A 122,004-nucleotide genomic window follows, 5' to 3' on the forward strand; every position below is an offset into this window, starting at 1 on the left:
TCCCACAGACAATGAAATTCCGAATCCACCAACAATATTCTGCTTCAGTGGAGATTGATTCTGAAGCGCGTGCTATCAATAGACAATCAAACTCGAATCGCGATGTGTTCCAAAATGCTTCAGTTCTCATGAATTACGACACATCAAAACGATCTTGCGTGGTGCTAAGCCATTCAGAAGTCTTTAATTTTTCCGGCCAAAAGTACAAAAACAAAAAAGAAACCTATGTAGTATTAAAGATTTGTACCGATTAGATTTAGGTACCAATTAAGACCATACTCAGAAAAATAATAAATACGGATAGAAAAAGATTGATCTAAACATATTTGTATTAACGCACTCATTTAATTGATGATTAAGCACATGGAATCTAATCATTTTTCTTGTGTTTTTGCGTTATAAAAGCTAAATGACGTGACCACAGACAACCAATAAAAGCGCCACATAGTACATAATACACAGAATGATGTGTTTTACCACCTATCGGGTAAGAGCATAAATTAGGTGGAAAATTAGAATATATTTCACAGTGTGCGACATTTCGTTTCGCAGATTATAAATGAATCGTGAGAAAACACTCCTCAGGTATCACATATTATACGCTACTGAAAAAAAACCTAAACAGTATCATTCGATTGAGCATAATGTTTTTAAAACTAATTATATTCTTGCTTTGAAAGGTGGATTTTTAGATCTGTTTCGCTTTAGGGTGTGACACTACACACAGTCACTTCAAAAACAGATCAGAAAACATATATGCGCTGTCTCCTACTGTCGATTGACTTCGTAAAAGCTCGGCGGAATATTTGAACGATCCCCCTTCTCTGAACCCGAGGTTGAAAGTAAGTTTTTTATTATACTTGAGGGAAACAATAGGTTCAGATGCTTATTTCTTGGAGGAATTGTCAAGAGAGAGTTAAACTCAATTACTGTAACCATACTGAATAAAAAATACTGCCAAGACCGAAAATACGCCCGGGTGTACCAGCCATTGAAAAAAAAAATCGACATAAAGCGTATCAAATATTTATTTATCTGGGCAACAAAGGACTATGATACATTGACAGGCATGGGAACTATTGCCAGTACAGCTCTATACAATACAACTAAAACCGCCTCCAATCCGGACACTGGACATACAAAATATTGGGTGGTTCCAAACGTTTTGAACTTCTTTAAACAAAAAAAAAATGTGTTTTTTTTTCTTTTTCAAAAGACAATATCAATTTATTGCTCTTACGGTTGCTTCAAGGGAAGAACAGGAGGTGAAACTTTTTTTTTTTCTTGGCACAACACATAAAGGTTTGTATTTAAAAAAAAAACACAAAACAGTTCAAATTTGCCAGGGCTCCGCGAGTGCCCCGGTCAACATAAACTGAATGTAATAAGAATGATATATGATATATATAGTGAGAGAAAACGGAAGTTTATTTCTGCTTAATTTGTTCAGTTGCTTAAGCGTCGCCTCAACATGCTACAAGAGGGTAAAATTCATATACCCCAGAGAAAGAGCCCCCCCCCCCGCCCCAACCTTGTTTTCTAAGTACCATAAAATCACATGATGAACTAACTGAATATTAAAACCCACTAAACAGGAGGCAAACGAGATCACCAGATAAATTAAAAAAAGGGTTTCAACAGACGCACCATATTTACAATTCCCATTAAATTACACATAAATAAATATATACATACATGAACACTGATTCCCTTCTATAAACGCGAATCGTGTTGAATTCAAAAGTTCAAGTCGGTCGCTTTACCTTTGGGAGAGTGAAAAGTCTAGAACTGAAGTCATGACATGGAACTCTGTGATTTGTTTTTTTCTTTCAAGTTTATTATTCACAATACTGATAAAAATTCATCCTCTTTCCCTCCTTTCTCACGTGGCTACAATCGAAAATGCGTGTTATATAAGGGTTGCTGTGCTCCAGTCCGATGCAGCTCTTTCTTTTTTTTAAAAAAAGGAGATACAGAGCGGGGTGAGGTGAGGTGGGGAGGGGAGGGCTGGAGTACATTTTAAGATGTCCACAAAGTTGCCGGGACCGTTTTTTTTTTGTTTGTTTGTTTGTTTTTAATCGAACGGCTCCTTTTCTCGTTTCGGTTTATTCTGTCATTCTTAAAAAGCAGGGAAGCAGAAAAAAAAAGGCGTCGCTCCCCCCCATCAATTCCCAACGTGGGTGCGTGTCGGTAGAAACAAACTTGTAAAATCGCGAGAGCAGGAAGTGACGAGTCGCATTTTTTTTTTCCTGGGTCAGTAATATTTATAATATATTTATAATATTTATATTTCTGGGGAGAAAAAAAAGGGATCACTTTCGGTGTTTTTCGTCTTTATCTCCACTTTTGGTGCCGTTGTCTGTGTGGCTGTTGGGGTTATTGTTGAGGTACATTTTGTCCATAGCTTTTACAGCCTCTGTGAGATAGTTCTGTAGCGCCGTGAGCGCGGCGCACATCGCAGGGGTTCCGAATCCGTGGGAAATTAGGCTGAAATGGGTCAAACAGCTTTGAATCCCTGGCTCAAGGATCGGCTGTGGTCGAGAGTTCCCCAAGGGCGATCGGTCCTGGGAAAGCAGGTCTGTGAACTCTTTGCAGATTTGTCTAAAAGAAAGACAGCACAGTCGTCAGGTGTCTAAATTATCCTCTGACACGAACCGCGGGCAAAGGTGGATGCAGACATTTCAGGTGCCGGATCGGCTCCTGAATGGATTCGTTTCAGAAAAGGGAGCTGCTCATCTTAAAATGAACATGAACGGTGTTTTTGTTTTCTTTTTTTTTTTTGTCTTTTCATTGAGTTGCTCGCAGTACTTAAAATGCGGCTCATGGGTTTTTGACACAGATTGAATGGGAGACAAAGAGTTTAATCTCTGTTTCATACAGGCCGCACAGTAGTGTTTCGATCGTGTAGTGCCTGTGTGTAATTATGATCTATATCAAGGCCTGTTGATAAGTGACGGACAATATAGCGTATTAAAATTCCACACGGGTGAAAAAACATTTTCTTCATGAGATTCACTTTCCAATATCTATGGTTTCCAAAGTTCCTCAGTATGGGTTTAACTCAAAAGGCCTCATCACTCAGTAAACCCCAAAAGCCACAGACCCTTTTGCTGAACAATATTCACAGTAGAAAAGCTGTTACACTCATTAATACAGCTTTTTACATATTTACGTACAAGTGTAATAAACGTTTGTATTTGCTATAACACGAATGCAACTACATGCAAGCAAAAAGTATGACACGAGTCAGCGAAGCTCAAGCAGAATAAAACGTATTTTTATCATATAAACTGTCAACTGCAATTGGTATCACACACAGGATAAAACCAAATTCCATAAACAGAGAAAGCGAGCGATTAATGAAATGCCCATAAATACATTTATAAGAAGTGTTTTGTGGTCAGATTATTTTTTTTGGGGGGGGAAATGGTTAAAATGAACTTACTTTGTTGCCAATAACATGTTTTTGCGCTGGACTTGTTCGTTTGGATCGGAATGCTGACGGTTCATGTATTCAGCTATAGCTTTGGCTGGGAACTCTGTCTCGCACACATAACCGAAGTCCCTGGCCAGATGCACGGCTTCTCCTAAGAAGAGAAAAAGGGGGTTGAGTATTTAATGTATTAGTCTAAATTGCTGACATCAAATACCGAGCAATTAACACTTCCACTTAACACATTATCCATCTAATTAACGCACACCGATTAGGCCTCGATGAGAAGTCCTGAACTTTCGGAGGCATCTCCGAGGCAAGGACGCTACCTGTGCATTCCTTCGCCCTCCCCCCCGAAAAAACAAAAACGAAACGAAATGCGAGTTTTTAAATGACAAAACAAGTGTTTTAAGCGAAACACTGTGCTTAAAAAAAAAACATAAGGGCGCGATATTAGAAAACCGTTAATACAACGTGTAATCAGACGCGCTAGGTATTGATTATCACTACTGGGGGAAAAAAAAGTAATCGTAGTTTAACGGGGAAGTTTTATAAACTCAAGTACACGGCACAGGCATTTAAAGAGGCTGCGTTCAAACCTTTTTTTTCCCCCTTACATACTTCAACCATGAGAATTCTGGGGTCACTCAATTGAGGTCCGCCTGTTCTGTTGATTTTTTTTTTCAAGTCCTTTGGTTTTAATTTCCTGAACCAGTTGGTTTTCCACTGCAGGGCATCCTGACATTCGCTTCAAGTCCGGAAGAACGCATGCGCCAATTAGGGCATCAAAGCTCGAGCCCCGTAAACTCGTTTCCATAAAATGGAGCGGATCATAAACAATAAACAGCACTCCACTAAGTCACTGTCCCTTCATTAAACAACCGCCTGTCTTCGCCCGCCCCCCCCTCGCAGGAGACGCCGTACATTTAGTTTGCGCTCATTAACATACGCAACCACATTTCAATAAAGCCAAATGAATATTACATTCAGGTCTTAAGCTGTAATGATTAACAGAAGCCACTGAACCGTTTCGGGATTTCACCTTTAAAAACCCACAGCTCACCAAATGCCACCGCGCGGGATAGCGATGTTCAATTTGCAAGCATAATGGATTTATTCTACAAAACACGCACCCCCCCCCCATATTCATCGTGTTTATATGCATAGTTACCACAAGTATAAAGTTTAATTTATTTTAATTATTTACGCACTGGAGCACAACTAGACTGTCTTAATGGAGAATGCCTTATCCTTAGTTTGTGTCTTTTTTACAAATCAAGACAAAAGCCACGAACCTTTACCTTCTGAGCACAAGTGAAATGAATCCATACTCATTTAAAAGCACATCTCCGGAGCCCATTGCTTACCGTCGGAAAAGGTGCCCAGCTAACGCCAGTAACAACAATTAGGCGATAAATAATTCACCTGGCATGCTCCACCTCACACGTTCTCTGCGATACAAATTCTTATTTGTACGCACCATAAAATGCAGCGAACAATGTACACAGCGACAGTGGTAAAACAAAGTCACAAAAGCACACTGTAATCGCCATCATTCCAGTTTGATCTCGCTATCATTACCATCTTTGAGACGGTTACACGCCGTACCAGTGCGCAAATGGCACACTTGATGAACCTTACACACCATTTAGAAAGGAGAGGCGATATCAGTGTTTTAATGAATGCCAGGCACAGCTGACGTCACAGAAATAAATACCTAACAGCGTTACTTACCCTCCACTAGTGACGTCAGCAATGTAACATTCGCGGCTTTGCGTCTACCTGCCGGCAGGTTTAATCCGATTTTGTCCAGCTTTTCTCTTAAGGACCTCCCCCCATTTTTAGATTTTGCTCTGGGAGGAAAGAGAGAGAAATTACGACGGGAAAATGCAAGTTTTTTTTCTGAAATAGCTCCTTATGGGTGACTTTCCCTCTAGACAACCTCGAAAAAAGTCGCTGCTGCTCTTCTTACAGAAACACAAGTGCTCCAGGACTTATATAAACCTAGCCCCAGTGCAGCTCACAACGATAACTTGTTATTGGGGGACATGAGCAAACAATTTTCTAAGTCTAAGCATTGGTTTATGGATCACTTCAGTTCTCAGGCAAAGACTGTAAAAATTCTAACATCTTATAAACCTGTTTTAATTCACTAAGACGTCTTTTTGTAGAATGGATAAGAATAGAATAGACTAACAATAGACGACAGGCAATCAACAGTATCAAAACCGTGACCGTATCATCAGAGGGTTATATTGCTGTTGCTGTTACTACTGTTAAGAGTAATACTACAGCTTTAAGCATCGCTACTCTCTTTCAAAGACGTCCGATTAACGCTTGCGATCATGCTAAGAACACATTCCTTATCCTTTACTTAAACGTTTATTTTGGGTTTTTAACATTATTTTACGAAATTGCATACTGGAGTTTATTTCAGGATCTGTTTTTTGTTATTTTGGACTTAAAGCCATTAAAATGGGCCGCATTTCCGAATGTGGAGTCATCCTTTCACAACGGCAGCGTTTATTTTATAGTTTTCCTCTCAATATGGGGCGCCACAATAGCGCTGGGTTTCTGTGCTGCTGTACATTGGGCCGTGATATTCACAGGAGCCGCGATCATCAACTAATTGGCTACATGATGATGATGTCAGACACATTCTGTCTTGGAAACGACATCAAGTGGTCTGTTAATTACACCGTGTGTATGTAGGACAGTTTGATTCTTGATCACCTACACGTACTATCGGTGCAAAAGGAACTGCAGTTTTTTTGTTTTGTTTTTTTTTTCCCTGGCAGGTTCCCATGCACACGTGAACTCGGTTCCCCTTCAGTGCTACAACAGGCACCAGCGTGTAACTCACCTCCTCAATACTCCTCCCAGCAAAGACGCATTGAGGCACTCAGGCGGTGAGAGACGTCTCTGCACTTCCGCCACTGTGACCTTGTACTTTGATGTGGAGCTGAGGAGAGACAGGCGACCCGGAACAGAACAGAACACTTCGTTGGGGTTCACCACACCGCCGAAAAGACCGTCCTTATTGATGGGTACTGCGGAGACGGCGCTGCTGTTATTCTTGGATAAGGAAACGGGACCTACAATAAGATAATGATTCGTTTTAGAAGGGTTTATGGCCCCGAGAAAAGAGAGCAAAAGCATTCATTCTGTTTTTATAGACTGGATTAAAACAGGGCAGGGGGAAAAAAAACTTCACAGGTTCCTTAAAACAGCAGGTATCTACGGCACAGGTTTTCCTTCTTATGTATTTTAGGACACCAGCCCATCAAGGGAAACGACCCTCAGGGATCTTAAACTGAAACAAAAGTCGCTCGGCGCCCGGTCAGACTTGACTACCATGTAATTAAAACGACTTATTAAACATTTCATATTCCAAGGATGACCACATGGCAACATTCGTTTAAAAGTTTAACATAGTAATATTTTTCTTTTTTTTTTGGAGCGCATGGTGCTTTCTGCATGCGAAACCTTCCTAAATCTAAACTGGCTCTTGATAAAGAGTGCCAGAATAAATTACAGTGCGGCTAACGCAGACATGCACTGTGGTAGAACCCTCCTGTCTGGGTTGGGCTTTTTTTTTAAATAAATGCAGAAATCTAACAATATACTACTAAAAGACACATGCAGCCTGTCGAGGATTTAAAAAAAATCAAAATATTGGAACGTGTTTTTATCCACAGGCAGCACTCACATAAACACAATAACCACTGAAATGTAGTTAAGCGTGAAACAGCACACAAAATAGACGTGCATGACACATTAGTGTTAGCAAAGAGCCCAAAATACTGCAAGATAAAAAGTGTTTCATGCGTTAATTTATTTTTAAAAATCTTAAAGGCCTATATGACCAATTTAATCGGTCAAAATAGACTAAACTATTTCTCAGGACACAGGATTATGTTTATTAGAGTTTACACAGTTATTTGTGCAGTACAAGAAGTCTTTAAAAAGCCAAAGGCCTATCGCAGTTGTAGTACATGTTAAACATATGCACCCTTCGTTTTAGGAGACAACCTTTTTTATTATTTTAATTTGTAGGGACTGTGATTTTCAGTGGGTAACCGAAGACAAAGGGACTAGCAGTTTTGGATAGATCACATGTGACATTAATAGCTCAGGGGAGGCTAATAGATACAATAGGAGTTAAACGAACTCTTGAGATTACTAATATAAGAGCCAATTATCATGTTGACGTGGAAAGAGCATCTCTTAAGATTTATCCCCTGCACATCTAATTTGACTTGACAAAGGCTCCACATGCAGAAAGATGTAACATTAAACCTGATCATACCACGCTGACAGAGGGGTTAAGAACAATGACTGAATTCACACATACAAACACAGAAATGAACACACCGAAAAACTCTTGTAGTATCTGCGCATGATGCACTTTCAGTCTTCAAGATGTGGAATATACGTAATTCTACATTAATAGCGTGTGTGCTAAGAAAAAGTAACCTACTGTACATTAAGCAAGAATCCTGTTTCTTTACAAAATAAACAAGTGGGCACCCCATTAACAATAAGGACCTATGACAAAAGACTATCGAAACGGTAGCAAAATCCAAACAAGCTGAGAACAAAACTAAATTACATTGAACGTGTCGTTACGTCATTAAGTGTATCACACAACATGGTATCTGATGGACATCATTCCACAGTGAACGAAATGCACTTTTGCCACAGCTGAAGCGTCTCTCCCAACATTGGCCAATGAGTTCAGCACTGAAAATGCAAATTTCTTTCTTCAGAAAAAAAGCAAAACGCTGAAAGTGCATTAAACCCCAAGCGCGCCTTCGGCTTCTTCTGTCATTCTGCGTGTAGCCCGTATTTTATAACACTAAGCCTCAAATAAACCACAGCCGCTCAGCGTACAACAGCTTGTAGAAACATGTAAGGTATTTTGAAGGAAATTACTTACCTTTCTTAATTACAGTTTGGTCTGGGATGTTAATGCCTTGATCTTCAACATGCTGCAACATAATTACAGAAGAAAAACAACGTTAGAAGAAACAAGGAGGCAAAAATGAAATTCAACAGCAGTTGCTGGTATGAACTGTCTTATTCAACGAAATGTCGTTTCCTCTAGCTTGGTTTCAGTGCAGCCGGAAAGTAAAATGATATAAAAGCACCAAACAAACAAACAAAAAAAAGATAATAAAAATGAGATTATCTGAAATCCCCTAAAATTCCTGTTGTTTTCAAGTAGTTTTTCCTTACCTACATCAAGACATTTCCAAGTACATATTTTATACATTTTCATCAGAATGGGCTGCGCCTTTTTTAATTTAAAATTAAAATGGCCAAAGGATATTCTGAATAGCCGTGTTTACAAACTGGTAAGCATATTTACCAATATCTGATGATTTTTTTTTTAGTCTTGTGATGTAGCGCTTAGCCTACATTCCACAGGAACGGGATGTGCCTGTAATTTCGTGATGTGTGACAGACAACTGTTTCTACGCTTCACTCTTCTCGGAATTTCTGCTCTGGTCCTTGTGACTACTCTCACACAGTCCTGGCGGATCAAAGTTGTTTTATTACTGATATCATTGTGCCCTCTGCTCTCATCTGCAGATCGCGTGCTCCTGAACGAGCAAGATTCAACTGAGAATAAAGCAGTGTGCAGGATCGCCGGTAAAAGGCAGAAGCGCGAAATTGTCACATGCAAAACACCATCAGGTTTCAATTCGTTCAAACCCCAAAAAAAAAATCCTTGATGCCCGTTTGTTTGTTTTTTTTTCCTCCAAAGAGGACACGATGATAATTCTGCCAGACTCCGGCAATGAAGTGGAAGGCGAAATACTGAATAAGAGCAGCGATATGTTAACCGGTATTTGTTCAGGATATAGATTACAGCGAACCGACCCCAGAAATAAACGCATTTTTGCACTATGAATACAATGTTTCCTAACAGATTTTTTTTATAGAAAAAGAAGAATACCCTAAAAGAAGACTGAACAATTATTATAATGCGGCTATCTCTATTATGAACCTTTTTTGTAGAAATGAAAAGTCGATGCGAGGATCTATTTTCCCACTTCAACAATGGAACTACATTTCGTGCAAATAAAATATTTCATAGTTTCACGCCGGCATGGACTGCATCCCCCCAAAAAAAACCCAACAAAACAGGCTTTTTTGTTTTGTCGTAAAATAAGGTTTCCCCCTTTTCTCGTTTCCTGCACACCTTTTATTTGTACAGTGAGATAACACGAGAGAGGATGATGCAGGAGATGCGTCTCAAAAGACTTTCGAGAAGCAGAGCAGATCTATCCTAGACCGCTGCTGGCCCACCTGCGACTGGATAGGAGCTCAAAAAAAAAAATGATAACGATTCGGGTGCGATTGATATCTGCAGATATTCTGGCTCTGCTCTCGGGGAGTTCTGTCAAACTCCCGCGGCGTGGGGCCGTCTTACCTGCACGTCTTCTAAAGAATGAGGTATTCCGTGGATGGGGATAGAGTCCGTCAGTCCAGAATCTAGTCCGTGACCCCCCGGTAGGAGGACTTCTCTCCGGTACTCTCTACACAGCTGATGGGGCAGCCCGCGGTGCTGATGCAGCAGGCTGCTCTCCTGGCTCTGTCTCTGCCCCGGCCAGCCCGGGTGCTGTGGCTGAGGCTGGGCGTGCAGTGGGTTCAGGGAGTAGTGGTCGTTGACGTGCGAGTAAGGGTCCTGAGACTGGGGGTAGATCGGCTGGTACGGTGGGGGGAAATACGGAGGCTGGAAGTCGGAGTTGGGGGTGTGGGAGAGCGGCGGGGCGCTGGTGTAAGGCGACTGACCCACGCTCCCCAGCTGGGGTAGCCGCGCCGTCCCATTGCCGGTCCCGTCGTGACGATCCTGGAAGGAGACAGCGGTTAGAAACACGTTTTTGCGGGTTTTTGTCTTTCCTCCCTGTTCTTTCTTGCGCGATAAAGTACACCTCGACGGTCGTTTCTGGAACGAATGTCAATTGATAAAATTGCAGGAAAAAAAGAGAGAGAGAGAGGGGCTGAAAATAGAGAAAGACAGATTTCAGGTGCCTAACGTCCTGATTTGTTTTGACATTTTTGAAAAGCTGGATATTTTGGGCTGGTTATAGTGTATGAAAGACCTTTAAATTTCTCTTTTCCCCATATTAGAATATATACCCTATATAACACTAAAATATTTATATATCACGATTGGCAGATCACTCCTGAATATGAGATAGGCTTTGCATAGATTTTATGGTCCCAGCGTTTTTCTGCTATTTTATTACTATTATTACCAGGCGTAGTAGTTACAGTCATAACAACACTACACTAAATAATCATCATAATCATAATAATAATAATACAAATAAAAAGATTGCAACAAATATCAGCAGAAGTGCGTGCGAAATTGCACTTTACAAATAAGCAAATAATATTTCTATATTTTTCTAAAAAAATCTTAAGTATTTTCTTTACAAAGGGGACGAGGCACTTCGAAACTGCCAAATACTGTATGAGAAAAGTAACAATTTCGATAGATCGGTTTTCTAAACAATTCTACAACCATTCGTAAATGCTAAAATGCGGTGAAGACGTTCGGAGAAAAAAAATCAGTTTCATTACAAAACACAATAATACAAAAGTTTTTTTTTAAAAAGCGAGGCTAAATTCTAAAAAAAAAGAGCCAACAAAAGGAGTCTAAATGCCAAACGAAGTCTTGGGATATATTCTTTAATGCAACTCACCATCGCTGAAAAACTGTGCACTAACATCTGCGAAGCGGTTCGAACAATTCAAGGTGTAAGAATTTCAGAAAAATACGAGATAAAGCAGTAAAAATAAATAGAACAAACAAAATAAGCCCAGATCAACACTACTGCAAGATCACAGCGCCAATGTTCATATATGCACCTCCGAAGCACAATAATCCATCAGAATTTGGTTAAATTCCTGCCGCCCTTCATTTGGGTTAGAAATGCAGTATTTTGTTTCCCTGCAGATTATTATTTAAAGTTTTCTTATATCCTTCTTCTGTCTTCCCGCTCTATCACTGAGCTGCTGCCTCACTTGAGCTCATATTAGCAGAGATCTGGTTCCTCTCTTGGATCCCTAATAGCAGATATTCATGACTATTAATATTACACGAATACTTAATAAGGGAAGAATGGTCGGAAATCGAGCGTGAAGCGAGGAAGCAACTCAAGGCAGAGTCTGTACTAAATGACGTCCATTGAATGAAGAATCAGTGTATCTAATCAGAGATGGAGAGAGAGAGAGAGGGGGAGAGAGAGGGAGAGAGACAAAAAGAGGGGACATTCTCTCGCGTCTGACGAATCACAGAGAAGGGGGAACATTTTAAAAGGTTCGAGGGCAAGCAAAAGTGAAAGAAATACAGAATGAGGGGAGAAAACAGGGAGAGAGGAAGAGGCAGGGAACAATGAGCACCTCTGAGTCTTGCGAAAATCCGGTAAATGCTAAGGGCACCTCGACTGGCACATTTTTAGTGCTTGGAGAGCGGCCGCCTGCGCTCTCTGTCCCCTTGGTTTTGAGATCAGCTTCAGACGGTCCGCGCCCTGTTGTTCTCCGGGCTTCACTGATGGATTCATCCATGGCTAGCCGCGTTGAAAACCAAACACGCCGGCACTGCTACAGATTTAGGCTCGGAGTTTAAAAACGCTCCGCAGATCTCGTTCGTCTCGGCTCACTTTTGCAACAACAACAACAGCCAAAAAAAAAAAAAGTCCACTCCCTTCCGAGCCTACTTGCGCGCTAGAAACGCTTGAACCGACTTGAAAAACACAGTCCGACAAACAGGTCTGCCTTTGAAAACACCGTTTACACAGCTTTTCGTCGAAAAAAGATCGAACTATTTCCCCGACAAAAAGAGAAAAAAACAGAATCCAAGCTGGGTAAAAGTGAAACCATCCAACATTTGTTTCTTCCAGCTCCTGGCGTATCGCGTCTTCTAGGCTCTAGCGTAAACCCGTTTGACTGGCTGTACAACTCCTAAACAACTCCCAAATATTACATACTAAACTTTCCGTATCTGCTGACTGAATAGGGTTGTAATAACAGTCACTTAGACCTTACTGCTCACACAAAAACGCCACTCGTTAAAACTACAGCGATAATCCTGCGCTGGAAACGAAACAAAATAGGATTTAATTCAGCCGAGATGGACTTTGGAAATGGGAATAGCTTTTGTGTTTAAATAAACATTTTCAGTTTCAGTTGAGATGGCTATTCTTCATAATTTTTATTATATAAAGAAACCAAAATGCCCGACAGAAAATCGCATGAGTGTTTAAAAATAAGGCAAAACGTGCAACATTTTATTCGACCGAGAAAATGCCATATAAATGACTGAAATACGTTTTTCAAATGTTTGGGGAATTCGGAAATTTACGATGAAATTAAATTATTTTTGAACTGTTTTTCGAATCAGTGAATCTTCGTGTTTAACTTCGGGATCGTTCAAATCACACATTCAGACATAAACTCAAGCCGGAGTGGAAGTCAAGAATTAATTTCTTGTTGTTATTAAACACCACTTCTTAATAGCTCTTGAAAATGATAATAATAATTGTAGACTCGTTTTGTTTAAAAGTTGTAAATAAAACATAAAATTCAACTAATTTGCTTCAACACAGTGTACACGAGAACGTTATGATCAATGTAATGACAACACATTCTTGATCAAGACGGATTTTTAATAGTTTTATAACGCTTCACATTTAACCAAAATATAAATGCTTCTTTATATATAGTCTGTTTCTGTTGTGTGCATATACAGTATATACCCGCAAACATACACAATCTTTTTTTCCATTTACAGAAGCCGGGATACGTGCGAAGTAAGATTATGATATCTAATTTTGTTTTGAACACAATTTCCCCAAAATGTGTTTTATACAAGAAACCTTGAAGTTTCTAACTAAACGCCAAACACAGTTAAACAAACACACACACGCCAAGAAACACGAACTCTTCTTATCTGCCAATAATACAAGCGTAATGTACTCAGTTTTTTGGAAGGATGAAGAAATATATATATATATATCACAATAAACGACCTCTTACCTCACAGTCTTCGTATTTAATATTATCCGTTAATTTCCAAAGCATTTTCATGGGTTGTATTAAGAGTTAAGATGGGGTTTTCCTTGTTTCACAAAGTAAATGCTGCTGCACAGCTGAAATTATTTGATACTCGAGCTCCTTGTCAGCGCTCAGAGATCTCCCTCTAATGGCCAATGTTAAGAGTCCAAGCTTCAGTCCTATAATAACCCGCGTTCCGTCATTACCATATCAACAACAGCTCGATTCTCACCCAGACGTCTCCAGTGGACACAGGTAGAACTCGGGCAAGATTCTCAAATCGAATTCAATCAAGTTAAAAAAAGTCCCCCTGCATCTTGATTCGTTTGTTCCGTCACCAATTATACAATTGCTTTTTTTTTTTAAAAAAAGGCTCTGGACTACATATTTAGCTATTTGTATCTGTATGCTATCCGCGTTAATAAAGATGAAGGCATTTTAAAGACAAAATAGCGGAATCTCTCATTGGGGGGTATTTTCTATGCTTATACATTGGTAAACAGGCTTATATTTAACATAAATGATAGGTTTACTTCGAGTTTTTCGTAGTTCTAAGTATGGAATATAGTGTTCATATTTCTCCTTTTTCCTTTTTTGTTATCTATGGGAGTTCGTTCAGAAACAACAGCCGAAAGCAAATTAAAGTACGGAAAGATAAATATAGTAAGGGGTCTTTGCCCTTTCTAAGACGCATACATTGATCAGTATGAGAGTTAAAACACTCGAACCATCGCCCATGAGATCAGGGAAGCCAAAGTCAATGATCGTGCGCGTATGTAAGGTTTTTAAGACGTTTTTCACGTTATTTTCTTCAGAGAGTGTGCCAACAGCAGCCTGAGCGAAACAAAAACACGAGATGTTGTCCCCTTTCAGACTACATGCCTGAATATTCTTCTCTTCTTTAAATGACAAGAGAGTTGTTTTAGTCCTATTGAGGGTCAGGAATTAAGAAGCAACTTTCTCAGTGTCATGCAAAACAAGGAGACTATGTTAAAGTCGACACATAGGGTTGGAGTTTTAACTTCGAGACATTTGAAGTTTTTTTTTGTTTTTAGATCATTTACACAACAAAATGGATTGTTCTAAATTTGAAAGCAGAACTGCGAATCACGGGTTCAGCTAAACGCATCTGTAGCAACACCCTGTGTTGTATACGCAGAAACAGGTAGTTAAGACTAAGGCGTTGACCCTAATAATCTTTATTACCATTTTTGGCGGAGCAGTATCTAAACTTCAAAACCTGTTGTCATTAATGAAGGGATGACAATACTACAGTGGTAAGGCCGCAATTAAGTAACCATGTGTTGGAAGAGGGGCGGGGGTGGGAGAAGGCTTGTTTTAATCTTTAAGTTAAAATTAAACTGTCACGAACAAGTGTTTTAAATAAACCACGACTGACTGTGATCAACTGTGTATGTGGCGGAGAATGGGACAAAGCCGCCAAAAGCCGCAGAAACATATATAGATCCGTACATAACATTACATGCCACACCGTGATGCCAACTCCTAAAATGCAAGGTATGGTGCAAACAGATATTGAATTAAAAAGCACATTCATTTTATCCGACATGCCCGATTGTCTTCACAAATTAAAACTAGCAGTATCGTTCGACACTATTCCCAAATCCATTTTCATATTTCAAAGTACGAGTTTTCGGCGTTTTAGTTAGTATTCTTTTGCATTTTGAAGACTAGAATGTAAAGTTTTTCTTGTATGTTCCACAGTTCACGACTTTCAACTTGAAGTGTCGATTTTCTTCCATTTCTGACCCCGTTTCATAATACTGCTAGAACTGCGAAACCTCGTTCAAGATGTATTTGACATATGTATTTGAATTTAGATCTGAATTAAAAAAAAAAAACAGAAATATAACTCCAGAACTCATTGTTCACCCTTTTGTAAGCACGTTATTGGCTATTTTGTTTCCCAAAATTAAAACGGAAAACGTTTGCTTTTCATCACAAAGATTACCAGCCCACCAAAGAGACTATAGTTGTACCTTATTAATATGATTTTGCGTGACTGCACATGAAACGGGCCTACATTACAATTACTGGGCAACAATTTAGATATATACTATTAAATTCATGCACGTTTAAAACTAAATATTTGTTTTACTGTACTTGTCATGGTTTCATAATCTTTTTGACCAATTCACTTCAGCCGGAAGGCTAACTTCTTTGTGTGCAAATGAAGGGGTTTAGAAGGAAATTTAGACAGAAAACGGTTAAAACGTTTCGGTTTATTTTTGAAAGTGCGCTTTAACTGGTCCCGACCACACGTGAATTTACATCCCAGTGTTTTTGTTAGTGAAATCATAATACTGTGTCTGAAGACAGAGCATTTCACCTTCTCGAGCATCCAACAGAGCACATTCAAGAGAAGTTCATACGAATTCGAGTACATACGCAATCCGCAATCCTTTTGAATTAAAAAAAAAATCATTAACTTTGTATCTGCTGCACTGAGTCACGACTTGCCGCCTCCCCAACAGGAAAAAGCGAAAAATGGAAAGTTACTGAAAGATTGCTATAAGATATCAAGAAGAAAAGACAGTTGTTTTAGAGTATAGTCATCGTATATATATATAATATTTTGCTGACGCGCTGATGTATTCAGACAGTATTACACCTGTGCGCAACTATTCTCCAAGTGATCCGAAAGGCAATAACACCTACCTGCCAGTCTCCCATTTTTGCCATTACTGACATTATTTAGCCTTCTTATTCTATGTGGCGATCACGCAGCGTGGGATCTCCATGAACCTCTGATCTCAAAGACAATTTGTGCTTTCACCTGAACGGAAACATCTCACCTGGTCATAAAAAAAAAAGTTGGGTGCTACCTGGGTGGCGCATGCGCAGTCCGCCGGCCATGTAACACTTTTCCCCTCCCGAAGTATTAGAGAAAATATAACCAACTTTCTAGCTCGTCGGCCTCAAGGTCTCTGAACCACAACCGGTCACCTTAACGCAACTGCACTTTCGGGACCAGGGCAAAGGCAGATGTTGCCCACTTAGAAGACTCCGCAGTTCTGTCGGAGAGTGTAGTACGAGAAAAAGGGCCAAACCGCGTTCTCCCCAAATAATGAGGATTTCGGCCAATTAATTCACATGCGTGGTGTTTGTTTGTCAAGGGCACGCACGACAGAAGTGCAAAGCTTTTTTTGTTCTTCAGCGTTATACCTGCTGCTCGCGGTTTTATTTAGTTACGACTTGGTTTGGCAAATGGCTGCTTTCTCCCTTTTCCGTTTATTCCTTCAACAGCTGGATCTTTTTTTTAATAACCCGAAAAAAATGCGGCTTAAAGCTGAGTGTATTTGTTTAAAAAATACTCTTCCCAGAGAGTTTGGTGATATATTCGATTGGATTCTCCATCGATTTCAGTACTTTTGGATGCAATAATTACGACCACAATTCATTACATACATATAGCGCTTTTTATCCCTAAGAATCTCAAACCGATTATCTTGTTTTGTGGTGTGGTGGCGTGTTTTCACATATACTGAATTATTTAGTATTAACTAAATCTTTATTAACGAGAGAACAAAACTGTTTTTTTTTTACATAAAGGTTCATTTATATAAAGTATGATAGGCTCTAGACCTACACTCTGCACTTTCGGGCTTTGAAATCTTTGAACTCGACGTTGTTCGATGAAACTTAGATGTTACAACTATTGCTTTGAAAACCTGTACGAAATCGAAACTGTACAGTATCGGTGGCTTTATAAATGTCTTAATTTCTCAGACGTCCCGCGAAGCCATTATAATTTGAAACACTTTTAGGCAAAAAAAAAACTATTTCATTTAATGGAGTAGATGGCTTGTTGTTCTTTCTCCTGTTGCTTAGGAAGTTGAGAAAAATGTAAAAAATCGGGTTGTTGATAACAATTTGATAAGAAGATTTATCGACAAAAATGTACATCAGCTCATCGTGTGGGCGGGATGATGAAGTTTTTCAGCAGGCAATACGGGGACTTTCAAGGGGTCCGAATAAGATGGTGGGGTTGTTTGGGGAGATTTTCGTTTCTTAAAATGAATCTCCACAGGACACGATTTACTGGGACGTGCTAATTGCTGGGATGGATCGCAGTTCGCATCATAATCATTTGAAAAGAAGATTATTCGCTGCGTTCACATAGAGCGTTCTTACCCAAATAAAGCTCTGCACTTGCGCTGGATCAATAGCCGCTGTAGACACGTCTAGTGCACCGCGAGTTTACAAGACATTCCCGTACTCTGGAGCCCAGAGGGAGGCGCTTACTTAGCGTAATGAAGCATGAAACGGGCGATTCACACTTCACCGAAGTACACTCGAGTAACTTTATACATCTAGATTCGAATTACACATTCTAAAACAGCTGTAAAAAAACAACCTATGTTTCCATCAATCACGTCCGATCAATCCATGCGCAGACTGCGGGTGGGTCGCATCGCTTAAAATCTAAACCTAATGAATTGCTGCTAATGAAATGGGAGCAGTCGGCACTTCACAAAAGTCCGTCACTGTTATCGAACACATACATACATGTGCAGATCAAATGTTCATCATTTAAACATGACAGAAGAGAGACACACTATTGCATATGTTCAAAACCTGAAGTGAAAGTAAATATTAGCACTCTTATTGCTAATTTTTGGAAGTTTTCCATGTTTTGGTGAACATGGCGGTGTTGTTAGGTTTTGATCAAATATATTACTAAATAACCAATTTTATTTATGCCAGGAGTGGGTGAGTTTACTTGTTTTACAAACCGCCCCTTTGGAGTAGGTAGCGTTATAAATTCAAGCTAGAGCAACATAGTGAAACGGACCGCTTAATACCCAAGCTCTTGAAAACGACCATATACTGATACGCTATAATTTACACACCAAAGATCATTATTTTCTAACCGTGGTGCCGGCTTTTGTGCAAGTGTGGGCGCGCCTAAGCTGTTACAACTGACTTCACTTTTCTGTACAACTGATGCGAAAGGAAAGCAGCAGGCTGGGCTCGGAAGACGGCATTAAAAGTTATGTGGTATGTGAGAACAGACGTTATGAGGAACAGTGTGCTTGAAAGCGATCTGGTAGGCAGTGGAATTTTAATCCGCCCCGAAGTGAAACAATGAAACCCATACTGAAAAATGCTACAAATCTTATAGCGATCTTTGAATGGAGTATCTTGATACCTCAATGACAAACCATCTTGTCAAAGCCTTGCTTTCAAAGCAACCCTCAAGGCTCAGTTGCTGTGAAACCAGGAAGGCTGTTTGAAAAATACCAGCAGAGGACGGATAATGACCCTTTAAAAAAAACTAGTTGCGGTCGAATCTAGATGCGCATTAGGCATTAGTCAGAGGAAATTGATGACATACAAATATTACCCCCTCCCAAAGAATATCGAGAACACAGGCACAAGCACAAGCACCCCAGCACTTCCTAGGAGATACGATTTCTTTCAACGCGCACACTTTTCAGTTGTCTGTCTTTCCTTACAGTCAGAAGTCCAGAAGTGGGGCACATCTGTACCAGATAAGCAGCTGACGTCTGCGTTATGAATTCAAAATCTTTCTTATACCTCAAAATAAAATGTAGACAGCATACTGTTTTCACGTGTGCCTATGTCCAAAAAGTGTCATTTCTCTTCTTAGTATACAGCATATCAGCGCGCATTGTATATTCTCGTATATGGTGATTAATTGCAGTTAATAGGTACCAAGGAAGTTAAAAAAATGATCACAGACGCTGTAACACGTAACTGCAACCTGATGGTTGTAAGGAAAGATTTTCAGATATTTCTTTCCTCAAAACGTAGTTATAAACCTCTGCTTTCGTGAAACTATAGCTCTCGGGAAAAGGCGGTATCAACTAAATCTTGAAAAGCGAAGGGTAAGTTAGGTTCAAATGAGGCACTGGAGGTTTCCCCCCGTAAATTAAAAATGCTGCGCTTAAACTTATAACAAAATATAAGTTAAAACCTCGTTAAATTATTTTTTGTTTAAAATTCTTACAGAACGATTTTTTAAAACAAAAGTTAAGCGATTTACCTGTTCAGTAGCAAAAAGGACAACGATAAAAAGTTGCTGCGGTGCGATGTGCACTTGTTCTTTAATCCACAACAAACCCATTGACAAAGCAATGCACACACATTATATGTAATTATTATTTACGCAAATGAAGGCCTGGGGTTATTCTTTGCTTCGGATTATAATTATGACAGGTGGCGTTCATTAGGTTTTTACTAAATCCAGTATTCTTATGTGTGGTACCTGATTCGAATGAGCATTTTTGCATCGTTAACAGTATTTTTAGTCCTTTTAATACCAAAAACCCCACACCACGTAACGTCCTGAAAGTTGTAGACAAGCTAACTACTGAACGTTTGTTTCCCCTTCAGACCTTCTTCTGAACTTTTTTATTATTTGATTTCATGAGTTTTACCTCTCTTGGTGCCCAAATTTGGATTTCACCTCTGAAGAAATTCCTTATTAGCTTTCGTATGGGTTCAGTAAACGTATGTATGGGAAGTGTTCGACTGAGTAACTTCACAAATGACGTTACGTGGTGCACGGAATCACAATATACTGTGTGATGATGCAATTATAATGAAAAGTTATGAGAAGTATGAAGTTTCGCACAATTTATATACAGTATACATATAAGCTCTGTGCACACTAGTGTCTACACGGCTCAGAAGTAACTGAAAGTACATCTTTGCCTGAGGTGTGGCTCCACTAGAAGATTATGGTGTGATTAGAATCACAGTCTGCTTCGTCCTCTAAGGAACCGTTTTCCGGCTCGTCTCTAAAACAGTACTGGGCAGCAATAAGCAACATGAATCAGTATTTCAGCCAGTTACAGCGTATTACTTGTCGTCTTGCGCCATCATCTGGTGGACCAACGCTACTGAACGTCGGTGTGAGATCGCAGGGAACTATTTACATTTATATTGATTTTTTTTAAAGGTAAATTAGTAAAGGTATATAAAATACGTGAGTTCTTCTACTGTTTCTATAGGCATTTTTTAATTTTATATTAACACATCGAATCATCAGGTCAACATGATACTGAAGCAACACTGAAAATGTCTTGGACCTGCAGCTTTATTTCATCCTGAAAGCCCATACAGGGTCACAGAGATTTGCCAGTTGACGCATCCTCCTCTCTGTTCCTCCTGAGTGGAGTCTGCATGTCTTCTAGTGCTCACATGGGTTTTCCACCATTTCCCCACACCTGGCCATGAGACCCTGGCTGGGTTAGGTCCGCTGGCGTCTCCAAATCGTCCCCGTGTGTTCGTGTGTGTGTGTGTGCTTGTGCACGTGTTTGTGTGCCTGCGTGTGTCCTGCAACGGACTGGTATCTATACAAAGTGTAGTTTCACCTTGTGCGCTATGCTTCTGGGACATGGAGAGAGGTTCCCGCTAAGCCACGACCCTTAGCAAGAATCAGAAACTTTACTACAGTGGGTGAATAAAAGCCTGTGCTGAAGATTCTTATGTGAAAATATGTTGCCTGTCTCCTGTTTCTTGCTGACCCCCGGTGTCCTCTTCCACGGCTGAAATCACTTTATCGTCTGCATTCCTTATCTGTCAGACGGGTTTCTTGATAGTAACTGGGGCTGAGACTGCCTATTATAGCAGATGGGATATGGAGTTCAAAAGTTTCTTTTGTTGCCTTTGTAATTTTTTTTTTCAGAGCAGCACAAGTTGAAATAATCCACCTTGGTATGTCGTAGTAAATTACACCTTTAAAGTACATACATATAATCGGAGAGGAGGATGTTGTTAAGATTAACTATGTAAAGAAAGAATGAACAGTAGTTTTGGATTCACCTCCTTCAATACTGAAGCAACGTAAAAAGAATCCGGAATTACCGCCTAGTCGTGACAAGTCGTTTTTCGCTGGTCCTCTAGCGCCATCATGCGGACTGACCGGATATTTCAGTAATTCACCTTTAAGGAGCTCTGAAGTCTTGAGAGTGTGAAGGAGGCAGTGAGTGGGCCTACAATGGTCTACAATGCACTACACCCCACATTCGTAAAGACGACACATTTTGTCTGGATTTGTTCAGACTGTCGATCCCCATCCCCAGACCTGTAAGATAATCACAGACTCAGAACTTGATGCCAGGTTTCCATTTTGTGGGAGAAAAAAGACTCCATGAAATAAAAACCTTCTTTACAGCGCTGGAGCCCTGGGTTCAATTCTGGACCCGGGATGCTGTCTGGGTGGAGTTCACATGTTCTCCCTGTGTTTGTGTGGGTGTTCGTCCTCTGGGTGCTCTGGTTTCCTCCCACAGTCCAAAGACATGCTGGTGGGTTAATTGGCTTTTGGGAAAATTGGCCCTGGTGTGTGTGTGTGTGTGTGTGTGTGTGTGTGTGTGTGTGTGTGTGTGTGTGTGTCTGGCCCGTAATGGACTGGTGTCCCTTCCAGGTTGTAGCCTGCCTTGTGCCCATAGCTTGACAGGACAGGTTCCGGTTCCCCTGTGACCCTGGATTGGTTAAAGCAGTGAGAAAATGAATGGATGGATAGTGTTTATTTCTGTCATTTTTGAAGCATTTTGAAGAGGTGTTTGGAAGGTGACTCGAAGCTTTAGAACCGAAAAGGCAAGCAAACGAGATCTCGTCTGGTCTGAGGATCTCGTCCAGGCGTCTTGGAAAGAATGTGAGTCGTTTTTTTACAGCACGCCCGGGCAGATTGTTCCAGACCTACACAACACTGTCATGGACGTCCAAAGGGACTAACCGTGGGGAGCAGGAGAGTGGAAAAGACCCATATGCGGAGAGACGGGAAAAAGGCCCGGGCTCATTAGTGCAGAGAGTTCAGGAATGCCGTATAGAAACCTATGTCCTCAGGGAGCGGACGTGGGGCGCCCTGGTGCTAGGCGGGTCTCAGGACATCCGAACGTCAATGCTGAGCGAGGACAGAGTGCAAGACCCGGAAATATAGCCCAAAGGAAAGAGAGGGACCAGAAGGACAGCAGACCGGAAACTAGGGACAGGACAAAGAAGGAGCGCCCTCTGGCTGCAGAGGGGGTGACAAACACTTTGTGTCCAGACAAGCCTCTTGCTTCCAATCTTAAATGCATTTACCTGCAGTTTCCTCTCGTGTTCTCGGGCTTATGTCTCCCTGCTGGACATCCTCAAGATGTCCAAATATGCTTTTGAATATACTTCTAATATTTTGGAATCTCTTTTCAACTTGAACAGTAGGACATTCTCTTCAGCCTGGTAATGTGTTTTGCTTACTGTTTTCTGCTCTCAATCCGGCCAGTTGTATCTTTTTTTAACATGGAAAATCATATGCAACCAGCAAGGCAAGATTTAACTAGGTTTTAAATTCTTACACTCCTAAACATATATCCTGACATACTGTTTGTCTTTTTACTGCTTCCCCACATTGTCTAGGAAAGGAAAATCACTCAGCATGAACACCCTTTTCTTTTTCATAGATAGTTTCTTCAAATTCAGTTTCCCATCCTCTACTCATAGTTTTAGGTTTGTAATCTGGACCTGCAATGGGGTTGATTGGGTACCGTCTTTGGCTGAGAAACATTACTAATTTACAAAAGCTCCAGCAAAATACAATTTGCATTAGATCTCACTCTTGTTGACTTCAATCAGCTCATTACTGGCTTTATGAAACCGGTTTAAATGTTTTACCCAGCTCTTCGCTTGGTTCTGCTCTGAAGACACCAAGCAAACCCATAGACCAGGAATCTCTAGAAAAGTCGGAAATTGCTAGTCCAGCAGCTTGTGTAGGTCATTGCTTTCTAAAGAATCTGCAACTCACAACCGGCAGCCCCCTGAAGCTCAGCAGGTGTGAGCCTGGTCAGTACCTGGATGGGAGACCTCCTGGGAAAAACTAAGGTTGCTGCTGGAAGAGGTGTTAGTGGGGCCAGCAGGGGGCGCTCACCCTGCGGTCTGTGTAGGTCCTAATGCCCCAGTATAGTGTGATGGGACACAATACTGTAAAAAGGCGCCATCCTCTGGATGAGATGTAAAACCGAGGTCCTGACTCTCTGTGGTCATTAAAAATCCCAGGGCATTTCTTGAAAAGAGTAGGGGTGTTACCCCAACATCCTGGCCAAATTTCCCACTGGCCTTTACCAATCATGGCCTCCTAATAATCCCCATCTCTGAACTGGTTTCATCACTCTGTTCTCCTCCCCACTGAGAGCTGGTGTGTGGGGAGCGTACTGGCACATCATCCAGGTGGGGCTGCACACTGGTGCTGGTGGAGGGGATCCCCATTACCTGTAAAGCGCTTTGAGTGGAGTGTCCAGAAAAGCGCTATATAAGTGTAAGGAATTATTTGTAATAGTAGTAGTAGTAGTATTTAAGATATGGAACAATTCCACTGTGACCAATTTAACAGGTGGTTTGTTATATTAAGTCATTTAAAGATCATCAAAGTCTGAAATCTGTTCTTCTGTGCTTATTAAAAAGTTCGCTTCCTTGATTCCTCAATAGCTCCCAGGTGTTGCCAGTCTTTTAAAAACAGGCCAGCTGGATTGGAGCTAACCAGGACCAGGGTCTCTTCTGGGTCCAGCCCTGGCTCCAGTGTTCACAGAAAGCATGCTCTAAACATGGAATAGTTAATAGGAAACGTGAAGAACCGGACTTCCCCAGTTCCTGGCCATGAGGCAGAAATACTGTGAATAATTGTTAATAATTAGTCAATCACACTTGGGGATTTTACAATACATTCAAAAAATAATTTAAGAGACTGCCAGAAACACGGCCAGTGTGTCATAAGTGTGGCTGATGGATTCATCGCCTTTTTGTTTTCCTTATTTGCCTCCATCCATCAAAATTCCCACTGCAGGCAGGGTGCTTGAGCAGAGAGCTGTTTTCTGATGACTGTGGTTCCTCTCTGGGCTGTGGACCGATCCGCACTGGACTCACACCTGCTGCACAGACACACACCTTTAGGGTGCTTAGATAAAATACACACAGACACACACACATTGTAGCACTCTCGGGTTCACGTGGGTATGAGCCCCTCCCCACCTGCTGGGGACTTGAACCCGGGCCTCCGGCGTCACTCAACACGGACCCAGCCAGTTGAGCTAAAAAAAAAAAAACCTTTCGTCAGCCCGACGGCTGCGGTCCCTGCTATTCACAGGGAAGGGCGGAGACGTCACCGCGCTCCCACAACCTGCAATGTCGGCCGTATGCGTTACAATATGATAACGGTTCATCAGCCAGGCTCTTCACAGCTGGGCACTGCATAAAGTGAAACAGGTAAAGTGCATTTTTTTCATCATTTGTTAATGGGGTTTTGCTAGTGGCAAATGTAGGAATTTAAACGTATCCACTGCATGGAAGATCCCGGTTTGTGGCAGCAGGTGCCCCCCCCAGCACACATTAATAACCCCAAACGATCCAAGGGGATTCCTGCCTTTATTGATACGGTTTGTTCAAAATAATAGATCATTCTGGCGATTAAAGAGGGCAGCTGCTATCATCTCTCTTCTACTTTCATAACTACGAACTTGTATTGATCACACTCCCGTTACTTACTAACCCGCGGGCGCGCACACACACAAAGTACTGCCAAGGGAAGAGACGCACGCTGTCGGCCGCGGGACGTGGTGAGCTGCTTCACCCCTGACGAAGGCTGCACAGCCGAGGCGTCGTGTCGCTTTTTCACGGCAACGTCCCGGTGCCCCGAGGAAACCAGGACTTTCCCCCAAAATCTCTTACGGAGTTTTTTTCCCCTCCAAATTAAGACTTATTCTGCTTTTCTTGTGTGTTTTGTACGTCTGTGGGAGAAGCCAAAGACAAAGTTCCACAGCAGTGGACAATAAAGTATCCCTCTTTATCTCCACGTCGCTGCTGCACTGCCGTATTACTATTTCCTTTCAGCAAGACATCAACCTTTATCTAATCCTTTGCAGCCTACGTATGCTGATGCAGCTGCCTACTTCCAAAATACACACATAGACTTTCTTTTTTCAAAGCATTTTTACTAAAGCGAAGAGTATTTTTGCAAAGAAAAACATAAGTAAACAGTATGCCCAGCACTGGGTTTCAAGACAGACTCTACAACCAGCATGTGTGCAGATGCAGAACAGGTTCATGTGTAAATGTCCCAGCAAAATCATTATTAATAATGTCATTAATAATGATGATTAATTATTATATCACTATGAGTTTGTTGGCTGAACTCACAGACATACATACAAGTGGAAGGCAAATCTCCTCCGAAACCTCCAGGACATTTAGTACTCTTACTTCTTCAGGTCCCTTTGTGCCATTTTCTTTTTTGAGTAACGGTAGTTTACTCAAAAAACGTTTTGTTTTATAGGAGGTATTGTTTCCTTCTGCTCTCGCGTGTGAAAGCGCACCTGTTCTCTCCAGTGACGTGTGCCTTTAAGGGTGTACGCAACAACAGTAGGTTTCTAACCACTGAGAATACATTTCTCAACTGTTCGTGAGTATACACTGCCTTCTCAACTTCCTCTGAGAGGATTTTTACCACTGATTTTAGCTCAAACATGATTAACGGTTACAGAGGTTTCTTCTTACTGTTTTCAGTAAACAAGGGCCTCAGTACGGTCTCCAGGAAGCCATGTGCCACCGCCCAGTGGTGTGTGTGTACTGCATACAAGCATGTACAGTATATAATACAAATTTCATCTTTCCAGCCACCCCTTGAATACTATTCAAATAAGGCCACACCCGTTTGGAAAGCACTAAAATGAAACTTACAGGAGAAAATGAAAGTTATGTTTAAATGTTCTGTTTATTTCATTTGTTTACTGTGGTTTACATTTTAAAGTGTAAAATTAGTATTTTCTTTCATAACGGTGTTAATCACTAATAACAGATAATAATCTATTAGATAAACAAAGGCTTCTGAAAATCTTCTAGGTCTACCTCTAAGCCAATATTTTAGAATAAACAAATTAAAAAGTTAATTTATCAAAAGAAAAGAATGCAGACCAGTAATATACGTAGCTCTGAAATGGGAAGCAACAAAAAAGGACACAAACGATGAAGAAACTGAAGGGAGTTGTCTCTTTGTAGGTAATATTTTAAATGTATCCTGTCCTTTAAACAATCAATATTAAATAGTTCCTGAGTATATCAGCCAGTAAAAGTGTAATCCTTTCAAGCATAGATTAAGACTCACCGTATATATCAGATACCACTGGACTTTGCCTGGGCTTGCTCAGCCCAAGTCTACCCTGTCATGTACACAATATGAGGATCACTGGGATAAATAAACCGCATTGACAAGTTTCTCATGCAGGTGCCAGTCGAGGCAGTCTTTTTATTTCTCAAGAAATTCTGAAAATAGTTTTTATTTATAAAGAAGGTAATAAGAAAATGAAAAGTCCTTATTGCCAATGTATCAAGTTATTAAGATGTCCAAAATAGTGCTTTGCAAAACATTATTCATACTTGTTCAGCTGGGTAGCTGCGTCAGCATGCGTAGGCTGCAAAGGAACAAGTAATAGGTTTATTCCATGCTGAAAAACAGAAGAAGAAAGAGAACACAACGTTTCAGCCGTGGAGCCTTCTTCAGGTGTGTGTTACTTGTTCCTTTGCATTATTCATACTTACCTTCAGTTACTGGCACCTTAAAACACTCTCACTTCGACTGGCTTACAGAAAGAAGATCTTAAGGAGTGAGCGATTTTAATGTAAATCATATATTGAATTTAACAACCATTATCCCTTTCTGAAATGCTTCTTTACAGAAACACAACATTACATTTCTAGGTTCAAGCCCTTAAGCACAAACACAGCATTTTTCTATAAATGTGCCAAAACCATGTCAAGAAGCCTGAAACATATTTATGGTATATCAGCATGTTATCATAAGCAAATAGTTTCTTTTTCGAATGCCAATGGTAAGCACAGTTTTGTTCTTGCACAGCAAACTCATTTCATCTGATGGGTGGTGCTAAAGTTCTAGTGTTCCATTTATCATTTCAGTTTGTAAAAAGAAACCTAACCTGGGACATTATTCAGGAGAGAATCACAAAACCGCATGACTGCCTTCGAGAAACAGCACTACAAGCACTAGCTCAGAAGGTTACTTTTTAGCATAGAAAATGCTCAGACAGCTCCTGAACATTCGATTACTTTTCATTTTCACTCTTTGTGGTCTCGTCACTGTGCTCTGTTACTGGGGACAAACTGCCAATGACACCCAGAAGCCGAAGAAAGGCGAGTGGTCACAGGAGTCGGAGAGTTTGGAGAAAGCTTGCAATGCCATTGTGCGAGGATCAAAGCAAGAGACAGAATGCAATTTCCTGCGACCCCTTCACTTGAATATCTCGTGCAATAAATACATCGCCGACAATCACTTCATAACCAAAACATTGTCTTCGGAGGAAGCAGCATTTCCCTTGGCTTATATCTTCACCTTACATAAAGAGTACGAAACTTTCGAAAGGACATTCAGGGCTATTTATGCCCCTCAGAACGTGTACTGCATTCACATTGATGAGAAATCTCCTGTGGAATATAAGATGGCTGTTGAAGCTTTGGTAAATTGTTTTCCCAATGCTTTTCTTTCCTCTAAAATGGAGCCCGTTGTTTATGCTGGAATATCCAGGCTCCAGGCTGATGTCCACTGCTTGAAGGACCTGGTCTCGATGAATGGTCCATGGAAATATGTCCTTAACCTCTGTGGACAGGATTTCCCCTTGAAGACAAACCTTGAGATTATCCGACATTTAAAGACATATAAGAACAAAAACCTTACCCCGGGAATTCTCGACCCAGCCCACACCAATTACAGGACACAGTCCGTCTTCCGAGAACGCCTTGATGCTCACGGTTCTGGTGTTATCAGGACATCCAAAATGAAATCCCCTCCTCCTCACAACCTCACCATTTATTTTGGCACTGCCTACTACGCATTAACACAGGAGTTTGCCCGCTTCGTTGTGGAAGATAAAAGAGCGACAGATTTGTTGGAATGGTCGAAAGACACCTACAGTCCTGATGAACATTACTGGGTGACCTTAAACAGACTTCCAGGTAAGCACGTTCTGAAAAGCAGTTGATAACAGATAACGCAATCTGTATAAACTTCTTATTTCTTGAATGTAGAAATAAGAGATTACTGACAGAATGAAGCATGTGGCACTAGGCATGGAATGTTAACTGCAAAGTGCTATCCCCACCGCGATTGTGTTTCTTGTTTTCCAGAATAGTCTTTCCACCATTGCAATGGGGATACTACGGGTTCTGCTGAAGATGTGGTTTCTTCAATAGGCATTAAGAGTTTGTGAAGCAGATGAAAACACCGATTGGAATTTCCTGATACAAAGTGCTGTGTTACTTTTTAAATCTTTTATGTGTTTTTTTAATCAAAGCGTTTCTGTGCTAGCAAGCGCTCATGAAGATTGAAAAACATTTTAAAAAATTATCTACAAAAGCGTGAAACCACATTTCTACTTATATTAATATCATATTATATACTAATATTTAATACCTTAATAAACTGCTCAACCAAATCAAACAATTTTGTAACTATCGTAGAAAAAAGAAAGTAGAAGTAGAGGTGTTCATACTTTTCTTTCTGAGCAAGGAATGGGCGATCGGTGGAGATGAACGCGAAAGAATCCATTTTGAAAAATCGTTATTATGAAAATATCTTTTAAGTTAACGTTTTAAACCAACACAATAACTTTCATTTAGTAAACAAATCACCTTTTAACCTCATGTCCAGACCCAGTTTAGCATCCCAGTCATACTGTACTTTAGTGAAGCGTAACTCGTCTTTCATTCTCTCTGGAGAACACGCTGTGGCGGGATTGACTGCCCAGTTCACTGGCGAGCGGCAATGGGCAAGCTGGCACTGAAATGACGATAGATGCGGTTAATGATTCCTCAGAGAATATTTCTCAGGTTGAGAGAACACCTGACACAAAGGTTGACTGGCTCACAATAACGATAACTGCGAGCGCTGTAGCTGAACACGCCACCAAGCAATGTTGCAGGTACGGGTTCCCCATCCTAACCCTGGAACAACGGAGCGCCGCCAGTAGCTGAAAAAAAATTAGTATTTTAAAATGAAAACGCGTCTCTTCTATTTTTATACTTTCCTGTTCTGTTTAATTATGAAAAAAAAACAGTAATTCCCTGTCACAGTTACAGAGGTTTGTCAAGAGAAAATGGTTGCAGTAGTATTCTAACTACCGAAATATTATGAATGTTTCCGTATTGTCCTGTGTCATTATTCTGAGAAGAAGGAATCGCTTCCCAACATATCCTCCCCTTGACATTCGTTTGTTCTATGTTAGAGTTCCGAGGGCTTTGCCCTGGTGTTTAAAGTCAGTGCCTCTAAGCCATTTCACTTTTCCTAGGCAAGTTATTGTGTGAAAATACCTGGAGGTTTTTGTTTTATAAAGGAAGGCTGGCTGTTTAAGAATATTTTTTTTCTATTGAAAATCTGCTGCTCTTTCTTAGATCTTAGATCTTCAGAGAGAGAAATCAGCCGTTAATGATGTCCTGGACATGATGCTTGTTTTGAGCTTTTCACAACTTGAATCATATTTTCTTTCTACCGGTGTTGAGAAGTCATTTTTGGTGTAGACTGCAATCTGAATGGAATTTGTAATTCATTCAACGATAGTCTTCGTGTTTCACTTTGGACAAACGCCTCATAGCTCTGACAAGCCTATTAAAATGCCAGAAAAAAAACCATAGAAAACAGTTAATCATCTTGTTTTTAAATCTGTTGTTTACAATCTATGATCTAACTTATAATGTTGATATTAGGGTAGCACTGAACAGCACAAAAGTCGCTATTCAAATTACATTCTGGTACCACTATGTCGATGCAATACAATTTACTGAGAATTACTCTCATGGGAACATTTTAAATGTTTCCTTTATAAAGGGGTTTAAATCAAATGAACTGAATATATCAGTCAGTTGTAGAAAAATAAATAAAACTTATATTTATTTTTTGTAGCTGCACCAACCTCTACATCACCATGCCTCCCCTTTTATGTAAATAGAAAAGATGACTCTTGTGAGAAACTAAAAAACATAAACAGAATTTCTCGCACTTCAAAGATGTGTAAAAGGTGTGCAATTGTGGTGTTGAAGAACTGTGGTATTTCCACATTATTGTTTTAATACAGGGGGAGTCAACATGCTTTCTAGGTCTGATTAACCTTTTAATGTTTCCAGTAAACCTGGGAGGATGTGACTCTCCTGCACCAAGGCTCCAGACCCCCGGATTAGGTCAATACATCCTCTCGTGGGTACTTTGATCAATTAGGATAAAAAGCAGAACTTAAAATGATCTAGGATCCCAACTTAAGTGCCATTCTCCTGTTTTGGCCTTCCTAGTCTATTTGAGGGAAACACGAAACAGCAGTTAGGGTCAGGAATTGTAAGGGTAATGCTGTGGGTTCAAATTGCAGGTTGCGTACTGCTGTTGCACTCTTGAGCAGGGTACGGTCCCTCACCAAGGCTGCTCTAGTAAAATGGTCTGCTGAAAAAATGAATAGGAACCGGAGTTGCTTTGGCTAATAGTATCAGCAAAGCACATGCAGCATTTGGAGTTGATGACGGGTGGCATGGTGGTACAATAGTCAGCACTGCTGCTTTGCACTGCTGGGGCCCTGAGTTCAATTCCTGGGGAGCTGTCTGTGTGGAGTTTGTATGTTCTCCCTGAGGTCAAGTAGATTTCCTCTGGGTGCTCTGGTTTCCTCTCACAGTCCAAAGACAGACTGGTATATTAATTGGCCCTGGTGTGGGTGTGTGTGCCCTGAGAGGGACTGCCATCCAGGATGTCCTGTGGCTTGACAGGATGGGTTCCGGCTAACGGGTGACCATGCATTGGATAAAGTGGTTCGAAAGCCAGCGTATGGGAGTTGATGATATTTGCAGGAATGTCCTCTTGATTATTTATATCTGTCCTCACAATGTCTCTTTTCTTGATTGCAGATGCTCCCAATTCTATGCCAAACGCTAAGTGGGAAGGATGTACAAAAGCCATTATGTGGTCAGATCAACAAGGAAGTGTTTGTCATGGTGAGGACTAAACCTCTGGCTGTGTTAGAATGTGCTGGGTGTAGAAATGAGCACGTAAAGGCTATTTGCACAATGAATTACGTGGGAAGTAGGAAGAAGGAACACAGAGCTTTGACTGTTGAGTTTTTACAGGTGTGTCACATTTGTTTACACCTGACACAGCTCCCCACTCAATCCCCTCTGATGTAGTATAGGACGTATTATTTAACCAGCAACAAAATAAACATCAGGTGAAATGGTCTGACCTTGATTTTCATATCAGTACAAAGAAAGTACTGTTTTCATCTTACTGTTTTAGTACTTATGAAGTATTACTTATCATTATTAGTTTGTTGGCTGAACTCACAGACATACATACAAGTGAAAGGCACTCAGCTGCACACCATTGTAGAGGGGAATACTAAATTGCTCTAAGTAATTAAAACTTGTGACATTTTATTTGCACTTCACTTTTTACACTGAAATGTCAAAGGAAAACCATAGTAGCACAAACATGTTAAAGAAACTTTAAATGAGATACAATATGAAATCACTAATAGACAATATTCCTTGCCAAAAGTTCCTGCAAGTCTTCACACATTTTAGTTGACTAAAATGCATGCAGACACCTTCACCCATGTTTTTCTTTCTGTATAGTATTTAACCCTGTCTTCACTGCTTAAAACATGCTGACAACAAAATGTACAACACTCCATATACAGTACATCACTGATGGAATGAAAAATGTGGTGTTGTATCAGCAAACCCTGGAACAGAATGTCAGACTATCATTTTGTCAGCTGTGGCTGAGCCGTAAGTGGGTCATGCTGCAAGACAACAATCCTAAAAATACAGTACAGTGCAAACAGATCTACAAATCAGACCCCACTGAAACGTATGGCAGGACATGCAGCAATCACCGACTGTAAGGAAGAATGAGACACAAATCCTAAAAGCTGATACAGTGTCAAATAATTACAGAAAATGTCTAGTTGGCATCGCTGCTGCTCAAGGAGGTGTCACCAATTATCTACGTGTTCACAGTCCTGTTCACACAAGGGGATTTACTGTTGGATCATTTTAAAGAAATAATCCAAATATATCTCATGTATTTGTTTTATACATGTATTGAAATTATCTTGACCCTTTATAAAGACTTTTGTGGAGGTCTACGTACATATTAGGTCTTAAATACTATATATGAGAGTAAGGAGCAGCCTTAGGAGCTCCTAAATGTTTTCTCTGCACTGTAAATCTCATGACTTTTCGACAGCGAGTGCAGAGGAACGCAGGCTGGCGCAGGCTGGTTGCTGAGGAAGGGTTCATCAGTGAGTGCCAGAACCCCGGTTGTTTTCTTTTTTCATGTGTCAGCCAGCAGGCACAGGGGTCCACCAGATCCAATGTTGAGAACCCCCGTTCTACAGAATACGAAAAAGCATGCAGTACAGTATGTTCATAGCCTAGAGCCTTTGATTTACAGTATCAGAGCCACATTGCCTTACTCTAAAACCTTGTTATGTGTTGTTATTTCTTCTAGAATGAGTGTAAGCTGATGTGCTGAAGCAAAAGAAATGTTTGTCACAGTAGATTCATCGTGACTCTTCCCCTTCTTATGTTAAAGCTGTGTTGCACGATGAAAGACAGGTTTCAGAGATCGCTGAACTTCCCTTCTTTCATAACATCTGTTTCCTGAATTGTTGTCCTTGTCCTTAGCAGGATTTATGCCAAAGGGGGCTTCCTGGAAAGACTGTTTTTTTTTATTATTATGTTCCAGGGCGCTATCAGCGACAGATCTGCATCTATGGCACTGGAGATCTGAAGTGGCTGAGTGAACATGAGTGCATGTTTGCAAACAAATTTGAATTGAACGCTTACCCACCCACCCTGGAATGTCTGGAGCTGTGGTTGAGAAAGCGTGCCCTTAACCAGAGTGAAATTGCTGCTCACCCAAACTGGTATTTCTAAAATGTTATGTTACATGTAATCATCTGTGGTGGGTTTTTGTCACATTACATGCCTTTAACCTTGATGATGGCCAGTTCCGTTTGTCACTTGAAGCTTGCTTGTGCTTCACTAATGAAGACAGTGAGCAGCATCTCAGTTCTGCTGTTTAAAGATGTAGTGTATGTGCAGGAGGCATCACATTCATTTTCCAATTGATCATTGAGACGGTCAGTTCCTTAGGTAAAATGGTATTGTTTGCAAGAGAATAGGGATGTGTGATCACAACAATCGCATGATGCTGTAATTAAATACATCAAAGAAAAAAGAAATATTGAAATCATTAATAAGAGTCTGTGCAACTCTTCCCTCCTATATACTGACACTTGTGTTGCATCGTTGTAAACCATTACTTAGGTGCTAGCCTGCACATGTGAAGCTCAGGGGAACTGCTGTTGTTAATTTCTGACTACTAAGAAATTTATATTTTCATATATCCATGACTTTTATACTTAGAGGATAAATTCAGTGCTGGATCTAAAACATATTAAATATAACCAAAGGGTTTACCAAAATATGTTGGTGATGTGTTGCATGAGAATATCTGTTTCCAGGTTAAGTGACCAAAAGCTCAAATTGGTGATTGTTGGTGTAGGTTGGAAAAGAAATCTGCACTTTCTGTGTACAGTTTTCTGTTTTTCTACATGTCCATATAGTGTAGGTGATTTTAAGGTTACCTCATCAGACAGAAGGGAGTGTACCAATCACTGCAATGTACACTTTCTGATTGCTGACATTAAATAAATAAAGATTTTCTCTCCATTGTGTCTGCAAGATTTGACTATTTGTCATCACAGCTTAAATATTCTGCTACAGGTTGGTCAGGAGCAGCAGGTTCCAAACTCCTCATATATGTTTTGTTTGGTTATGCAACCAAAGCACACAGTAGTGGGAAGGTAGTTCATTCCCTAACTGTGTTCCCACTGGTTTGAATTACAGAAACCAATATAAAAAAGTAGCTAATACATTTGCAGAAAAGGAGGCAGCTCACACTTACATTTCTTTAATTATGCACTCTGGCAATAGCAACTATGAAGCCACCAGAAAGTCACACTGAAATCTCTCTCCATCCATCAATTTTCTAACTTTATTCAAGATGGAATCACAGGGGAGCTGGAGCCTATCCAGACAAGGCTAATCAGAGACTACAATAAGTTAAAGAGTAACAGGTATCTAGAAAATAAGGAGGTATAAAAGTCAATATGCAAATACATATAACTACAGCTACGGGTGAAAACAGATCAATTACTGATGTTGTATTTTGTACAAGAAAGATAAAACAGAAGGGACTGAGTTCAGTGTGGCTCTAATGAAGATCTTTGCCATGCATATCATTATTTGAGAATAAGTGACAAAGCAGTGATACTAGTGTCATGGGTATACTGTATATAGAGTAATCCCAATATGCAGAAAATGCAGGAAATATAGGTGACTTTGCCACCAATCAATTTTAAGGTGCTAGGACCCTTCTTCCCGCAACAGATTCATTATATCTTTCAGTGCACCCACAGGCCAGCACTAGACAATTATGCTGTATATGTTTGTTTTTTATTCCTCACAATTAAAATGGCTCTCATGGTCTACACAATACACAAAACACAGTAAGAAAAGTCTCCACAAGAGACATGCACAGAGAAAAACAAATGCACTCCATAGTCTCTAGCAACCAAAACCTGCAGTCTAAGACAAACCGAGGGCACACTCTCGTGAATAAAGCCCTGTGCAGTTTCCTGGGGCAGCTCCTCTTGCTGAAGAAAGAGACGAGACTCTGCGCAGTCCCTCGATTGCCCATTGAATTCTGTCTGAGGCTCACCTGTCTATCTCCCCTTCCTGCCTGGAGCTGGCGGACTGGACTGGGGGCGAAGGAGTGCTCGCGGGGGGGGGGGGGGTGGGGGGGGCTAATTAAGGAACCGCTGATTGGGTGAAAAATCTATGAATGTGTCGTTCAAACTTTGTTGCCCTACTGTCAGCACCGGTACGCTCCTGGCACCAGCGGTGGGTTTATGATACACAGTACCTGTGACCAGGTAAGAACAAAGTTGGAGCAGACCACTTGCTTGACTTGACACCCGCCAGTTACCCTAAAGTGGTAAGATCGCTGACCTTGGTTACTGGGAGAAATCCCGAGAGAAAATAAAACACACCCGACCTGATGAAAGCACAGGACAGGACAGAAAGGCCATACAGAGAGTTGTGAGGTCCGCACAGAAAATCACTGGGACTGAGCTACCCTCCATCGACCGGATATATCTCAACCGCTGCCACGACCGGGCTCGAGCTATACTTCGGGACCCAATTCACCCTGGCCACGATCTGCTTTCATCCCAGGGTTCTGGTAGGAGGAGAATAGATTCAAAATCAGTTTCTTCCCCCAAGCAGTCCGCATCAGAAACAGCTCAAATTAGCACCTGCACTTTAAGGTACTGCACTGTTTGCACTATGTCCTGTCTTGGCTGTATTATAATGTCTATTGTCTAAATTTATTGTCCATCTCTGTCATTTGAGCCTATTTTTTTTTCTCTAATGTTACTGGGTATAGCTGAACGAGTAAGCTTGTTGTATATGGCACATAAAGAAATCTTGAATCTTGAAACAGAAAGTGGAGGAAGCTGAAGGAATATGAGAATGTAAGTAGTGAGGAGTAAGGGCAGCTTCTGCACTGAGACAGAAGTTCATTAAAAATTAATACAAAGTTGGGAAGGACTTTGATTGTGAACTACTGATGTGAGGAGTCCTGGAATTCCATAGCGGCAATGGGAAACAGCAGCGTGCTGTACAGTCTCTGCGAAGAAATTATAAATCACAACGAAAAGACGGATGTGTTTGATCACTGTTGTAAACAGTATTACAGTTAATTAATGATGTATGTAATAAGTGCTGTGCAGAAAGATCAAATATTGACTTGGAGTGTAAGAACAGAAGATAAGCGTTTTGGTACAAAAAAATGTTTTCTTTGAGGAACAGAGAACAGTTCTGTTCACACTTTCTACAAATGATTGTACAAGCAGTAGTCAAAGCAACTTCATTTTCAAATTCTCAGATGATACAGCTGTGCTTGGCTTAATGCATAGAGGTAGCAGCTCATCTGTGCACATGTCAGAAATCCAAAGGTTTGTGCAATGGTGTGACAACAATAGCCTAATTTTGAATGCTAAAAAAACAAAAGAGTTTTCAGTCCCAGAGCAGTTGGTGATCACTCACAGGTAGTAATCCACAACGAACTTATCACTCAGGTTGATTCATATAAGTACTTAGGTGGACACATAGACCATAACCTGTGCTGGTCTACTCATGTTGAGATTGTTTGCTCCAAAGTTCAGCGGTGCTTATATTTCCTGCGAAGACTAAGAGTGTTTGGGGTTCGACTGGAAGTAATGCTACTCTTTTACCGTGCTGTAAGTGAGAGCATGATCAGACATGGTATTTCAGTGTGGTTTGGTAATCTATCAGTTCATTGCAAATTAACCGCCTCATCCAGACAGCTTTGAGAGTCATGGGAGTGAAACAGCACCCCTTCCTGCAGACAATCTTTGAAAAATCCATAATCAAACAGGCAGTAAAGATTATATCAGATCCTTCCCACAACCTCAACTCTGAATATCAACTTCTTCCTTCAGGCAAACGCTTTAGGGTTCCCAAATGTAAGTCAAACGGATACAGACATTCCTTTGTTCCACTATCCATTAAAGCTGTCAATGCAAATGTCAAGGATAAACTCAGTTTTGACTCTTACACCCACCTGAGTGCGACATGTTTTGTGATGTGTTATAAATGTTACATGTTGCTATGTGTTATACTGTACATGTGCAATAGAGTGATGTGCAATGTTTTTCTTATGTGTTGTAGTAGTATAATGTGCAATGTTTTTCTTTTCTTCTCTTTTTTTGTATTCTATTTAAATGTACAGGAGTGCTCGGTGTCCATAAGAAAATTCCCCTTTAGAGCACAGCAAAAATCTTATCTTATCTAACATCACAAAGGTTACAATTAAACCGACGTAAAAATGAAAAAAAATAGATCTTTGTGTTAACTTGAGCATGGAGGTGAAACGGATGAACCCAGACTTCAAACAGAACCAGAAGGAACAGGACTGTGTTTCTGGGATGTTAAACTGGCATTAGAGTTGTTGAAGAATATGGCTCTGAAGATGTGAACTAGTAGCATATGTTCTGAAAAACAGAAGCAGGCAGCTAAATAAGCTCGAGACATTAGGGAAAATAAGAGGCAGGGAAACAGGATGAGTGGAAGTGAGAGATAAGCTATGTCACACACACTGTACTCACACCGCCAGCTGTGAAGAGAGCAGGAAGGAAAGATCTTAACGACGGCCCAGGAGCGATACAGGCAGTAAGGAAAAAATTAGTAATCACAGTGCACACATTTTTAGCAAATGTACTAGAAATAACAAAATGGTTGAGATACAAACAGTACAGTATGTGCACAGACGGAATATAAGATTAAAGCCCAGGTTGACGTGACATTTCAGGAACGAAGACACGGGGTCCATTTTGCCCTAACCCATTTGTTAATGTTACTGTAAATCTGTAAATGTACCACACCTGATTTGAAGTTGCTGTACTTCACCACATTGCAACATCTGCCATTATGTCCAGGTTTAAACTGACAGAGCACAGTCTCATTTCTTCCTCACGGATAGCTTAATACACAACTGTCAATAAAACAGTTTTTGTCAATCGGCATTGCGCCATCACCAGCACGTCTGAACCCCATTTATTCAAATAAGATGAATAAAATAATCTCTAGATTTATTAACCAATGCAGGATGTATTCCATAGGAATACAACTTCAATGTGCATTAGACTCTTAATGGGGAATTAAGCCCCCCGCCCCCTCCTAAAACTTGCACATTAATAACACAACCCAGATCACAATAACAGATAGAACATCTTTACCGCTGTGTAACTGTTCACATTTTTCACAAATCATGTTATAACAAGAGTTTCCGGACCCAACCAGTTTATTCATTAACGCCTCTATGCTCTTACAGTGCATTTATAATGAAAATGGAGACTTTAAGCAAATAAACTAAAATTAAAGTTAACAAAGTAATACTAACGTAGGTACACACATCCTATGATGCTTACACTGCCATCGGACCTGTAGATTTGCAGGAATGGACAGAATTCAAGCGGCAGTCCTTGACTCCGGGTTTGAGCTGATGCTTGCGCCACCTGCTGGCCGATAGACAAAACACAGCGGGTCACCATGTGAACAGTTCTGTTCCATTGTCATATGCACAAGTGCAAATGAAATGCTTATTTGCATGTACAATACAAAGACATTAAAGAAACACCAAAAGCGTAAACAGAACAGCAGCAGCAACAACAAGTTAAATAACATAGAAACTTAAATAAAACAACACCAGTGTGAGCCAGTGGTAGGGGTACAGTTCAGTTACCTGACAGCTTGTCTCTGCATCTGGAAGTGTGTGCCTTTATGCTCCTATAGTGCTTACCAGAGGGAAGGTGGGGGAGGAAAATGAGAAACCAGGATGACTCATATCCTTAGAGATACCTCCAGGATTCCTGAGACAGCAAGTTGTAAAAATGTGCACAATAGAGGGAACTTGAATGATAGACTGGGCTGACCTGACCACCCCCTATAACGCCTTCCAGTCAGACAACACTGTAATCCCACAGTAGAGCACACTTTCAATGGCCCACCTGTAAAATGTGGTAAGAACAGACCAAATCTTTTCAACTGTCTGCAGAAGTAAAGGCACTGTTGTGCCTTCTCTATAGCTCGAGTTACATCCTGGGCCCACATGAAATCATTAGCGCTGAAGGTACCCAGGAACTTGAAGGTGGAGACTGATTGCTACAAGTGGGGAAATACCATGTGTTTTAGCATGTTACAGCCAGCAGCCATATCACCCTGCAACTCACAACTGGCAGCCCCACTGAGGTGTGAGCCTGGTCAGTACCTGGAAGGGAAAAGTTTCCCAGTTTCCCTTCTGGGAAAAACTAAGGTTGCTGGGGCCAGCAGGGGGCTCTCACCCTGTGGTCCATGAGGGTCCTAATGCCTCAGTATAGTGACGGGGACACTATACTGTAAACAGGTGCCGTCCTTCAGATGAGATGTAAAACTGAGGTCCTGACTCTCTGTGGTCATTTAAAATCCCAGGGAGTTTCTCGAAAAGAGTAAAGGTGTAACCCCGGCATCCTGGCCCCACCTGGATGATGCACCAGTACGCTCCTCACACACCAGGTCTCAGTGGGGAGGAGAGCAGAGTAATGTAGCCAATTCATAGATAGGGATTATTAGGAGGCCATGATTGGTAAAGGCCAACAGGGAAATTTGGCCAGGACACCGGGGTTACACCCCTACTCTTTTCGAGAAATGCCCTGGGATTTTTAATGACCACAGAGAGTCAGGACCTCGGTTTTACGGCTCATCCGAAGGACGGCGCCTGTTTACAGTATAGTGTCCCCGTCCCTATACTGGGGCATTAGGACCCACACAGACTGCAGGGTGAGCGCCCCCTGCTGGCCCCACTAACACCTCTTCCAGCAGCAACCTTAGTTTTTCCCAGGAGGTCTCTCATCCAGGTACTGACCAGGCTCACACCTGCTTAGCTTCAGTGGGTTGCCAGTTGTGAGTTGCAGGGTGATATGGCTGCGATGATATGGCTTTGATAATGCATTTCAAAATATATTCTTACAGTTTGTTGTAATAGGAGCAGACATTAACCCATGATTGAAAAAAAGAGACGATTCGAGACATCAGGTCGAATTATTAATCTCTTTACTTACACATCAATTTACATGAAATAAGGAAAATATTTACAAATGCAAAAACGGATGCAGTAAGCAGTTTTTTTTTTTCTTCCAGAGAAGTACAATAATCTCCAATGGCTTTCGAAACTGGGACTTATTACGTGACGTATGAAAGAATTAGAATTCAAATAACACTTGGCCGGTTTTTTTTTTTAAATGATCCTTCCCCCCCAAAGTACATCCATTTCTATGGCATCCATAGCATAATGCAGATTTCATTTACATACGCAATTCAGTACGACCTCACTAAGCCTGTATTTCTGAAACTGACATCCCCGATGTTCAGCAGAGCCCAGAAGATTCCCAAACGCAAACAAACGTATTTGAATTTCTAGGGCTTCCTGGGGATATTCAGATTACAAAAAGACATGCCACAAACACAGAAACAAAAGCAGGAGGTCATGTAAAAAATGTAAGGTGGAGGAGTGACTGAGCCAATAGTGAGAGGCGAGCTCTTCTCAACCGCTCAGCAATTGGCCACCGCCGGGATCTCGGACGTCACGCTGTCCAGCGGCTGCCAGTGACAGTTCATGAGCGAGTCGTACAGCTCTTCGCTGCGCTCCATGAACTGCCTGTTCAGCGTGTCGATATCCATGTGCAGCGCGGGATCTGTTGGGGGGAAAAAAAAAGACAGTGGTGCAAACCCATCAGTACTCCATCGTGCAGAGCAAGGTCACTTGGAGATAACGGGGAAAGTTATCCGCGTTATTTTCTGAACCCTCCAGTTACTTAGGATAAAAGTGCACAGTTGAAATCCAAAAAGATTTAGTCACTACTGAACGGTTTCTGACCCCAATATGTTTTAAATGAGCACACTACCTTCAACAGGCTCTTCTTCAGCATCTTCCGCGGATTTCTGAAATGACAACATGCAATTAACTGGCATGTAATCATCTTTTACAAATCGCCAAAACACAGCGTTTGCCACCAGAAAGAATCGGAGCCAAGAGCCGCCAACAGCGGCCAGCGCACCGTGCCCACCCTCACCACAAGAGGGCGATAAACCACTCACTCACACCACCTTGCTCCCTGCAGCCTCACTGTTCCCACTGACACCCAGTTTACGAAGACGTCGCCCTCCGTGGCCTCTGTGCACTTCCCACACACACGCGGGGACTCACCTCTGCCGAAGCCTGCGCGTCTGTGCCGACCGTGGTGCCGTCTGTGGACGCCAGAGGGGTGGCCATCCCGGGAGCAGAGGGCGCTGGGCCATACGGGCCGTAGCCATAGTTGTAACTACCATAGGGGTCATACCCCCACTGGGAGTAGTAGTTCTGGTACTGCTGGTAGTACTGCGTGTAGTAGTTTTGGTTGTGCTGGTAATTCATTTTATTGCTGAAACCAAAGCAGGCAGAGAACATCACAACTTCCTTCGAGCGGATTAGAAACCCAGAGGCAAGGCAAAATCAACACCCATGTTCAAAAACCTGGAAGACCATTATTATTATTATTATTATTTTTATTTTTTTTAATGGCCCAACCGGTATTGAATGGACAAGACATTATGATTGAGGCTTCTCGTTCGCACCAGGATTTAAAGTTCACTTGGGATGCAAGTAAAATAAGAGCGATTTAAAGAATATGAACCATTGTAAGATTTTCTTGCAAAAACCGCCTGCTATCCACAAAACCGACAATCACCTGCGATTCTGGAGAGCCGTCCCGGTTTCTGGTTTTCAATCCAACCTAACCATTTAGAGGCCGTTTCAAGATTTTCTTTCAGCTCCTAAAAGGTTTTAAGGGTTCTGCAATGGCAAGCCCCCCCTGCACCAGTTTGAGAATGGCCCTCACTCACGCAAGTCATCTGAAAACCAACCAAACGGACTCGAGCAGAAGGAAACAAACTGTTCATTATGGAAGTGGTGGATACACTCTCACTGACTCCAGTTCATTCGCCATTTATGGCATCCTGGCCAAATTTCCCCATCGGCTGTTATCAATCATGGCCTCCTAACAATCCCCCTCTGTGAACTGGCTTCATTACTCTGCTCTCCTCCCCACTGAGAGCTGGTGTGTGGTGAGCGTTCTGGCGCACTATGGCTGCCGTCGCATCATCCAGGTGGGGCTGCACACTGGTGGTGGTGGAGGGGATCCCCATTACCTGTAAAGCGCTTTGAGTGGAGTGTCCAGAAAAAGCGCTATATAAGTGTAAGCAATTATTATTATTATTATTATTATTATTATTTACTCATCACCTGTGCTGAACACAGGGAAAACAATTACTTTATACGTCAATAATACATATTTAAAGATATTTTTACAAAACTTAGGATTGATTTTGGAAAAACATCAAAATAAGCAAGCATGTCTTAAATCAAATTAAAGATTGCCATAAGGTCTTCAACAGCACAGTACATGACTAGATTCCACAGCACTTCATCAAGGCAATTAAAGTGAAGTGAAACACAAAAAAAAGTGAAAAAGAAAAAAATAGATCAGTTACCATTCCTGTTGATGGTGGATTTTGACTTAAGTGTGCCCTAACAAAGATGAGAATAACCAGGCTTCCGGGCTTGTTTCAGCTTTTGGTTTTATACCACAGTTGTGTTCACTTTGAACAGAACTTTAGTGTGCAAAACCAAACCAAACCAGTGTTGCACACCTAACCTTCTTAACCGTTTGCTAGCAGCTAATTGAGACTGATCCCAGCTGCAAGAACACCTGCAGTAATAACGATTGAGACACGGGGAAGGAGCAGTGATCTGACTGATCTGATTGCAGCCACCTAACCATCTAAATTAAATTAAATAGGCAAAAGACGCATGATCATTCCCGCTGCCCTTCAAATGCAGCTGGCTAAGCCATCTAAACAACGACCAGCTGCCACTCATTCATCACCCTTTCCTCTTATAGATAGCGGGCTGTGTCTTATAATAGGCTACATGTGTGGCATGCATCAGTTGAAAACGCTTTGCTTTCAATTAGCTCGGATCAATTTACTTCTCAGATGAAGGACTGTGAATAAAAAAATACTTTATAATTAGCTTGCAAAGCTGCACATTTTCTTTAGTCCGAATACAAAACGGTCCAATGGAATTTTCTCTCACACCTCGCTCAGGAGTGTATAACATATCGTGCATGTTGTGCATTTTAAAGACGATTGTTTTTTGGCGGCTGAGCTGTCTCCAGCAGCTTATTATCCATGCAGTACTACCCAGTAATGAGAGACAGCAGTGTCCGAGCCTTTCCACAGACTCGGGGCAAGCTCCCTTCTCAGTCAGCAACGGACATAAAACATTAAACCAGACACGATGGCCTTGGTGCTCAGCCCTCACACACGGTCCACGGTCCACGGTCCACACAGTCGGTAAAAGACACGTCTGCCCCCCGGAATAAACAATTGGTTAGCAAAGGAAAGAGCCCCCGGGGCCGTGCCAGGCCTCCTACCTCTTGGCGACGGCTATGCTGATCCTAATAGGCTTCCCGCCAAGGCCAGTAGCATTCTGACACTCTTCCATAGCTTTCCTCTGCTCCTTCTCGTCGCTGAACTTAACAAATCCATAGCCCCTGCGTGGACACAGCACTCGCACGCGTTAGCAGCCCTCCTAACACAGCCCTCAAGCTGGCATGCAAGCTAGATATAATAGGCAAATAATATATATATATTAATGGAAAAAAACGGAAAATGTTTTATTACTTTTAACATGAAGTAGCATCACTTCAACTGTTTGTAGCTCTTGCTTATCCTATATGGGGAAAACAATAGTTAAATAATAACATTTATGCTTCACAACAGCAGATTTACCTTAACTGGCAAAGAAGCAACTGACATCACCATTAATCACAAAACTATTTCATTACAAAAGGTAAATGCTTATCAACTGCAGAGTTAAGGTAGTAATGAGACTGTGGGGGATACAGATGTTACCTAAGTGACTCCATGCAATTTGGTGCGTTTTGTCTACTCACAATAGGTACCTGATAGAAAGGAATGGGATACTTTGAGAATTCAAAAAGAAATTGCAGCCTTCCATCTAAAATGACTTTCTACAGTATTTCTACAACATTTATTTAGGTCCTCAAAGAAAACACTGACAAGTGGCTTGAAATGCTAGTTAATGCACACCAACATGAAACCAGAGTTATCGCTGAAAACCTCTCCTCTCCAAAAATGGTATAACAGTCTGAGAGCATTTTCTACATACTGTTAATTCAATCCTGGATCTGCAGGCAAATACAATGGCTACACTGACTCATATATTACTCAGATGAATGACACACTTTGTCAAAGGCCTAGGTCCTGCGAGTATATAATGAGGTCTTGCCACACTGCTTCTGTACCTTGAGTTCCCAAACTGATCCGTTACCACTTTTCCCCCCTTGCAGGAGGGATATTTCTTCACAAAGAACTCGTAGAGCTGAAAGTCATCAATTTCCGGAGTGAGATCTCCAACAAAAACAGAATATTCAGGGCTGGAGAAGAAAAAAAAAAAGACAGCAAAAATAAAATATTTTTAGTAGATATTAAATAACGGCTTGAGACAATGTGCCATAAAATGTGCAACATAAAACAAACGTTATTATGTGTAATGGACAAATACTTGGGTGGTATAATAATGCATCGGTTGAAAGTTTATATTCAATTCAAATATATTCAACTCAATATTACAGTTTGATGGTCATAATTTGTATGGAAACACTACATTTTATTTTTAAAGTGGTACACAATGATCAAGCAAGTTGCATGATTAAATAAGAGTACTCACCCAGTGTCTGGCCTTTTCCCATACGTAGCATAATTTAACTTAAATTTTCTGGGCTATAAAGAGAAAAGACATGAACAATACAGGTTACATTATTCATTACTCAAAACGAAGAGGTATGCCAGCTCACACTGCTTTAAAAACCTAATGTGCCCCTACTGAAAGGAGAGAACCGTTCATTCAATTGGACCCATTTATCAGTACTGGACTGGTCAGTCATTCCGGAGCCGGGACGTGCTCCAGGAGAGAGCTGTAATTCCGCCTGACGACACCAGAGGGACTCACAACCCCTCTCGAAAACTTCACAAGTTCCTTCAGGAATTTCCATGTGTGGAATTTGAACAAGGAGAAGAGTCGTGTGGGTTTCCCGATTAAACAAAGGTGCTCCGGGTCTAAACCGAACAGCACAAACCTGCAGCTCTTACAGGAGAAGACCCTTACCGTGTGAAAATAAACAGCAGCTTATAACAGCAGACGTGTAAGACATTATCGGGGGAGATATTTTACAGACCGTGGTGGCAAAAGAGAGCACCGGGTTCAGACAGCCATGGAAAAAGCTCCATCCTATAGCATTAGATGATGTGAAATTTGCTAGTCTGCCCCAGAGGATCAGCCGGCTCTTCCACAACTCCTCAACGGGGTTTATACCGCAGCTTCACGCCGTTACGGTTTTACAACGCAATGCGAGATAGCGCCAGCTTCTCCTATGTTATGAGTGGTTATGTGCACAGGGTGTGTTACCGTTAGACGAAGAGCCGGGCCTGCCTGGAGTTAGAAAACCCTCATCTCTCTTGGAAGGGATTTCAAATCGTTAAGTGGGTTAATTGCCATTTTACCGGCAGAATGAATGAGAGTGAGGAAATGCAGTCGTTTGCCCCACCGGAATGGGCTCGGCGGTGGGGCAGGTCAAACAGGGCGCCTTCAGATCCAGTACTTACAGGGTTTGACCCTGGAACCAGCTTCCCGTTGAGCTTCAGGACACAGCGGTCCACACTGGCCTCGTCCGCCAGCTCCACAAAGCAATACCCCGCGGAGCCACTAAGGGAAGAGGGGTTAAAACGCATCATATAGGTGTATACACCAGCAGAAGGCTCCACAGCCGAAACGTTGCGTTTCCTTTCTTTCGTTTTCAGCATGGAATAAACCCGTTACCTGTTTCTTAGGAGTATACAGTGCGTACGTATTCAGTACCCAATATAAATACAGAAATCTCCATTAGGATTATAAAGTATACTCCATATTCCAAAACAAAAAAGTTTTAAGCCATGTTTGGTGCCGACGGGATCAAAATCCTTCCGTTTTCATTTCACCGCTGTATCCTTAGAGGGCATGGGACACTCTGGCCCCAAATTCACTGAGTTTTATCCCTGCATTTTTACAGGGATATTACAACAAGCAAGAGCTGCACAAAATAAACGACACAGCAACGGCTTAATTACTAACCAGACGAGAAGTCCTCAGCTTGCCTGTCTAACATTACTCAGTCCCAGATTGGGGATTATTAGACGGTAAAACCACTGGAAAACGTCTTCACCTTTTAAAATCTAACAAAGCGATACGATCACTCACCCCGTGACTCTGTGACAGATAATTTTAACGCCATAAGCTGTCTCTCCCATCGTACTGAAGGCTTGCTTGATAAAATTCTCATCCATATACGGGTCCAACTAATAAGAGGAGATCAAGTTAGTGCATCGCAAAGACACATCCAAATCACGCACACTGGAAGATCAAAACACATTTGCTAGAGCTGGTTTCTGAAGCAAACCCTCCGATTACAGCGCTACAGCCGGCGCCTGGCTTGTCAAGTTTGTAACAAGTTGTCAGCCTTTCAAAACGTCCACATTACGTTACCTGGAGCGAGTACACAGCTAGTTACAGTCACTCCCGAAGTACACAACAACACGTATTTCGTGAAAACAATCAAGACCATGCATTACGGACTTTTGTATACGGTAGGGTGCTGTTGAAACGCGAACTGGACTAAGCGAAGGCATATTTCATTAAATCCCTCAGAAATCAATCTACATTGTGAAATACAGTTGTCTCTTCATTTCAGTAAATAATACAATGAACTAACATCACCCATCCACAGGCTTGCCATCCTGTTAAACATTTCGCTGTTGTTTTATTTCCCTCTGGAATTATTATTTAACAAAACATATAGCCGTGCAAATGATCATTAACGGCAATCTTCAGAAACAGTACAGTACACTATCTGGTAAAGGCTACAATGTTTTTATTAAGAAGGCCTGAAACTTTACTGTCGGCAGTCTTCGCTATCATTGCCGGTAAATTAAGTCTTTTTTATATTTTTCTTCCTTCGTTTAGACTCTCTTCAGATATAGAAAAACCCGTAATGAATATATAAATTAAAAATGACAGATGGATGACGGTTTAATTAAAGTGTTTAATTTTCTCGTGTCTATAATGAAACAGGCAGCACTTCGGTCGCTTGCTCGGCGTAGCTGCTGGGAAGGACCCAGACAGTGCGCACACGTGGGCTGTTCACCATGGATCCTGCTGTGGTGTTGGTAGCTGGGTGCTACGAGCAAATTACTTTTGGATATCGAGTGGAGACAACTAAAGAGGTATCAAATATTGATATTTTTTCATATGCCTTTCCATGTGGGTTATGGGAATGATCACTGAGCTATTGTTTTAGAGCACTTCAGTTCTGTAGCTCTTAGGTTTAACACATGCAATGGAGCCATGCCAACTAGGTTTTGTAGTATACATAATTATATATTCATCCTACAGGTGCTTTTCAAAAGGCTCGAAGCATTGTACGGTAGTTTTCTGTTAGCTTGGTTTTACAGTTCACTCAAACCAGTGAACAAAATAACTCACCGGATGTCTAGAGCATTTTTCATCTCTAAGGAACTCAAATCGGTTTACATCCAGGTTGCGCTACACAGCAGATAAGGTGGGGACCTGATCACTTAAATCACCAGTTAGGTTTAGGGTGTCTGTGGTGTGCAAGTCCGTGATGGACTTTAGACGGGACACCAGGATCAACACGATTAACCTAATGACATCGTTAGTCAGGGTCTCGGGTTTTTTTTTTTGTCATGTAAAGGAAGGTCCCTCTCGCAGCCCAGTGTCCCCCGACACAATACACTGGGGTGCTGGTTCGGAAATTCCGTACCAGAGGTAAGAGTTACCTTACTCAGAGGTCTTCTGTCCCAGTCATGACCGGGCCGGCTTCGTTTCAGCTCTGAAATCTGACAAGATCAGGCTACAGGATGGTAGACGATCCAGATTGGACCAAAAGCCTTACAGGGTGACAATTGCTGTCTAGAGGCAAATGTTTAACTATATCATTTTCTCTAGGCCCCTATGATGCGAAAAGGTTTTCATGTGTTAACCTTTCTTTTTTTTTCCCCTTTTCTTCAAAAGTTGCCCAAGTCTGTTATGGGGTGATTTAAACCCCTGTTCAGGGAGGATATAAACTGATGCCCTCCCAAATGAACGTGCAAGGCATTTCTGTTGCACTCCATTGAACATTTGAATCTGCTCTTGCTTTGCAGAAGTGGACGACAGTGGCTGATTTCACACACCACGCTCACTCTGCGTCTTTATCTGTGGTGGCGACAAATGAAAAGTTTATTGCCACAGGTAGCCGGGATGAAACCATTTGTCTGTATGACATGAAAAAGAGGACAGAACATGGAGCTTTGCTGCACCATGATGGTACTGAATCCCTCACTGTTATCTTTGTGGTTTAACATGTTTTTTCATGACAGTCCATGTGTGGAAAGTTAGGATGGTGAAACGCTGATAGTAATGTTTGTGAATACTGCAGGGAATGTTGTAAACAAATCCTGCTTCTGTCTGTTATGTCGTAATACCTAATTTCATCCAGGCACTAAAAAAATCACTGTACACACTTGCAGTGTATAGTGAGTGAATATTTATACTGAAGTTGTACTGGTTGGTATTAATAGATTGCTATTTGTATTTTTACAGAAGGTTGGGTTTGTCAGTTAAACAATGATTAGATCTCAAGGTAAATGTTTGATTTGTCAAAGGAAATAAGTCTGCATTGAAGTTTGTCAAAGAACCTCATTTTTTTTTAATTCCCAAAGGCACCATCACTTGTCTAGAGTTTTATGGCAGTTCCCACTTACTGAGCGGTGGAGAGGATGGACTCATTTGTATCTGGAGCACTAAGAAGTGGGAATGCTTACAGTCTATTAAAGCTCACAAGTAAGTTTCTGAAGGGTGTGTCACTGTCATCTGTTTTCACAGTGTAAGGATACTGAATCTGAATTGCCTGTCAAGTAATTCAGTTTTGAGAACTTCTCTCGTGTTCTAATACAAGTATATCTTGAGTAAAAACATCACGTTTTGTCTCCTGACCTCATCTATCAGCACTTTTGGACGTCAGAAGAGAAAATGTTGTGCAGCATAGCAGCACACAAGAACACTCAGCGACAGTTTTTCCTGCTGCAGTGTTTCATATTCCTGGATCTGGAGTACCTTTCTGCCTTCTTTTTCTTTTTGTCCCAAATCAGTTCTTAATTAGTTGAACAATACAGAATCCTTTATTTAATTTAATGTATTCTGCCTCCGTGCCTTAGTTTTCAAAATAATCTTCTAAATGTACAATTTTTAATAGAATGAAGAAGATTTCCTGACTTGGTCCAAAATTGTTGCCCTCCTATTGTTTTCTGAACTGCTTCTAATGAATCAGTTACTGGTGTACAGAAACAGGTGCGAATGACACTGTAATAGCAGGTGTTACTATAGTCGCTGGTTTCATCCCACTTGGTCATTGAAGGACTAATATTAATTGAGGGTAGTTCTTGAAGAAGCCGAAGAGGTGGAGCAGAGATCGCGCCGATTTCTGTTATTCTACTACTGTTCTGAAACTACATAAAATTCACATGTCTATGCATATCAAACAAAAACAAATCCATCGGCAATATAATATTATTAATAATTAATACAATAATAATAATTCCTGTAATATTAAATAAGTCAGCATTCTGGCTAGTAACCGACGCAGTCATGTAATATGCGATAGAGAGGTCTGAGGTATGTTTATGTTAATAAAACTATGTACTGTATTCGGATAAATATTTTGGGACGAGAAACAGGCTGAAATTAAGGCGTACACCTATAAGCAGTGGATTCCTGTGAGCTGATTACATGGTTATGAAAACGTGCAAATGCCAAGACTTACTGGATGTGTCCTTATTCCAGGGGACAGGTATCGTCATTTTCAGTTCATCCTTCTGGGAAACTTGCTCTGTCAGTGGGGACAGACAAAACTCTCAGGTATGTCTCTTCCTTCTGTTCCATCAGAATGACTTTGAGTTTTGCCTTTTATTTTGCCCATGCTGTTTTTTTTTATTTCCAGAACGTGGAATCTAATAGATGGCCGATCAGCTTTCATCAAAAACATAAAAGAAAGTAAGTGTTTCTGCATATTCGGAATTCACTCTGCTCTTACCTGATGAGTAGTACTTGCTCAAGAGCGTACTCACGCTGGAAAGGAAAATGGAGATATGTTCCAGTCGCTTAATGCAGATGTGTTCAGACAGCTGGATCTCGGTCGTTCATTCTGAATTATGCTTATGTATAAAGGTTCATTTACAGCTGTGTTGGGCCTAAGTCTCCGATATGTTCAAGAACAGATTGAGCTGTTCGGTGAAGCTGTTACACCTGCTGTGCGGTTTTCTTACTTGCATTAACTAGTGTGATGGACTGTCTTCCAGATGCTCACATTGTTCTGTGGTCACCGGCTGGAGACAAGTACGTGGTGGTGGCAGATAATAAAATAGATGTTTACAGCCTGGAGACAGCAACAGTAACGAGAGCAATCTTAAATCAAAAGAGGATCTCCTCGGTTAAGTTTGTGACAGTAAGTAGTAAGAAGTGCTGTATTTTGAGGGAAATGTCTTTTTCTAGTTGTGCAGAATGGGTGTGTCTGTGTGCCCACAGGGACCATCCTCCCTGTCCAGGCGGCATTTCCTGGACAGGCTCCAGGCTGCTGTAGCCCCTACCAGAAATCAGCAGCTTTCTAATAACAGATAATTTGGGTGTCCTGGTGAAATATCATAAATATTGGAAAGATCGTCAGGGGAACAAAAGAATAAGCGTGTTAATGTAGTTAGAAGGCTGTGTCATTTTACATTCTGATTTATTTGAAAAATACATCTTGACGTTGCCCTGAATTTATTTTTTAAGTTAATTCCTAATAGTTTAACCCCAGGTCTGATGGGGTCATGAATCATTCTTAAAGATTTAATGCTGTTCATGTAACAATGTGCTGTTGTCTGTCCCCCAGAATTCCATTGTTGCAGTTGCTGGGGATGAGGAGTGTTTGAGGCTGTATGACACGGACTCTGGAGTGTGTCTCAGCGAGTTTAAGGCCCATGAGAACAGGTATAGTAACGTTTCTCTTGTAACATTTCACACACCTTCATTTGTATTGTTTCATAAGATGAACAAACTAATCTTTTAAGACCTTTCAACAGATAAGTAGATACTGAATAATGTTAGCAGTTAAGGTGTGCATTTTGATGAGGCAGAAGACTTCTACATACAGATCAAATATTTTGAAAGTTTCCCACTTTTGCCTTCCAAATCCATGCAATCTATAAACCAGACCGCTCCTCATGGTGCCTGCGAAACTGAACCCCAGAGTTCAGGACTTCTTTGTCATTGTTTCATGTTCAACATCTGCTTTTTTCTACCTTTTTTGATTGACTTTCATTTTATTGTGAATTGTCCTTTTGTAGGTATCGTAAAGCACTTTGAGATAGTTGCTTTTATAGTTGTTACTTAAAATAGACATTGCTTATTATTATGATGAACCTGTTTCTGTATATTTAAAGAAATGGAAACAAGAAAACTTTTTGGTTTTGCTTTGTCTTCAGAGTAAAAGCCCTGTCCAGTTTTACAGTAGATGACCGTCATATCCTTGCATCTGCATCCAATGATGGGTACATAAAAATGTGGAAACTTAACCTTGAACAGGTAAGGCAATTGTTATCTATAGATGCTGGTTTTGCAGTCTTTCTGAAATTTATGTCAGTGAACTGTAAATCTACTCCTGTCAAATCATGTACCAGTGGCGGTATGACCCAGGGTCCTTTCATATGGCCTGGCTGTTAGAACTGCAACTTCTGCACGTCCTGGGAGTCTGGGTTCGACTACAGCCATGGGCACCTGTCTGCCTAGGTTTTGTCCGGCTTCTCTAAACTGTCACTTTCTTTGTGAGCCTGTTGGGTTGGCATCCCATCACCGAGATAAGCCTCTATCTGATGAGGAATTGGTGAGGATGTGGTTGAAACAACACTTGATTGAAGAGCCCTTTCATTGGCACAATCATGGAGCCAGGCGTCCCGTCTCTTGCAGATGAAGGATCCCCCAGTACTGCTGGGCGAAGTGAACACCACCGCCAGGCTGGCGTGTCTGGATGTGTGGCAGAGCAGCTCGCAGAAAAGGACTTTGAATCGGGAAGAAGCGACCGCTTCCTCTCCAGGTATTGCTGTTTTTTTTTTGCAGTTTTACCGCAGGTGCCAAAGATGAATCCGACTTTTAAGTAAAACAATTTAATTTCTTGATAATGAGAACAATAGTGCTGCATTACCAGGGTCTAGTCCGTCTAGGTCCTTTCCAGTTGCGCCTGCCACTCGGCCGCTGCTCCTCCAGATCGGGAGGAGCAAGATCTCGTTTCGGATGCCCCCCCCCCGGTCGGCTCCCGCTGGAGCTGGTCCGGGCACGTCCCGCTGGGCGGAGACCCCCTGGCAGACCCAGGACACGCCGGGGGGATTCTCTCTCTCGGCTGGCTCCCCGGAGGAGCTGGAATCTGGTGCCGGAGACAGGGAGGTCGGGGCTGATCTGCTCGGCCTGCTGCGGCCACCACCCTCACCAGGGAAAGCGGAGTGGAAACGGGTGGATGGATAATAGTACAGAACAATCTTGAGTGGTGACGACACCCTCGCGGGGGGGCTGTTCTAACCAGCTGGGGGTCTCGGGTTTTATTTACAGTGAGGGAAAAAGAAGACACACCTGCCAAGACAAAGAAGGGGAGGCCGGCGTGCCCTGGAGAAGTGGTTGAAGTTGAAGACGGTGACGGTCCTGCCAAGAAGAGAAAGACGGATGGCTCCAAAAGGAAGAAGAAGCAGGAACATCCATAAAATTCAACTTTGTCGTTTTTTGTGATGATTGAGCAGAGCTTCTGTAAAGCTCCAGCATTTGCTCATTTCTGCCCGAATGCTAAGACAGCGGTGTCCAGTCGTGAGTTCTGGAGAGTCTGGAGAGTGTGTCTGGATGTCTTCATTCCAGCTCTGCTCATAGTAACCTCACCACATTATTGGCTTAATTGGCCCAATTTACTCGCTTCTCCCATGTTTAGGAACTGTTCAGAGAGGCTTAGGACCCTCCAGGACCAAGACTGGACACCCCCTGTTCTAAGCGCTTTTGTCAGAAAAACGAGATGGAAAACTAGATTTTTAAGAGAGTTATTTTTGTAAATTGTAAAACTCGCATGAAGTAAACTTTTCATTGATGAATAGCAAGCATGTTGTTCTCATGTTGGCTTTTAATTACACCACGAGTGTCTGTACATTGTGTGTTTTTGACATGTCCCCTTATTCATTACAGACTTGTTCATTTATTGGTATTTAAATTAAAATCAATGACTTTATAAGTGTGAATATTTTTTTCAAATGGGTAATTAACCTAATTAGTTCAGGTGGGTAGCTGCGTCAGCATGCGTAGGCTGCAAAGGAACAAGTAATAGGTTTATTCCATGCTGAAAAAAAGAAGAAAGAGAACACAACGTTTCGGCCGTGGAGCCTTCTTCAGGTGTCAACTTTAGGTGACAACTTTAAAAGACACCTGAAGAAGGCTCCACGGCCGAAACGTTGTGTTCTCTTTCTTCTTTTTTTCAGCATGGAATAAACCTATTACTTGTTCCTTATTAACCTAATTAACCTAACCTAATTAATTAAAGGTAATTAGCCTTTGCTTACATGCCTTAAAATATAGTTAGATGAAATCAAGAAATTGAAACGTGGTATTCCGGTTCTTGTGACAACTTTAAAAGCTTCTGGATTTCCAGAGCCGTGAACGCTGAGGGTGCCAAAGTTACTGTTATTACACGGAGAGACCGGAAGTATAGAAGCACGTGTTCGCCCGTCCATAGCAACGGAACAAGTAATAGGTTTATTCCATGCTGAAAAAAAGAAGAAAGAGAACACAACGTTTCGGCCGTGGAGCCTTCTTCAGGCTCCACGGCCGAAACGTTGTGTTCTCTTTCTTCTTTTTTTCAGCATGGAATAAACCTATTACGTGTTCCTTTGCAGCCTACGCATGCTGACGCACCTACCCACCTGAACTACTACCGTCCATAGCAACTCCGCGTGTTTGGCAACACTTCCTGGCTGAAGCCGTTTCCGGGTTTCATATCTAGTTGGACAACCGAAACAAGTCGCAGAGTTTGAAGCGTCCACTACGCTTTTGTGCTGGGCGGCGTGTTTTGGGGCACAGAGAAAAAAAATATCTATCACAAAAGGTTCAGTACGTTTATCTGTTTGCATGGCTCAGCATTTTTGGGAACTAAGTTATCTGTACGGCACACCCGGTCGCCCCATAACGTTTTGTCAGCAGACCTATTTCGACTCCGTGTTACTTTCGGCAGCTCCTTTTCTGTTGTGCCGTGTTGCCCTGCTCCCTGCAGAAGGTTAGTACTAAATACAGGCAGGTCTTCACGTCTTATTTCATGTAACTTGTATAAAGGTGGAGTACAAAAAAAAGCGTTATTCGAATAGATTCAAGTCAAACTTCTGAAATGTTTTATTTATTCCTGTTGTTCGGTAACCTAATCAAGGTGTTTTTCGAGGTTAATCCTAAAGAAAAAAAAATCGAGGGCAGTAGTTGTGTAATTTCCTCTACGCAAGACGAAATAACGCAGTTTCGTTAAAATAATCGGTGTCCATGTACCATTGTCGATTTACTATTACTCATTTTTCAAGGAGCAAAATGTGAATTTTCTGTTGGCTTTTTAATTGGCAAAAACGCTTTGCATTTACAGCAGTCCCAGTATCAAATAAAGCCTGGCAACACATTGCCTCTCCAGTCGAAGGGAGTAGCAGTAAATGGCGAGATTATATATGCAGCAGCGTATTGAAACTGCACAGAGGTGAAAAGACAAGACAGTATGTTCTCCTCTGTCGCTAGTTCAAGCCAGAACAGACATATATCGGGTAACTGAGTCGCGTATGTATATATACTGTATGTGAAAGTGCGCCGATGAAGGTAACTGCTTTTTCTTTTCCATGCCCGCATCATGAGCGCTGGTGTGTTTTTTCCAGGCTAGTTTAATTCATCATGTCTGTCGACTGGATTGGATTTGGATACGCTGCCCTTGTAACTTCGGGAGGAATCATCGGTTATGTGAAAGCAGGTGAAGTGATGATTGGATGTATGAACCTATTATATACAGTACGGATGTGCATGTAGTTAAACTAGCTATCTCTCCCGGCAAACAAACTTTAGTGAAGTGTTTTCAAGTTCGGAAATATCGGACGGGGTGCTGACAACGTACAGTAACGTAGGTTACTGAGCTCTTTTCAGCAGAAGAGTTATACGGATAATAGAAAAAAAAACAGTCTGTACTGCTGCAGTGAACAAGGAGGAAACTAACTGGCGCAGTCTGGACACAGGGCTGCAGGGGGACGTCAGGCTGCTTTAGAATAGGAGCTCATAGAACTGGTTCGTTTTGTGCCACTGGCCAAAATGGTTGCATATAGGCTGTTAAGTTTTTTTTAAAAAATCAAGGTTTAATGTAATTCTTTACACTTTAGCATGATATATGAACATATTTATATAATCGATTGCTACATCATTTTAATTATTAACATCATTTTAAGTAAAGGAGTCTTCTCATCTTAAGTAAAGAAGTCTGTTGCCTCAAATGCATCAGTTAGGCACTTTGAAATGTCAATCAATAAAATAGTAAATAATCGATTGTGTCTATGCGTGGCAGGCCCTGCTTCTTGACATGGCACATTTTAAACGCACAACTTTAAATCATCACTCAGTAGAGGCCTGAAACACATGTACTGCTCCAACAGCTTATCGATTCGTTTACATAATTAAGAACTCAGCAGGAACTAAAGGCCTCGTCTTCAGAGGCTTGTCGGTAGATCTCGCACAACTGTCTCACAACCCCTTGAAGAAATAGGGATATAAATAGCAAAATTGCCTGGTCGGTCAAGACTTTGCTGAGATGGTGGAGAGCTGAGAGACACTGGGTACATTTCCCGTGACAGTGCCTGTCTCTCCAGGCAGCGTTCCTTCCTTGGCTGCTGGTCTGGTCTTTGGAGGCCTGGCAGGGCTGGGGGCATACCAGATGTCACACAATCCAAAGAATGTCTGGATTTCTCTAGGTAAGAAACATCGGCCTACGTCTGCTTTTTATGGAATTGGGAACTGATCTTAGTGCAAAACCATCAACACATTTTTTTTTTGCGCTGTCTGTTGGGATTAATCTTTGAGTCAACTTTTGGTGAATACACGTGCCTGATACAAAGATTAATATGCCGGGAAGCATTAAAAATGTAGTGTTTGCATTCTTGCACCAAAAGACGTCTTCTGTATTGGGGAAAAAATACATCTATTAAAAGGCGAGTAAGATGATTTGCAAAATATATACACTATTGAGTATATAAATGTTACCCAAATCTGGTTTATTTACCATACTTTACATAGTTGGTTACACAATATTCCCTTAAATTTACATGTCTTTACAAAGTTACAGATTAAATGTATATGCAGTGTGAAACCATCAGGATCCTGCTCTTCAGGGAGAGATCTTATTTCCCTTATTCACAGGAATTTAATCTCTTTAAAAAAATCAACCTGTTTGAGACAACAGTAAAACTGGGAATTAAGGACGTAGTATTTTTGGAGTTTTTCTTAATTAAGCTTTAGGTTCTTCTTATCTGGTCATAGGGTGCCAGAAAGTTCTTAAGAGGGTCAATTGTCATTTTAAATAAACATGATTATTGTGCTTTAGCCATTGATCAAAGGTGTGTCTAGGACTGGGGTGGCCGATTGCTGCACCACATGCTGAAGGTGTCTTAGAAAAATCTTATGGTTAAAGTCTGGTTTACAGTGAAATGTGCAAGCAGTGACAAGGCAGCGCTACTGCTTCAGTAATGAAGCTCTTCTGTATTCTTGCTTGATAGCTGCATCAGGGACCTTGGCAGGAGTGATGGGGATGAGATTTTACAATTCTGGGAAGTTCATGCCTGCTGGGCTCATTGCAGGGGCAAGGTGAGTCATTGCAGTATAGCAATTGCTATTAATCAACATCGCTAATGCATTGATCGTGGACAAAGGAAAGGGAAGTGTTAGCTCTATGAAGTCTGCATCTGTTCTGCAACTATAGTTGGATCTTTACTGTGACAGTAGAACATTATTTTTAAGTTGACTTGCTTCACTTTGCTTCTGTTAGTGGAGGTGTAGCTGCACGTGCGAAAATAAAACATGTTTCTCACACAAACGCTGGGCAGCGCACTGTGGGAGATTGCACTGTGCCAGTGCTGTGCCTTTTATTCTGTAGCTCTGAAACATGTTTCTGTTCCACAAATCAGACGAGACTTTAGCCTGCTCTACGATCGAAAGTGTCACCCATAAAGTCCGGAAAGTCACAGACACATAGATAAGAGCATATCGCTTGAACGCAGCTTTCAGCTACCTTGTAGAGTGTTAACAGTTAATGCAGGGCTCCCCGGTCCAGCTCCTGGTAGTTTGTGTTCCTACCCAGCTCCGAGTATCAGAATTGAACCCCCGTGGATTTAGTTATAGGACTGATATGAGCTGTTTGACTTGGCCACCCCACATGTTGAATGTTGCATTTTAAATATTTCATGTCTTAAGATAAAATCACCTGCAAATATTCCAAAAAAGCAACTTGTTATTTCAGTGGAAGCTTCCGTCTGATAACTAAGTTTAGCGGGAGTGAAAATCGGGAGGTGTTTAGGCCTCTGAGACCAGGATTGGGCCTCCCTGAGCTGACGGTAGTGATGTGTTTGTGAACAAGATGCGGTTTATGCAGTAGTACAAGTTTTCATCCAGTCTGAAGGCGATGCAAGTTCATATACAGTATATTCAGAAGGATGAATATATATTCTCAATATTCTAAAATATTTTTTTTTCCTTCTACAGTCTTCTAATGCTGGGGAGAATTGGTATGAAGATGTTGCAGAAACCCCATGAACCATAGTGACAGTTCCAGTTACAGGCAGACATTAAAAATGTATAAATGTGCATTTGTTTTTTTTTTTTAAAAAAAGTAAAATCGTGGTTTGCTGGGTCCAGTTCAGACACTGTGAAGACGAATGAACTTTGTAAAAATGTTGAATAAAAAGCTCAAGGTTGCCCAGTTTCTTATCAGTGAAATCTCTGGAAGGAGGGGTACCAGAACTCCTGGTTTGCTCTGTTGTCATGCGCAGTACACACTGACTTGTTTTTTGCAGTCGCATTTGTACCCCGTTAATTAAAGGTAGGAAGTCCAAGAGGCAAGAGAAAGACATAATTCTTTGGTGTCAATTCAAGCCATACTGTATAAAGAGCAGAAATGTCAGATACGGTCTCATTTTATATTCGTTGACAGATATATGAATCAGTATTTTTCATTCATCCTGAGTTGTCGGGACTTCCGAACTGCTCCAGATTGTAGTTTGTTTTTTACAGCTCCTATCACGACGGGCCTTTGAAGAAATTAAAATGTTTCATATTTAAAATGTATGAATATGTGAAGGGCACATTCTTTCTGAAGGTGGGAAGACATCAGTGATGAAAACTTGAAAACTAGATTCCACCTTTGCCTATACTACTGCTTTTTATTCAGCTCGTACCGATTAAAACGAACTCTGTGATTATCACAAGTTACACGCTGTGCTTAGTTCATCATGGAGGTGTCAGTCCTGACTCAGTTGGCACTGTAAGTGTATTAGACATTGTATTGTATATTATTTTGCAAAACTGAGAATGAGAGCCACTTTGGCACACAGAACAGCTCTGTTATGTTGTCAAAGCCAATATCAGTGTTTCTTTCAGGCTGGATAATATCCGTGAAGTAGTTACCTACTGTCCTACTCCAAAGGACCTGTATAGGCTGAATGGCCTTCTCTCATTTACAAACATTCATGTACTCTTGGGCAGTACAGGAACTGTTAAAACACAATTACTAAAATGCATCTCCTCTTACCATATGAATATTGTTTCAAAAGATTTGGTGAAAATTTTTAAAACAAATGCTAGTTTATTTACCAGTAGGTTTTGTACACGGTGCTTAGTAAAATGAACAATATTTTAATGAAAACATATATTCTAAAATAGCATTCTGTATGAATCATATAATGAACAATTGTCATTTTTATTACTATAGAAAGAAATAAAAAGAATACACCTTAAAGATCAATAGTAGCTATGTATAAACAAAACATGGCATTTTTAATTAAAAAAACTAATACAGTTTTAAGGTTTTCCATGCACAGCTATACACCTTTTCTTAATGTATGAAGTTTACAATACATTTCAGTTAAACTGACAGAATAGATAAAAATAGGGATCTAGTACAATAAAAATGTCTACCTTTAGTCTCATAGAGTCTCACATTCTGTTCCATATTCGTTCATTTTCCCATGAACAAAGAGAAGGATGCAGTACAGTAAATGTGGTCTTACCATCTGCCTTACAGCCCCTCACTCTCCACCCCACAAAAACAGCAACATGGACAAATGAATAAAATCATGTGAAACAGACAGCAGGGGTCAGATTGAGAACCTAATCAAGAATAATAAAAGCACATAAAAGAACCTCTTCTTATGGTGTTATCTGGCATTAAATTAAACATTTAATGTAAAGTTTTCTCACTGTTTTATTATAGAACTTACATCAAAGTTCAACAGAGGTCTGTTAAAAACCTTTTTAAGATTGTTTGAAAATGTGTAGAGAAGTGTGTTACTAAGGTATATGCAAACCTATGTTTTTTACCAAAACTAAAAGGAAAGTACTGTTACTTTCATTTGCATCTAAGAGTGCAGGAGTGTCATTATCAAATACTGTAATAGTCCAAAGAATTTTTTTCCTAAATCAGTGGCAAAATTTAAAAATGAGTAATGTGTAATTCATTAACCCTTGACTCGGCAGCACACATCTAAAACAGGGTGTTCTTGACACTCAGGTCAAGACTACATGTAATTTAAAGAAATCTCCCTGATGTGAAAGACGAGTGCAGTATACATAGTACAGTCCATGACAGAATCCAAATAAGAATAGACAAAAATCATTTATTCCAACTTTCATACAATTTGGTGACGTGAATGCAATTGTAAAGGCTTAATCCCTTTATGCCTCCTGCTGGACCATTCGGGCCCTCATGGCGCAGTCTCGGGTCAAGCACAACAGTCACGTAGCTCAGCTGAAACCCTGTGCTACCGATGGCCTCCATATTTGGCTGCCCAGTCCACCCTGCCATGCACTGGCTGAACAGCGGGTGCACGAGCCAGAAGACTACCGGAATTCTTTCCCGGTGTGTGGAAGCTTGATCCGGACATTTGTGATCTAGCTGCTTTGCTCTTCCATCCTTCATAATCTGCAAAATGAAGGGGAAAACTTAAATATATATACGGGCATGTGCTGTACGTGAGTTGAGTTTAATGACACCAAAGGAAACACAACGGACTCGTGCTGTTTGCAAAGTACGGTCATCAAAAAGAAATCTTTTGATTCCCAAAGTGCAGCAGACATCACAACACCAGGGATAAGATGGGACAATAAACTGGGAGTACAGGAATAAATGGGAGTTTCTGGGAAAGGGAACTGAAGTCAAATTTGCTTCTGCATGTATAATGCCAACTGCTTTGTGCGCTAAATGATGGGAGACCGTTGTCCGTATTCCCCAATCACTGTCTTTTAAAGAACAGTGCTTATTATACTTGCAGTGTCTTTCTTGGTGCTTGAGAGGGGAAACAAAAAGTTGACGTGGGAAGTTAAATTGGGTCATGGATGGAGGAACAAGTGAATGTTAATTCCACACTGAAAAGTAAAATGTTTTAAATGAACATTTTTCTGGATCTGAAACATGGGATGTATTGTTTTCTACTTTTTAGCATGGAATTAACCCATTTGGTCCAAAAATAGTTTCTTTGGTGTTTTACCTTCATTAGCTTCAATCATGGCTTTAGTGGAAGAAGGCTTTAGCTTGGGGTTTTTCAGTTTATCATTCTTACTATCGGCAGTGGTAGAAAGGTCTACTAGCAGTAGGAGAAAAGATGAAAAAATAGCAGTGGAGCAATCATGAAAATACAGAAAGGACTTCTGAATGGAAATACAGACAGGAAATGTAAATTTCATGGAGATAACAGGGTGTATGTCTCAGGGGTCTGTTTATTTGGGATTTTTTTATTATAAATCTCCTGAATGTGTTTGATACCAGTCAAAAGCTTTTCAAATGTAAATCTTAACCGTTCCTTTTTACTTTAAAGCATACAGTCATGTTCTAAAAGAATAGAGATCTCTGATTCTTGTGTTCATAAAAATAACATAAATCATGAATGTCAAGGTTCCAAGAGATGGAGCAGAAATATATACTATTTAGAAGCACCAAGCCATATCACAAGTTAATGTGACCAAAGATGTAACATTCTTGAAAATTTAGCAACATTCCCATTTTTCAGTTCTTAAGTATCAAATTAACATAATACTTACTTGCTGATGGACCTCCTATGGGTTCCAGCTGAATTCTTTGCCCTGCAGATCCGACTTCCTTTTTCTGGAATGTCGGTATGTAAACTCCACCAGGGTTGTAGTTGGAACCTATAAATGTTCCTGAAGGGTACAACAGAATCATTGGAATTTTCTCCACATAGAACAAGTCAAGTTTCCCAAATGGTGCATTACTACAGTGTAATCTAAACATTAGCTCAGTGGCAAACTCAGGTAGCTCTGGTAATCTTTCAAGTTGTTTTCTTGACATAATATTTAAATTCAAAGATCACTCTCCTTTTTAGATTGCACAGTTAGATGCTATTATGTTTATTCCCATCCATCTTTAACTCAAAGCAGAATACTTCAGACTCCGCAAAAACAACAATTTTCCCCTAAAACAGAGGAAAAATTCTTGTAGGTAACATATTTTGCACATTTGTTAAAGCATAAGGAAAATTCAGTTCTTTGTATATTACACATGTAGGCCAGTCTTATATGAATTAATGAGAGGGGAGTTAGGTGTTTATTTCTAAAAGTTTTGACTCAATAAACTTGACATACATACTGTATTAAACTGCTTTTTTCCTACAAGAAAAGGCTGGTAATCTCAGTAATATTAGTAAAATTCCTAGTTTGTGTCATGTGAAAATAATATAAGGATAGTTTTTTGTTCATCAGCCGAAAGTTTGTGTGTTGAAAGTCATCTTTATTTCATATGCATATGGGAGTCTTGCTCTTGTACGCAAGACTCAAAAGACAGCACTTACTGTGCTCTTTTATACAGTGAAACAAACGATACAAGATACACTCCCACATGAATTTCTGCTTGCATTGTGGCTACATATGGTCATTCTAGAAAGCTGACCAGTACCTATAGTTTCTTTACTGCTGGCTTGCGTGATAAGCAGCCCCTTCGGTTTGTACCTGAATAGACCATTTGTTCCAGGAGAGGAGATTAACTTTTGATAATGTTTGAAAATGGATAAGGCCAGGGGGGGGAAATCATTGCATTTCAGGCAAAACAAGTACCTTTGTGTTCCTCTAATTTTTCAAGGGTCTTTTCTTTTAGAGATGCCTTATCAGTGGGTTTAGACAGACTATCTTCTGTCCAGGCAATGAGAAGATCAAGAGAGAATACAGAATGACAGAGATAGGAATGAAGAACATAAGGTAAACAAATGACAAAAAACAAACTAGAAAAGGTTAATGATTTTTCAGTAGAGAAGGTAGTAAAGCAAAGGAGATTAAAAAAGTTGACATGAGAAATATGCAGTTGTGGAAAATAGTGCTCACACACTTTGCAGTAAATTATGTTCTAATTCATACAAGTCTGGATTTATTATACTGTGTTAAAATTCTTATCGTATCAGCACATATTAATTTAGTCAAATATAACTTCAATTTCATAAGTAATTTACTGTATGCAAATAATGATATAGATATGCATGCTCATTCAATACTGTGTGAAGACTATTATGGAATCATGGCCAAGTTCATATGTTAAGACCAACATTAAGTTTGCAAAATATGGATGGTCAAAAAAAGTAGAAAAGGAAAGGAGGGAAAAGGAGGTAACAGGAAAAAATAATATATAATCAGTGTGGTCTACACCAATTAATTTTACATCAGGTTCGTGTTGTAAATTTTAGGATAATTTGCAGCAACACAAAATTAAAATGTTGTATTTACAGCTCCTAGTGTTTTTAAGCTAGTAGTGCTGAAAAAAGGCTTTGACAACATATACTGTATAAAGACACATACTGTATGCAACGCATCATTTTATTGATAGCAATGGCAATATGTTGCAACTAATGTAGCAATTAACACAAGAGGTCTTCTGGCAACATTCTCTATTGTTGCACTAATGATGTGTGTGATATTTAACAACACTGAATAGAATTTCATAGTCACTTTTAGGAACCTGAAATATGTTCTCAAAACACATTACCTGCATTGACTCTGGTGATGGACAGGCCTGATCCAATAGGCCCCAGTGGTTTATTTATTAAAGAAGAAGCATTGCCCCACAAATCTCTGGATGGATCCTTATTTGCAATTAAAGATGTATTCTTAGGATTTACCCCTGAAACACAAGAGCATCACAGTACAAAAAATAAGAAAAAAATCTCAACGTGCAAAATAAAATACTCAACCTAGCTGTGAATGCTGACAAAATGTACACAAGCATCAATACTGAAATACTGTTTCAGTGATACACCGCGAGATCGTTTGCCAGCCAGCAGCCACAATAGTACATAATTGCATAGCTCTCAAGTCTCGGGCATTGGGAGCAAATCGCACGGTCTAGAAATCTCATGTGTCTACATCAAGTCAAGGTTGATTAAAAATATTAAGAATCGACTTGCGATTCCATTAATGAATACTAACGTGAAGTTTAATATATGTAAATATATATATGAATAATATACTGAGCATCTTATATTGCTTGTCACTGCTAAAGCTTAAAGTTATCAGGAAAATAATATTTTTTACTAGATGCAGTAACATTTTACTGAGGGACAGGTAAATTTCTAAGATTCTGTCCCATTGACTGGACAAGTGTGTGTCTGTTCACTGGTCTATCCTATTGACTAGATGTCTTCCCAGCTCATTCCTCAAATGCTGACTGCAGCTCAAGGTCTGTCAAGTAGCCATCCATGGCTCGAATAAGCTACTGTTACAGAAGCAGCATAAAGATGTCTGTTGTCTCCATAGAACTCTGGCCATAGGAAGGGCAGCAATAAGGTTCCAGAATTTAATCAATGTACTGTAGCTCCATGTACTCAGGTAGGAATTAATCACTACAGGTTGGCTGTGTAGTGACTAGACACCCCTGCCCACTCCATTAGGGTGGTCTACACAAAGCCTTGAATCTTTGCTGAAGAGGACTTAGCTCCAATTCTGGCAAGTCCACCCGAGGTGACTTCTTCTAGCCTCCCAACAAAATGATACCACAACGGAAGGTCTCTACTGAGGTGGTTCATTGCTGAACAAAGTCACGATCCACAGTCACACAATTCAGTTGGTTGTGAATGATCAGTTCATTAAATTACACCGAAAACATTTAATCAATATCTAAAATCCATATTTTTTAGTCTTCTAAAACATAAACCCATGAAAAAGAGTGATAAGCTTCTTTTGGTGCTCTATATATTCTAGTAATGTGGAGCGCTCAGCATTGCATTTATAATTTAAATGGGATGCCCTTCAGCTTCAGCTGTGACTCATACGTAAACATCAGGAGGAATGTGAAATTATTGACTCACAAAAGTATTTGTCTGGACAGAAAAAAGAATCAAGAACCTAAGAATATTCAGTATATCTGTTCAATTTTAGGTATTTTTGTTTTGGTTACGTAAAATGCACACACAATTTTAAAAGTAGTCTTTACCAGGAAGATATCTGGACTGGCGTAAGTAGTGCTGTCTTGCTGAAGCTGAGTTTGAAAGTCCTGTGTCAATCCGATTTACCATGGTATTGGAAGGTATTCTGTTTGCGGCACCATATGTATTGACAGGCTTTTGTTCTGTAGACCTGTAAAGTATGATTAAGAGGGGAAAAAGCAATGGGTCTGATATGAGATACACTGACAAATGCAAGATTTTTTTTGAAATTGTCAACATTTTAAAAGACAGAGCAAGCAGAGCAAACTTCTCATCTTAAAGGCAAATCAACAAAATAATGTTTTTTTTTCTATTACCAGGATATAAATTACAATACCAAAAAGGCCTATTTATGTTTTGTATCTATTTGTACTGTTTCTAAAAGTGTTTTTGTATTTTTTGGTGAATCAAGAGATAAAAAGAAAGTGAGACATACAAACGTGCAATGTAAAGAACCTTTAAATGAAACTGAGTAAACACCCTGAATAAACCATTATGCAAATTAAAGAATTAGGAAAAATAAGGATTTCACATCAATTCAAATTCGAACTGAAGGAAAACTGGATAGGTTACTAAAATAAATGTTCCTGAGTTCACCACTACAGCACAGCAGTGCACGTACACTGGAAAAGTAAGTCTTGCAGACAGTGAACCTGCGGGGAATCAAATATTAACATTATCAATACGATCATTGGTTGAAAGATTTCACTCACCGAAAGAAGGAGTCGTCATTCTGTTTTTCCTTTATCGATCCTATGCTGGGCTTCTTGGAGAAAGAGACACCAATGTCCGAGTCATCGAAATCATCCCAGCTGTCTGAGGCTTTTAACGCAGTCTGGCCCCATCGTCTTCGCCCACTCTTGATTCCCATTAGATTGGAGTTTTCATTCCCCACAGCGGGTGGTTTCTAATATAGGATGTAACAACCTCACAATCACAAAAATTTCATCAACACGCTTTGCACACACCTGCACTATTCGCCTTGTTTGCCGAATTTCACGATCTGCGTAGAAAATCTCCATTTTCTTTCAGATAACCCCGATAACGATAAACAGGTATCAAATGGAATAATTATACTAACACTAGACACAATGTATATAAATATGCAAAGGAACAAGTAATAGGTTTATTCCATGCTGAAAAAAAGAAGAAAGAGAACACAACGTTTCGGCCGTGGAGCCTTCTTCAGGTGTGATGCAGCTTCCCACCTGAACTATGTATATAAATATGCCTAATAACATACTAATACTTGGCAGATAGGTGATACTAATAACAAGGTTAGACTTTAACAGGACAGTATTGTCATACTAATGCAAATTCTAACATTGCCTGTCCTGGAAAGGCCAGTGCGCTCCTGGTAGCTCACCGGCGGGGAGCTGTTGTTGACCGTGGGCAGATATGGTGGGTCCTGTCTGGAAGTGTCCTTCGGCAGCCCCGTCTTGCTGGGTGCCGGCTGTGGAAGCTGGTTCTGCTGCAGGGGCTGGAGGCTGGCCCTGCTCTGGGCCTGTGCCCGGGGGGCAGGCTCTGGAGAAGACTGCAGGTCAGCTTTGGCCGGGGCCTTCGCCTTGGGCTCTGTGGGCTGTGCTGGCTTGCTCTGGGCCTTCTGCTGCTCCGCGCCCTGTGGAGGGGGTCCCAATGCCTGGCCCACTTGGAAGTAAGGGTATCGGAGAGCCTAGGAGGTGGAAACAAACCTTAGTCTTCAGAAGTGGTTACTAACCACAAATATGCTATAAAAATGTGACATTTAAAAAAATGTAATCCTATATCTCCCACTTCCTCTTATTTTACAGTTGTTTTAACATACACTACCAGTGTATGAGAGCTAATTTAAAAAAACTCAAATACTGTATATTTGAGAAAATTAAAGGAAAATGTTTTGGTACTGCTATAACAGCATTGCTGTTCTGAATGTGCATAACTCTGAAGTTTTGATTTTGATTTATTGACAAAAGATTTTAAACATTGAAGTAGTGTTAATTATTGCTAAGACAGCAGGCTTTCCCAGGTGTCCCTTTATTTGCTTTTCAGTGCCAGTTCTGTGTGCAGCACAAAACTATAGTCATTATTCTAGTATTGTTTTTCCTCTAGTCAATGACATCATTTATCCCTCCTGTGAACAGCTTTATGAATGAGAAGTAATTCCCGTCATTTAATATGCCAAGACTGTTCATGCCTCTTTCCCAAGCTCCTTGGTAAAAAGGCTAAGCTACGTTAGACAAACTTGCTATTATGAGGATTACTAATATTATTATTACTCTGATAGTTACAGCTAAGTTTAGCTGTAATGGTGCAGTTTGCGCAAAACGTCTGAAAAGTAATCCCCCAAAAAAGAGAAAATACAAAATGTATTCTTATTTTTTATTATTTGCAGAACACATTCTTCTGCATCCCTGTCATAGATCACATTCTGTGTTCAAACACCTGAACTACAGTAAGTGCAATAAAGGCTACAATTATTTAATTTGCTTTACCTGGACAGCAGTCGGCCTCTTTTGGGGATCCCACTGCAGCATGTCTTTCATCAGAGCGATGGCTTCGCTGCTGGCATTGGGAATGAGCGTTTTCAGGTGGGTGGGTACACACTGCGGGAAGCGGAAATTCATCGCTGCAGCAAGCTGGTACCCTTCAGGCCAGTCAGTCTGTCACAGAGAAACAAAACATTTTAATACAGTACCACTCAAACGTCCTATACGGGCAGACCACCAAATCTGTAACAGAGGTAGATTTAACCAAAGTAAATCAGCAAACATTAAAGTTTATACTTGGCACTTTGATACTATGTTGAAGACTTAATACTAAGCTAACTTAAAAGCTAAAAATACAGTAAATGCAATCAGTAAAAAGTTCTCAAGTATTACATCAAATGGACTTTTCAATTGGAAAGCGATTATACAATAATGTCTACGCAACAAAATGTTTCTGAATATTTATTGATTAGCAGTAACAAACAGAGCATATTGTTGTTGGCACTAGTAACATGTCCTGTTCTTCAGTTTTCTTATGGGTTGAATAACTAGTCACTACTGACCTTTTTAACGGTTCCTAGAACTTGGCAAATCTTAAAAATCTCATCGACTTCGCTGTTCCCCGGGAAAAGAGGTCTAAGAGTGTAAAGCTCAGCCATGATACAGCCCACTGCCCATAAGTCAATGGGAGAGCTGTACACTGAAGACCTCAGCAACACCTCTGGAGCTCGGTACCTGCAGGAATCAGAGCGTTTACTGTCTGTATTTCAGGGCACAATTCATTTCCCCCGGCGCCTTCAAACCCAGTCTGCTTTAGCCACACCGGAAGAGAGTGATGTTAGAAAGTCAACCACAATTTCATGCCAGATAAAGAAGCTTTCTAAGGTAACAGAGTGAAGTTGTAAATACCAATTAAATCAATTTAAAACTTTGTGTCCTGCCCTTTAGCAAATAATATAGAACAAAAAATATCATCTATAAATATGATATATAGTACATATATAAATATTAAAATAATGCAATACCATTAAATCACTAATCTTCACAAATAAAGCATGCTTTGGAGTATTTAAAGCCTTCTGATTTTTACAAAAAGTGTAAAACATTAGGGGTCTGCTAAGGGGTGGAAAAAAATATCATAAGCGCAATTCACTATGGTCAGAATTAAAACATTCTGCACTTATATAATATATATAAATAACCGGAGACAGATGTTAGAAAGCAAAGAATTAATACATTGATTATAATACATATCTTATTTATTGACATACTTAGTGGAGCCACTGCGGGTACATTTCAAGCAACACTCAGAAGCATAAAATGTTATAAAAAAAATCCATTTTAGACAATTGGAGGCCTACACCTTAAGGCAGCTGTGAATACTAGGAGTCTGAATTGTTTCTGTATGACAAGCTTACTAAACACTTATTTTTCATTTTAGTTACCATCTAAGCACACTTACCATCTAGTGGACACATAGTCTGTGTATGGAGGACGTGACCGGATTTCCCTTGCTAATCCAAAGTCTGCAATCTTTACCAGCTCGGGGCCCATACAAAGCAAGTTTTCAGGTTTCATATCACGATGGAAAAATCCTGTAGAATTGTCATAAGAAGAAGCTTTTTAAACAAATGTGTGTTGCTATTTCAACTACTGTATGTATACTGAACGAAAAGCAATTCAATGCCCACCCTCAAAAATAAATTTGTCCATAAATAGTTAAAAGAACTAGTATATGTGGTGCATGTCACTATATCCAAGTGATAATGATCAAATCTTTGTAAAATAGTTTTTCAAGTCGGCACAATGGTTCTTTGCAGGTTTAAACAGCTTTAATACTCCATGTTAAAAAACTACGGGTTAACGTAGGGCACGTAGGAGGTGATAAATTCAAAAACACGTTATTTTCAGACTAAAACAACTACAGCATGTGACTAGACAAAGATGATTACTAAAAATGAGAACTATATTGTCCAAGAAAATGTCAAAAGATCTTTACGCACAACAAACTGGGCAAGAGAAGAAAAGGGAAATAGAAAGCAGAGAAAGAACCTTACCATGCTTGTGCACAAAGGCTAAACCAGAGAGCACTTGGAACGTTATGTTCCTTATTTCGTTTTCAGTAAACATCTTATTTTCACTGGCAGCAAATAAGCAGAAGACAGGAAAAGAACAAAGATAAGAAAATAATGCACCTATGAAAACATGCTCTCTGAAGGGATTGCGATACCACAGGCATGGGCAGTAATGACACTTAATAATCTACAGCTCTCTCAGCTTCCAGTCAAACAGCGACCCCTGTGACTTTCCGCGCCCCTGCAGGCTTCCTGCTAACTCAGAGTGTGGCTAAAGATGAATGGATCGCAGACCACATGGGTCTGCCCTTCTGTATCCTCCCAGGCTCCCTGTGCTGACACATGGGGCTGTTGCTGCGAGCTGAGACAATTGTTCATTCCCAGGTGGGCAACTGGCATTATTCTGAACTTTTGAAGAGAAACACATTTTGGATGAGGTGTTTCGATGTTTTTTTGGATATGGTACAATGCATTTACTGCAGCAGCATGGTATCACAAACCAACCCTCCCAGAAAAAGAACAAGAATCACAGTGGCTGTCAACAGTGTTTCCTCTAAGGCTTGACATTGGAATGCATGTCAAACATTTTGTCTTTATAAAATGTATTTCATGTTTGTTTGATTTTATTTTTAAATTATTGTACTATTGTATTGAAACAAGCAGATTTTATCCACTACATAACAAAATTTGTCAACTGGGTGATAGATATGTAGGTAATACATTTCCTAGGCAATAAGTTTAGATTGCCTTTAGTTTTTAAAAAAACAGGCAGATAAAATGAAAACTAGACATTTGTAATAACATCCAAAAAACAGAGATATATTAGCATGTTTTTTGTTTTTGGTGTTCTAAGTAGCTTGTTAACACTCTGGTTTTCTTGTTCTTTGCATGGGAAGATAGCAGATGGTCCTGAAAGAAAAACCTACCATGCTTATGGATAAAAGACAGCCCTTGTAATATCTGATATATTATATTTCTGATGACAGACTCGGGGAACAACTTGTTTCTGAAAACAAATAAAAATGTACGTGATGACTGGGAATGAAATGTGAAAACCCAACTGCTATACACAAATAGTCAACAACATCATTCATGGCTTTAATTAAATTAGGACTTAATTTTAATGTAATATCTTCTGTACTTTAAATTCTGATATCTGGAAGAATGATTATATTAATTGATACATCAGACAGAGGGACATTTAAAGATTTTAAGAAATTACTAAAAGAGAAAAAATATTTTTCAGATTCCTGTGATCTGCCTACAGTGTTCATTCAAGAAGAGTCTGTGCATAAGTGATTGCACAGACAAATAAATGATCAATAGGCGATTGTGTTCTGCACAATTCTTTTCAGGAATCATGCACATTGTGTGAATCGATGGACCATGGGGAGTTTTATTTCACTAGAATGAACTGTACTAGATACCATACTTCTAGATCACAGCATTTAATGCATGTTTTATTGTGGAGTGAAGCTGAATGAAACACTCTTAAAACTGGATTCAATTCCTTGTGATAACGGTACATCAAAATACTTACCGGTCCTTCATAAGCTGATACAGATTTTCTTTCATATATTCAAAAACAAAGTACAAATGGTCATTTTCCCTGATCACCTCCTTTAATTTAATGACATTTGCATGATTCAGCTTCTTCAGTGACTGTAATACAGGAGGTTAAATGGAATACTGAGTAAGTGCAACACACAATGGAAACATTTTTATGAAAGTGTACATACAGAATAAAAAAATAACATAATTTACACATAAAGTACTTAAAAAGTGAGGAAACACCATATCCAACAAGGCTAGGGAGAACAATAACATTACTGTATGATACAAAAATACTGTATAGGACAAAGCATTCTGTGAATGAGATCAGAGTATTTTATGCTGAAGCCAGATAAAAGAAAATCGAAATTGTTAGGTTGGCCGGCCGTTAATTGAAAGAACCTGCTGAATAAGACACAGCTGCACTGAAAGAGTAATTAGTACTCTGAGGGAGTGAAATTCCATGTGAGGGGAGGTTGCTGGTGGGACAGGCTCTGAGTGCAATTGGTCACAGTGACCTGTGGAACTCTGTGAGCAAGCCATGGCAGAGCACGTACAGTTATATCTGTACAGGGCGGCACCAAAGTTATTGGACAGGTGGCTGCTGGGTAGTCTGTCAGGCTCAATAAGGTCTCAGAGCGTGCAGGATGAGAAAACAGCAAAACAGGCTGCTGTTGCGCCAGGGAGATTAAGTTTGATTATAGGGCAGTGCTCCTGGCCAAACAGGATCAGCTACGAAAGTAAGGGATTGGAAAAGTCAGTAGGTCCTAGTGGAGATGTGGTGTTTGGTGAAGAGAGACACAGAGCAGTTGCAGTGTTTATTAAAATGCAGAGAATTGTGCAACGTGGAGTCTGTGGCTGGGTTCCAGTCTGGAAGGAAAGAGAATGACAGCTGTACAGGGGGAGTTCTTATTAGTAACAGACTGAGCTGGCTTACAGATTTCTGGGACTCTGCGAGGGATCCTTAAGAAAAAAAAAACAGCTTAGGACTAATTTAAGTACTAATTTAAGACAGGCGGGCGTTTGGCAGATCATTCCTCAGACTCAATGAGGATGAAGTGTGCTGCCGAGGAGCAGGGTGGCGTCCGAACCCTGTGGAGTGGGATATCGCTTATCGGCACAGTTAATAGTTTCCTCCTATAGGCGGAAAAGAGAAAGGGGCTAGATGACAGGCTGAGATCAGAATCTTCCCCAGGTCTTAATATCAGCAGAGCGGTACAGGGTGGAAAGTCATGTTGTGAATAACGGGAGGATAGAAAATTGGGCTGGCCGAGTTCAAGGTCTCGTGTTGAAGTGACTATTTTAGTGAAAAACGGGTGACAGTGAGTCCAGCTGCTTAAGACAGAAAGTGAAGCTGCAGAGAATAAGAAGCTGGGAGTAACTAAGTGAATGCAAAACCAAATGTCAGCTGTGAGTGGTGGAACCAAGTGACAAACAATCAAGAAAGAAGGAGACCGTATGGTCTTCTTTGAGAGAGGAGCGATGTGTTTGTTCTAGAATCCCGAGAGGGTCTGAAAGACAAGGACAGACCACTTAAAACACAAAATACTATTGACGTGCTGGCAGTGTCACTCTTCAGGTGCTGGGTGCGCTGGCATCCTCACAGAGACACACTTTGTAGTAATCCGTGGCCTACTTCAGTGCACCTCTTGTGTGAAGACCTGCTACTCAGGGAGCTGCTGTTTCCTTAACGCTGTCACTTACCTTGACTTCTCGCAGGTTCATGCACTCCTCCCACGAGTAAAACTTTCTCTTCATCCTGCCAAGGGCAACAACACGGTTTTACTGTATACTGGAAAATTATATTCAGCATTAAACTAGATTTTACACATATACTTTATTTTACCACTAGATTAATTCATATTGTTGGTTTTAAACAATTACAGACACTTTTCTCATTTCAACAATCCACACAAATCTATGAAGATCTTATAGTAATACTCATTTTCATATTTCATACTTTATTTACAGATAAGGCAAAATTTGAATTCTGTAATTAATCTGTAGCTGCCGGGTGACTAAAACAAAAAGAATCTGATATCTACTGTAAAATCATCAATAAATTATAGGCGACATTGGCGGGAGCCGGTTTGGAGGCTACCACAAGACCAACAACCAAAACATGCATCATGGCAGGCTAAATAATTCAAAAGCAGCGATTGCAAGACGCTATGTGAAATCGAAGAAGAAATGGCCATCCACATTGCTAACACTCTTTGAGATGTTAAGCCAAGGTCCTGACTGGTGGCCATTAAAGATCCCTCAGCGCTGTTCAACAGAGGAGGGAAGACAACCCAGGAGCTAAACGGCACCCTGAGCCTGGGCTCGTACAACCTGGCCTCCCTGCCGGCCTAGTGTTCCCCCTCGAGTCAGCTGGTGAGGCGATCTTCACTTCTCCACCTGAGCTGCAGTGCACTGGGGCTGCACTTCCAGTGGTTGACGAAGCAGGTCCCTTGCCAGGTGTCAATGATTTTTCCAATGATATATAAAAATGCAATAAATTGTTATCATAACTCATATTAACTGGGCTGGTCAGTCTCAGTACGAGAGTGTAAGACTTGCACAACCCTGGTCTACAACTTCCCCCACCCACTTGACACGCCTCATGCTTCAGTCTCTTTTAATCAACACTGGATCACAGGCAGCAGAAAGAAAAACGAACTGCTTTTGCATTTTGGAAGGTAGGAGTCATAGATATCGAATGTGACCTAAAGGCTTGCTATCGGGAGGATCCAGCAGGGAACAGGAGGCTCCTGTCTGGCCACATACCAGGTGTGCACTATGATGTGAAATTAAAATGCTGAGTCATGTGTAAATCAGACTTATGTTGGGAAGAGAAACAAAAAAAAATGAAGCGATTTCAATGGAAAACTGCTCAACAGTCTAAGAAATATAATTTCTATGGTAGGCCTACAAAACGCACTCTTTTGCAAGCAAATTTTATAGAATTCTAAGAAAAAACTAAGACACTAAGAGATTAGTGAAGGCATTTGGCATTCCAGCTCCTGCCAATGTGACAGCGTGGCAACACTACACTGTAAACTTTCACTCCTTTCTCCATCATCAAGGGTATCAATTTGCACGATAACCTTTCATTTACAAACACTGCCAGCTAAACTCAAGGTTCTATTTATTATTAACAATCCTTGCTGAAAGCCAGACTTGTAAACCTGTATCTCATAACAAAGGTAATGTGAAGACACACATTGCCTCAGCTTATTCACTATGAAGGGCCCAATGGCACAGCATGTTTTAGAGACAATATACAATTAGAGATATTTATTCAAATACTAATTCAGTTTAGATACACCAAGTAACCCAGCCAGCACATCTTTGGCAGACAGGAGGAAAACAAAAGCACTCAGTGGAAATTAAAAACCCAATAAACTACTTTTATACACAATGGCACACAACACGCCTCTAGATACTCTCAATCACCTTCAGCACACTGGTAATGACGCCCTTGATAAAGTCACAAAAACGTTTGGAAATAAATGGATAATGTCTTTTTAATCCTCATGCCACACGGTAATCAATAATGGATTTTTGTCCTACAATATTATAGGATATGGAAATGTCATGAAAAAATAAAAAGACTAATCGTGTAAAACTGTTTTCACATCCAGATGAAAAGAAATATTCTCTCTTTGAGGAATATTTCATCTACTGAAAATCACTATTACTGTAATATAGTCAGCTTCCCAGTGGCATTTATTGGAACATTTCAAGTAGTAGACACTATTTCCAGTGGACATGTTACACTTAGGATTGGCCTGGGTGACCACATTACCATGTGACCATAGACTTGGATTAGAGATTCTTATTGCACATGACACCAGGGAGATAATTCTTAAATTATATGGTAACAGGCTTTGTTTCAACCAGTCATTTTCTATTTGAATATAGTAATAGTAATATTAGCATCTTTGCATCTCTATGCACATTAGCAGAAGTACAGATTGAGTTTGCAACGCACCTGATTTATTTTACATACAGAGACCGTTTAAATAGCACTTCCATTAAAATGTCAACATTAGACTATTGTTACAAGCAGCTAAAACGATCCACAGAAAATATTTTTCAAATTAGTCTACAACCAAGATTTGCAAATGGTTACACTTCTCACACATTGGGGAATTGATTTAAAAGTTTGATTCCATTCTGATTTTTGAAAATGTTTTAGCTTTCTTTTTCACTGTAAGTGCCCTTCAATATAATAATTAACTCAAGCCTATGTTAGTACACTTCCCTAACAACCCGCCCTGATTGCTGGTTGTCACTGTATACAACAGTGTTGCCGCAAACAGTACCAAATGGTTCCTGAATGAAAGCAGGGCTTCAGTTGTTATGTAAACATCTAAACAGAACACCACAGCCACAGCCAACAGGTTTTCAAATATCTAAGTTGTTTTCTAATTCGTTTTCCTTCAGTCCTGCTGAAATATCATCAGTCTTGATGAACACTCCTGCAGACATATTTTGCATATACAGTAATAAGTTGTTGGTACCTGTTTTTGATTCCTTTTGTGAAAAACAAAGGTGGTTCACAGAGGTGACTGATACGAATGATTTATATGCTACTTGACTAATACCAGTGACTTTGTCCCACTTGGTTTCTGAATATGCACAGTCTAACCATCCTCCTTGACTAAATGGTCACAGAAATATATTTCCCTTAATTCATTAATATTTTTTTGGGGCTTCAAATGATCTAATCTGTCAATTTATCCATGGTATCCAAGAGCATCTGAAAATGAAACCTGGAGAAGCACTCTTTATTTATTGCATTTTTTTATTCTGGTTTCTCATTTAGAAAACCCTGTATATGGACACAAAATCTCGTCAGAGCTGAAACCTTGTATGGAAAAGGAATTCTTAAGGGGGGGAAAGTAAATGTAGAATAAAGGAAAGGTAAATTACACCGTGGGGTTATAATAACACTAACAATCAGTTATTTCCTTTAAAAACACCGATATCATCTGCAAAAAGGGGAAATTAAATACCGAAAGTGGACCTACCTCTTGATAGCAACCAGCTCTCCAGAATCGTTGCTCTTGCCCATGAGCACGCTACCATACGTACCATCTCCCAGCTGCTTCAGGGCTGTGTAGCGATTCATGGCTTGACACAAACAACCCCTGATCAGTGTCCAGATACCCAGTTGGCCAGAGCAGAAGGCCTTGGAAGTGTCATAAATCAAAGACAACGACTGCCACACTTCACACAAAGATGCGATGCCAGCTGCCGGGGTGTCCTCTTGGAGAAGGGGCCATATCTCTCAATTATGCAATCCCAAGAGCGCGCACGTTTAATGCAGAACAACGTTCCATGTTGATACCTCTGCAACACAAAAAAGGAAGAGTCAGAGAAAGCCTCAGGAAAAGCATCATGAGATATTGAAGTGGCTTCACAGACTCTTTGGGAAATCCCATCTTATTCTCATGATCTGTTTCTATTACAAAACAATCGTATTGCATAATAGTTAATACGATCGGATTTTTACACAATGGCTCTAAAATGTGGTTAGAAATGAATCCTTTCAACTGCTGATTTCTCATGTCAGTTTGGTTATGTCACGTTTCCTGCTATCCATCTGGGGCCGTGAACTGCAGCCTTCATGTCACTGTGAACAAAACTGCTAATAATCTTTCCTAGTGAGTTGCTGGTTATTTGGTCCTTCTGCATTTTGTACACTATGTTTCTTTTCCTCCCTTGTCCATTAATACATAAAAAATGTTTAAGGGGAATTATTGGATTTATTCTTTTTCATTAGTTTGCGGCACTTTTCCATGATGCAAGATGCTCATTGGTACCAATACAACGGTATTGTCTGGAAGTCTGCTTTCCCCCTTTGTCTAGTTTGTGTACACATGCACCCTAATTGTACGTTAGAAAAAAACACTTCTGCACTATCACATCAAAAATGCAAAAATATATTCATATATTCTTTACGTACATTTAGCCATTTTCTCCACTAGTTCTGAGGGTGAGCCAGCTGCACTGTGTGTAATCAGAGCTCATTAGACCTGTTCTAGCCTGTACCCATCTGGACCCACAGTCTGGAGCCTTTATAAAACTTCATCTTATTCAGGTAGATTATTTATATTGAGGACGAAAAGCAGAATAAAGTTCCCAGAAAATAAACACACATTTACCCAAGGGAAAATAGAAGGCAAATAATTTACAAATCAAAAAGGATAACAATCCCAAAATAAGTCCCTGTGTGACACTAACATTGTAAAGTATGTAGTGTAACATATAGGCATCTAATGTATTTCTTTATGAAGATTAATTAAGAGTTAAGGTTAGAGTGAAGCCTAGAGTGAGGATTAGGCTGGGTCTTGGATTAAGAGGAAGGCATAGATTTTGAAAATCTCTGTGATCTACAGATCTACAGAGAAAGTGATCTGTATCTAGCACATATATTTTAGGGTTAAGTAAGAGGATAATTTAATTAATTCCTTTTGTAAGAGAGAATACACACCAAGTGTATTGAGTGAATCTTTGATCGATATCAGTCTAAAATCCACAAAATAGTTGTGGAAAGAACTAAGTGACACAATATAAAATGGAACTGGAAGAATTCACTCTTCAGAAAGAAATCAAGATTTGAGAAATGTTACCGATATCTGCTTTATGACAGACAGAGAGACGTTAACATGAAAAAGTACAAAGTCGGTAGTCCTTCATTTATAGGTAGAAAAACTAAAATCCAAGGCTGAGTGAGAAAAAACTATTGGGTTTGTCATGTTACAGCTGCCCTCGCTAAGCTTCCACTGAGAGATACAGTCTTCAACGGTTAGGTTTGCTGGAAAGAGAATCCTGCTTGGTAATTATTTAAGGGCACTTGTTTTTAATATCTCCTTTACACAGAAATGGATTTCAAAAGTCAACTAATTGAGTTTGAGCTGGCGCTGCATTTTGCATTAATTGTGGACTAAAACATTATGATGAAGTAGGCATATCATGTGGTACTTCTGATGTAATTTCACTTAGCAGATGTGCAGTAGGCTGACTTTTAAAGACATTATCATTGCATTTTGCTAACGCTTCTATCCAAGGTGAGTTACTTGTGAGTAACTTTTAAATTAATAAACGGTAAACATTGAACATTGTGAAAAAATCCAATATGATATTATCAAAGCGAAAATTAACATTATTCACGGTATAATAATACCATTGTGAGGTGAACAAAAGCCTGTAAATATACAGTCAACAGATATTTTTAAATCCTTACATACAGTGCCTTACAAAAGTATTCACTCCCTTCTCATGACATCACATTTTGTTGAATTACAACTGATGAAAATATGGAGTTTTCAAAACCACTCATGGATAACGTTCTTAGGAGAAGGGGATTAAAATCGATTCAAAGACAATGAGCGAGGTAAAGTCGATCATTAAGAAGTGACAGCAAATACTGCAAGGAAAAATCAAAAACTAGAAAATGTTGATAACATACAGTAAGTACTTCCCTCCTCCCTCAATAGTTGCTAAAAGCTCCTTTGGTAGCAATTACAACTCTGTTAGGATTAGTCTATTAACACTGCACGCTGGGATGGTGTAGCTGTTGCCAGTTCTCCTTTGCAAACTCACTCAAGCTCTGTCAAGTAGGTTGATGGACAATAATTTTCAAGTCTTGCCACAGATTGGATTCTGTTGGATTCAAGTCAGGGCATTAACTGGGCCCTTAATCCTTGTGTGTGTGTTCAGTTTGACCATCCAAGTTTTGATTATAAATGTTCACTTTAAAAAAGGATTAGACATCATTTGTAATTTTATGAATTGGGACATCATTGCAGGGGAGAGAATACTCTTGCAGGGTACGTTATGTGAAATTAAGCATCCTTAGAAACGGCAAGACCCTTACAAGGAATTAGTGACATAAATTCTAACATGAGAGTTTAATGTACATTAGCTCAGACTGCAAAAACCCTGAAAGAACACAGCCAGCAGGTATTTTAATCTGGATTATTGTTCTTTTACCATCTGATCCTCATTAGCATTAGTGCCAGCAAAACAGAAAAAAACCCTGTTCGCAGCATGTTCTACTGTACATTCATGCAAAATACCAAAAAAAAATCTTAATAGCATGTTCAGGCATGTATCTTGACATTTGCATGGAAAGGTTCCTGTGGATAACTAGAGTTATCCTATCATCATCTGAAAGTAGGCATGCTTGGTGCATATCCTTCTAAGAAAGCTGCTTTTTAAAGGTGAAGATCAATCTGTTGCTCATTTGAGGAGTTTCTTTGAAGAGTATACCACCACAGCGTACTGCAGACAGGTGAATGTCAACAGCATTGACCCTGAAAAGGAAAAGTTCCTGAGACAAATAAAAGTTACATACAGAAGTAACAACTTCTACAGTAGGGTGAAGAACACCCCACACAGAATTATCAAGCGCACAGGGCACAAAACCACGCACACAGACAAATGGGCACAGAGACAGGGCCTGTCCGCATTGCTACACAGTGAGTGTGACCACGAACAGATTGCTTCCTAGCAGTGCACTAAGCTTTTGTGAAACGCAATCTGCCGGGACAGGATTTAAGAAGAATTAGAATTAAGGATGAGCAGAGAGGCTAATGACGTACATAGAGAATCTACCTAGAGAATCCCAAGGTCACTGCAATCATATAGCGAATTCTGTAAGTGGGCCAGTGTACGTTTCATGCTGCAAAGGTGCTTGTCCCAGTGTCTCCTAGTCTTGATAGTCTTCGTGGGTCAGTCGTTCATTCGTTCAAGACAGTAATTGAATTAAGAAATGGAATTAAAAATGTTTGTTTTGTTTTTTTAAAAGAAAACCTCTTGGCTTCTATTATTGACAAGTGATCGCGAAAATCACAACAGAAGCAAAACAGGCTGCAATGAAGCTGAAGGCTGCACTTCACACTGGAAAATAAAAACTGTCACATTCTCAGTGTTGTTTACGTTTAATTGTACATTTAGAATAAAATAAAACCTCTCACATTAGTTAACCAGTTTCTGCTACCCAACCTGCCATCCTAGACTGTATGAGCTAGTATGAATTTGTGAAGCAGAGACGCTGGGACACAACTTCAAAAGGCGTGTTTCAGCCCTGAAAGGATGGGTGAGACAACACAGCTATGAATGGAGCCCCAGATATCTACGAAACAATGAGACACACGTCAGACACTGAACACAGTAATACACCGAACATATGCCAGACAGGAAGGCACTGAACACACCCAACACAGGCACTGAACACAGTAAGAATATATAATTATATATATAGAGAGAGAGTATATTTTATAATAACACGGGCTGTCTGAACAGAGATGCCCAGCAGCTACACTATACCACATTACAGGTGAAAGCAGGCTAAGGAAAAGAGTTGCAATGCAACGGCTGGCAGCCTGCCCAATCCTTCTAAGTAGATCCTTTAATGTATAAAGGGTAAACGGCTGCACATATTTTGCCTTTCCTGCTCTTTCGGACTCACCGTGCGCCCGGTTCTGGCTCCCAGTGCCTGTGCAGCCAGGCAGCGGCGACGTTTGTTGTGATCGCGCGGCTGCTCCTCGCCCCGTGCCTGTCTGTGACACTGCCTTCTCCTTGGCAACGGGGGACTCCGCACACACGAGCGCCTGGGGTCAGGGCTGGCGCGGTGCCTTGTGGGATTTGAGGTCACTGCAGGCGAAGTGACCCGGAAGGCGTTGGTGTGTGTGTGTGTATGCGTATGCTAACCTGCTGCTGCATGGATGATGCTGTACAAGTGAAAATGATTAGATCTCTTATTCATTGAAGGATGAAGATGGCAGTGTATATGTGACACTATACACACTCTGAATATGATTTGGGCGTTCTGAAAACGCTGAAAGCCGATATGATTATCAACGAGGTGGTGCTTTTCCGCCGAGAGAATATGCACAGAGCGAACTGTAAAAATAGTCAAACCATATGACGGTTTTAACGTAATTTCATGGTTAGTTTTTCGGAAACCATCACACCTGAAGAAGGCTCCACGGCCGAAACGTTGTGTTTTCTTTCTTCTCTTTTCAGCATGGAATAAACCAATGACTTGTTCCTTTAACTATTATTGGCCCATTGTGCATTAGGTCATCGTTAGAGAGAAGGAACCTGTGGATTTCTTCTGCGTACATAATGAAATAGTCACTGAGTGTTCTTATTGGGGGAGATTTCCCATACTTGTGGAAATATATTACCAGCAGAGGGAGCAACTACATTAGCAATAGCTCAGAACTTCACATGCATGAGCAAATGGAACATACCTAAAAAGCAGATAAACACAGCCTCTGCAATGTCTGTATGGTTCATACAAAGGCATACTAGTGTATCTATAGAGTACTTATACTTTCTAATTCTGTCAGCAGTCTAAGCATTTTATATTTTGGTATGAAATTAAGACGAGTAAAGGTCATCCATTTTCATATAATACACAATGTGTTTAATGTTATTATATAATTATAATTGGTTTCACGTAGAACTGTTCATGCTAAAGGATCACAAGTGGGTTTATAATAAAGGAGGTGACCCAGTTCATCCACTGCTGAAACCGCACTGCACAGCAGGTCATGTGAAGAAGTCAGAAACTGCTGGAGCTGATTCAAGGGGCCAGGCTGTGCAAGCTCAGAGTGGGCTTTAGCTAGGACACCAGGGTTAGCATCCTTACTCTTATGAGCTGTGCCATGGGATCTGTAATGACCACATAGTGAGGACCTCAACTTAAAGCCTCATCTGTACCTCCAAAAGCATGGTGTCCCCAGTTCACACTGCAGCATTGTTGGGTTGGAAATTGTGGTTGAGAGGGAAGAGCCCCATCTATTGGTCAACCAGGCCCACACCACTGTAGCAGTAACCCGGGTTTCCGTATACGTCTGCTCTCCAACTATTGACCAGGCCCAGACTTGCTTAGCTTTAGAAATCTGACAAAATCAGGTCAGAAGATGGCAACGCTGCTGTAAATCGACATATAATAAACATTCCTGCACACAAGCCCATCCCTAAAGAAACCTCTGTTGAAGGTAATCGCACCTCAGCCATCTTATCTGAAAACATCTTGTGCGAGACTTACGTTTCGGCTGTTTCACCGTTATTTGTATAGCATTTTTTTTTGAGTCAGGGCTGGCAAAATTGTTGCTCCAGATGTGTAGGGTGGGGACTGGTGAATGAGTGAGGTGGGGAGAGGGGTATATTTGACTGTATGTTGTCGGGATTATTTAATAGGTGAGGTGGGGGAGTGGAGTAGACTTGGCTGTATGTGGTCAGGATTTGTGAATGAGAGGAATAGGGAGTGATGCATTTGTCTCGTGGCTCATTCGGGAAAGGTGTTGCTCTCTCACAGCTCTCCGTTTGCTCTGCCCGTTACAATCTTAGTTTTATCTCCCAAATACCACTTTTATCTCCCACATTTCCCTTTAACCTTCAGCTCAAATGCTTTGCCCAAGCACAAAATAAAAACACTGCCCTCGGGGAAGATGCCAGCAGAATTTCAGCCAATACTAACAACCACAACAGTAATAAAAATCTTTTAGGGAATGAAAGCAGATCAGAGCAAAGTCTAACCTAGCGCCTCTCTTTTTTTTTTTTTTTTTTTCCAGAGAGGGGATTGAGTTTCAAAACCTAACTGTCCTTGCAAGTTGCAGCCGTGATTAAGATTGATGAAACGTTGCGGGGAAACAAGCTCGAGCCTGATCTGTTCGAGAAGTCAAGCGAGCCTGGCCCTACCGGTTGCCAAACAGCTATTGTCTGCCAGCCAAGCACTCTCGTTGCCTCCTGTATTGTTTGCACAGGCCGTCTGACAGTGTTTTCATTAGCTGTCAGTTAGCGTGTTGTAAATGAGGTTTGAAGTTGTGCGGCTCGGCGTAGGTGATGAGCAGCCAGGTTCCTCTTCAACTGCCACGTGGTGACCTATCCTCACGAGCCCCTTTCTGCAACACTGAGTGATGCCACTTTAAAGAGGGGCCCGGGGGAACATGATGATCATTGGCAAAATGATGTTTCCAAAAACTCAGCCACAGTAAACTGCATGCTGCAGCCTACTGGAACACTGGAATAGTAAACACTGGAAATCCAGGGCATAGCTATGCAGAGGCTGCTTATTGTCAATGTGCCTCAGCAGTAATTTTCCAATGAAAGTCTTGGGTTTGCCTTTGAAACCCTACAGCCTTGGCAATGCCTTTGCCTGATAATGCGGTACAGTTCAGTAGCTCTTTATCTGAAGGTGATCATCAAAAGAAAGAGCAGACAATTGGATCACGTCAGCACTTCCAGGGAGTCAGAACTGCTGGCTGTGTTGTCCGAGACTTTCTTAACTGTTTTCATGTAACCCTATCCATCCGCGTAATCTAGCAAATGATTATTGTTAGGAAACCTTCTAATCCTCTAAAAAAGACAGTCATTTATTTTAGAATGTACAAGAATTACTGACCTCTTTTAAAACCGGTAGCTTAAAAAAATTGTTTTACAGCTATGAGCAGCTCATTGCATTTGAAATGAAAACAGGTTTTTCCGATGGTTGTGGGAAAGCTGCTGATTAAGAAAAGAAAGGTAAGCACTTTAAGAACAAGCCGTAGTCAGCATGAAGTGCTGTTTTTGAACTCATTCTGCATCTAAGCTCTTGTTTACAAAATGTGATTCATTGAAAAATATGCTTAGTAAAGTCTAAACTGGACCTGAGAGATAAACCCACAAACCTTTCCCAGGAAGCATTCTAACTGGCATTTTCCAGTTGGGACTTAACATCCCATTATCCTTAATTTAACTTCCTCCAGCTACCGTCACACTGTTTTGGTGTTTCTGAATTATTTATATGTAGGATATTTCCTGTAGTCCCCAACAACATGAAAAGCCCCATCAAAAGTCTGTCTTGTTTCACAAGTTGCAAGCACAATAATACAGTGAAAAGCATTCTTATATGGTAACCGAACATACGAGCTGCAACATTTATAGAGTGCTATTTAAAAACAAACTGTCTAATTGTTTTTATACAGTGAATACTAAAAGATGTCCTAGTTTATTAACGATGTGCAATTTGTGTTGGGGGAAAGCATTTTTTCAAGGTCAATCAAAAGAACAGCAAAGGGACAGCTCAAATGAAAAACGTCATTAACTGCCTGGGGACGATCGGTGCTGGCTATGACTTCAGTCAGAATGTTTATGTTTTCATTAAGTATCTAGAACCATAATATTTACTATTTAGGTTGCCTGAAAATCAATAGCCCGTCTTTGTTTCCAAATAATCTTTCATGTTGCTATATATCTGCAGTCTATTGCCATTCATAAAAATCCACTCATTCCACTCTTAGAAAGGCTAGACTGCTTCTCAGCAATTCAGAGCTGTGCTCTAGGACACTGTACTAGGGAACACGTTACAGACAATATCATGAACCCTGGATTCAGACAGCTCAGCAACGACATGTACAGTAATCAGATGCTCGATTTTGTGTTTTGATACATTTCTTATGGTATAGTTTTAGCAGTTCGTAAAATTAAATATTTTTGAACAACAATTGGTTAAAACGATTTACACTTTCTTTTCATATGTTTGACTGCCTGACTAACAATTCCTACTTGAAATAACTCAGGGAATGATTTGTATTGCCTTGTTGATGGACAGTAATACATGGTGCAATGATCTTCTGCTTCCACAGTGTTTGCTCCAGTAATAAGCTTTGAGGAGGCACAGTGTTTTCCAGATCTGTTTTAACTGCACTGCTCTGAACAATACAACCCATGTGTCATATGATCTTTCATCTGAAGCCTTTCAACATAAAAGAGATTAAATGTCAGGAAATGGAGTAACAGAAGTTAAACTAAACATTTCTTATGACTCTTTTGACTCTATTAAATTATAGCATTTTACCTGCCCATATTAACTTTCTTATTCATTCCTGTGGTTTCATGGAAAACTTTAGTAAGATACAGTACTGCTTAGTCATCTTATAGAAGAAACAACATACCTATATTAAGATTATCCGTCCATCCAGTTTCTAATGGCGTCTTCCAAATCAGGGTTGTGGAGGGACTGCAACCTATCCCAGCAAGCAACGCATGCAAGGTGGGCTACACCCTGGATTGGACGCCAGTCCATCAAAGGACACAGGCAGACACAAGCACACTCGCACCAGGGCCAGCTTTCCAAGAAACCAATTCCATCCTGAGCTTGTCCCTGGACAGTGCGAGGATACGCAAGTGAAAACGGGGAGAACACACAAACTCCACGCACACAGCACCCCAGGAATTGAACCCAGGGCCCCCGCACTGTGAGGCAGCAGTGCTAACCAACGCACCAACATTTATTTCTCCTAGTTTTTTTTTTTTTAAATATCTACAGGTATGAGGCATCACAATATGAACTCTAAATGTGGCCTTATTGTTTTTACAAAAAAGGCACAAGCAGGACAAATTAATACAGACAAGCTTGTGCATTTCATTTCAAAGCTGTCCACATTATACCAAGTGCTATAAATGATGCTGGAACAAATGTCATAACCTCTAACACACAGAATATGTCTTTTGTGCACGTGTCCCTGTAAAGCTTCATGAATTTTATTTTAACATCTTATGGGACTTCCGAAGGTATTATGAAGCCATTCTGCAGCAACATTCAAAGAAACTGTTGCCAAAATCATTTTAACAGTCAGTGAGTGAAAAAGTAAAATAGGAGATACAAACTTCTTAAGGCTAAAGCTTCAAAGATTTAGGCCAGGGAATTATTATACAGTTTAATCAGTTTGTCTGTATCTGTATGGGTTCTTGCATAGATATTGAAAAGGTTAAATAGGTTCTTAATGCAGGCCAGTTGTGTTCAGCAAGGAAGACATTGCAGCACAGACCTCTACTTTACAATGAGTCATAATCAGACACACATTTCACAGTGAAAGCCATTCTGGCAGAAATGACAGAGGAAAGTTCAGGGGTGCTCTCAAGATAGGTGCACAGGTGCTCAGAGCTTTAGATAAGGCACTTTGCAAAAAGCAATAAAAAGAAGATCAAGAGAGAAAAACAAATGGATTTCAAGACGCCGACTTTTAAAACAGGGTCTGTCCACTCCTGCCAAGGGCACACTTTCCCTTCTGACTGGTGGTACTTTCCTGATTGATGTTGCCTGAGTGCATTCAGGTTCGATTTTCTGAAGTAATGCTTGGCTTTACAGCTGCCTGCATGGGGCTGACAGGTCATGTAGATGGAAACTGTCCTTGACTATGCTGGCATTCTCACCCCCGAAAATAATTTCACCCTGAGTAACCTGCGCCTGTGCTCGTTCCTGAATTCCTACATTTCAGCTTGACAACACCGATGACGATAAGCATGACTCTGCACACGTGATGTTCTGTTTAATACGCAGAATTACTCATAAATAAAACCTTCACACATTTTTTTCCCATACCAAATATACTGTAGTGTGGTTGTAAGGGCCACCGAGCACAAACTGCAGTCAGATATTTGAATGGATGTTGTGAATTTCTGTAAGGAGAAAGGTTTTATAGATACTGCTTTAGCTTGTGAAATACTACCTCTGTCTTCCAGCAGACAATACTGTAGTGAAGAGCACTGAGGTTTCTTCATCTGCATCACATGTGATTGAATTGAAGAGGGAATGTCCTGGACTGTCATTGCTAAATCAGTGTGGGGTATTCAAACCTGCTCTGTCATTGGCAGCTGGAAGGGCAGCTTCAGCAATTATGATAAGGCAATATATGTTCAGGGAATTATGAATTGTTGCCTCTAATTTTTCCAGGTAAGCAGCAAATAAGAAAATGTACTCTCTTTCACATGAGACCTTTCACACCTTGTTGCTTATATGCCCTGTGCTTCTGATGAGGATTCGGGAACCAAGGAGTTTTGTACAGAGAGTCCTATTGGTGTATTTTAATCTTCAGCCATTGCTAGAACGCCTGTCTGCTAGATGAGAGTGGAGAAGAGGGGGTGTTTCAGGCCGACACACGCAGGGAAACCCACTGCGTCTGCACTTTCCTGTCTTCTTACTCTTGCCTGAGTCGTGACATTTTGGTCGCGAGAGCAGAATGTGTGAGAACTGCCCTGCAAAGCATGGTTTCAAGGGGGAAAGACTTTAACCGTTTCTAAATATCGGCAGATTCTGCCAATTAGAAGAAGCAGGAGGGGCTGTCTGTCTCCCGAAATAATGCCGTCCTCTGTCAACACTGATGTGCTGATGCGATCTTTATCGGCATGTTTGAGGGCCAAGCTGCATTGTTTACATGCTTGGTGCAGTGGGTAGAAACAGTTAGAGTAATATGATATTTTGTCACGACCTTACGCTCTGCAGAGTTTAAAAGGTCCCTTTCTTTCTCTTTCTTTCTCATGTTTGGTTTTGGAATTTTTAAAATCTGTTTATTCAGCCATGTAAGGAATGCAATATGCAATCAGTTTAATCAATTATTTAATGGTTCAGGATATACTGTATAATGCAATTTTTAGAAGCACTTTGCATCTGCTATTACAGAGTCTACATTTAATCGAATACCATGGCCTTACCGGGCAGTTAAGCTCATCTGGACCTGTTTGGAGAAGTATTAAACTAATTTTTGGAATATGGTGATGTGATTTTGTCTGTATTGCAGACCACTAAAGATCCACTATATATAAGAGTATCCCGACCACCGGAAAGATCTTTTTCTGAAGAACGGCTATTAAGAAAATAGACCTGGAGCTGGCCAAATAGTGAATAAGATCTGTGCATTGTTAAAAGCCAAATAATTACACATCTAAATGTCAAAGTACAAACTATCAAAAATAAAAAGTTAATTTAAAATTGTGTTTTTTTCTGGAAAATGTCAGATGTTTCCTTTGATAATCAACTCCCCCTTGTAAAAAAGGTTTAAAATCGAATTCCTTGTTCAATCCACATCACCGTGTTAATTCATTTAAGTGAGAAATCCAGGAAGTCTCTCTCCTTAAGAGAATATTGTCAACATCACCATCAATATCAATGAGTGAAGGCATAAATGAGAAACAGGAACTACGCAGAAGAAAGGTATCGCAAGGCTCACTCTGAAGGTAAAAGAGTCATTTTATTTTAAATATAGCATAAAGTCCCTCACTCATCCTTCATTAATCTATCTATAAAATACCAATACAAAGCTACCTACTTACAGTTCAGCCATTACTGTCATGTAGCTTATGACTTGTGATTGGCTTATAGGGGTTTACATGTCATTATAGACTTGTTCATTCACTCTAGCAACATGGGTTACATGGAAGATAAGCAAAGTCCTAAGAAATCACAGAACAGGACAATTGACAACGACATGCACTGAGGATCACACGCTTTCAAGATGGAGACAGCGAGATTAGTTTCAGGGGATTGTGGCAAAGCAGTAGGCAGAATATTTACAGCAGTAGGCATGGTGGGCACTGACAAATGTAAAAAGTCTTTGTCTTTGAATTTCGTGTTTAAATGTTTGTACTTAGCCTTGGAGGGGTTTAATGAATTAATGCCTTGGTTTCTTTGTAGCAGATCCCCACTCACAAATGATCCCCAAATGCTGTACATGTAGGAGGGGACCCATTTCATCCACCTGCATGATGGGCAGTAGTCAAGGAGAGATCTCAGTTTAACATCTCAATGTAAATTGTCCTTTGTCTTCAAGGCATTTCCAATAGTTTCATCACTGGAACAGGCTAAAGACAGTATGCTGGAATTCTTATTTTGATTTATACATACTGTATACTTGCAAAGTAGCATTCTTGTGCATCAAATATGAAGCCTGAGCAGTTTATACCCTGTATTTTTCATACTGCAAAGAAAAGGCAGTATCAATATCACATTCCCTTTGACCTGGTACAGGAGTCATCCATCAGGTTCTGAAAATGTTAGGCTTGATTCAATAAGAATGAGAGCACATGTTAGGTTGCATTGATCTTCATTAACCGTTACACTGGATGGGAATATCGCTGTAGGATGCAGGGATAAAGTTTCATAGGGGCATTCTTCTACTTACAATAGGTACAGAATGCAGTCTGCAATATTTTCTGCACATCTTCATTTCAAATTTCATGGGAAGGCCACCCACCTCTTAAAAACATAACCAAAAACTATAGCTTTTAAATACATACCAGTATATACGTTATACATATGTTGAAAGGAGAGTCAGAACCTTCTGAGTTATACTGCAGGTCTAATCCCTTCTTTGCATGATAGGTCGGGTCTAAGAACATAGTAAGGGCCAAACAGGCTACAAACAAAAGGAGACCATCTAGTCCATTTGGTAATTAGTAGCTAATTAATGCAAGGATCTTACCCAGCCTTTTCTTGAAAGAACTCAGGGCACCAACTTTCAGAATATCGCTGGGAAGCTTGTTCCATGTTCTCACGATCCTTTGGGTAAACAAGTTTCACATTTTATTGTAAAGTCCACCGATTGGATTTTGTCGGAGCCTTTGAGGTTTTTGAATACTTGCAACAGGTCTGCTCCTAGTCTTCTCTGTTCATGACTGTTAATGTTCAGTTCTTCTAGGCTCTCGATGCAGGACTTGCGTGCACCTGAGAGTCTGGGACAGCATGAAACAGTAAGGAGACAAATCTCACGACGTGGAAAGGAAAGAAAAGAAAACCCTGGAAGAGATATGCTCAGCATTTTTGTAAAAGTAAACTAAACAGGCACACAGCACTCTCTTTTGTTAATGTCTGTCTTTTGTAAGACCCACAAAATATAAGGTCAGGAAAAAAAAAAAAATAAATAAATCTCTATTCTGTGGGATCCTTTAAAGTTCCATTTTTTTTTCATTTTTGAAAGGGACCAGACTGAACATTTAATCTGTCCACCTATTGTGGGTTACAGCCCCATCACTTGGAGAACTTCAAACTTATCTGATTAGGAACCTTGATCAAGCACTGGCTTCAAACTCTCCTATTTAAGTAGCTAAAAGGTGAAATGCAGTCTAGGCTATAGTAAAATGAAAGATAATTTAACTTGTATGTTAAATTGTTGAACATTTTGCTTGCCCAGCTAGAGACCATTTAAGTCCTGAACACTGCTCTTAGCTTCCTGATGGTCCCTTTACTCATGAATAAAATCAAGCAAGTTCCCTCTTAACATCGGTAACAACAGGTTTTTCCGACTGTTTTAACGAGGTTGATCTCTGGTGTTCTGTGTTTCTTTTTGAGACATTTAAGATGAACCGGGTAGGAATGGTTAGTATTTGTGCTTCCCAACAGAAACAAAGAAACAATCCAGTGCCACTTCAAGTCAAGTGGCGCATACAGATGCAATCACCTACTGTACCAATGTGACTTTCAAGCAAGGGTGCCTCAAGCAAAGCAAACCATTTATATGTGGTCATAATACGTTTACCACCGCGCACCGGGAAAGGCCAGAGTCTGTTGCCTAAACAAACCTCTTTTAACATCCTGGTGAAGTGCACATTTAAATGAACAGGTAATTTCAACAGTTTTACTGAGTGCAAATGTGGAAATCTGTTTACTTCTGCAAAGGGATTAGGGACAAGCCGGCATCTTTCCAATTTGCACTTCTAAAGCATGTCCATAAGAATTATTTTCAGTCTTTGACAGTGAAATGCAGAATAATAAGGGGAGCCAAATGGGATATCAGTTTTATTTAAGCATTCTAGGTTATGTAGAAAGACATGCCATCTGCATTTGTTTTCTTCCAAAGGTGATGTATTTAATTATCAAAATGTTTAATGGAATAATCATAGAGTATATGACCTAACAAACTGTGAGGATACATTGTGATCACTCTGCATCGTTGACTACCGTTTTTAATTGACGGATTGTGCTGTGTGTGGTTATGGGAGCCTGGGAATTTCCTGCTAGGACATGGGAATGTAGGAGCAGTAGGGTCAAACAAGAGCCAAACTCAGAGCGGACCTACAGGTGTTGCCTTCTCTGCCCACGAATTATGGACATCTCTGAATTTCAGAGAGGGTTTTAATCTACTTCCTTAGGAGTAGATCAAGATATAGTACATGCCGTATTTACAGCAAGTACCAGAAACCAATAATACTGCCGCTGTGATAAGCATCAGCCATTACTATTCTTTGCAACTGGTGTGTACTGTCAACTGCTCTGGCAGGCCTTTGATTGCTGCTGAGTGTGAAGCTGTTGTCATTGAGCGCTGAGAGGGCTATATCCTTGTGTACAATCAACACACAGCTCAGGTGTTCTCTCAATAGCCTGTTCTTTTCTCCTTTCACATCCACTTAAGAAAAAGAGAAAAGGTTTAGTTGCCTGAAAATCCTCTAACACCTTTAGTTTATTCCCTCGCTGTTTATACAATGGGAAACTGCAGGTGACTTGCAGGCCTACCGTAAGATTACAGTTCTACTTGTCCTTTTCTGAGACTGTGGGATTTGGAAGACCTATTATACAGAATATATATATATTAATGCAGAAAGCTGTTATTTAAAGATTTTGGTTTGATTTTATCATATGCAGTAGTAAAAAAATTAAGATTTAAATATAGGCTCTGAGGAGACAATGTCACAGGACTAACATTTAGATATTTCTGTATTAAAACACCACCATCTAAATCTTCAAGTGTGAAAACGACATCTGGTGTGTTTTCTGTGGATGAAGCAGTGCAGAACCCAGGTGTGGAGTGTGGGACAGAGAGATCGAAGCAGATTTTCCCCTACCTGTTCAGGGTGATTATCAAATTACAAAGGGCAAAGCAGAGATAAGTGAGACCCCTGTGTCAGCTGTGTGAAGTAATGAGCATTGAGTTTGCTCTAAATACTTTCTCCCCTGCTTGTATTTGGTCTTCTTCCTTGTTTTTTTATCCCTCATTACATCTGTGCAGTATACATTCTCAGGTGGATTTCAAAAGGGCCCAAGGTCACATACAAGGATGTTTGTGCCCCACAGTGTGTTTATTTAATCATTTGGGCTGATATTTTTGCCGTACTTTTCTTGCTCAGTTCTGTCTTTCGTGACTGTGACAGTCCTTCAGTGTCGTATGATTGCAAGATGAGTTAGACGTAACCGGTTGATGCACCATCATTGAAAGTCAAAGACTACTGCAGTAAAAAGATTGCTGTTGTTTTTTTTGGATCCAGTGAGGAATAGCCACCTGTGTGGATTTCTCGCATCTTGGCTCACAAAAGCGAACCCTGCGCCTGCGTAACGGAATTGTACAATAAACCTTTTGAGTGAGCTGTGGCACATTTATATAAGTAGTGTTAATATCCATGTATATATGTGACGTTGAGGCTTTTGGGTTCGGTCATCTGACGGGCTAACATTGTTGGACTTTTTTTGCCCTTCAGCAAAGACTGGTGGTGGAATATTCAAGGAGCAGGAAAGCAGAGTGTGACGATAACAGCCATTTTTTTTCCTACATGGATTTCGTTAACACAGGCTTAATATGTTTGAGTTCCATTATCTTAGGTTGCCTTCAATTAAGCTGGTATCTGTTCCATCTTTGTAGCTGCATAAACTGGGGTTGGATGGCCCCTATGTTTAGATGACTTTCTTCCATATTGCACTCATACTTTTAGCCTTCTTTTACAGTCTGCTGCATTAATATGGAGAGTATTTTCTATCTTCCGAGTCATCTACAGAGGATAAATGATAAAAAATGGGTTATTTGACTTATTCTTTCTTCAGGTGTTATGCCTTTGAAAGGTGTCAAGACATAATCAGTTCATCTCCTTTTTAGGTGCAAATTGCTTTTATATATGTATATACATCACTGTAATATGATCTTATTTAAAACGCTCCAGCACCTTCTTAGAATGGATCTCTTCCCTGCTCTGTCAATGTGCTATACATCCTGCCCAGCCTGGCTCCTCAGATGTGGCTTTGCTGCGCACTGATGAATGTTTTCCCTGTAATGCCACTTTGGGGATGATCAAAAACAGAAGCAGATGAGATGGTGGAAAAAAACAAAGTAAGCAGTATGGAATCCATGGCGAAAAGCAGCTGGAAGATTGCTTATCAGGAACAATGCACAATATCCTGACTATAAGATATTTATCAGATGCAGAGGCATAGCCGGCAGCTTCATGCCTCTTTAAGAAGACAGTACATTTTTGGCTTTTGCTTCCTGCTGAGATAAGGATTCTCACGAAAAGGTGTCCTGTCACTCCTTATCGCCCACACACATCTGAACGCACAAAGTCACAAAACGAGCACTCGGTGCCGAGCCGGCGACTAAGGGACACTCGGCCCCTTCCCTGCGCTGCACGGGAATATCGAAGGATCTGTTCGGGGAGCAGCCTTTTAAAAGGATTCCAACAGGATGGGACGTACTTAACTGGCACCTGATCCTAACAACGAATTGATGTCTCTGGGCCAGGGCCGTCCTGTGGAAAGCAGGGAAAGACCTGGCTACACTTCGTGGGTTACGGATACTGTACATGTGCTGAATAAATAGAAAGAGCACAGACACATTATTATGAACATCCCCTAATCGTTACAATTAACACTTGGCAACAGCTTTTATGAAGCTATTTGATCTAAAGATCTTCCTTTAAAAAAAGATACAGTCACTTTTAAGGATCTCAGTGGATTGTCTCTGAACAACAAGAGCATTTGTTTCCAAACATACACTCTTTGAGTAAAGGTTTGCCTATTAGCAAAGGTATATGATATACATTCATTTTTAATTTTCGCATAACTGTCTATTTGCTTTTGATATTGTTCCTATATGCACTATGTACATTTCCTTTTCTTGGTGCTATGCCAGGGAAAGTTATTTTTTTGAATTATGAAGTAAATAATGAAATAAAAATGAGTTTCCCAATTCATATTACATATTACAATGTGCACATAAAACTACTAATATCCTAAAAGCACTAAAATATTCATACTAAAAAGCACAGTGGAAACCTTGTTTTTAATGCAAGTCATTTGCCAAGACATTTCAAGTGACAGCAAAGAAGTTGTCTTTTTTAAAATATGCTGCACATTCACATATCTTATCTCTAAAACAAAGATCTCAGCCACTGCTGTGTATCTAGAGAAATACATTTAAGCAAAACTGATGTACTGAAGTTAAGAGATTTGTTTTGCAGTAGAATTCATACCAGTTTCAAGACGATAAGGGTAAGAATAAATCATGAACAAAAGATTTCTGGATCCAACTGTCAGTCAATCAGAAACCCTTCATACAAGCATAGTATAGCGTTGCAAATGTAAATGTCCTCTTGACATTTTCTTAAGTAACAGATTAGTCAATTGATTGCTGAAAAACATATTTGAAAGAGCACCAACAAAATGATGCACCACGGTTCTTTCAGGCATATTTCACAATTATCCCCATTTAAAAACAGCAGTTGGGAAGCATCACTAAATAAAAGTTCCATAAACTGTACATTCTCACCCTCTGTCCTAACTCCTCCGCTTTTTCAGAAAAAAATAAAAACATAAAAACGAATGGTGTCCACATATTGAACATTTAAAATGTGTTAATTTCCTGAACACGATAATATTGTTTTTAATTATACTTCTAATAGCCAAATGTGGTCCATACTTATACAGCAACAACAATCAGAGGTGTTGCTTAAATACCACCAGGCTGTAAAGTTACCGAGTTTTTCTGGCTACTTCTCATGTGTCCTTGATGTTTTCCGTTTACTGTTGGGTGATCCGAGCAGCTCACCGCGACAGAGTCAATAGTGTTACCGCCTCGTTGCACGATCTTGCCGGTCTTAAAAGCTCATCAAGGCTGGACCTGGAACTCTTAGGAATACCAGGTTGCTACCATGAGTGGTACTGGGGGACCTGGAAGAAGCCCACGCCGACGTCGGGGAGCAGGCGGACAGCACACGGAGACCCCAGTCTGGAATCAAGCCCAAGACGCGGGAGCTGAGAGGCAGCGGTGCTAATCTCACCACCACGGTGTTGCCCCAGATGGGTCCTAAATGAATGAAATATCTGCGTTTTCAAAGGAAAAAAGACCACTCCTATTTAACATTTTTACATTATCCACAGGGCACATCATTTTTACACAAAGGTGATCTGAGCTATAAATGAACTATAAAGAACAGAGATGGTTTTAATGACTTTTGGCAGCTGTAGATTTCCTAATATTGAGGTCTGAGTCTCTTGTCCTGTCTAGTAGAGAAAAGTGTGAACTGAGCCTTACCGAGCTACATGTCCACTCCCACCAGATGTTGCCCTTGTGGCTGTAGTTTCATTTGATTCACTCAGAGGCTAAGGATGGCTGAGATGATAGACCTCCAAGGTCTAAACTGCTGCGACAGGCGCTGCTGGTTGACCAGCAGGTGGAGCTCCTTCCCCTGGACAAGAATGTCTAAGTATGCCGTCCAGAGACACAGCGCTGCAGGAGGTACAGTACTGTCCATCAGCTGAATTCTTTTACTCTGTTTGCTAAAGACCTGGTCACTGAAGAGTCCATGGCCCTGTTTGTAAGAGAAGAGGAGGGCACAAGCACAGGGCCCTGGTCAAATTCCACTCTGGGTTTGTGCTACCCGTCTTTCCAGAGGCCTCCCATGATTCAGTCGCTGAGCTCACCTCTCTCTTCTCCACCCGGTCCGCTGTGCAGCTGGGGGCTGCTGCTTTCTTCCCCAGGGTGTGCCAGGCTGAGGCTGCCCCTCCCGACCCCAGCACACCAAACCACAGGGGCAGTTGTGCCTTAGTACATGGCAAGTCACAAGCACATACAGCAAAAAATGAGTAGTCGCTCGAAAGTACTGGGCCGAACAGACAATGTATGTTTTTGTTCAAATATGAGCAAATGTAGGCTTAGAATTACCCAGAAGTACAACGCATATCGTATAGTACTTATTTTATATATTAATCTCATAATCCCCAATACAAATTGCTTGAGTGCAAAGCAAAAATACCAGTTTTGACTTTGCTATCCCCATAGGTTGGAGGGCACAGCCTACAGTTGTAAGTTGACTTCCCCTGGGAGCATATCAGGAAATGGAGCAGCATTTAATGATATTTATTTTTGTTCAAGTAGGGGGGGGGGGGGTTGTATAGGAAGTCTTTCATTACAGGCAACTATCACTGATGTTTTACAATGCACCACACAAATCAAAACACTGAGGTCTCTATGCAAAGTAGTATATTTAGAACCTGAAACTCTGTTCCCCCAAAATTTAAACGCTCCTTTTTTTTAGGCTAATGATTCTTAAAGAGTAAACAAAGAAAAAACAAAATAAGAAAATGCAGGGAGAACATACAGAAAGACACAAAAATGGGCACTCCAACAACAAGATACCTGACAGGAATGGGGGGTGTGATTAGACTAAGCTAGATGATGACACCACTACAGTAGTTCTGTACCTCTGGTACATGTTGTAGTCAGTGCTGCTGCCAGATCTAGGGCAGGCAGTGTCACTTATAATAATAATAATTGCTTACACTTATATAGCATTTTTCTGGACACTCCACTCAAAGCGCTTTACAGGTAATGGGGATCCCCTCCACCACCACCAATGTGCAGCCCCACCTGGATGATGCGACGGCAGCCATAGTGCACCAGTACACTCCCCACACACCAGCTCTCAGTGGGGAGGAGAACAGAGTGATGAAGCCAATTCATAGATGGGGATTATTAGGAGGCCATGATTGGTAAGGACCAATGGGAAATTTGGCCATGGGGGTTACACCCCTACTCTCTTCTAGAAACACCCCGGGATTTGCAATGACCACAGAGAGTCAGGACCTCACTTTTACGTCTCATCCAAAGGACAGCACCCGGTTACAGTATAGTGTCCCCCTCACTATACTGGGGCATTAGGACCCACATGGACCACAGGGGGAGCACCCCCTGCTGGCCCCACTAACACCTCTTCCAGCAGCACCCTTAGTTTTTCTCAGGTCTCCCATCCAGGTACTGACAAGGCTCCCACCTGCTGAGCTTCAGGGGGCTGCCAGCTGGGAGTTGCAGAGCGATATGGCTGCTGGCCATACTTCAATAAGGCGGCTGTTACAGAGCGTCAGGAAGGACCGTTCGGGTTCGTACAGTTCGGGTCCGCAGACGAGGGCGAACGAATCCGAAGGAGCTAGACAAAGACAAAGTCAGTGAGGCAAGCAGTGTTAGGATCCAGAGTGGCAGAAGGCCTCAGGAAGAAGGAGAGCTCAGGAAAACAGCAGGCTGTTCGATACCAACTACTGTGTGTGGGTTGATAAGGGTATAATTATTATTATATAATTAGAGTCATGTGCGGAATGTTAATTGGTTATTAACGAGGTCCAGCTGTGCCCGTAACAGGCGACACTGCTGTAGACTTTACAGGCCAATTTAAATCATCCCCTCCCTACTACTTACCTGCTCTGTTTGGCATATACACTACTACTTTTAAGCAGGTGATCTTGAGCTCAACTTGAATTTGGAATCTGAGGAGCTTACAGCCTTTATAAAACTACCCACTCCTATAGTCCTATGTAGGTCCACGCATCTCTTGGCTCACATGCGGTTGCAATGATGGAAATCACGTGTGAAATATTATACTTGAGAGATGTCCCTGCGGCACTGTGAACTAGTTATTTTAATGGTTGCTGCAGACAACGTTCGCCAACACCAAAGGGAATGTCACTGTTGACCAAAATGGGGACGCTAAAAACAACAAAACATCAAACTGTATCTTGCTGACTGCCTTGAGTTCACCACCTCCCTCGAATAACGTTTTCAAAACCCTTGTAACTCCAACAGACAGAGTGTCACATGGGCCTTGTGTAGTGCAACCATGAGGTGTGCAGTGCTTAGTATTCACTTTCTGTAGGCTGTACAGTATGTCGGATGTGCAACCTAGAGAAAAGCACAAATAATAAAGATACAAATTTAGAAGATTTATCGACAATGGATAAATTAGCGATGCTGAAACGTTCAGGTTAGACCTGTTGAAAGTCTTTCATCTTCCTCTGACCTGATGACTGCCAGTTCACAGAATGCCACAAAGGAGCTGCACGTAGGCACAATTACACCTATGGGAGCCAAGCCAACCCTAAGAAAAGGCAGCGCTCATGCTGGTAGCTTTGATAAAGTATCAGTTTCTGTACATCACCTAAACAAACTCCCAGGCAGATGCATCAGTGATGTCTGGAGATTACAAAGAATGCAACTGTATACATCCTTCCTAGACATAAACTAGCAGGGACAAAATAAGGACTGGCCGTGTTTGCCAGAACCGAGCCTTAATTTTACATTGTGTTCGAAAAGACTGTAGGCATTGTTTTGGGCTACTCTTCGGGGATTAGATTTCAAAAGATTTGGGCTGTTTTGTCACAACTTTAGGGTCGGCTTGCTGTCCTTTTGGAGTGCAGCCAGCATCTTGGGGGAGTCAAGGCTGATGACAAACCTCAGGCTGAAGAAAGTCATAGTAAGCAGACTGATTAATCTGCTCTTTTAAAGCATGTCAGAATCCTTATTGTGCAATCAGGAACAGACAAGGGGTCTCTTTCACAAAAGCACAGAAAAACCTCTAGTTTACATATTTTCAGACTTCCCCGGCCTGTCACAAGCCTTGTGGATTATGGATGTCAAACTATTTTTTTTCCTAGATGTAAATCAGCAATTTAAACATCTTTAACACAGAGGCTTTGATTCAATCCTGATTTAAGATACATTTTAGCAGCAGCAACATATGGAACCATATCAAGCAAAAACATTTAGTTAACACTAGAAATACAGGATAATCGTATTCTGCTTTTTGTTATTCTGAAGATTGTATTACGAATAAAGCTTTTCCCAAATAAAACTAATATATCATTGGAAATTGATGCTGACTCCCTGTTAAGACAGGTTAAAGTATCTTCCATCTGCACGGGTGAGTGAATTTCTGTGTGTTGATGGACTAGTGCCCCTGGTACAGATGAAGTGGTAACTGAAAGTGGATAGATAGATGAATTGAAATTTCTTAGTTTTAACATTTGGAGTCCCAAGGGAGCTTCAGAAATGCTGGTTAGATGTTCTCTTGTGGATTTCCTTGTTCAAAGAAGTGCAATGTGTGCCTCCCCTATATCAGTCCTTAAGTACACACTTTATAATGAACTCCTGTGGCAGCCTGAAGAAAATGCACTGACCCAGCATCAAAACACAATGAGATATAAATTACCCAGGTTCCAGCGAAGAGGTTCAACTTATAATTACGTATGCAAATCATCATGCAAAGTATGACTTCTGAATGTTATGTTTTTAGTTCTGAAAGTAAGGAAGGGATCTGAATGAATACAATAGCTAAGGTGCAATTTAAAAAGAATATTTGTACTCATTAAACGCAAAATTTAAGAAACTGAATGTCAAGCAACTTTTTGACAATCCACACTGTCACAAATATCTATAACATTATCTAAGCAGGAAATATTTTAACACAACTGTGGATTCAAAGTTCAGCAACATCAAATCACGCAAAACCTGTTCTCTGCTGCAGTCCCTCATAGATAAGCATACATTTTTTGCACAATTCATTGGAGGCTGTTATGCTCATCAGACAGGGAGTATATACAGTAGCGCTTCACAAAACATTTGTGTTTTGCAAACAGTATACAGTAGTAATATAGTAAAGGTGAGATTAATAGTAGTTCAGAAACATAAACTAGAAATATCTAGTGCCTTGCAAAAGGATTCAGACCCTTCCTATGCTGTTCCATTTTGTGAACTTACAAAAGTATGCACGCACATTGTTTTAGATTTTCAGTGAAAACCCAAATTCTCAAACTAAAGACTTCTAAGGATAAGTTACACACAGCAGATAAATAAATGTGATCAAAAACGAAAGAGAAAAAAAAAGTAAAGTAAGATTTCAAACATGCTGTAAGATTTCAAACTGCTGAACTCAATATCGGTTGAAAGCCCCTTTGGAAGAAATCACTGCAAGGGATACTTCAGCTCAAGGACAGAGACTTTCTTATTCTCAGGCCAGTACAGTGTGGCTTTGGCCTTGTGCTTTGGGTCATCGTCCTACTGAAAGGTGAACTCTAGGTTCTAGGTTTGAAGCATTGTGTTTCCCAGTGCCTGCTGATGAGAAGCAGAACTGCAGCATGCTGCTGCCACCAATACGCGTGAGGGTAGGGACAGAGCTGACTGAGTGATGCACCATGTTGGGTTTGCAACAAATGAAACACTTTTAGACCTGAAAGTTCCAATTTTGTCTCGTCTTTTGGCACAGACAGGTGCAATAATTGTGAAATGATTTATTGCAAACCAGTAGTATTACACACAGACAGAGGCCACTCCACCCACTGTGTGCACTGTTAGTTTCGTGCTCTTCAGTTCATTTATGTTTTCCAGAGCTAACTTGCGCTGTTGTGACTTTTCAATTTTTCTTTCATATTATCCATTTACTTTCTGATTTACATGTGTGGACTAGGATGTATATGACAAATATTAATAGTTACTTCAAAGAATCATGACTGTGAACACTGTGCAAGGGGCTGCATACTTCTCCACTGCACTGCAGTTTAAATCTTTATACTGTACACTTAGATGTGTCTAATTCAAATATCACATAGGCTTCAAACGATAGCAATATTGTATTTTTAACTACAGTTTGGATTAACATTCCGATATTTGTGTCTTAAATTAAAGCATTCCTCTTAAAATCTGTTGCGTTTCGTTAGTCTTAGTATAGAAGCCCGTCAGCCAGGTAGTCAAAAACAAACCGCGCTATGGTATTTCGCAATTGCATCTTTGTATCTCAGAATTACGAGTTTATACCTCGCTATTGCGACTTAAAATCTCATAATTACGACTTCATATCTCGCAAATACGACTTTATATCTCACAATTGCGACTTAAAATCTTAGAATTGGCACGAAAAAACTATGACTTAAATATGAAAACGATAGTTACACGAGCTTTTAAAGTCGTATTTGGAAATGATAGGGGAGATATTTACACTTGGAATTACAATTATTTAAAAAAACACCATTTTTTTGGTAATGGTTATAGAAACAAGCATTGTGCTTTTCAAATTTTTACAACATAGGAGTAAATGTGACATCAAAACATAAAACAAAGCTAATTATTTTAATTGTTAAATATTTGTTTAATATTTAATGATTTGAATAAGATCTTATTCAAAGTTAAGTTCCAACAAATCAAAATATGTCTTAAAAACAGGACCAATATCACATGGTAGGCGGCTAAAACAAAGTGCCTGGAGCTGAAAGATACATTTTCAACAGTGTTTGGACATAATTGATAGATCATTTCTAGTGTGCACAAGGTTAAATCGTTTAAAGACGTTTCAGCCAATCGGCGGGAGGCATTTGCGCAGGGCAGGGCTGAAATTGTAGTTGACGTGCAGCTGTGCAGCTTGATTTATGATCTGCTGCAAAGCCATAAAACCTTTGAAATGACCTGAAAAACGTTGTCACGACTTGAGCGCAGCAGATCCGGGTCACGGCTCGTCTTTGTTGGGTTTTCACTCCGGGTCACCCAGTCGCGTCTCAGCTGGATCTCTCCTGCGGCGCGCTTCTCAATTCCTTGTTCTGGTCAGAAATGGAATCCAGGATGTAACCATTAGCGCTTGTGCAGCTTTTAACAGCTGCAAAGTTGCGTGTGTTTCAAAACACTGATGCTAAAACAAATTAATTCAATCCCGAAAGTATCTGAAATATATCTATCTATACTATATTATTGATCAAGATATAGAATAATGTATGAAAGTGTTTTAGTTTTTTTTTGGTCTTGTTTAAACAAGATATTCAATTTGTTAATGAAATACGTAGCTGCCAATGTCTATCATACGCCGACATTTACAATAAAACATGCACATTTTGTAGACCAAAGCAAAATTAAGAAATTAGCATTATAAAAAAAAAACATTTAATCATGTGGTTTATAAAATGAGAAGAATTACTTGTGATTTCAGGTTATATGTACAGTACCTGACAAAAGTAGGCATTGCATGTTTTTCTTCAAAGTCATAACGTTTATTCTGCTTGTTTTGCTTTTAAACTTTGCATTTCTTTTTAATCTGTATTAATTACAGTCTGCTCTCAAGGACAATTGAAAAGCTTTTTTTTTTCTTCATTCACCAGCCTGGTGATTAACTGGTGATTAAATTGATCATTATCTCTTGGGTTCTGAGGTCTATGACCTACAGAGAGCTTGAATTCAGCTTCTGTTGCTGTAGCAGGAATCCATTCCACATACTGTACTCTGCTACAGACAGAAAAAAAATAAAAGGCCACTTTTCAACACCTTCAGTGGATTACAGATGAGATTAGGAAATGCATTAGCAAAGTCTTTGTCCTCCCCAGGCTCCTGAATGTACATGCCCCTGAGCAGAACTGTACATTCCCTTGGGTGGTAGTGATGGCACAGAGCCCAACTTGAGTAATAAAATGAGTAGCCTTCTAATGCATAAAAATGCAATATTCTGCTGCTGCAAAAATCTGAAAATTGAGAGAATACATATAGTAATTTAATTTGATTCAAGTAAACCATTCGTTATTACCTGTTAACTCCAGGTTTTAAAGCTTGCACCTTTACCTGGAATGTGGGGTTTTATTAGTTTAGAAAATTCTAAATCAAGGGTTTCCAGTCCTGGTGCAGGAGGTCTAAATATTTGCTGGTTTTCCTTCCAGCTCAGCTGAGTTTACATGACTGAAGCCTTAAATGTACTGAAAAGCACACTTTTACCAAACAATTTAATGAGATGCTTGATTGGAATATTTGCAAGTTTTTTTTTTATCCTACTCAAACGTTTGGAGTTCTATTTCACTTGTGAAATACAGTAGCGAACAAACATTTTCCAACCTGTCTGAAAGCTTAGAGGCAGTCAAACAGTTCAGAATGAACCCAGGACACCTTCCAGCAGGCGTGTGGCACTCCAGGACCAGAGCTGGGAGCCCCTGCTCTCCGTCATAAGGATGAAGCCGATCAGCCTTATCCTTAATGCAGCAATTCCCACCCCTGTTCCTGCAGGCTGTCTTTGTCTCTTTGAAGTACAGGCTGTTAAACGGGTCTGATTCAAGACAGTAATGAGCTGATTTGGGTCATTAAGAGGCCGGGCATGAATTATAAACCTGCAGAGAGGCTGGATGAGGTGAGCTGGCACTGAGACTGGGACGGCAGCCCTCCACAGGATGTACACACAGGTAGCAATTTAGAGATGCCACTCACCTCGACAGCATTTCCCTGAAACCGGAGAACCCAAGAAGACACAGAGAGAACATGCAGGCTCCAGGCACGGAGAATCCCTGTGGAGCCCTTCTGGAACAGAACCCAAGACCCAGGAGCTGGGAGGCAGCAGCACTGATCACTACACCTCTGTGCTACATCAAATATATTCAAATCGGGGGTTTCAGACTCATTTCCCAGAGGGCATAATGTCTTCTGATTTTTGATCCAATTTGGGTTGTCAAACAATTATTTTCTTAGATATGCACAAGAATTTTTTTTCTGTTTCAAGTAATCAAAAGCAGAAGACATTTGATGTGACCAGACCAGAGGCATAGTTTCCCTATAAAATATATTTGATCCCTGTTAGGAATACTACAATAATGCAGTAACTGTTATTACACAATAACAGCTGTGTTGCTCCGAAAGAACAAAAACCAGAAGACTAGGCCCTCTAGGAACTGGGTTTGAGACCCCTGTCCTAAATAAATACATACACATTTCAAAGAAAAAAAGATTCTTTAAGAAAATGTAAATACCTTGTTTTATCCACAACTTTTTTTTTCCACTAGATACACACAAGTGCAATTACCTATAAAGGACACAGTTTCCATGGCTTTCCCTGGTTATAGATTTCATGGTTACATATGGCTTGGTCTCTTACATAAGAGTGAAGAGTATAAGTTGGCTTCATGACACCAGATGTTGCCATCGTGGAGGCAGATCTGCACTGGAGGGCAGAGGTGTGAAGTATGAACTGAGAAAGGTCATTTCAGATAAACAGAGGGCCAACACAAAGCGACTTCGCAACAAGACAGGTGATCTGGAGCAAAACGCTTTACAACACGTTCCTTTTTCTTTTGTCTGTCTATTGTCTTTTTCCACCGTGGTTCTGAAGAAGAAAAGTGCACTCCCCTCCAAGCCTAGGAAACAAAACGCGAACTTTTACATCAAAGAGTTTTGTTCCGAGAAAAGTGTCGAGCTTACAAAGGCTGGGTCAACGGCCTTAGCAAATCCATTAGCGCTTCATTTTCCCATGCAGACATAACAGAGGTAATGTGCTTTGCTCTTTCTGTGAACCTGGTAGCCAGAATAAAGATAACAGAATAGGGGCTAAGAGTGGAGTAGAAAACAACACAGTACCTCACCCTCAGAGAGTGCAGGAGTACAGCACTCACACACCTGCTTCTCCTCAATTTACACCACATTCCACTCCCTGCTTGGTTTGAGTGGAAGGAACAAGATGATTATTATTTTTATTATTATTATTATTATTATTCATAATAATAATAAAAATAATCCTTACGCTTATACAGAGCTTTTCTGGACACTGCACTCAAAATGCTTTACAGGTAATGGGGACTCCTCTTCACACCACCCAGGAGAACAGAGTAATGAAGCCAATTCATAGATGGGGATTATTAGGAGGCCATGATTGGTTAAGGCCAATGGGAAATTTGGCCAGGACGCCGGGGTAACACCCCTACTCTTTAGAAGAAACGCCCTGGGATTTTTAATGATCACAGAGAGCCAGGGCCTCGGTTTTACATCTCATCCGAAGGACTGAGCCTTTTTAAGGTATAGTGTCCCCGTCACTATACTGGGGCATTAGGACCCACACAGACTGCAGGGTGAGCGCCCCCTACTGGCCCCACTAACACCTCTTCCAGCAGCAACCTTAGTTTTTCCCAGGAGGTCTCCCATCCAGGTACTGGCCAGGCTCACACCTGCTGAGCTTCAGTGGACTGGCAGTGGTGTTTAAGTTTAAAACTCCGTGAACCCGGCGAGCTTCAGCTGGGGCTCTGAAGAATAAAAACGGAGGAAGGAGCAGCAATAAGATAATTACGTCCTGTCACTGGACAAACTGACCACAAGGTGCTCTTCCCATGCAGTGCTTTTATCCTCATTAGTACAGCTTTCACTGGCACTCAGCACTGCGAGAGATCCTTTTCTTCCCACTTCTTTAAGGCCAACATGTCAAACCCCCCTCCTTCACAATTATGGTTCACAGGATCTTGACACATCGACGCTCACAGTAGACATCAAAGTCGGTGCAGGGTGCTTTCATGGAGATACTCTTCCAGCTTGACACCCACAATGCCCATTGGCACCCTCCCCAGACTGCTGCCAGAACTCCAGCCTAACCACCAATTAACCACATGGAAGCCCTTTATAAATTCTAATGTTGCTAATTACAATCTTTATGAGAATGTGGACTTAACCACCACCAATATACTCATTAATTAAAACCACTCATCACCCACTGTGTCCATTTACAGATTATAGAGGTCTCAGTGACCACATGTGGCAGCTCAGCTTATAAACAGTCCCCTCAAAGACCAGCCTGTCGCAGCTAAGCACTATGACTTGATTTTAATTACAGTGTGCATATAATGGCAAAGTCCTTGAAATTTAACAGCTGTAGGGAAACATTGTTTTTCACCCCAAGACGCAAGTGTAGGCGGAGTACCGTGACACACAAATTTGTATTTACATTTTTCTCCATGAAGAAAACAACCTACCCAAATCAATCACCTAGGAATTGCCATGATGTACTCCAAGGCTTTTAAATAAAAAGTGCTAAAGGGAATAAATGTTTCCTGAAACATTGATGTAAAGCTGTACTCCAATCATTAACCAATCTTTTCTTTCACAGATTCTCGATAGATAAACAGACAATTATTATATGCATGAAAAATAAACGACTTCTGTAAAGCAAACACAGGACGCATCACTCTCCCCATGACTCAATAAACTGTAGGCCTAATCACAGCAGTGATCTCCAGCAATTGTGGTCCCCATTCAAACAGGGGGGTGGACTGGAGCCAGCGGGGTAGACAGAGAGGTGCAGGAGGGAGAGAGGGTCAGTGTGACAGTGTGTGAGGTGAGGGAGGAAGTAAAAGTACCCTCTTCAAGGTACAACACCGGTGTCTGCAGCAGGGATCAGAACCCACAGCTACCAGTAATGAGTCCAGAAGCCTGCAGGGCTGCTGTTCCTGTTGTACTCAAGAAAGAAGGGCTTTTATTCGCAGCTCACAGCTTGGTAGTCACGGCTGGAGATCAGAGTCTGTGATGTAATATGGATAATGGCCTCTAGCAGAGGCATATAGTTGCACTTATAAATCTGTGTTTTAGAATATGAAAAACTACACAAGTGCTAATCTAGTATGTTCATCTGTAAACACACACACAGAGTGAAAGGGCTGAACCTTTTTTCCCTTGAACAGAGAAGACTATGAGGGCATCTGATCCAAGTAATCAAAATCTTCAAACGCACTGACACAGTTATCCCAGCAGATTTCCTCAGACCAAGCAGTGTAACACAAACAAGGGGACACAAGTGGAAAGTATATTAAAATTCAGAACATGATTCGCTTCTTTCCCCCAAGAGTTGTGGGAGCCTGGAACAAGCTTCCTAGCCATGCTGAGGTCGACACCCTGGTGTCTTTCAAGAAAAGACTGGCTGAGATTCATGAACCAATTAACTAATACCAAACAGGTCCAATGGGCCTCCTATCATTTGTAACCTTTCTCATGTTCCTACATAGAGATTTGTATTACACCAAGGTTTTACAATGTGTTCCAGAAATAGAGATACCCCATACTACCACGACAGAAGTGAAATAATTAAGAAATGATGCCCAGTTATCTTTAGTCTAGAGTGACTAAGAATACGACTAAAGCAGAGTTACTTTACAAAGGCGCATGTCAGCAGTGCTATTTCATCTAGGGTGCCCTGGCTGATGTTTTGTGTGGAAATATTTTGAAAACAACTTGGAGGCCATCTGCTCTAAAACTATGAAGGAGAAGACTAATCTCTCAACAGGGCAGGAGTCCCAAACGGGGGAATGAGTGACAAGGTAATATTTTAGAACAAATATATATATAGGGCCAGCTAATTGAACCTCAAGTGAATATGAGTACACAAAGAAAAATTATGTCAGGAAATGACAGAAAAATAACAACTTTGATGTTCATCTGTCTGGGCTGCAAGAGGTTCAGGTGAGACAGGATAATTAAACACTGTGCCTTCTGACCTTCTCATGAACTTCTCTATAAAATTACCCTTATGGAGTCCTTCAAAATCCTCCTTCTGTCCATAATACATTATTTGCTTCTCATTGGTTTGTTGTGTACGTTATGTCAGAGTGGCATGTGACACATGCTGTCCACAGTATTGGCAGTGAGCAATGGCAGTGGCAGTGTCCTATGATTTCTAAGGACAGTAGAGTAAAAGCAGACCAGGCCTTTACATCAATGGTAAAGAAGGCTGATGTAATTGGCCTTGTAAGAATAATGGCCACTGGTGCACAGATTTGATGTGCAATGCTGAAAGCAACAGTAGACCTGACTCGTGCTTCAGCTCAGGCAGCTCAAAGGTTAATAGGCAGTGGTCGGCAGACTACATAAAAAAAAAACAAGGTTGCAAGAAATGGTGTCTCTTGCAGGGGGTTGTCATGACATCTGTGTTCAAGGATGGGTCCGGAGGACTGGTGATGTCTACAGGTTTTCATGCCATCTCAACTGTTAGCGATGCACATCAGATCATTATTGGTTTCATGGGGCAAATTAAACAGCTTCTCCCAGTTCTTCAGTAGCTGCAGCAGTCTTCCAGGACCAGGACTGCCCATCTCTGCTCTAGCCGAATCAATGCCACGACATGGTGCAGATGTTATCATTGCAGGAGGTGGATCGACCTGCTCTTCATGGTATTTACTGTAGTAATGTTTTGGTTGGGTGTATACATTTAGGAAGTAACAGGTAAGTAGCAGAAGACTGACATGCTTAACTGAACACCCACAGGTGGTTGTGCTACAAAACAAACATAAAGCATGCCATAATGCAGGACAATACATCTCCAGGGTCACTGTGCAGCTGTCCCTTGATAACTCCTTATTTCCTCAATGTCTGATGTGTAATAGGTGTTATATCCTGTTATATTTTAACCTAAATTAATGGAATTGTTATATTAATTTCCAGAACAGGGCAAAGCTTTTTAAAAGAAGTAAATGGAAAGTTGTTTTTTCATGTGTTCTAAAAATCATGTTTAAGATATATGTTCCTCTCAGAACACCTGATAACCATCTGATTACCTTTACAGGCTGCACAGCACAACTTACAGTACACCAATGTGATTTATACAAAAAAATGCATCTGATGAGTAGATAGGGTGTTGTTTTGTCAGACTGGGAGGAGCCAAGCTCTTCCTATCTCTTATTTTTAAAAAGATATACCGTTTAATGGCGCAGACATCTATTTTCATATTACAATTTTCCATAGCCCCCTTTTTTGTGTAGTCCGGATCACTGGCCACGTGCTGTCCTGTACATGTCCCTGCTTGTGTGGGAGCTCTTCACCAGTGAATAGATTGATGGATTTGGTAAGAGCTAACTGCAGTATCTCCTTTCGAATTAAAATGCAAAATGGCCCATGTTCCGACTTCCATTGAAAGCTCTGCATACCCTTGGGTTAGCTGTAAGTCAGATTTTCAACACTGTGGCTGTACAGCCCTTTTCAGGCTCCCTCTGTCCTTTGTGTAAAGACATGCCTCCGATCGCCAGTCTTAAATGCTCCTTGTTTTCCAATTGCATCCTCTGGTTTGCTTTTCCCTATTGAGGAGCTTAGTGTGACAAAGATGTGATCATTACAGTGGTGCGTGATGATCACCAAAGCAGAGAGAGAGAGAGCAGGCTGGACGCAGAGGAGGGATTCATGTTTATTATATTTGATTACTGTACGTTTGTGATTGTTTTTGCTTCTTCTAGTTGGTCGATGTTATCCAAATTCACTTAAAGCCAATGCATTAGAACTTATTATCACATGTGAGAGAGTTTCTTATGTTTTTGAACAATACGTACCAGATACTGGGGGACATTATATGTAGTACAGGGGGGTGGACTTGGTTATAACGGATCTCTGCACTGAAACCTCGCGAATATGGAGACCCTGCTGTATGTCGCTTGACTCCCATGATGCCAGTGGGGGGACAGCGAAGGGAGGAGCCACTGAAGGGAGGAGCCACTGCAAACACCGTTAAAAGTTGATGCCCCATCTGAGGAGCGGAGGCACTGGTGTGTGTGAGGCTAGCGAAACCTCCTCCCCCCAAAAAAAACAAAAAAAAAGAAAAGAAAAAATACACTGCTTTGCACATCGGCGTCCAGGCTGGACCCTGCTGAACAGGGACGGAAAAGGAGCACAAGGCCAAAAACAGAAGAGAACTCAACCTGCCCCACTGGGGGACAAGAGAAAAGAAAACGAAAATAAAATGAAGCAAAAATATGGGCCTTACGCTCTCCCCACAATCCCCCCTGCGGGACGGTCACTGGAAGGTTCTCCCCTTGCGGGGGTCTGCTCGCCCCTCCGTGGAGCAGCTCAGTGTGTCTGAAAGGGCCCCACAGCTGCGGCTCGTCCTTAATCAGCCAGGGCAGCTGTGGTTGCTAAGACAACACGTCGCCCTTAATCCAGGGCTCCGCCTCCCCACTGAACACGCCCCCGCGCTATGCCACAACTTGTTATGTGAAACAATGAGGCAGATGAAGAAACAAAGACATACAGTCGTGCTTCTGAAGCTGCTGCCCGATTGCAGTTTGAGGATCTGCTGGATGGTTACTTAGAGAGGTGAACTTTCGACAGCAGAGGGTGTGGTGGAGGAGTGTTGGAAACGGTTGTCCATATTTCATTTGATGAAACCTGTATTGCATTTAATACATCTGAGTCAAATTCACAATAATACAAAAAACGTTCACAAAACGAAGAGCTCTGCCAGCCCTGGCCCTCCCAGCTGCCTTGCCTTTTACTGGGGACTGCACACCTGCACCCTGAAAGGCACCCTCGTACGGGGCTCGATTAGTCATAACATCACCCAGGTGAGGACGGTTGATCCTGCTCTGAACCCATAGCCAAGTCACACAAGACTGACGCGCAAAAGTCAAAGAACTTTTTCTTACACAACATGTGCAGCCTATAACAATCAGAAAACCTACACTGAGTGAATAAAACCTCATGTTCAGTTATACTGAAGTGCTCACTTCATGCAAATTAAAAAAGGGAATTGTCACCACCTTCAAATATTTTTTCCACAGTTGTATCACTATGAATTTTTGATGTGATTGATCCTTAATGATGCCCTTTTATTCCTGGAAATGCAATCTATGAAGTGGTGCAACTACCAGGGACAAGTAACTCACAGACAGAGCATCAGCATCTACCCTGGTCCAGTCGTATTGTCCAGATACAGTTCTTGTGACAAGAATATTTACTTCATTTACCAGGTTTAAAAACCTGGACTGTGTTACAGTGTCACAGGTCTGGTAGTCATGAGGTAGAAGTAGTAGATATAAAATAAATCACACATTTTCTTTGCATTTTGCAGTTCATGTCATGTCATGTTTTACTATTCCTCTCTATGCTTTCAGCATGATGTATCATGGTGGCAGTGGCTGTTTTTCTATGCTCTAGTCCATTTTGTACAAGGATATTCTGTGATATACTGTACAGTAAATGTCTAGAACAGTTCCAGTGCAGAGGTACATTATGAGTTGGAAGGTAGGCAGCAGCTTGTTACTCCAAGACAACGAGTTTGCACTGGTTGCTCTTAAACATGTACTCAAGTGTGATGAGAACTGCACAGCTATCTGTAATATCTCACACCCTAAAACAGAGTTCCAGAAAGTTGCCTCATTTGCAGATGGCTACAGTTGTTTTGTCCCTGGGCTTTGAACCAAAACTGGAATTCCCGGCATGCTGCCCTGAAGATGTCACACAATTGTTGAGGATGGATCATTAGGCACAGGTTATTCTTTACGCCACACTTTGATACCATGTCCTGAAAAGTAAAGGAATGCTTGCAGTGTTGGGAATGCAGAAACAATTTAGCAATAATGTAAATCAAGGGCATCTGATACCGAGAACCCGGGGACTTTGTTGGTATTGTAATAGGTTTTCTGTTTCAACACATAGCAATGCCTTATTTAGCACAGCTTTCCTGTCCCACATAATCTTTTAGGTAGTACAGGCTAGTTGAATTAGAAGCCCCCATACAGTATATGAAATGTCAGCCAAGGACATTCTAAAATTGAACACGACACAATGCCAGATGAAGTCTTTGTTTTCAGATCGCAGGCCTCTTTCTCCTGTGCACCTGACTTCTGAACAGCGTTACAAAAAACGCGCATCAAACGCAGGACAAAGACGATTTTTGTTGTTTTTGAATCGCCATCGGGTGACTATTGTTATTGTTGCTATCCCTCCATTTACTAACTGCTCCTGCTAATAACAGGGCTGGCGAGGAACGGGCGCAAGGCAGGGGGCACTCTGGACGGGACACCATCCATCGCACAAACACAGACACGCACACAATCACTCCAGGGCCCATCTTCCCACAGGCCTGTGCCTGTGTCAAAAACCCACACAAACATGGGGAGTAGTTTGATTTTGAGTATTAGTATTAGTATTAGCAGTAGTATTAGTTTGAGTATGAGTATTAGTATGAGTAATAAAATTAGTATTAGTAATAATATTGGTATTAGTATGAGTCTGAGTATGAGAATTATGGACTGTAAATTTCCAAATCTAACATTACAAGTTCATAGCATTCATTATTTATATTAAGAAATAAACAATAATTATTTCAAGTCATCCCTAGTGGCTTTAATAGGTCATGCATGTAAAATATTAGTGTTCCTGTAAAAACAAAGCTTTTTTAATTTTGTCTCCTTGCCTCCATGAAAACAAAGCCTTTTTTATTAAGGCACTATCTCATTGAGGTAAAAACAACTGTCAATATATTTCCCTGAGTTTATGCATTGCTGAAGCAATAACATTTATTCATAAAAGCAAGCAGTACCCCATCACTATGGTGACAGAAGCAATTAAAGGAGAATTTCTGAATCTCAGCTGGCTGTAAAAGAAATGTCAATAACGTAGGACAAAGCTGTGGATATGCTCCTTTTAATCTGTCAAGACAAGGAATAAACTAATGTACAGAGTCTCTGATCTTCACTTTTCACAGTTGCTTTGACCCTGATAAAGCCCTCCTAGAGGATAACAGATTCGCACCTGCAGAGTCAGAATTATTGTTGTTAGGGCCGTAACGTGCTTATATCAAATGGCTTCAGAGTTAAAAGAGGCTGTGCTTTTACCAGATTGACCACATCCATGTACAGTACCTGGGTCGCACCATCAAATTGTTTTTACGAACAGCACAATGGGATAAAAGTCGTCTGTTATCTTCAAGAGGTCTGTAGCAAAGGCAGGACAGATCAGTTAATGGAGTTTACATATGATGAGGTGAACAGCTTAAGGAAAGCTGTTATTAAAATAAAATATAAAACGACCTCACACAGTACAAAACTTCAATTCAAGGGATGATTCAGCGAATGGTTTACTCAAAGAGCTGCAATGAATAGCTTGGGCATGTTTTCTTTGAGGAGCAAAAAATGGAGCTTTTATGGAGTTCTTTGTCAAAGATGGGATAGTTATTTTGAAAAAACCTGCACAAAGCCAGAGCATTGGCAGAATCATAGTCTGTTTTTCTTTTACAAAAAGCTATTTCATCTGGGTCACAAAATAATTCACATCCAAAACACAGAACACCTGACAGTCACGTGTTTCTGTTCAGGCTCATCTGTCAACCTTCAATGCTTTGCAGAAAAATCACAAGTATCTGTTCAATTAACTGATATTCTTTAATAATCCTGTGTCTTTTTTCTCAGTGTCCGATGTTTTCCAGTAAATTAAACTAGTACCCTAGTGTGGTGAACTGCTGAACTCAGAGTCTAACAGTGTCTTTACAGAGCTACTGTAGCTACTGTCACTGTCACTTTCGCCTGGAGTTTGCTGGGGGTACATACTGTACAGTAGTGGACTTTCCTCACTGGGCTAAAACTTTGCAATTGGCTCTGCAGCCTTCAGCAGCGTTGAAGATCAGTACTGACAACATAGGTACTGATCCTAATACACAGGTAGTTTGTTGTACACAGGTGCGCTACACAGGTACCACAGGTAGGTTGTTCCCCTATTTCTCAAACCTGACCATTACAAAGTTGAATATTGTATCTGTAACACATCATTTGTGTCCGTTTTATTCACCAATATACATTATTTTTCAGTGTTTTGGTGGCTCATATTACTATCATATTTCGGGGACCTGATCTGAATGTTGTTTATGGTATTCCTATATGAGTATCCAAGAGACGGTAAGTTAAACAAAAACGTTAATCTTTCACTGATAAAATGTGGTTAATTTCCTTAACAAATACAGTTGTGTGGGTTAGGGACTTGCTCCTAAGGATGGACTGTTTTTTTAAATGAAAAAAAGTACAGTGATATGATGTCTAAACGTAGCTAGTACGTTTTTCGCAAGACAAGTTTGCGGAAACTGTGCTACGTTGCTCTGTCACTAATAGGGTCACACAACATACTGTAGCAAGGAGGAAGAAAACAAGGTCGCTTCTATCAGGCAGTACACAAGGTCTTCCAGCAGGTGGCGTTCACTCAGCAGGTGGCGATAACTCCAGTTTGGAAAGATTTAGTACAGTATTAGCAAACATTAGTGGCTTTGGTTTCTGTACATTCTATCAACTTGTACAACTTTGAACATTTGTTTTTCTGCTTTTTCTTCCCCTTATTTTAATTCAAATTTTCATTGCTAATGAAAAATAAAATGAAATGCTAACTAAAATATTTTTTCACAATATCTACAAACAAACATCTGATGACCTCTAGATAAAAAGAACAGCTATATAAACTTGCATAATAATCCATTAGTTAGGTATAAATTCAGAAAGACTGCATGAATCCAACCTACTGCTGTTATTTTCATAGCTTTCTAAAATGCGAGCTTTAGGAAACTATGAAAAAAAATGAACATAAAATGATTTTTAATACAACAACATACAAAGCAAACAAACGAACAGAGATCACAGAACGCTTTCAAGCTGAGGTTTCTAACATAATGGCTTAGCCTGACCGCAATATCTCAACAACACTTTCATGTTCAAACTCCATAGATGACCTCTTTGATTTTACACCAACTATATTTGATAAATCATGATACCAAATACCCCTTTACACCTTAATGTAGAAAACAGAGAAAATGTAAATATCCCCCTGCCTTTTGATTTTATCATCCAAATCGACTGCAGAAATGTTTCTTATGATCGGTAGGGGTAGCTTAGTTCTTTCTCAGAAAAACATCAAAATAAATCTGCAGACAATCATCAAAGCATGTAAATGACTGAAGGGTTGTGCTGCACTTATAGCTATGGCAAAATAAAAGAGAACTGAAAAGGCCCTCCATTTTCCAAGTTCAAAACCAATGTTTTTTTAACAAAATCAAAGATATGAGACTTAGAAATATTTATATGAGTGGTAAATATGATCAGATATCAAAAATACTCCCCCCCAGAGTTCACAATGGAGTTTCTCCTGATGAAGACAGTAAAGCCGCATTGTGATCTTCTACTATATTGGATAGTAATAATGTAATGAAGGTAAAGGGCATGGGTTTCTGAGGGTGCAGCTGAGTTGTACAACCGCTCCTGTTGTACAAGCCAAATGTTATTTTTGCATTGGGACCTTTAGCCTGCAAACCATAACATGAACTTGAGGTCTTGAGGTCTATGGGCTGAAGACACATCTATCAGATGCAAGATTTTAACTTGGCCAGTATCTGCGCCACCAAAATTCCTCCGAACCCAATTCAAAGCGCCTGCCGCAGAAATGTTTCCGCTGGTGAAACAAGCGTTCAAGTCACCGTGTTTGAGGGAACATCTGCAGGACGCCCTCAAAGGCGTGTGCGTGAATTCAGACATAACACAGGAGGATAATCAGGAAAATAAAACCCAGCTCTCGAATAAATACATTTTAATTCGGGAACTGCATCACCCACTTGGAAGCTCCTTCAGCCTTGAGTTTTAGAGAAGTTTGCTTTTAAGCAAATGGGCACTCAAACATGTCTTGCCAAAGTCTTCCATGTGACCCATTTTATCAAATCTATTTGTTTTCTCCCTACTCGGGTACCAGTACAGGGCAGGAGGCATTACTCTGAAACAGCTTCGTTTCTAACCACAAGCCTCGAGACGGGCCTATGTCTGCTACTGCCATTGCAGAAAATTCATCGTAATGGCCGCACTCCAGCCTGCAACCACCTGTGGCTCCTATTTTATCATCTTGAAGAGGACTCTGTGGCAAAGCGCAAGCTGCCTCAATCAGGCCAGCTCTCTGATAAAATGCTGCCTCTTGCATTATTGTTTTTTTAATGGTGAAGTTTTAGAGGGCCTCTTCAGGAAGAAACCACACTGAAAGCCTTCAGTATGATTATTAGAGGAATGCTACAAGCTTATGACCAGATGTGCTCTTTAGAATTTATTTTACCAGCTATCCATCGTCTGTGCTCGGGTCACTCACATGTTCGGATCAGATACTTTTTCGAAGACAAAAAATCCAATAGAATGGTAGTGTTGTCATCTGTGTTCTGTTTAAATGTTAATAAGAGTCATTTTTACGCTTTATTCGAATGATTGTTTACATTTTTAATCGTCAGAAAGTGTGACTGTTCAGTAATTGTCAGGTTCACATCTTTCCTTTAATTCATTTTTAATCCTTGGTTTAATTTATTCTTAATTCCCTTGTACTGTACTGAAGGAACTAGGTCCCAAATCTACAATTTTAGCCACTTTACATGAGTAGACTGAATTCAGGGTGTCTATTTTCAAGATTTTAAGACTTACTTTTCCATGATTGTTGTAATGTGAGAGCCTTTGTTCATTAAAAAAAATCAACTGTAGAATAAAAGCTCATTTGAATGATTAAAAACATTTAAAAGAGGCAACATGATGTCTCCCTGTCCACGCCTGTGGAGACTTCAGCTCCAGGAGCCCTGAGCTGTTCTTTGTCTCTTGAATATAAGAGAAACACATGGAGACATAAAATGTCACCTTTGAAAGGGCAGTTCTGTGTTTTGGGGTTTCGATATTTTCCTTTGTTTCCAATGTCTGATTAGAGCATATAAAGCAGTTCACGGGGGCTATTTCAAAGCCCTTGAGTCTGACATATCAAAAGTCAAAGTCTATCTTCTGAGCAGCTCTTACAGTTAGAAGTCTTTGAAGTGAAATATGGGTGCGTAGATAATCAGGCAACTTTCCTTCAAACCACTAGGTATCTATTCTTCACTGTTTGTAAATAAAAGCAATTGAAGTACGAAGCATGTGGGTCTGAGAGGAGGTGGAGCTTCGCAGGAATTAATCGCACAATAATCAGGCACAAAGGAAACAGTGTCTTAGGGACATATTTTCTTGTAAAAAGAATGTTTAAAACATATACAGTGGTACATGAACCCTCGGTTCATACCATTGTTATTCTTTGTAACACAATGTAATCATGAGTTGTAATTCCTCCTGAATCGGTTCAGAGGACAGCCAGAAACATTCTGGGGCTTAAGAGAATGTCATGCACTTTCATCCACAGGCTGAAGGAAATGAACCTTTTTAACTTCAAACAGTGAAGAGCTTCTTCAGAATGGACAGTGAAGCTTGAATCGCAGGATACGAGTGTGGAATTGTGGATCTAAAACCATGAACAGAAGACACTCCTTATCCAAAGGCTTGCGGGAGTGTGGAACAAGCTATCCAGCTATGTTTTTGCAACTGAATACGCTGGTTTCTTTCAAGACACAGCTAGATGAGATCCTTGGTTCAATTACTGTAGCTACTTACTACTCATTGGGTCGAGTTGGGCTGGTCGTCCTTCTCTTGCTTGTACCTGTTAGTGTGTTCTTATGCTCTGGACAGAAGTCTATAGATAAGTTTTAAGGCCTGGAAAATCTGAGACAATAATGCCAATCTCTACAGAATTCAGTGTTGAACATACTGGGGTGAATTGCCAACAGGATTTCAGCGTCAGTAGTGCATATGTGCATATACAGTATGTGTACACATATTTACATCAGGTTTTTTTTTATGATGTTCCCACAACAGGAAGTCTTGCCAGTTACAAATCTTCTGAGCTTGCCTGCTTCATCCTTTGTTTGTTGTGATGTCCTCAGGTCATCTCAATTTGATTGTGCAATGTCTTTTCTGTTATTGTGATGTTATCTGTGTGCTTTTTGCTGATCAGAGAGAAGGAAAAAAAAAAAGCTAAGCACCCGAAATTCAATACCGATGGGTCGTGGTTCACCGGTAAGGCGCTTTGTGATTTTTCGACAGTGATGATAATTTCTTACTGGAGTTTGTAAGTCTGCTGAGCGAGTATCATAGGGGCATAATAATCTCTACAGTGGAACTAACACCTGCAGCTTTCTTGGTTGAACAGAATACAGTGCTTCTTATAAATGGCGTGTGTTTGGGATTATTATTATTTTTACTCTATTATTCTATTTGCCAGCTTTAAAATGTACTTATCTTTTAAGGAGGATCATTCACAGTGTGCATTATTGATAATTAATTCTATTCATGTAATAGGCTTTGGACAATTAATGATAAGTGTTACAAAAGTAGGAAATAGAGTTTTCCCAAAACCTCTCAACGCCTGACAACTGTGAGTTTCAGTATGACTACATTTGTGTCACAAGTATCCTTATCTACAGCATATATACTGCTCTGCACTGACACACAACAACTGGACCACCAGTGAAAATGACGTCTTTACTTTGCTGCCTAATGACAATTAAAAATAAACAGTTTGTACACTGATATCTATCTGCCTGTCTATCTGATTGTCTGCCTCCTAACGGCTTGAATACAATTATTAGAATTACATTTTGTATTCTCTCACATGCAGCACTGGTCACAGACTACAACATGTGCTCTGGGACAATAGCCAATGGGAGTGGTGAAGACACAGTACTGTATGTGTCAGAACAAAAGGTCTGGAGATGTTTCAAAGAGGTGTCAATACAAAGGCTTGCATTGACATATTTAAATCATTCATTAAGCACCATCAAAAGGCAGCCAATGTGCAAGGATAAAATAGAGTGTGTTGAAGAAAAGAAACTGAGAAACTAAGAAGTGATTTTTTTGGGGGGGGGGGGGGGGGGGCTGGGGTATGTTGTGGAGGTGGGTAGGGGGGCAGAGATATAAAAGGACATTCAATTCCAGTTCCTAACGACTGCTCTGGAATACCTCTGACACTTCACACTGCTGTTAACCTTTAATTTGCATAGATGTGGCATGTGGTGGATACGCTTGGAACAATATCTATTAGGAAGATCGTTCGATTTAATAAACAATTGGACACGTGAGGCACGTACACACTCACAGCAAACAAGGTGCCCCAGCTGGCCATGGAGGGAAACCAACGGAAAACTGCACATGAGAACATGTCACTGAGTCAGTCACATGCTTCTCCAGAGAAGGGTGTTTTTATACATTTCTTCCTATACCTTTTCTCATCTCAGAGTCATATCAAAACCGGGAGAGTGAGTTGATGGTGAAACCAGCTGCTTGTGTGACTGTTTTCACTTATTGGGCTGTTGAAATGTTTCAATAATAAAATCCATTTTTATGCACACATCAAACACAGGGATTGTTTCTTTTAATGAATAAGACATCGTGGAATTCTTGTCTTCACAAAAGAAGAGCGAAGTATTAGCACTGGACTTTTTGTTCCTTTTTTCACAAGACATTAAGTATTCATTCCTTAGGCTTTTTAAAAGAATAAGGATTTTCTGTCTCCTCTGTCCTTTTAAAGTAAGCATGTTTTGTGTTTCACCCTTGCATGAGCAATCAGAGAAAGTTGACTCTTCTTCTTGAACCTGACTGTGTGGAAAGATTTTGTCAGCAAGAGGAATGGCAGGCATGTTTCAGGTGAAAATACTTCTGACACATTATCTTTTGCTGCAGGAATGAAGGAGGAAAAGACCTGCCAGAACACCTAGAAACTACATGATTAAAAGCTTCCTGATGACAAATAATCTATAAAGTGTTCATCTGTAAAATGACAGCAGAGACATGATTCAAAACAGTAAGTTAAATTAATGTTTTCCAACCCTACAATACCTCTTCCTTTGTGGTTGGTTAGGGCAAGGCATTTCAAACAAAATCTTAAAGCAAGCCTTTAGATCTAGATACTGTCTTCTTGGAAGAGCATACAGAGGTCATTTCAAGGTGACAGTCTGATATATGCAAAATGCAAGTACTGTACAAAATAATGTCAGTTCTGGTTTGTTTAGACTTCCCTAAAGATTTAACACCATTGCCAGCTCCCACACATTATTTGAAAGAAAATGCCAGCTGGATATTTATTGCTTAGGAAAATTAATTTATGACTCCCTCACATTAAGTGCATGTACTGTATAATTGCACTCTACGTCTGTAAGGCAGCAGCTCATGTTTGAGGAAATCAAGTAAAACTTGGTTGGTTTCAATTTATTTCGTTCTTACAGTCTGAAACAGTGTTTGTGTTTGGTTACAATCATTGTGGCATAATAACATATAAACAATTGTACTATTCATTTAATTTGTATATTAATAAAAATAATATATTTTGTGTGACTTGGCAATTTAGAGGATCAGCTTAAAGTTATTTCTTGTTTTCTTTGAGGTGAAATACTGCTCTGCGCAGGACTATTCCACACAATTACTATAAAGCCTAAGGAAACAGAAAGTACTCTAAGTTATTTTTCTGCTTCTAATCAATCTGTTTTATTGGCACTTTTATTGGTGCATTGCGGTATACATGGTGTTTTCACACATTAACATTTTCATGTGTCTTTTTAGATTGCTAGCTACAAAGGCATATACAGTATATCTATGAGAATTTGAATTGCACTAAGAATGCAGAAATATCATTTTATACAGTATATACAAGGTAATTACTTACGTAATTCAAATAACATGTTGCTTATTTCCTGGGAAGATGAAATAATATTACTAATTAGATAAGAATAAGAATGATTATATTTTTAAAGTTCTGATAAGGGACACACATGAAATCTGACAAGTATAAAGGAATATTTAAAACCTTTTTTTTCAATGATATCTATTTTGCCTTTATATTATGGGTTCTAGTTACACATTTTTAACACGCTTCTTGTGAAATGCTGTGTGCTGTCTGCAATGATAATGAAATCTATGGGCATACTGTATAACTGCAATTTGTGTGAATTGTTTGCATAAAGAGTTGTGGGGGTATTGAACAAGCTAGTCAGCCTTGTTTCTGAAGGCGCTACCCTACTGTAGCTTCCTTCAGGTAACATCGGGATGAGAGCCTCTGACCACTTACCTACCAAAAGATCTAGACAGGTCCCTCTCGTCCATAACCTTCCTTGTGTTCTCATTTCCGTCCTCCCCAAATTTTATCCACACCGAATTTTAATTATTTGTTTACGTAGTTGTTTGGAAAAAAATACTTTATAGCATTCCTCTTCTTATAATGAGTCTTGAAATAAGTTGCTCTCTGTCCATATTCTTACAAAATAATTATAATTTCTGTCTTTTTTTCTACCAATTCCACACATTTAAATGCAGCTTAGATGTGGATATATGTGAATTAAATGAATCAAATTTTACCTGCCATCAAGTCAACGACTGGTGGAATAACTAAACGCGATTTCTACGTCCTTTTTGATTCTAATGTCTTGACTCACATCCCGCTGTTTAAACTGGGTGGCTCCTTCAATGGCAGAGACAAGCAAAAGGACTGGCAGATTTATATGGGGTGGGGCAGCCCCGAGTGATTTCAAATCGCCATCTCAGGCACGAATTCCCAATTCCCAAATCCCGCTGCACCTAAAGGCTTACCCCCTAATAGGGGCTTGCTTGACATCAACATCTTGGGCCACTGTTAAAGATAGAGGCGAAACCGCCGGGAGGCGAAAATCGCGGGCCTGTGGAAAAGATCGTGGCTGGGAAAATGAAGCTGCATCCCCAGCTAGGAGCGCGGTGAAATGGGCAAGACCTGGGGAACCCTGAGCCATGCTGCACTGCAGTACTGCACTGGAAACTGGAAACCTGCTGTGCTTCCCTTGCTCCGTTCTCCACCTGACTGCTGACGCTGTAAAGAGGAAAGCTGGTCTTGAGTTTCTCTTTGCCCGCCAGCTTTCATTTTGGATTCCATTTTACGGAATATTCATTCTTCGGGATAGTCTTGCCTTTTCAATCCTTCAGACTTCACGGAGGCCCTGTATCTTCTTTGGCTGAGCCCCACCCCTACTTCAGTACGCTGCAGCAGAGCTGATCCACACTGGGCAGACTCATAAGGAAAGGGCCCCACTCCTGCTCCTCGTGGAACGAGCAATTTAACGCAGCCAATCAGCCTAGCAGCATGCCTGGCTCTGCACAGTGTAGTTAAATTGCTGACTCTTTTATGTCGTGCAAAGATGTAGCGAGCATACATAGCACTGAGTTGCCTTATAAATATCTTAACATTTCGGAAATGAGAGTCAGAGGCTCAGAGGCTCAGTTAAACGTATAAAAAATATTCTGACAGGAGTGTGTTGGACATCGGTGATTTAAAAAGCAATAAGCTGTGTGGCAAATGCAGCTGGACTTCATAGGGCCTGTTTACATGGCCCAGACAGGAATGGACATCAAGCCTGCAGTGCCAAAAAGACAGGCATCCTAGCAAGGACAGTTTGAATTCCCCGGAGAGACCTGGGGCGAGCGATACCATGGGAACAGTCACATTATTATTGCCCATCACCGCCACGTTCTCTACCTGCTGCAGGACAAGCCATGTTTTATCCAGGTGACAGCCCACCATACTGCAGGTGTGCAGATCGCTTCACTGTTGAGGGCACAACGTGTAGCACAGCGCAGACAAGTACCAGAGCCACCATGCTGAATGAACTGACCCTTGGT

At 40.6% G+C, this 122,004-nt stretch overlaps 6 protein-coding genes across 15 annotated transcripts; 3 read left to right on the top strand and 3 right to left on the bottom strand.

Annotated features, from left to right (window-relative positions):
* Window positions 1–1,010: 1,010 nt before the first annotated feature.
* Window positions 1,011–16,298, bottom strand: tfap2a (transcription factor AP-2 alpha). 4 transcript variants are annotated; one of them, XM_006634470.3, is made up of 7 exons: window positions 16,184–16,298; window positions 9,873–10,292; window positions 8,373–8,424; window positions 6,297–6,528; window positions 5,168–5,286; window positions 3,446–3,587; window positions 1,011–2,601 (listed from the first exon to the last, which is right to left on the bottom strand). In XM_006634470.3, the coding sequence occupies exons 1-7, from the start codon at window positions 16,214–16,216 to the stop codon at window positions 2,313–2,315; spliced, it is 1,287 nt and encodes a 428-aa protein (XP_006634533.1). In that variant the 5' UTR covers window positions 16,217–16,298; the 3' UTR covers window positions 1,011–2,312. The 4 variants fall into 4 exon arrangements, with proteins under 4 accessions (XP_006634533.1, XP_006634532.1, XP_015210436.1 ...); XM_006634469.3 differs by lacking the exon at window positions 16,184–16,298 and adding an exon at window positions 13,487–13,717; XM_015354950.2 differs by lacking the exon at window positions 16,184–16,298 and adding an exon at window positions 11,852–12,401.
* An 8,309-nt stretch (window positions 16,299–24,607) lies between these two features.
* On the top strand, window positions 24,608–34,243 carry LOC102693956 (glucosaminyl (N-acetyl) transferase 2 (I blood group)). Its single transcript, XM_015354635.2, has 4 exons — window positions 24,608–24,733; window positions 27,437–28,489; window positions 31,415–31,501; window positions 33,255–34,243. Exons 2-4 carry the CDS (start codon window positions 27,556–27,558, stop codon window positions 33,443–33,445), a joined length of 1,212 nt encoding a protein of 403 aa, XP_015210121.2. The 5' UTR covers window positions 24,608–24,733; window positions 27,437–27,555; the 3' UTR covers window positions 33,446–34,243.
* A 5,986-nt stretch (window positions 34,244–40,229) lies between these two features.
* trnau1apb (tRNA selenocysteine 1 associated protein 1b) lies at window positions 40,230–47,261 on the bottom strand. Its single transcript, XM_069190883.1, has 9 exons — window positions 47,062–47,261; window positions 46,551–46,648; window positions 45,920–46,019; window positions 44,985–45,037; window positions 44,560–44,691; window positions 43,666–43,785; window positions 41,400–41,613; window positions 41,098–41,134; window positions 40,230–40,887 (listed from the first exon to the last, which is right to left on the bottom strand). Exons 1-9 carry the CDS (start codon window positions 47,095–47,097, stop codon window positions 40,745–40,747), a joined length of 933 nt encoding a protein of 310 aa, XP_069046984.1. The 5' UTR covers window positions 47,098–47,261; the 3' UTR covers window positions 40,230–40,744.
* A 185-nt stretch (window positions 47,262–47,446) lies between these two features.
* Window positions 47,447–53,646, top strand: pak1ip1 (PAK1 interacting protein 1). The gene is made up of 10 exons (XM_069190882.1): window positions 47,447–47,572; window positions 48,512–48,674; window positions 49,070–49,190; window positions 50,190–50,264; window positions 50,347–50,399; window positions 50,705–50,850; window positions 51,277–51,374; window positions 51,869–51,968; window positions 52,350–52,476; window positions 52,986–53,646. The coding sequence occupies exons 1-10, from the start codon at window positions 47,495–47,497 to the stop codon at window positions 53,132–53,134; spliced, it is 1,110 nt and encodes a 369-aa protein (XP_069046983.1). The 5' UTR covers window positions 47,447–47,494; the 3' UTR covers window positions 53,135–53,646.
* A 785-nt stretch (window positions 53,647–54,431) lies between these two features.
* On the top strand, window positions 54,432–58,385 carry tmem14ca (transmembrane protein 14Ca). Of its 3 annotated transcripts, none has more exons than XM_069190889.1 (5): window positions 54,432–54,513; window positions 55,313–55,404; window positions 56,288–56,389; window positions 57,191–57,278; window positions 58,173–58,385. In XM_069190889.1, exons 2-5 carry the CDS (start codon window positions 55,329–55,331, stop codon window positions 58,228–58,230), a joined length of 324 nt encoding a protein of 107 aa, XP_069046990.1. In that variant the 5' UTR covers window positions 54,432–54,513; window positions 55,313–55,328; the 3' UTR covers window positions 58,231–58,385. The 3 variants fall into 3 exon arrangements, with proteins under 3 accessions (XP_069046990.1, XP_006634531.1, XP_015210364.1); XM_006634468.3 differs by lacking the exon at window positions 54,432–54,513 and adding an exon at window positions 54,528–54,737; XM_015354878.2 differs by lacking the exon at window positions 54,432–54,513 and adding an exon at window positions 54,528–54,681.
* Window positions 58,386–60,281: 1,896 nt separating this feature from the next.
* On the bottom strand, window positions 60,282–80,826 carry mak (male germ cell-associated kinase). Of its 5 annotated transcripts, none has more exons than XM_069190886.1 (15): window positions 80,662–80,826; window positions 76,214–76,535; window positions 72,900–72,954; window positions 71,185–71,306; window positions 69,627–69,709; window positions 69,032–69,164; window positions 68,133–68,304; window positions 67,576–67,743; window positions 66,471–66,776; window positions 65,818–66,011; window positions 65,113–65,255; window positions 63,670–63,804; window positions 62,751–62,822; window positions 61,722–61,841; window positions 60,282–60,606 (listed from the first exon to the last, which is right to left on the bottom strand). In XM_069190886.1, the coding sequence occupies exons 2-15, from the start codon at window positions 76,312–76,314 to the stop codon at window positions 60,446–60,448; spliced, it is 1,965 nt and encodes a 654-aa protein (XP_069046987.1). In that variant the 5' UTR covers window positions 76,315–76,535; window positions 80,662–80,826; the 3' UTR covers window positions 60,282–60,445. The 5 variants fall into 5 exon arrangements, with proteins under 5 accessions (XP_069046987.1, XP_069046985.1, XP_069046986.1 ...); XM_069190884.1 differs by having other exon boundaries at window positions 62,751–62,825; XM_069190885.1 differs by lacking the exon at window positions 69,627–69,709 and adding an exon at window positions 70,571–70,650 and having other exon boundaries at window positions 62,751–62,825; window positions 80,662–80,825.
* Between the last annotated feature and the right edge of the window lie 41,178 nt (window positions 80,827–122,004).

Source organism: Lepisosteus oculatus, chromosome 6 (assembly GCF_040954835.1).
Source record: "Lepisosteus oculatus isolate fLepOcu1 chromosome 6, fLepOcu1.hap2, whole genome shotgun sequence".
Lineage (NCBI taxonomy): Eukaryota > Metazoa > Chordata > Actinopteri > Semionotiformes > Lepisosteidae > Lepisosteus > Lepisosteus oculatus.

Coding starts and splice junctions, on each gene's coding strand:
- tfap2a (XM_015354950.2), bottom strand. CDS start 12,016: ATGGATGAATCCATCAGTGAAGCCCGGAGAACAACAGGGCGCGGACCG. Junction 8,425..9,872: donor ATTCTTTAGAAGACGTGCAG/GTAAGACGGCCC, acceptor ATTATGTTGCAG/CATGTTGAAGATCAAGGCAT. Junction 5,287..6,296: donor CTGGGAGGAGTATTGAGGAG/GTGAGTTACACG, acceptor CTTTCCTCCCAG/AGCAAAATCTAAAAATGGGG.
- LOC102693956 (XM_015354635.2), top strand. CDS start 27,556: ATGCTCAGACAGCTCCTGAACATTCGATTACTTTTCATTTTCACTCTT. Junction 28,490..31,414: donor GACCTTAAACAGACTTCCAG/GTAAGCACGTTC, acceptor TCTTGATTGCAG/ATGCTCCCAATTCTATGCCA. Junction 31,502..33,254: donor ACAAGGAAGTGTTTGTCATG/GTGAGGACTAAA, acceptor ATTATGTTCCAG/GGCGCTATCAGCGACAGATC.
- trnau1apb (XM_069190883.1), bottom strand. CDS start 47,097: ATGTTTAACAGGATGGCAAGCCTGTGGATGGGTGAT. Junction 45,038..45,919: donor TGGTTCCAGGGTCAAACCCT/GTAAGTACTGGA, acceptor TTCTCTTTATAG/CCCAGAAAATTTAAGTTAAA. Junction 41,135..41,399: donor ACGCGCAGGCTTCGGCAGAG/GTGAGTCCCCGC, acceptor TTGTCATTTCAG/AAATCCGCGGAAGATGCTGA.
- pak1ip1 (XM_069190882.1), top strand. CDS start 47,495: ATGGATCCTGCTGTGGTGTTGGTAGCTGGGTGCTACGAGCAAATTACT. Junction 48,675..49,069: donor AGCTTTGCTGCACCATGATG/GTACTGAATCCC, acceptor TAATTCCCAAAG/GCACCATCACTTGTCTAGAG. Junction 51,375..51,868: donor TTTAAGGCCCATGAGAACAG/GTATAGTAACGT, acceptor CTTTGTCTTCAG/AGTAAAAGCCCTGTCCAGTT.
- tmem14ca (XM_069190889.1), top strand. CDS start 55,329: ATGTCTGTCGACTGGATTGGATTTGGATACGCTGCCCTTGTAACTTCG. Junction 55,405..56,287: donor CATCGGTTATGTGAAAGCAG/GTGAAGTGATGA, acceptor CTGTCTCTCCAG/GCAGCGTTCCTTCCTTGGCT. Junction 57,279..58,172: donor GGGCTCATTGCAGGGGCAAG/GTGAGTCATTGC, acceptor TTCCTTCTACAG/TCTTCTAATGCTGGGGAGAA.
- mak (XM_069190884.1), bottom strand. CDS start 76,314: ATGAATCGCTACACAGCCCTGAAGCAGCTGGGAGATGGTACGTATGGT. Junction 67,744..68,132: donor TTCTAGGAACCGTTAAAAAG/GTCAGTAGTGAC, acceptor TCTCTGTGACAG/ACTGACTGGCCTGAAGGGTA. Junction 66,777..67,575: donor AGAGGCCGACTGCTGTCCAG/GTAAAGCAAATT, acceptor TCCACCTCCTAG/GCTCTCCGATACCCTTACTT.